Below are 144,179 nucleotides of genomic sequence, written 5' to 3' on the forward strand. Positions count from 1 at the left end.
AGAAAAGGGCTTGAAAAGGTTACAGTTTGAGCCACTCTGTTTTTATTTGTACTTCAGCTTCACTGAAAAGTATTGATCTTGTGCTAAAACCTAACAAAGCTAACAGAAATACAGCGTTTAAAGAATAACTACATTCACTGGTGGTAAGTTCCTCCCCAATCGTGCTTGATTCATTTCCTATCATCGCTTCATATTTGGGTGATCTAAAAAGTACAGTGTGAAAGTACGGTTCCAACAAATATCATAACCAACTCACTTCTGTTTTGACAGTAATCCACATATCATATAACCTGATCAAAATGATGGTTGAAAGCAGAGATGATTGTTCCCTTTTTCACCCCCCTGTTCAGCCACTTTATGAACAATGCTCCTTTTGTATTTTACATGCTATTTTTATGAAAATAAGCTGAGAGTTGTAACCTTTTATGTGCTTTTATCAGTTTTTTATTCTTATTCTTTCGTTTCCTCTTTTTCTCTGACTTCCTTTACCTGGTAATCCTGCTCAGAAAGTGAACCTCCAAGTGGATCGTTGAGAGGCACATTTGAAGCAGAGAGGTCTCCCACTTTCTGTTAGTGATCACCTACAGTACCGTATTTTCCGCCGTACACATCGCACCGCCCTATAAGTTGCATCAGTCCAAATATATCTAATCAAGTGGAAAAATCCATAAATACGTCGCATCTATTACACGTCACCGCTGACAACCTGGAAATGTGGGCCGGTGTTGTGCCAAAAATCGATGGGCTGCCAAGTGGTGGCCGCAGGAACGTGCACAGGAGGCACAACAAAACGAAGCTTGGTTGATCCAGGCAGATGACGGTGACATTGTATGGCAACCCGAATGTATCATTAATAGCCACTTTTACTTATTATATGATGCAGCGGCATGCCTTACTACTCGACTGCTATCTAGTGGCTGAAAATGGTAGTGTTCATTTTTTTAGTCAATGAATGAAAACGGTCATATCTCAGACAAAAATTGGTTTATAAATATGGGAGCAAATCCATAAATACATCGCTTCAGTCTATAAGTCGCAGGGCATGCAAATTATGCAAAAAACGTGACTTATAGGGTGAAAAAATACGGTAGTGCTTGTTTCTCATCAGGAGTGTAAACCCACCTTACCAGTTTCTATTCCAATCCCTTCTTTTCATAAACTTTCCCTCAGATGTACCCACCCCACAACCCCCATCCATCAACTAGTTGGCAATGGCATTGTTTTTAATCATCAGAACCTCAAAATTATTATTATCGCTTCTGATGCGGCAATTAAAACTTCAGGTCAGAGGCACAACGAGCGGTGATCAGCAGCCGAGCTGAGAAGTTTTAATTAGACGATCAGAACCATTAATGCACAAAAAAAAGGTGTGCGCTGGGAAATTAACGGGAACGTCTTAATCAGGGTTAGCGACTCCGAAGAGGAGTCAAGTGAACAGAGAGCAAAAAACAAATCATTTCCGCACCACTGGGACAAAACTCAATTAAATATGCATGCAGAAAAATGGAAATTTCTCTGCATCCGCCGCGACGACTGTTAGAAAACTGTGGAAAATCTCACGGCGGGGTCGGCAACCTGCTTATTGTTATTCCTCTGTAATAAAAATGAGAGAGGGGCCAGATGCCAGGGTCTGGGGTGCAGTGGCGTTCTTGTCCATCAGCAGCTTTCCGCTTGACTTCCTTGTGGCCGCCGCAGCTCCTCCATGCGGGCTGACGAGAAAGACAGAAAGACAGAGAGGCGGGAAACAGCCTCCTCTTGCAAGCTGTGAATTTACAAAAATAAAAACATTGTCATTTTCAAGCGTGTGTGCGTATATTTGCCCGTGCAGCTCTGCGAGTTTCCTGAAATACACACTCTGTCACACATACATCTCCCTTGAGAAGCAGCGACATGAAAGGTTCACTGAGCTACACGCTGGGAGCCTTGTCTATTAATCTGCCAAAGGTTCATAAAGTTATAACCAGACTATTTTCTTTAAAAAAAAAGCTTCTTCAACTTTCGGCTGCATATTGTAAAATAATCCTGAGCTAAACAGACATCTCCCAGACCTTGTTTGTATTAATTAACTTGAGATATTGCACGGGGGGGTTTGGTCCCTGTGTCAGTCATGTTGGAACTCAGCAGGGATCTACGACGGGCTCTGTATCTGTGTTTGATTAGTTGAAGAGATAAGCTTCAGTTTAAACAGGCAATATCTACGTCTCATGCACGGACCCCTCCTGCGTGTGCTCGATCCATACAAACTGAAACGCAGCGGGGAGCTGGTCTGTTTATGGGGCAGCAACAAAATCAAGCTTTTCCATTTCCAACGTGACGTTCCGTCTTCCACAAGTTGCTTCAGATGGAAGGAGGCTCTTGCTCTAAAGCCTTGACCTGTCCACTCACAGCTTTTATCTTTTATCCATAAAAGGATATAAATAACTGTGTTGTTAGGATTTGGAACACAATTTGATTCAGCGTAATGTCATCCAGGCACACAAAGATATTCTGCATTAAAAAGGACAAAAGAAACAAGTACCTGTGGAGGCTTAGAGAGCTGATAGCATGTGTAGAAAACTTGGATGAGCTGAGTAATCCAACGCTGAGAAAAAGCAGAACCCCTGAAAGAACTTGTGCGCTTGATTTTTGACTGAAGATAATAAAGATCCTGACGTAGTGCAAATGTATTCAAAATACTTTCTTGACTTTTTACTTCTGTTTTGGCCTTATACAGACACCATCCGGCTCTTCTTTGTACTCCTGCACTGTTTCCAGTAAAAATATTGTCACTGTTAACATAAGCAGCCGGAAAAATTAGTTTCAGCTGGTTTGTTCAAACCTGCCTATGATTTTTGGGACTCCCAGTGCTCGCTGAGGTGTCTCTTCCTTTGACAATTAGCACACCGGGCTAAAACAGAGTGTAAATAATGTCCGATGCGTGTGACAGTGTTGTTTTTCTTTCTGATATTCATTAATAAGGCAGAATGCTTAGTGGACTTTCACAGAGGTGGGGGTGTTGGTCCCGAGAGGAAAAGTTGTTCTTTCATGTTAAGTCCCCACAGATTTTATCTCATTGTACGCTATCATGCACACAAACGACTTGAGGTAAACAGCTTAGTGTTACCATAGCAATTCCTACTGTAAGCAATGGCAAAAAGCTGCTGTGGACAGAAACCATCAGCATAAATAAATGCTCAGGCTGCGTTCATAAACCATCGAACCATGGAGTGCTTCTCCTTAAGGGAAGCGCGCAATATTTAATTTGCTTTCAATGATCTTTTACGTTTAAAAGAAAAAAAAGCAGCAAATCTGTCTGATTTCTGATTATTCACTTCCAAGGCCTCAACGGATCATCCACCCATGCTTCTTATTGTTAACAGAAGAACTTACATAAATAGGTACAAATGGAAAGAAGCCACTCGGCAGGGGTCATTTCCTACAAGGAGCTTGAGATGGCTAAACAAAGGAAATCGGTAGTTAAAAGCATGAAATACTGAACCCAGTAAACAGAAAAAGAATGACCTCCACAGCACCACCCAGATGACCTCAATCTTCCTTTGGAGCGCATTTCTGCAGAAAAAAAAATACTTGAAAATTTATGTCTTCTACTTCCTAATAGTTTTTCAAGCTGATTTATACATACATATATATTTGCAGTTTTTTTTAACACTTTCACCCTTCGTTGCATTTGTCTAACACTAAAAATCATGCAGTTATGTGTTTCTGATATACGCTCCCCTCATCAGAAGTGCACAATTTCTGAAGTCATTGTTTCAGAGAGGAAGCCCGCAGTGTAAATACAGTAACTGAGAAAGCATGTGTGGGTAGCACCGGGTTCATTGTCTGGCAACGGGGGTGATCAGTAAACTCCTTCAAATTGCATATCCTCTAATGATTCCACAGCTTTGCAAAAGAAAATGAAAACAGGGTTTTATGTTGCTCCGATGTGATTTACATAATGCTGGCAATGGCTCACACATGATTATGCTTGGCTTTATGGTGGAGGCGAAATGAAGAGGCTCATTCTCATTGATACAGAAAGTGGATTGAGACTTTAGGACAGAACTTTTTTTTTGCCTCATTTGTCTTTCTTGAAACGGAGGCTCTGTAAATCAACATTGTGTATCAGCTTAAAAAATGCACGGCCAAGGCACATCTCCGCTGTGAGTGTTTTCACGCCGCCTCGGAGCTCTGCCATTTACCTGCCACTGAATGAAAAGAAAAAGTTCTTGTTTTAATTCCCTGCATTCTTTTGCCTCTCCGCGTCATAAATCCTCCCCAGCGCACTCTCCTTACTTTCTGAAAAGTTGTTCATTAATTGTTTTAAAAATGTCTTCCGAGGGTGAACTTTGGTGGCTCTGGAAATAAAGTGAAAGGTAACAGAGTGCAGTTTCTGCCCTAAAAAGGCAGCTCTGGATATGGAATGCCACAGGCAGCTGTTCCTCCCTCATCAGAGGACATGTTATAAAGATAGCCCCACTTGGATTGAAATAATGCCACCCATTCCTGCCCCAAAGCACACTATATCATATGCTATTGTTCAGAGAGGCCGCTCTGGGGAGAAAAATGCTGAGACTTGTTGGGATACATAATATATTGTTAAGTAAAAATACATGAAAAACAGACACTGCAACACTTTTAGGAACTTGGCATATTCTTCTACTAGCAGACTCTATGAATTTAGCCACTAAGCCTGATGTTACCAAAAGCGCTGAAGGTTTTAGCTCCAGATCTTGACAGTTTAAATGCTGTGCACCCCCTACCCCTCCAATCAGTGTCAGGCCCACAGCCTCTCGAGGTAAGAGTGAAGATAACATTTCACAGTGTCTATACAGCACTGTCATGTGAAGGATTATGTAGCCGTGTACTTGACGCTTGTAGTATTGTAGGGGGTCTGATACCTATCTGCCTGTGGTTTCAGCTGCTTGTACAGTTTTTCTTTTTCCTTTTTGCTCTTGTGCAAAATATTTTCCACCGCTGCTTTAAAAGCTGACTTAAACCTTGTGACATAGACATGTACTGTATCTCTGTGTGTCCTTCCAGTCTTGTGCTGTTATTGTTAAGTGCTTTTGGATGTTATTAATAGAAGCAGATAACACCTTCTGTGCCAGTTTTTTTTTTTTTTCCATTGTGATGTCACAGCACTGACATCAGTTATAGGTACAGACAAATAAAACTTATTCAGTTAAGTTTGACTGTCTTTTAAAAGTTGTTTATTGTGGTAAACAATACAGTAGTCCCTTGCAACTTCACGGTTCGTTTATCGCGGACTCGTTCTATTGTGGTTTTTCAAAATAAGATTGGACATGACATAATTGGCTGATTGATGGATGAGCCGCACGATTGGCTTGGAAATTTTATTTAAAATAAATTATTTTAAATTATTTAGCACCTGCTGCACCTCTGTGCAGCCCATGCTGCAGGATAGACTTCCTGCTGCAGCTGATCAGCTGTTCTCCGTGCAGAGCGGAGAAGTGGGCGTGGCTAAGAGCGCTTGCAGGGGGCTGAGAGCAGCGGAGGCAGGGAGCTGAAATCATGATATTCTGTGTTCTTTTAGAGCGTTTAGAGTTTAGAAACATTAAGAATATTGCAAGAGTGTGGGAAGGGTTTTAAACGCCCTAATATATGCATACTACTACTACTACAGTACTACTTGTACTACTATTCCTACTTCACAGTTTTTCACTTATCGTTGGGCTTGAGGGTACGGATACCCCGCAATAACAAGGGACTAGTGTACAGTTAATTTGCTTAAACTGATCACGTTTGGCTAATTCCACTCTTCTCTCTCTTCTTCATCTTGTTTCCATCAGCTGAAAGGAGTTTATGCACTGAAACGACCTCAGGAAAACCCAAGATGGCCGCCAAAAGGAAAGGTGGCCTGAAACTCAACGCAATCTGTGCCAAGCTGAGCCGCCAAGTGGTGTTCGACAGCAGCTCCCAGAACGCAGAGGGAGACCAGAGTGTAGCAGAAAACAGTGAGCGTGGCAGTTCCTACTACGAAGACAACGAGACCAACTTCCCCGAGAGCCTGAGCCTAAGTAAGAGCCTCGAGGAGGACCAGAAGAGGCGCGAGGCCATCGAGAAGTGGGTCAACGGCGACTACGGTGAAGAGCCGCCAGCTCCTGATGACGAGCAGGAGCCTGAACTTAGAGGCAGCAATGACGAAGATGGCCCTCCGGAAGGCGTCTACATGGTACAGCCTAGGGGCTGCAGCGATGACGAGGACAACACTGAGGACCCTGAGGCCCCTGTAGGCTCTCAGGATGGCAGTTATCATGACGATAAAGAAGCTGAGGTCAGACCACCAAAAGATGACAACAATTTGCCGTCGAGCGAGGCCCAAAGTCGCCAAGCACCTTTCTCCTCTCCAGGTATGTCCCTACCAGCAAATAGTCACCTGTTAGATCTTAAATCAGCACTTTCTTTTCCCTGAAACACATACCACTCAACCAGTGGTGTAGTCTATATTTTTGTAGTGGGTATACTGTGCTTAGAAACCAAAGTACACCGGTTAGTACAATGTAATCGTTGATTTATTTAGATTTTTAAACATATTGAACATTTGAACATTTCTCTGATGCTTTTATTTGAATAAATGTACAACAAACTTTGTACAACAGTTGACTTTGTATTAAGAACATACAGTTTATAAAACAGTATCAAAGCAAAATATGTTCAAGTATTAAGTAGTAAGTACAGAAGTATGAATTATACAAAATAAAGTATTAATTACACAAAAAACAGGTTGAACCAACTTAGTGTGTCTATAAAATGTTCCAAATGTGTTGACAATGACATGAGTCCATGTCACGTATCAGTGACATGGACTCATATCATTGGGCACTTTTAAGTGGGTATACTAAAATTCTCAAGTTTTTCTAGTGGGTATACTCCGTATACCCGCACATCACATAGACTACACTGCACTCAACAGTATAAAGGTGCAACGACTTAGATCAGGGTTATTCAACTAAACTGCTCAGGGGCCACAGTTACTGAAAGCCAAGAGCTCAGGGGTCGGACATCCAGCAGTTATTGCCATTAAGTAAGTTTGTTTTATGATTTAAAATAGAATTTTATTTTAAAATGAACTCACTGATGGGCTGAACTGAGCACACATGTGGGCCTGATTCGGCCCCCGGGCCGCCTGTTGAATAGCCCTGGCTTAGAAAAAGAGAAGGTGACATTGTCACATCCATGTAAGCGCAAATGTGCCCATTATTGGAAATAGGCACTCTAGAATTACATTATGAATAGTGATGATATTTATACTCTAAAGACACATTCAACCGGTGTGTGAGAGGGGAAAACAGAAACTTGATTTTGCTCTGCTGTTTAAAAAAAACATAAACGGTGAAGGCTTAAAACATCAGGCATTTGGATTTTTGTGTATTCTCCCAACAGCTGAGGGCCAAGAGCACATGGCAGGACCAGTGTAAGCTTCATATTACACCCAGGATTACATACTGAGACTTTGATTTTTCCCCCTTATGCTCACTAAACTTAGCCACTGCCTCAGGCTCCTCTGTTACTGGAGATACATACTCTTTTTTTTTTTCTGCAGTTGTCAAATCCAAGCGATCAGTTGTCAGACAAAATCTGCCATATTAAAGCTATATTCCTGTGCCCTATCACATCTCAGCAAAATTTAATATCTACGTATTTTTAATACTTTTTATATACAATGAGCTCTTGTTGTAAATGCCTTGTAATAACCCTTGTTTAATTGTGACATGATGTTCCCTTCGTATTACTCACTGATTATCAGGAAGATAAAGCACTGGCCACGTGTTAACGGCACCAACAGTCTTTTAAGAAAGTGCTTTTTAGTGTTATTTACTTTGTGACCCTTGAAACTGCAAACACATGGAAGAGAAAGCGACCTTGAGTAGCAGAAGTTAAAACTCAGAGCTGTAAAAGAGAGAGAGAGAGAGAGAGAGAGAGAGAGAGAGAGAGAGAGAGAGAGAGAGAGAGAGAGAGAGAAAATAAAAGCATTGCTTGGTTATAAGAATAGATAAAGCCAGTTTCACACAGCGGAAAAAAAAATTGCAGGTGAAACTAGTTGTTGTGGTAGAAAAACAAGTTTGGTTTTGCTCTCGCTCCGCTCTCTTTAACAGTTTTAGAGCTTCCATCTAGGTTTAAGTGTGCACCTCAGAGTCATGTACACTTGTGCTTTTTTGTCATCATTTCTTTTTGTTTTCACCAAAAGAGCAGCTGCAGCTCTGGCCACACGTCGACGAGGGGGAAGGGGCTTCTGAGAAAACAACGCACGTTTCATTTCAGAGGCAAAAGAAAAGTTCAGTGTGGTTTTAATTAGTCATGTTTTTGTATTTTCATAGCCATAAGAAAGGCTGTCTGTAAATATGTAGGACATTACTGTATCGGGACGTGCGCCTTTACCTCTTCTGGTGCGCTTTAAACCTCACGGTGTTTGAAGACGCATCCTGCATCAGTTGCAAATCTTATCTTTAGAGATTTTTTCTTTCCTGAGTTCCTCTTTGCTGATTGTAACTAGGGCATCTATATTGCCACGTTTCTGCTCGGCTCACAATTAAAACATTTTTCCTCCCCCCACCCCCCCCCCCTCCTCCTTTCGTTCTTTCTTTCTTTCTTTCTCGCCGCTGTCTTTCAAAGGCTGATGTGGAGTGCACATAATTATGCATATAAACATAGTGGCTTAATTATCTCTCACAACATCAGTGACAATGTAATTAACAAACATTGCAAGATCAATGAGAGAAACTGCGACCTTCAAAACATTTAACTCCTCACATTGAGGCATCGTGCAGATTTCCTATCAGTGCAAAACCCCAGAATACTTTTCCTAGATAATTTAGATGTCGCATTAGAGCCCTCTTAAGCCATTCAATGGGAAAAAAAATAATAATGAATAAAAACTATGAAAGCAATGACAGAGACCCTCATAGCGATGGATCTAACAGGCCTGACCAGGACTCCATTTGCAATTCTGGGTTCACCCTGAAAGGTTATTGTTCATTTCAAGCTATTTCAAAGCTCCCTCTATTTACTGCCTGTTAATTAACTAAGCAAACAGGGTGGAAGTTTTAAGCCCTGCACTTTTTGTGTGACGAATTACATCAAGCAAATGTACATAATGTCATTTATTCACTGCAAGTCTTTATTAGCTCAGCACTGTCCGTTTAAACAAAATCCACTCAAACTAATTCACTGATATGAACATAAATAGCTTTAAAAAAAAACACAATTCAAAACTTTAAATGCTGAGTTTATTAAAGGCAATTTATTTAAAGTGAATGTTTTATGTTGGGTTTTGGTGCTTCTGCGCTAACGCTGGCAGGTTTTTAGAAGAGGCCATATATAGAAACTGGCTTGCATCTTTCTCATCAGCAACACCTCTGCCTCTTAGTCCTGTGAACAGTGAAGCCATGCCACGTGATGACCAGGATTGGTCAGCAAAAGGAGATATATATTACACATCTGTTATCATATCTGGGAGGAAAAATGTGGTCTAATTGCCTCAAATGTAGACAAGGCATCTGTGTTGTGTGGCTGCTTCTGCTTGCCTGAAGTGTCGAGATTAGAAACCACTTCTTTGTAGATTTTTACAGTGTCACCAGAGAGAGTGCAGAAGGAAATGTCAGATGTGTTAACAGGAGGAAAAAAAAGGGAAAGCAGGAAAAAACATTTATGATTTGTACGTTCCCACATCATTAGGAGGAAGACATAGCAGTTGAGAAGAAAACTTATTAACATGGCGTTTTTAAGTAGTTATCTTCCGTTGGTTCCAGTAATAATCCTTTGAAGTCCATTTATGTCTCGTTAATAAACTGATAAATGAAAATAAACAAGAAAAAACAAGAGTTGGCAATAACATGAACTTGCTTTCATAGAATTTGCAGTTCACTCTTCAAATAAAAATGTAAATGTTTTATTTACTTCAATAAGGAAAAGTCATTACTTTGTAATAAATACACTGTAAAACATGATTTTACCTTTTTGCTGTTTCAACGTAGCTCATTATTCAATTTGGCAAACTAATAGCGAAGTTGTTAAACTAAAACCAAACTATTAGCTTAGCTTAGAAGCATTTAAATATAGTTATACATTTACTAAATTAGAAATGTCTGATAATTTAATTTTGGAGGTCAGTAAGACTGGTGGAGGAATTCAAGTTTCTGAGTCATTACTCTTTTGAGATCATCCTCCATTTTTTTCTTGAGCTCATTTTATATTCATCTATTTTTATTTATTTAACAGCCATTAGTCAATTTTAAAGTTACTGAAAGGGAATTTCAATACTGTAAAGATGTCTGTCATACCAATACAAGCTTAGTTTAACAGCCACATTATTTATGTCAAAATGAACATTTCCATTTAAATTAATGTTGTTTTTGACCAGTCAAATGCTCAATTTTTATTTAAATGACAAGTTGCATTAAAATAAACTAAAGCAGATTTACATGTTCCGGTAATAAGGAATAAGGCACTCAATTAAGTTTTTTATTTTTTTTAACACAACTTACTGTTGTAATTATGCAGAAATAATTTAGCAAGTTCAAGAAACTGCCTTAAGAAGTTCAATCAATTAAAAAATCCTAGTCAACCAAACTAACAAGGAGGTTTATGCAGCAAGGCGTTTTTAATTAAACAAAAAGTAAAGTTTGTTGAGCTAATTGTTTTTATTTTCTCAACGTCAGATTTCATGGCAGCATGTGTTTTTACATTTAAACTGTGTTAGATTTTACAGTGTATATATATATATATATATATATATATATATATATATGATATTTTATTTTGAAATGTAAATCTTTAGTTACTGAGTGTATTTTTATATTCTGGCACATAAGGCCATGGGTGGAATCGTATTAAAGCTATATGATATGCCTTGAAACACTTATGTAAATGCAGAACAGCAAATTACAACTAAGGTATCTTTTAAAAAAATCCAAATAAATCTAGTGTTTTTCCATTTTAAAAAGACTTTTACAAGTATATATTGAAGGGTTTTAAATGTGATTTGTTATCATATGCTGTTAAAAAGAGCTTAAATATGTGATACAGTATTGCACTGCTCAGTAAGTAGTTGTATGCACACAGTGTCACTGTGGTTTAGGTACATGTGAAAACACAATAGATCTGACAAACTGATCTGTGGCAAACATGTATGTATTTCCTCTCAAATACCTGATCTATTTTTCTCTTGAAATTTTCATGCATCTTCGATCCATCAGATACTCTTTCATACTGATCCACAGAGCAGAGGAACAACCCCCCCAACACGGTGAATGGAAATTTGGGGATTATTTTACATGCTGCGCAGGAGATGTGAAGAGCAGGGCCCAGGGACTGATTTAGCAATAACTGAGAAATATGAGACAAGAACAGAAATATTTGTGTATTAATTACCACGGGATGGTGGGCGGTATTACCCCCCGCCAGCTCATGTGTGCTCTGGTGATGAAAACAGCGATAAAACAATTTTTTTTAAAAAGACTTTGGCCTCTGTCCCCGAGAATGTGCCAAGTATGAGCTGAGAAGGCTGACAGTCATGTATAGCCTTATTGAAATGATCATCTGGTGAATTACCAGCTTAATATGTATCAGTTAATATTTAAAAGATATACAGCAGGAGGCTTTTAGAAATGAGTTTTATCCTCAAACACAACTCTTTAGAAAAAGGCTAGCTCACTCATCCCAATTATTTCTTTGGACTTTTCTGCTGTCGTCATACTCCTCTTTTTCTCTGCTCCATTTCCTCTTTATTAAGGCTGTTCTTCTTTATGAACAGCTTTCAGGTCAAATCATCCTTTCCTTTCTCCTATTTTCTGACCACTTGCACTAACCTGCATCACACTTAATGAGGCAGAATTAATCCCCACACATCGCAATGAAACTACACACTGACTGTATTTCTCTTGTGTCCTTGGGGAAGTTGTCCAATTCAATAGTCCTAATGTAAAAATAAAATCTGTGTTATAAATGAAAAGAAAGAGGTGATGATTTGTTCTTTTCATGATTAAAAGTGATACAAAACTCACGGTACCACTTTACAAAAAGGCTCCCCTCATAGATGGCTAATAAATAGTTTATAAATACATTATTAATTCCTCTATAAACACTTTATAAATAATTAATAACAGCTTATTATGCATTAATTAAGGGTGACAGAGACAAAGCTGACCAGTTTCTTACCAAATAATGAGCCAAATCTGTTCATCTATATATTTCACGTAGAGTTGTTATATTAAACATTTCAGACTAAGTTATTACCTTGTGAGCACAATAAGCACTTGTAAACCTTTTTTTTAGCAAATAGTATTAGTTAGATACTTATAATGCACTGATAAATTACAATATTATATGCTAAATAAATGTTTACAAATGCTTATCGTGCTCACAAGGTAGTAACTTAGTTTGAAATGTTTAATATAACAACTCTAGGTGAAATATATAGGTGAACAGATTTGGCTCACTATTTGGCAAGAAACTGGTCAGTTTTGACTCTGTCACCCTTAATTAATGCATAATAAGCAGTTATTAATGATTTATAAAGAGTTTATAGAGGAATTAATAATGTATCTATAAACTATTTATTAGCATCTATAAGGGAAGTCTTATTGTAAAGTGCTACCAAACTCACTTTATTTTAAGTTTTCTACAACAAGCTTAACGGCTTTATTTTATCTGAATATTGTTTATCCAGCCTTCAACCTAAATGTTGTTGATTTTTATGTCATGATCATATTTTGTGCTCCTAAGAAAGTTGTATGTGTTTAGAAACAACTTTAAATTGACCATTTTGATTGAATGTATTGGCAATAAAATTAATACTAAAAACAAGCCTATCTTGGTATTGCCGTCTGCACATTTTGCAGGACTAACTTAGAATGCAACCAAAACAGGAAGAGACTGAGACTGGTTTTGTACACACATAAATCCACAGACATTTACAAGTGGTGTCGGTTGCAATGCAAAAGCACTTTTCCTGTTGCTATTGTTCTTGTATAACAAAGACGGGTATTAGTTTCTAAGCCTGTAATATTCAGTAAATTGGCACTTCTATATATATATATATATACATTTATATTATAGTTAGTTGATGTGGAGCACAACAATGCAGCAAAATGTTTGACAATGCATAAAGTACAATGAATTGCACTATAGAAGACTGATTCATCTGTTACTAATCAAATTATGACTATTTGAAGCAAAGGGAAATACAATATTGTGGCATTAAAATAATTCCAGACAGCAACTAAATCCTCAAACATTTTCTAATCTTCAGGTTTCCTTCAAGCAGTTTTAAAAAGAAAAGATCTAAAGAACTATAAGCAGATGATGTTCTTCTTTTGTTCTTCTGCAGGAGAAGCATCGGCACTGCGAGACTATGCAGCCAACACCATGACTGAGATATTGGGAATGTATGGTTATGATGACCACCAGGTAAGGGATGAACTGACCAAGATCAGCTTTGACAAGCTCAAAGCTGCTACCTCAGACCTCACGTCCCTCAGCAGTGAAGAGGCCTCACGTCGTGCTCGCTTCTCTAAGTACGAAGAGTACATTCGCAAGTTAAAAGCTGGCGAAGCTCTGCCTTGGCCGGTGCACTCCTCCCCATCAAAACCAGATGACCTCAACTCAAAACTGGCCCAAGACAAGAGTCCTGCCACTCTTCAGACTTCCACTTGCCTACCAGTAAATGAGGCACAGATTTACCCCTCAAGCCTAGACCACAAACAACCAGTTGTCCCTCAGCTGGGCAACTCTCAGACGTCCAATTCCTCCCACATGCAAAACATGGCCTCCCGCGCCTCCAAGTACGACTTCTTTATTCAGAAACTGAAACAAGGCGAGAGCTTGCAGCAGCAGAACGGCAATGCTTACAAGAGACCTTCGAAATACGACCTGGAAAACGTGAAGTTTCTGCACCTGTTCAAGCCCGGTGAGGGCAACCCTGACATGGGTGGGGCCATCGCCTTTAAGACGGGTAAAGTGGGCCGCCCTTCAAAGTATGACATTCGAACAATTCATAAGCTAATACCTGGAAACTCTGAGGCCTCACTGATGCCCAACGTTCTGGCTACAGCACCAGGGAATCCTGGTGCTTCTGGGGTCCCTGCTGTTGGGGCAGCAGGGGCCAGCATTGCCCCGGGGCTTACAATGGACCAGGCGGGACACATAAGTTTTAACTCCGCTGCTGCTGATTACATAAAATCCAGCTTTTCCAAGACTGACTCGATCACCACTGGAACCGTGTCCTCGGTGAAGTAAGTTTGTTCAAACAGTGGGTATACTAAACCATAAACCATAATCATAACTTTCAAAATATTAAGAGTACTTTTTTGTAGTGCGGAGCTTTACAAATATTAAAGTTTATGTATAGTTAATGCTTCAAATTAAGGTTATAGATGGAGGCATGAAAGCAAATCAAAAACAAATGAAACAGAACAAGTTTTATGTAGGGACTATTACACTTTCTCCAGAACTTAGAAGAGGGCATTAGTTTATAATCTTAGGGACAAAAAGTATCTGTATACATGGGGCTATTCAACTAAATTGCTCAGGGGGCCACAGTTATTGAAAGCCAAGAGCTCAGGGGCCAGACATCCAGCAGTTATTGTCATTAACTAAGTTTGTTTTATGGTTTAAAATCTAGTTTTATTTAAAAATGAACCCATTGGTGGGTCGAACTGAGCTCACCAGTGGGCCTGATTTGGCCCCTGGACTGCCAGTTGAATGGTCCTGGTATAGAATAAGTTAGAAGCAGTTCTGACCGGCAGGAGACAACAGTCAATATGATCTAAATTTGGAGAATCAGGAATATATTTTTGTGACGGAGTCATGCTAAAGGCTGGTCAAAAAGAGGCCTCTTTTAGAAAAAGTTATTCTCTATAGGACAAATTAAAACAAAAAATGTTGTATCTGCACAACAAACGCTATGTTGTGAATTTTTACAACGTATTACTAAAGCATCAGATCAGTATCTAGAGTTTGCTTAACACGGTTTGTTTTTCAACTTGGGTTTCACATTAAGTGTGTTGTAACCAGGTAAGATACTGACAACTCGTCTACAAAAACTTCATCCATCCATCATCTTTTACCCACTTCTTCCTTTTTGGGTTGCGGTGGGGTCACTGGTGCCCATATCCAGCAGTCACTGTGCGAGAGGCTGGAGACACCCTAGACAGGTTGCAAGTCCATAACTCATTAAAAAAATTGAACTATCCCTTCAGGTTTACTGGCAGAATGAAAAAAAAAAAAACCTCCAAAACCACTTTTCTGTTTTCTGTGCACCTCATAGAGCTAATGTGATGCTCGCATGCACTTAACAGCTTCTTTGAGTCAGTTAGCCAAACGCAAAGGTAATTGCTACCTTCACAGCAGCCACAAGGAATGTAGTGTGAAACGACGCATAACACCCAATATATCCACAACATGATGAGTTGAGAGGTTGCATGAAGTGTTTACTTGCTTTAGCACTCCGTGGAGACTGATTTAGCACAGTCATCGCAAAGTGACTGACTTCTTTCGTTTGGCTAGGGTGTAACAACTCTCCCTTTAATTACTTTGGAGCCATGACTAACCTCCCGGCAAGTCGCAGGGGTCGGCTCAACACAGCCTGATGAGTGCACTTTAAAGGAAGCAAACGAGGGGTTTGGGGAGCTAACCTACAGCTGTGTGCATTACCAGTAGGAAAGAGCTTCCAGAGTCTGTTTGATTGGTTTTGACCTTGTCTCTAGTTAGTCAAGACCTATCAAAGACACGGTTCAAGAGCCCTTAGGCACCTCTCCCTCATGCTTCGGCCTTTGTCAGGTTGAGGCTCCACAAAGCTGCAGTCTTGGCTAACTGACCCAGTCTGATGCTTGTAGTACACGAGGAGGAGATGTGGTGCTGGGAAAAATGTCTGGCAGTGCATCCTCCCCTCTGGGCCAGATTAACCTCAGGTCATCCCCTGTGTGGAGCTGCTCACATGAAGCTAAATGCCACTTGCTGAGGGGGAGCAAACAAAACCAAATCTCTATTATCACTGTTATTCTGCAGGCAGCTCTGCTGCCAGCTCCACGAGAGGAATCACAACACAGGTGACAAAAGGCAAACACAATTCCTCAGCATGCCTCTGTAATGTGATAAATTCCTCGTTATTTTCTGCCTTGGAATTAATTTGTTTGAGCTGAAACTCCTGCTAAGTCGTCTTCTAGAGTTTTCTTACACCTTTAATTAAATTGATTCTAGATGAAATGGAGGAAACTTGACATGAACGTTAGAGCAGAGGCTTCCAGATAATACCAGAAAAGACCATTTTCACGTCTTTTTCCCCCCTTTATCCAGTTTTGCATAAAAGCACTCACTGAAAACACCCCCATAAAAGATTAATGTCCTTTTGCGCCTGCATGCATCAAAGTGCGCACCTCCTGTACTTGATTCATACAGTGCATAAAAAAATGCTGTTATGCCACAGGAAAATGTAAATTGATACGACATACTTTGGGAGTGGCGTATAAGTAAATATTGTGTCAGTTTCTTCGTATTAGCAACAAACCGCCTTACCTCTTCATTAATCCTGTCTCCTTTTGTGTTTGCTGTTGCATTAGGAATGGCCTGCCACCAGATAAACCCCCCAGCGAAGACATCAACCTGTACCAAAAATATATTGCCAGGTATGTAAATCCCTCAAACGTGCAGCACCAATAGAAATATACTCCCAACGTATAGAACATCCCTTAAAAAATCCACTGACGGATCGTTTATTCAATGATGCAACTTACGTTTCCAGTGGTAAAACAATGTTCTGTTAGCTGTAAATTAATAATGACAAAGGAAAAACACACCTGCAGTTTATGTCCTTAGAGAAATGGAATGATAAGAAGATGGAAGAACAAATGTTCATATTGAGTGTTGCATAAAATTTCCAAAACGGTATACTGTGTAACTTTTAGGTGTGACTGATTCAGAAAGGATCTGAGACTAGGCAGAGATCCGGTTCGGTTCTGCTGTTTAAACACTTTAAACTTTCTGATCTAAAAAGTCGCGGCAGCAGAAGAGGGAATGTGCCTTGTGATTTTATCGGAGGCAAAACAGCGTTTCCATTTTGAATTCATCATAGAGATACTAGAAAGGTGATCATCACTTGTTTGTTTATTCTATATAAAAAGAACGAAAGAAAGAAAAAACAAAAGCATTTGAAAAGCCAAAGTGGCTTTGGCGTTAATGATTACTTCTCCAAGCCATAACATGAAGGGCACAAATCAAAGCCTTGGCACTGAAGGAAACACACACATGCACATATCCTTCACATGCACATACACACACACACATACACACACAAAACCCCTTCCTTGGACTGATTACATTTTGCAAGAAGATTTAATTAAGGAATTTTTAATGAGGCTTCTGCTGGCACTGCCAAGAACTGTTTTGATATTTGCGCTGCATAATGCATAAAATTTGTCTAAACATCTCGGCAGTTGATTCACGGGGAGGTTGCAGATAAGCCCAGATACAGTTTCAATTTCCGTGTTGAGGTTGAGAAAAAAAAAATGGAAAGGAAAGAAGAGGAGGGAGGGAAAAAAAAATGGAAAAGGAGGGCTCATAAAAAGGGCAAATGTAGCAGCGAGAGGGGAGGTAGAGGAGGAGGAGGAAGGGGTCTTTGTAGAACCGGGGATAGTGAGTTCACAGTGTGAATAAAAAACATTTTTTGTGAATGTGTTTTTATCTGGTGCTTGCAAAAGGAGAAGTTGTTCATCTTTTCACCACAGCAGTTGGGCTTTTACAAAGGTTCCTTGATAGTGCTTAGCCGCAGTTTTCACTCTTTAAATGCTTTCATGCACCCACTGTTGCTTTGCCACTTTAATCTGTGCATCTCTGTCAATTGTGGCTGGTCCATAGGGGCAGGTGGGGCAGAACCCCACCAAACAAAAATTATTTGCCCCACAAAGTAGTTCCTTCTAATAAACTATCTAAATTACTTATTTAATGAGCTTGCTGTGTTCTTGTTGTTTTTTTTTTAACTATATGGACAATTTTAAGTTGCATTTAAAAAGTTGATTTTTAGTGATTCAACCGCAGTATTTTACTCATTTACCTTTATGGAACAGTACCGTTCAACGGCCCATGTTTGTCAGTCAGGACAGTGATCCAAACAGGCAGGTCCAATAGTTTCATTTGGGGCATCTGATTTTCTACCGTTTGGACACATTCGCCTGGTTTTAGCTCATTGATACGACCTCTACCTCGACCTGATGTGAGCTCAAACTCAGGAATAGCTGCAGTGAAACCTGCTGAGACCAACAGTGGAGATGTTCTGTTTTTAAATCCATGTGGAGCAGACAGAGTGGACCAGAACAGAAAAGTGAGAAGAACATAGGAAAGTCAAAGAACAAGAATTTTCCACCAACATGGTAGGACCTTATTCAAACGATTACACGGCTTGTTTGTGTGTGGCGGTGTGGATCAGTGGTTGAAGTAGCAGTCTTGGGACAGAGTTTTTGTGTGTTTCGATCCCCACTTTAATCTTCTGTTAGATTTGTTGATGATATTTTGTATCATAATTTTTCACTTTTATATTATTTTAGTTGTTTCACCAAACCTTGTTTCCTCCCTGTGCTAATCTGGAGTATTATTTCATAATTATTACTTCAAATCAAATTAGAACTCAAGCTGTGCACCTGTCGGCTGGGTGTGGGAGGCGTCCGTTTCTCTGATTTATTAGATTGAACTGCTTTTCATGAGACACACAACCTGGACCCGTGGGAGGGAGGGGAAAAAAAAGGCAAAATATTAGCAGACACACACAAACAACAACAATAAATTAAATATTAAGCAACTTTTTTTATTCACCGAAAATGTAACGCAATTTGTAAAAAAAAAAAAAAAAAAGTGTGGTTAGTGATGCAGGAAATTGTCCGCCTCACTAATATTTTTGCTCAGGAGCCGCCACTGATCTCTATTGTAACTGAAGATGCTCTGCAATCTCTGTATCGTGGCAATATTAATATTTAATCTGCTGCTGAATAGCAGAGGCCCATTAGGCCCCCTGACGCGGCAAGTGGGAATTGTCCAGAGGCAAAGTGATACAGCTGGGCAACGAGCAGAAGGTTGGACCAGAGTCTCAGGGGGGAGGGAGGGGGACTCTGTGCGTTAATCATTGTGGATATTCGAGTGCACATCCAACAGTATAGAAAGCATCAATAGTTGGGACAAATGCTGGCTTTATTGGGTGCACTCGCAGTTCAACTGGTTTGGACTTGTTAGAAGAATTGTCAGACCTTCTTGAAGATCCTTTTTTTTTTTCCAGACTCACACACTCACACAGTCAACTTAAAAACAGTGGTGGATATGCTGTTCAATTAACTTAATGAACTCAGCAAAGTGATCTGTAAATGCAGCTCTGGGATAATCCTAACAAGGAAAAACAAAGAGAGAGTTGGAAAAAAGATTACTTAGCCCCCGTTTCCCCCCTCTCCTCTGCACTATAGCAGATGGAGGCCTTGGCAGCAGCACTGCAAATGTTTATTTGTGTGTTTTCACTGGTAATTGGAGGATTTTAACAGTCATCATTGTCATGCTTATAATCACCGCCATAAAAGTGGTTGTACGGCAGAGAGTAGCTGCCTTTTTTTTTAAACTAGCACCAAACGAAAATTTTGGTTTCTGGTCTCCAGAACAGAAAGAAAGGGCGTAAAGGGTGTCGAGCCTGACCCTTTGCCTCATGGAGCAAAACAGTGGTTAACCTGAAAGATCTGCAAATTGATTTGACAAGGACTTCCACAGCAATTAAAAAGAAAAATCCAAACGTTTTAGTGTCTGAGCGTATATGAGAAGAGAAAGGGTTTTAGAGTAATAAGTGTCTCTTATGGCTCCTTTGGAAATAAATGAAGATAATTTGGTTGAAATTGGTGTGACAGACGGGTAATTTGTGCTCGAGTGTGGAAAGCAGCAGTCAGTTTGAAGGTGTGAGCTGTGGTACTTTGAAGGTGACGTGTGAGACGAGCACATCGCCTCTGAGAGCTGCATCATACGCGTTGTTTTCGTTTCTGGTATTTTTTAAATGATTCATCCACTAATTGATCTAGATTTGCTGTTGGTCTTTTTTGCCACCCCAATCATTCTGTTTTGAACAAGTCTGTTTAAATTAATAATAAAAATGTGTCTTCAGGTTCTCTGGAAGTCAGCACTGTGGACACGTGCACTGTGCCTACCAGTACAGAGAGCATTATCACTGCATGGACCCTGAGTGTAACTACCAGGTGAGCGTGAGTACTTTAATCCTTTTTTAACATGCACATAACATTTAACCAGCGTTCCAGCAAATGTCACATTTCCACCCTCTTCAGCTGAGATTTGCAAGAGAGCATAAAATAATTTAATAAGAGTTGGGCCTCTCACAATAACAAATTTTGCTGGGCGATTGTCTCAGAAATTATTGCGATAAACGATAATATTGTTTGAAATGTGACAATAATTAGTAATTATTGTCTCATTTAAGAAGAAATGTTGGTTAATTTGTTTTGAGTGTAGTACCTTTTTGAACCACCGGCTGGCAGTATAAGACTGTTTGAACTGAAGGATGGATAGTGAGGGAGTGAGCAGCGTGTCTCTTTACGAAAAATGGGAAGGAGGCCTCTTGACGTGACATGGGCTGTCTCTCCTTTTTTTCAGTTCTCAAAATGGCAGACGCTCGGTGTGGTTTGAGCCCTTTAGCATAACATTTTTCACACAAAGCTTTTTATAAAAAATCAGTAAACAAGTTCTCATCTTCTTTTTGCAGAGAAAAACAACTTTTTACACAAAGACACGAGTTTCAACTGTGAATTTTGGAGCTTCGACAAGACAGAGGTTTTTTTCCCAAGGTCGGCCTGTTAGCTTAGTTTGTAGCTTAGCTGCTTTTAATGATTCAAAAAAAGTGATTTTGGACGGTTAAAATGAATTTTAAAGAAAAGAGAAAAAAGATAAATGGAGGGGTCAGTGAAGAGCACCGGAGTTGAGCCTTTTTGTCATCCAGTGTCTTCAGTAGAAAGAGAGAGACACGAAGAAATGATAAAGCCGATAAATAAAAATGAGGTAGATAATTTTCATTTATCATGCGATTAATTGATTTATTCTTTATTGCAACAGGCCTAATAAGAGTTTACAGCTAAAGCTTCAAAGCTGTTTTTTGGGACACAATAAAAGGGTTGTGATAGCCCAAGCACAGACCAATAGGATGTGTTTTCCTATTATTACTGGTCACACCCTGCCAAAGTTTACACAGATGAAAAGTTGGTTGGTTTTCAGTTTGCTGAACAAGCTGCTGATATTTACATCTGTTCAGTTTTCAGGCAGGCACAGCTTATCTTTGACAGTTTTTTTTTTAACACTGATAAAGCTAAAACGTGGTTCTTTTATCTACTTGTTCTGTTTTTTTAAGCCACTGCCACTGTAAGGGGGCCTGCCTTTAATCCACTCTCACATTATTAATCTTTCCCTGGTCCCACAACATGTTATGTACACCACAGTACAGGGAGAGAAAAACACAAAGCAGATCATAAAACAGGCCTTGTGTTTGCTGTAGCATATGGCCGGAGGGAGTTAGAAAAACACGGGTAGATTTGTCAAAGGTGTAAAAAAAATAAAATCTGCTTAGCGCGAGCGCAACGACTTCTCCCTTTCTTCACAATTTTCTGAATTGAGCCGTCTTTGCCGTAATCTTCTGTCTGCTCCCGATCAGCAGAGATTACCTCCCAATAAACGTTGTTTATGTGGTGAGAAGCGCAAATCTACGCTTTCATTTTCTGCATGAATCCCACTTCACAGTCTGATGAGACACATTCTTGGAGAACACAAAGGAAAATCATTTCATGTCATTATTTAGAGTGTTAGTTCAGGTTATCGTGGCAATTTCCATGGTCAGGCCCACATTTCTCTGTTACTTTTGTGTTGCGCGGAAACACAGATATGCTTTGGAAGGCAGCTCTCGGGATGTCAATACACTGACAAAAAAAAAAAAAAAGAATGCTGGCAGGCTGTGATGAGCAGCCCTTTTCAGAGTGATAACTCATGAAATGTTACATGACACACACTCCTGGAATATTATCCCACTGCCAGCCTGCGGGCGATTGGCTAAGACCTAACATTCTCCTTTCATGGGCTTGTGCTTGAGCAGAGAGTGCACATCTTGCCACACTAGTGGGAATCCTAAAATAAATGTAGCAAGTGGCTCCCAACCTTCATCACCACTCAACTGAAAATGAGATCTTTTTCCCAGTCAGCTCTCTCCATGGCCTATTTTGAACGGCTTGATGGATCGAATGTACCGTGACCACAGTTCAACCTGTCTTCCGGTCATCATCTCCCATTAAATACCAGAAAGCTCAATGAACAGAACTGAGACCTGGGGTTTTTCCACACACAGAAAAAAAAAAGATTCAAGAAGTGATGAAGCATTTATTAGTTAGATTAAAAAAACTAATGAAGTGTGTGCTCCAACAAGATGTTTTAGAAACATACAGCGGGAAACAGTCCAAGAAAAAGGAAATGAGCAGCTGTGTGAGATCTTAGCTTTTATGGAACACATGACACACAGCAATTACCCTACTTTGTACAGCAATTAGTTTCTTTTTAGAATAGTTCTTTCTGATGTTATTTTTTTTTCCTCAGCTGCAGATAGACGTGGATTAAAGACAGAACTGTCTCATTGATTTAAGCTTCTCCTGTTTCGGTTTCTATAGCATCAGCTTAAACCCAATTACAGCAGATTTGGTTGCAGCAGGTCTCCACGGAGTGATTTTTTTTCTGTTTCCCCTTCCTGACTTCTGACTGTGGGAGGAATTTCTTTTTTTAATTTGTATGTTTAGATGTAATTTTAGAAGGCGGGTCTCTTAGCATATTCATTCATCATTACAGCTGAAACCTGCACCAAAAACCCATGCGCTATGCTTTAATTAAAAATGGAATCATATCTCGGTGAATTGAATAGGAATTTTTTTTTTTTTTTTTGGTTGACTTGTTTGTTTGTTTCAGTTGTCTTGTGTTTTCCCCTGTGCACGTCGGAGAAACCATCTGCACGGAACATAATTTCTTCCAGACTGAAAAACACAAGAACTGTGATCTTGCATGTCAATTGATTCATCTTAATTCGAAAAAGACGTTTTGTTAAAAGATAAACAAACGAACAAACATAAAGACAAGTGCTAGTTTGGGAAAGTATGTTGCATTTAGGAGCTTCTCTTGCGATCAGAGAGTTCCAGAGCCTTTGGGTCTGCTTTTGGAAAGGACTGTGATGTATGCAGAGTAAATCAATAACCACAGAATGTGGCATCTTTAAAAAAAGAAAGCAAAAAAAAATCTCTGTTGCAGTGTGTGTGTACATCCAGTCCCAACTGCCAACTGGCTCCTGCATACTGCAGCTGCTGCCTGCACATATAAAGTGACTTGTTGCTGATTCTGTGAATGCTTTAAATTAACACTAACCTGTTGCTGTATATTCCCCCCAACCCGCACCCCTCCTCCACTTTTTCAGAGGTTTACCAGCAAGCAGGATGTGATCAGGCACTACAACATGCACAAGAAAAGGGACAACTCCCTGCAGCATGGGTTCATGCGCTTCAGCCCTCTGGATGACTGCAGCATCTACTATCATGGCTGCCACCTGAATGGAAAAAGTACCCATTACCACTGCATGCAGGTACACTACGCAAACTCACTGCTCTGCACCCGCCTACACACAAACCTACAGTAAACCCACAAACATGTATGATGAGCGCACATGAAGGCCTTTGCACGTGAACACACAAAAACCCCTAAAATCCTGATTCGTAATGCTTAAGCATTAAATAAAACTAAAATAGCCCGTTGGTTATGAGAATAAATCCTGTGAAAAATATTGCAAAGTGTTCAAAACACCAAAGTTCATGCTCAACAATCCAGGTAAAAATTTCAACAAATTTTAGTCAAGTCATCTGGATGGTTTCTTTTTTTCTTTTTCTTTTGTTGTTGAGACGTATCGTCCTTCATCCAAAGGACTTCATCAGTCCGAGGAGCCACAACAAACTCAGTCCCACAAGCAACACACTCACATAGAGGGTCAACCAATTTGCTGGTGATAAGATGGTTTCTGGAGCCCTCCCTCTCCCCTGTCGACTCCTCTGACGCAGCCATAGCCAAAGTGGTTCAAAACACCAAAGTTCATGCTCAGTAATACAGGTAAAATAATCCAACAAAGTTCAGTCAGGTCCTCTGAATGGTTTCTTTGTTTGTTGTTGTTGAGACGTTTCGTCCTTCATCCAAAGGACTTCTTCAGTCCGAGGAGCCACAAACAAACTCAGTCCCACAAGCAGCACATCTGTTATTATTACTGAGCATGAACTTTGGTGTTTTGAACCACTTTGGCTATGGCTGCTTCAGAGGAGTTGACGGGGGAGAGGGAGGGCCCCAGAAAAAATCTTGTTAACTTAACTGGTTGGTCCACTATGTGAGTAAGCCACTTATGGGACTGAGTTTGTTTGTGGCTCCTCGGACTGATGAAGTCCTTTGGATGAAGGACGAAACGTCTCAAAAAAAGAAACCGTCCAGATGACCTGATTGATCTTTTGGGTTGCAAAGAGTTGCAAAATTTAATGTGGACTTTTCTTTTTCAGTCGCTACACAAACACACGTGCTTAAGTGTAAACCAGTAAACCAGAACTCAATTCCTACAAAGCTAAAGTCCTTTTATGCAACTTTTATATAATAAAACTTTGTGCCTAAAGTAAAGTTATGGAGCAAACGCTTCTGGAAAACAACAAACCCTTATATTTACAGGGGAAAACGTCACACAAATAGCTTTTCTCCTTAATATGGGTTTACACTTGAAAAAAAATAAAGCAAAAACTCTCCTAACTAAATTAAAATAAAATATAGGGGTAAATCCATGTACGGCTGCTGGTGTTTTGCCCACCATCTCACTTTCGCTCCTTAATTGGCATGGATCAAATTTAGCTAGGTGTTTATATAAACTACACATTTTTCATCTTTTAGTAGCAAGCAGCCTGCTGAAGATTATTCCTCCTTCTGGATTTGTTTAATTTTTTATTCATCTGCTGTGTGTCACTGAGCCGAAGGCAGCAGAGGATGGCTTGAGATATATACGTTTCTTTTCTGTTTTTTTTTTTTCACAACGTAATTGTTATTAGACATTTCAGTCTATGTTTTAACTGTCGCTGAGAACCTGCAGATGTTGGCATCGGCTCCCATGATTTAGGGCGGAAACAAAACAGTGTGACATTTTCTTCATTGTTTGACTCAGTATGGAGAAGTTGCCCGGTTTGTGTGGCTGAAAAGTGTCACAGATGATATACAATTGCTGCTTTAAATTCAAACATTACCTGCTTTTTTCCCCACAATGTTGGCTCAAACGACTTGTTCTTACCAGAACATTTTAAACTAAAGACTCAGATAGTGATCTTTCTCTCGTGTGGTTTCTTCTGCCCCACCACCTCTTTATTTATTTTTTTCCCTCTGAGTTACAGTAACTTTTGTGGCATCTCCACCATCTCACTCCAAATATGATTTTCATTTTCTGAAAGGCTGCTTTGCCAGGAAGATGCTGTAGTTTCAGGAGCCTTCTGTGACCATCACCTCTTTCAGTCCCTATGCTTTTATTGTTTCTTTCCAATTGTCACAACGATGACAAAGATTGTTTCCAATTTAGGGTTATTATGAAACCTGTAATGCTCACATGTGCATTACCAAAATTAAAACAATGTGAGAAACAGTCTTCCCCTACTCATTTCTAGGCCACTAGCATTTTCTTAACCACACTATGCTGCCTTCTTTATAGCTTGTACAGTATATCAGATCTCTTTAAAGCACAGCATTTCAGAAGCTGCCTTTTTCAGACCTTTCTTGCAAACTGAAACTCACATGCACGCCGTCGGCCCAGATCTCATTTTCCATCACCGTGCTTCGTCTCTGCTTTGCAGGTGGGGTGCAGCAAGGTGTACACCAGCACCTCAGATGTCATGACCCATGAAAACTTCCACAAAAAGAATGCCCAGCTGATCAACGACGGCTTCCAGAGATTTCGAGCCACCGAGGACTGCGGCACGGTCGGATGTCAGTTCTACGGGCAGAAGACCACACACTTCCACTGCAGGTGAACTAACCTCATAATGTGGATGGTATTCAGAGTATTGATTTATTTTTAACTGTAATAAAAAGACCATTCTAACTTCACACTCGAAAAGGTGATTAAATAAGTTTATTACTATCGCAATAAATGTGACATCCTAACAAACAACTGTGACTGTTACAAAAATGCCAACACAAAAGATAAAAAAAGAACATGTTGTTCCTCTTTTTAAAGATAAAACTAAACAGTAACAATTAGTCCTTAAAAGTGATAGCACAACCAAGAAGAGCATTTTACAATTATCAACTTAAGTTTAGATGAAATGTTCATGAAAACGAAAAAAAAATCAGGTATTATACAAGGAGAATTAGATAAGTAAGAATAGTTTAGTTTTTAAGTTTAAGTTGACATCAAGGTTTTGTTTTGAAGAGTACCGTATTTTCCAGACTATAAGTATAAGTTTTTTTTCTGATTCATGACACAATTTTTCACTGACGCGTTAAATACCTACCCCACCCCCACCCGCAACCCCACCCCCCAAAAAAAACCTTCACTTATGAGACAACTGAGAAAAACTTAAGCTTAAAAAAGTAGAAAAATAAATAAATAAATAAAAAAGAGAAGAGAAAAAAACCTACCCCACCTGCCCCCCCCCCCAAAAAAACCAAAACAAAACAAAAAAACAACAACATTCACTTATGAGACAACTTAGAAAAACTTAACACAAGTAAAATGCCCCCAAAAGTGATGTGGAATGAGATTGCTGAATTTACGGGTAACTTGCTCTCTGACTTGTTTTTTGTTACGTTAATTAAGCCTGTTCAGGATCCTATGTAAGTTCTGTGTGTTATTGTTATTTCAGATTAAATGTCTGTTCTCGCACTTTGTAAAATACACTTCTAACAAAATGTAACTTATACTCCGAAGTGACATATATTGTTTTTTTCCCCTTTAGGAGGCATTTTTTGACTGATGCGACCTATACTATTTGTGCTGCTGTTGTTCAGCATTTTGTTTTTGTATTACTTAGCATATTCTTAGTTTAGCAAATTTTTAGTTCCTATCTTAGATATTTTTACTGTTTTTCTTTACAAGTTATACTTTTTTTGGATGTAACTGGGGGCCCTGTGTACACAATTTCGTTCCACCACATGTACCACACGTATGACAAATCAAAAAACTTTGACTTTCACTTTGATAATCCAGCGAGATTTATAGTCCGGAAAATATGGTATACTTTTAGGAAATATTCATGTGGGGTCATATTGTGTATAAATCAAATTATCCTTTAGAAAATATTCTAACTTTGTCATCAAATTTCCCTGATTTGAAGTTTTTGTTTGGAGTGTTTAAATCTATACTGAGGTTGCTTTCTTACAGATCATTATTCTTAATTTTTTCTTAATTCCTGTTATTTTCTTCAGACGCCCGGGATGTACGTTCACTTTCAAGAACAAGTGTGACATTGAGAAGCACAAGAGCTACCACATCAAGGATGATGCATATGCCAAGGATGGCTTTAAGAAGTTCTATAAGTATGAGGAGTGCAAGTATGAGGGCTGCGTGTACAGCAAGGCCACCAATCACTTCCATTGCATCCGCTCAGGCTGCGGCTTCACCTTCACCTCCACCAGCCAGATGACCTCCCACAAACGTAAACACGAGCGCCGACACATCCGCTCCTCCGGCGTAATGGGCCTCTCCTCCACTTTTCTGGCTCCTAAAGACGAACCTGAGGAGTCGAGTAATGATGATCTGATGGACTTCTCAGCCATTAGCAGCAAGAACTCCAGCCTGAGTGCCTCACCTACCACCCAGCAGTCCACCACTGTTCCGCACCTGTTGACCACACCCACTACCGCTTCTTCTTCCATGCCAGGCCACACCCTCAAGCTCACCCAATCCATGCCCAGTGTGGGTCAGCGCATGTCTAGCCTGCTGACTCAGGCTCTGCCCAGCAACATGCCGGTCCTTGCTCTTCCAAACAGCGCTCTGGCCACTTCCAACCCGTTTTTCCCCCTCATGTCCAGGCTGCCTCTCCAACCGCCCCCACCAGCCGCTAGCCTGATAACAGTTGCATCTTCTGGGGTTCACTCCATGCCCACCGACTCCCCAAGCCAAGGCGGCTCTACTGTGGGGGGGGACACCTCTATGCCATCTACCCCAACCTCCTTTGCCAACTCTTCCATTATGGAGAAGCTCTCAGCAAGCAAAGGTCTAATATCACCCATGATGGCAAGACTGGCAGCTGCCGCCCTGAAGTCCCCCAACAACCCAGACACAGGTATGTCACTTTACAAGTAATCATTGTTCTGTATGTGTTTTACTCAAATAAATCTAAAATAAAAAAACAATAAGTTGGGGAGTGGTGGTGCAGAGGTTAGACAAGATGGGCCTGTGATCGGAAAATCGCAGGTTCAACTCCTCGAACCGATAACATCAAAATGTGGGTGGAAAAGGTGAATCACCCACACCTGCCTCCACCCTCATTTGCCCCACTCTGGGCCTTTGAGCAAGGCTCTTAACCACTATCATCTGCTCCCAAAAACAGGTTTGTCTTGAAAATGAGTTCTTGTGGCTCAGTGAGACTAACTGTATAAAAAAAGGGTAAGTAAAATAAACAATAATAGTTTGAACATGTTTAGCTTCCCAAACAATCTCAGTTTGGACAAATGGAGTATTGACCTGACAGACGAGCTAAGTGCTAATCTGAACAAGTTCAAGACCAAACTGAATCGCTGCCATCATAAAACACGTTCAATCTAAAAACTTTCATCACTGTTTATGGAAACAACATTTCATAAACGTGCAAACTCGTATAACATGATCATAATTAAACTCTGTTTCTTTAAACAACAGTCATTCAGTGCTACCTACAACAGATAAGATATTTATTGCTATATGTTTCCACTAACCCCCCCCCCCCCCTTTTTTTTTAAATTCCATTTAACACTTTAAGGTCAAGTATTAATTACCTTTGCATATTTTATGATATTTTTGCTCGAGACAAAAATATAAGATGAATGAGAGCACTCTAAAAGTGACTGTGGACGGTGAAGGTAAAGTCCACCCTGAGGTCACCCCCTCCCAAAGTGGAGAGAAAATCAGTAGAACCTTCGCTTTCAGGCTTAAAGGGACAAACCAGAGGCATGGTCCTCTGCTCTGGATTTGTTATTGTGTTGATCGTTTGTTAGATACTCACAATCCATTTGGAGATAAATGCGCTGACAGGGGAGAGTAGAGCCTGTAAAAGTCTCTTATGATGTTCAAAGTGGGGGGCTCTTGGGGGCTTGTGTTGAACATGTTTGCTCATCATCAGTCTCTTATCTCTGTCTGCCCTCGTTCCAAGCAAATGGAGGTGGAATGAAATTAAGTTCAGAAATTGCAGGAAGAAAAAAAAACACAACTTTTTTTTTTATCCTCTATGCAAACTGATAAAAAAAAAAGAAGTGAAGTCACTGAGGTAGAAATGACTCAATGCACCCGAGCGAGGAAACAGGCTTTGATACAAGAAAGACGCACTTTTTGAATTTTTAGACATCTTCTCACAAAAACGTGCTTGTTTTGAACCGAATTCAAATAAGTCTGGAAGTAATTGGCTTGTTTATCGAGTCGCTCAAAACAAAAGCCTTTAAAATGAAAAATAAAGTATTTAATTCTAATAGCATGCATTGGAAAAGGTTCTCCGACTGAGCATGTGTGGTGGTGATGGGGGGGGGGGGGGGGGTAAAATGGGACCTCTTCGTGTGCTGGAAGAGGGGAAGGATTACAATTCCTGGTGGTGTTCCCAGAGCAGGACAGACCCGGGGAGAATGCTGAGGCAGCTGCTCCGGGGAGCCGAGCTGAGCCCAGGCTGTCAGGCTGAGCTCCACCTTTGGGCCTCCAGCAGGTAGCACCAACACTGAGAAGGCACCTGCCGAGGGTGGGGCCTCCACAGATGGTGCCTCCGCCACCCCTCTCATTTGACTACTGCTCAGATCTCTCTGCTCGGAAACCCACGGGCTGACATGAACTCCCCACTCTCAATCATATAGATTTTTGTAAAAGTTCACGCAGACACAGGATGGAGAGGTAGCTGTGGTTTTATTTCTCATATTTGCTTCAAAAAAATGTGTGAGAAGGACATTTGGGGCTAAAATGGAGGAAGTGGTTTGAGCTTCTCTGTTAAAAAAAGTGTGAAAAAAGTCACAGTGTTTGAGGTTATTTCTCACAGCGTTTATTTTCTCATTGCGCTGTGAAACTTTACCTGTTTATCGAATTTAGCCCTTTTTTTTGTTTGTGTATTCAGTATTACTCTCTTCTTCTTTTTTTTTTTTTTATTAATGTTCCACTCTAATTTACCCCTAAGTGTTTTTCCCAGAGATTCAAGCATCTGAAGGGTTTACTAATTAGACACACGGTACAAATGATCTTTCACAAGCTCTGTATCTTATCCGGAGTAATTACATGGTGGTGCATTATTCCTGGATAATTTCCAGAAAGAAGCTGCTTTGAGTCAAACTCATTTGTTCTCCCTCCTTAGGAAGTGAATAGAAAAGAAATAATTTCACGAAGTGCGTTTTTTTTTCTTTCTTAGTAATCCAACTTAAAAAGTCAACTTATCTTCGCATTAAGAGAAATAATATTACGCTCGGCTTTGTGATCATATGCAGATCATACAGTGAGCGGTGCTCTTGATGTAATATGCTCTCATTTTGTCTGCCGGTTGATTTAATTGTCAATGACAAGGCAGGATTTGTCTGGCTAGTTAATTTTGGGTATACTCTTATCAAGTTGGGGGAAGGGATTGAGACTTGGTAAGCATTCGGTGACCTCAAACCAGACGCATTATTGTTTCACTGCTGTTTTCCTTTGCTCCACCCGCCCCCCAGCCCCTCCAACCTCAGTTTTGTCAAACTGAACTGACACTGACACTTCCCCGTTTCGTAGCTTTCAGCTGACAAGGCCCAAGACTGGCTTTTCCACTCCTATTCTGCCTGATATGTCTTTGGGTCATTTTGTAACGGGGGCGAACTCTGCTCAGTTTCCCCCTAACGTAGGCTGGTCTTGATGTCCTCTCCTGCAAAACAATGAAATAATAAATTTGAGAGGATCCTCACCAGGCTGAGGGTTAAGGGCACACACTTGGTTGCCCATGACCTTATTCGTCACTATGCCTCAACGCCAGCTTCGATTACTACACAACTGATTTTTCACAAAAAAGCCAAAAAACATCTGTCGGTGCTCTCCAGTTTGAGTGTCTCAGTCATTAGGCCAGAGGTGGCACACCTCCCACTCACATTTATTTTTTAAGTTTCACCATCATTTATTGTCAGCCAGAAGCTCAGCCTTCTCTGTTTAGCCTGAGGACAAATTAATATTTCAATCCCACGAGATTGGGAGGGGGGGCAGAATTCACCTTCCTGTCAGCGTTTATACCTCAGGTCATCCCCTTGTGTTTATTTATTTCAATTCAGCTCCGCTGTCCGCACACAAAGCATTTACTGAATACCTATTTGGAGGAGACTGTGATAGAGAGGTCACGCTATTTGAACCAATCTGATTGGCTGTCAGCTCCAATCTGACCGACATAGCGCTTCTGTTCCTTGTGGGTATGCTCCGTGGCGTTGGCCGCCATCCGTCGTCAGGCCAACAAGAAGCTCGAGAAGGTGGGAAGGGAGGGGGGTGGCCACTCTGAGACTGCCACTTTCCCTCAGCATTAGCATCTCACTTAATGACCAGTTAAGAGGCAGCCTGGCAAATGAGTTGTGACAAGTGCTGCAGAAAAAGGAGTCTTTTTCCCTCATATCTCCCGCCTCTCAATCACCATTTAAAAGGCTTGACGGCCTGACATAATTTTGCAATAATTATCACTCAGAGTATTCTTTTCGGGCCAGGACAGAAGTCAGATTGGATCTTGTCATAGGGTAATAGTGCTGACCAACAATAACTTTGTTGTCTCTTCTGTGCATCTCTGGTGTGATCCTCAGGGAATGGGCAGCCGACTTTAGCCAGCCAGTTCAATCTGATTCAAGTGAAGCAGGAGCCTGCGGACGCCAACTCCGGGGCTTCCCAAGACTCTACACAGGAGCACAGCTTGGATCTGAGCAAGAAAGACCACAGGTATTACATCGCAGTTCATTTAACATCTATAATCTATATTGTATTGAAATTACTTATCAATAATCAACACCAGTTTTTCCTTTCCTTTTCTTTTTTTTTTGAGATGACAGCCTTTTTCTTCTTCATTAAACTTGCACACCTTGGTGATAAATAGTAATATTTACTGTTCTCATGCAAATCTTGACGAAACATTGTTCATTTTCCTTGTTCCAGCAATGAATCAAACGGACACCCTGTACCAGCGAATACATCTCTTTTATCCTCGCTTATGAATAAGGTAAGATCCATCCATCAAGCGCCTTTCATCCCAAGACAAATTAGCGGGACACGGAGGGGCCTGTTTGTTTTTTAATGTTTCACCGCTAATAAGATGAGTTTGTATCATTTAAATTTTCCAGCCATTTTTCATACGGTGTAATTTTCGCTGCACCTCTCACAAATTAATATAATGAAGCAGGAGCTGGGTGCCACGCCAGATATATAGAGATGTTTGTTTTTTGATGAGCTGTTCTGAACTTGCCGTCCATTTTTTTTCCTCCCCCCCTTTATACTTTTCCTTCCCCGCCTCACTCTGCATTTATTTATGGAGTTTATAAATTATTTGATTAAAAAGTCGGAGGAGGGAAAAAAAAAAAAACAGGAAGGCGCTGCCCTCATTTTTTAACAAGTCTAAACGTTAGCGTATGGAAATTTGAACGTGTGTATGTTTTTGTGAAGATTAAAATGGACGTGGCTTTACCCATATATCTTATCTGACTGATACAAATGTTCTGGGTGGTTTCCATCACATTGATGATGTAATGGCAGATTAATCTCCATTTTTTTTCTTGCTCTCAACAACTGATCAAGATCTCCTCCCTTTCCACTTTGTGCTTCTCTTGCATATACACACATTATTTGTTAAATGTTTTCTCAGTCGTTAAACACAAGCAACTCCACTGCTGACATGTCAGACTTCTGGAGTCTTTATTCGAGACACCACATAAAAACTCAACAAATGCCCCCAGAGGATCCTTCGCAAACATGTCTGGCCTGGACTCAAGCAAAGCCTGGATGTTTGTCATTCTTACAGCTCTCTGTAGATTTGCCAGATTCTGCATGTATTTGTTTGTTGGTTTTCACAGTGTCACTAACATATGTGAGCAACAAGCTTACAAATGCTCGGCTAACGCAGCGGCTGGTTGCTCATGTGTTGTGTGCTTTGTAGATGTCACAGGTGAACCCTGCCCTCTTCAATGCCATTAACCTAAAAACAGAGCTGGAGGGGGGACAAACCAACGACTCTTCCGAGGCAGCGCAGTATCTGAACCGAGTGCTGAAGAGGCCAGAGAACCCCACTGAGATCTGGAGGACATACCTTCGCAGGTGAATAAAAGTCATTTTATGAAGACAGTAAAAATGTCTAAAAGCTCTGTCTCGTGCAGTCTTGTATTTTCCTGTAAAGACTATTTATCCCATGTTTTTGAGTGGAAACCCCCTGAAACAAAAAATAATCCAATCATTCCAGAGCATTGTAATTTACAGTATGACAATTGACTGATGAAGCCTTCCGGCTCGAAGGCAAAACGTTTCAGCACAAAAAAAGAAACTGTCCAGATGACCTGACTGAAAAATGTTGGATTTTATACCTGGATTATTGAGCATGGACTTTGTTGTTACAGTATGACAGATCTGAAAATGACTGTCGGATGACAGGTTGAACCAGTCTTTGTTTGAGAAGCCAATACATTCGTAGACTTTTTTTTTTTTTTTCATTTGTTCATGCAAAGGTTTGACACGGATGACTTCTGTGAGGCGCAGTGTGACTTTCTTCAGAAAGTGCACTTCCATTGTTTGGTAGAGGACTGTGGTGCCCTCTTCAGCACGGTGGATGGGGCCATAAAACACGCTAAGTGAGTGTCACGCCAGTTCTTGCTTGGAAAATACACCGCTTTGCTTTATTGATCAGTATAAAAATGAGGTTCCATCTGGTCCCTTAGCTTCCACCTTCGAGCCACCTTGAAAGTAAAGCCGGAGTCGCAGTTCAGTGACAGCAAGGAGTCCAGTGAGGCAGCTCCACTGCAGCCAATCGCCCCTGTCTCTATAGCTAGTAATCCCTCCATGGATGTGGCCAACCTCACCTCCTCTGGTGGCTACAGCTCTCCTCCTCCCTCTTTGCTGGCCTGGAAGCAACTGGCTGGCAGCATCCCTCAGATGCCCGCTTCAATGCCCAACCTTCCAGCAAACTCCCCTCTGGCCACCACCTCCTTGGAAAATGCCAAGCCACAAGTCAAACCTGGTTTTCTGCAGTTTCAGGAAAAGTATGCAAAGTACTTGTGTCATTCAAAGCTCAATTAATTGTTTCCACCCCAATACCTGATTTAACTATACTTTTTTTTTTTCTTCTTCTTTTTTTTAAATCCAGCGATCCATGTCTGGCTACTGACTGCAAGTATTCAAACAAGTTCCACTTCCACTGCTTGTTTGGAAACTGCAAGTATGTGTGCAAGACCTCTGGAAAGGCAGAGTCCCATTGTTTGGACCACATCAACCCCAACAACAACCTGGTCAACGTCCGCGATCAGTTCTCCTACTACTCTCTTCAGTGTCTCTGTCCCAACCAGGTGAGTGCGGCTTTCTAGCTCAGCCAGCAGCCGGATCACAAACTGTCATCTCTCAGAGGTTTCTAAGTGTGAAGTATGCTATCTATTAGACCAGTATTTGAGGTTATTTGACTCAAGGCTTTCACAACCACTGCTCCTCGTCTTCCATCTCTGCTGAGAAAGACAGTCGACTCACCCCAGTAATGCCTGTTTATATGTCAATGATGTCATTTTGACTGCCGCATTCTCCTCTCAGAAAAGGCCAATTTAGTTGATATTACCCAATAAATCATTGTCACTTGCACAGTAAACAAGGCTGTCTGGAATAGGGCAAAAATCAGGGGAATGCTTGGCAAATGAAACCTAAATGGCATCCCCCGCCTGCTCTCGTGAGCCAGTATTTGGAGAACGTTTAAATGAATTCATTAATGTGTCGAAAATCACCCATCTCACAAAAAGTCCCCGCCTCCCCTCCCTTCCTTCTGCTCCCCCTTCCTCCTCCATTTAGTCTCCTGAACTGAGCAGATCTTATTTGGCCTGGTCCTTTGGGATCCGAGCCTCACAAACAGATGGCAGTGTACAGACATGTTAGAGAGAAGGAGGGGGTTTATGGGGCCTGATGGAGGAAAGTAATTGTACTTAGAAACGTGGGATGTTCCAAACAGCCCAAAAAAAAAAAGAAAAAGGTGTTGACTTTGCGCACAAGATAAATCAAACCAAATTAATCATCTGTCTTTGACTTGTTTGTCTCCACTTACAGCACTGCGAGTTTAGAATGAGGGGCCACTATCACTGTCTGAGGCCTGGCTGCTTCTTCGTCACTAACATCACCACCAAGCTGCCGTGGCACATCAAGAAGCATGAGAAGGCAGAACGCCGAGCCGCCAATGGCTTTAGATATTTCACCAAGAGGGAGGAGTGCGGGAGGCTAGGTAAGAATGAGAATTACTTTGAAACTGTGAACGTTTGTCCACCAAAACATCTGAGTCATCATGAGCAGCTTCTGATCATATTATGTCAAGTTGTGTGGATCTAAAGGAGTTAAAGTGAAAAAGATGTACAGTAGTCCCCCGTTTATCGCAAGGGATCAGTACCTTGAAAAACCGTGAAGTAGGAATAGTAGTACAAGTAGTATATTAATTAATTTTATTATTTAAATATATATATTAAGGCGTTTTAAAATCCTTCCCACACTCTAAACAATGTTTCTAAACTCTAAACGCTCTAAAAGAGCACAGAATGTCATGATTTCAGCTCCCTTCCTCTGCTCTTTGCCACCTGCAAGCGCTCTTGGCCACGCCCACTTCTCCACTCTGCACGCTGATCAGCTGCAGCAGGAAGTTTGTCCTGCAGTATGGGCTGCACAAAGGTGCAGGAGGTGCTAAATAATTAAAACATTTATATTTTAAATAAAAATTCCATGCCGATCATGCGGCTCATCCATCAATCAGCCAATTGTGTGTCATGTCCAATCTTATTTTGGAAAACCGCGATAGAGCAAGTCCGCGATATACGAACTGCGAAGTAGCGAGGGACTACTGTAGACAGATCAGTGCTATCTGTTACAAGAGGATATTCTGTGTTTACAAAGGGAGAGAGACCATTGTTGGCAAACATGGTGTCGAGCTTTGTGGACGGTTTAATAGTCATAAAATAAGGCTGCCTTGTAGATTTTCTCTCTCTGTTTTTTATATTCACAATGGCATCTCAAGTCCCAAAGGAAGTCTCGCCTGCACTGCTTTATGAGCAATAATGTCAAAGAGGGCAATCACATCCAGGTTGTTTTCCTCTTTCTTTTGCCCCCGTCAGAAATGAGCAATTAGGTTTGTGTTTGTTAATTATCTGGCTTGTCTGGTTTGGCCTGTTTGTGTTGTGAAGCTGCGCCTCACAGCCACTGCTGCCATCACACACACAGAAATGAATTAAAAGTGATCTGTTTTTTTCAGGCGGTTACACAAGCTTTTCAAAACGCAGACACAAAAGCAAACAAAACCGAGCCCTAAACAGCTGTTTTTTGTCCCCAGCCTGATCTGTCAACTGTATTGTTTGGGAAGAGGGGGGAGAAAAAACAGAAAGGATTACCAACGCCACCGCTCTCGTCATAAAGAATTGATGGGTTGCCAGTATCCATGGCAGCAACATTAAACTGAGCACCGCTGATGATGTTACCTGGTTTCTGTCTCACAAAAGGGCCTCGGAGTCACAGAGGTTACTGTTATTTGCACAACTTTGCGTGCCTAAAACACCGTGTGTGCAAAAGCTATTTGATGACACAGACATGTTTTTTTTTTAATTCTCTTAAACTGGATGCCATGGTTACCAGCATGTTAGCACCTGCCCGGCACGTTACTCTTTCAATTATTTCTGCCTGCTTTTATATAATGGTATTCGATTAACAGGCACAAAACGGAACAATCATTTAATTTGAAATCATAAAGCAATTAGAGACAGACCAGTTAAAACAAGAGAAAAGAACGGAAGACGGTGAAGCAGACAGCAGAACAATGCAGAACAAAAGGAGAAACGACAATGGAGATACTTTGAGAAATGAATTTAATATGGTAATAATCGTATATTTACTTTGGTTTGGAGGGATGTGTGCATTATTGGCCCACAGAAAATGAGAATTTATTTATGTAAATTCCTAACTGAATAAAGCATGTCAGTGTAATAAAAGAGCTCCACAGGTTTAGTGCACAGAAGCCTTGACTTGCTCAGTGTGACACCAGTGATCTAATAATCCTCCTACGTGTACACTCCAAAACACTTTGAAACCCGATCCCTCTTTTGTCAGCACTATATCATGAAATAAAGGGGGGGGAAAAAAACGAAACTAAAAATATTTCACCTTTTGTTTTACCTCATCACAACACCTCCATATTGGTGCTATTGCCTTTAGCGCTTTAGCTGATTCTGGATACTTTGCAATGAGCCGAAGATGAATTAATCTGCCGATGGAGAGTTAACAGCTGTCGCTATTTTCTCTTTGGCAGGTTGTAAGTATAACCAAGTCAACAGCCACTTCCACTGCATCCGAGAAGGTTGCCAGTTCTCCTTCCTGCTCAAGCACCAGATGACCTCGCACGCACGCAAACACATGAGGCGAATGCTGGGGAAGAACTTCGACCGAGTCCCATCCCAGGTACAACCGCACAAACACACAAGAAGCGCAATTCCACTACAAAAAAAACTCAAATTCATTGGGAATTTTCAAAATAAAATGTTTGTCTTTTAGACACCTTTTTTGAAGTTGGTTGTGTTTCCTGTAAAACGTGTCACATTCATGGAAAGATGTTCTTTAAAAAGGAGAGTACCAGTAATTTGTAGTCATACCAGTCAATGACACATTACTTGTGACGTCCTTTTATTGAAAATTTCTCACTGGAGTGAAGACAATTTCTTTTCACTGAACCACCGAAGCACATTGTGTACCTGACTTTGATTTAAGCATGTCGACTTTCTTGTTCTGTTTGATGCTTTTTATCGTATTGTAGTTGTCATAAGCCAGAACTATGAGGTTCATCCTTTGAAAAATGCTTTTGACTTCTTGAAGAATTCTTGTTTGGATGCCAAAAATCAACACCTACATAAATGTCTACCAAAGTTTATTTCAAGTGTGCTTTTATTATAAAGATGGCTTCTTTTCGCAGGTGATGCCGCTTGGCCAGAGAGTGGACGAGATGCAGCACGCAACTGGTTTGGGCTCTGGACCCATGATGACCCAGCATGGTATCGTCTCCAACTACTCCTCTGCTGTCATTGATGAGACTGATGACTACTTGGACTACATGGGGGGAGGAGGCAGCCCTTTGGGGCTCTCCTCTGAGTCCTCCAACCAGGACCGAAGTTGCACCAGTACTCCTGTAGGCAATGACAGCTCTCCAGCAGGTGAGAAGCAAAACATTTTTACAGTCAACAACCAAAGGCTTGGTTTTTATTTAGTTTAAAAATCAATTAAGGTTTTCCACATCCTCACATAATCCATAACCCTTTTCGCTCAGAATACCAGTAACTTGTCATTTTGTGTATTTGTTAATCATACATTTCCTGTATCAGTGGTTTGACTTACAATCAATAGACCTGTGAGTCATTAAACACGAGGCTGATGACAAACGCTGTTCTCTTTTGTTCTGAGTTGTGGACGAGACATTTTGCAGCTTGCTTGGTCATCGCCATAAAACCTCCATTCTGTACACGAATGGTCTGAGTTATTGATCTGAGGAGACGTTACAGCATTTTCTTTTGGCCCGAGATCATCATGCCTGCAGCTTAATGCCAACTTTAGCAATTTCTGTTGGCTAAACATCATCAACAACAACACAATGTAATTTTAAAAAGTGCTTCTATTTTCTCAAACTTTGCTCTGTTTGTTCTTTTATCTGCGCGTGGCTGTGATGTTCACATTTCTTCACATGTTGCCGATATGATCCACTGCGCTCATCATTGTTGTTTTGCCTGGTCTTTGGGTTACTTTGTCTTGAATGGGCCTCATTTGTTTCATTCTCTTATCTTTTATCTTTCTCTTTTTACCTCCCATCCCTTTGTGTGTATGTGTGTGTGTGTGTGTGTGTGTGTGTGAAACCTGCCCCCTTTTTATGTCTTTTCCCCCTCCTCGCTTGTCCTTCACCCTTTTCTGGTCAACCTGTCTCTCCAGGACAAGGCTACCCCGCCACCTCTTCTGCTCCTACCACCCCTGCTGACACTAGTGCTACCCACAATGCACCTCCTTCTTCCCCTCCTCCACCACTTCCTCTGCCACCACCACCACCTCTTCCCTGCGCTCCTCAATCTGGCCTTCAGTTCCAGGCCCCATCTCTTTCCCCTGCTCTCCTCCGACCTCCTCTCCCCTCGCTCCCATACCTACTCTCTCCATCCTGTCTGTCATACTCTCTGCTCAGCGCCTCTCTGGGAGCCACTCGGAGTGTTGTCATGCCAACCAACACACCAGCTTTCAGCCCCATCATTGCCACTCCGTCTCCAGTTAAAAATGACGTCCCTATAGTGCAAGATGCTGCAGGTACTTATCCCCAGCACAAACCTACTCTGCAGCTGTCATTCTCATTTACAGAGTTCTTTTGTAGTGTTTAACTGTGTGGTCCAGCCTTTCACTTCAGTATTGTTCTGTAGGGATGAAAGAATAAGAGGCATGCAGAAAATAAATAAATGTATGTGAAAATAATGCACCTAAAAGAATTGATAAACTTGTTCCAGTTGCACCTTTGTGTGTGCTTTCACTTTTGGCATTATGAGAAAGCTGTAAATTTGGCACCTGTTCCATGGAGCCCGGGCCTTGTTTAGTTTCCATTAACAAGGCTGCATCAGCAGCTTCTTATTTTAATCACGCCTCAAGTTTTATCGAGGCCCACTGCTTCCTGTCGTACAGAACAGGGATCGCATCATTAGCAGTGACCCCAGGGTGTTGCAAAAGGTGGGTGCCCCTCATAAAACAACTCGGAGATAAGAGGATTGGTTAAGACTCACTGCTCCAGCTTTGTTTGGAGGCTGGAGACACTCTGTAAAAGTGTCATGTTTCACAGTCAATCTATCATTTCCCCTCTCCTTCCTTAATCATTCTGGGAATTAGGAATAAAAATATACAGCTCTGTGTGCTTACTCAGCTTGCAAGCACTTCTGGCTGAGTATAGTTCAACATTAGGGTTTTAACCTGGACAGTAATCTGCTTGTAGTTTGTGGGTTTTATTTTGTGGATCTGCTGATTATACTTTAATATTCTTGCTTCTTTCTTTTAGGTAACACCATCACCATGCCCACGGCTGCCGGTGCAAAGAAGCGCTTCTGGATCATCGAAGACATGTCACCGTTTGGCAAACGCCGCAAGACTCCTTCGTCCCGTAAGATGCTAGACGAGGGGATGATGCTGGAGGGCTTTCGGCGCTATGATCTGTATGAAAACTGCAAGGACTCGACCTGCCAGTTTTCTCTGAAGGTCACCCACTACCACTGCACTCGTGAGAACTGCGGCTATAAGTTCTGCGGCCGCACCCACATGTACAAGCATGCACAGCACCACGACCGCGTGGACAACCTGGTCCTAGACGACTTCAAGCGCTTTAAATCTTCGCTCAGTTGCAACTTTCCTGACTGCCAGTTTTCCGGCAACAGCACCCACTTCCACTGCCTGCGCTGCGGCTTCCGCTGCACCGACAGCACCAAGGTGACGGCCCATCGCAAGCACCACGGCAAACAGGATGTGATCAGCGCCGCTGGCTTTTGCCAGTTCAGCTCCAGCGTTGACTGCGAGGTTCCTGACTGCAAATATAAGCTCAAGTGCTCACACTTCCATTGCACCTTCCCAGAGTGTAAGCACACGGTGGTGGGCATGTCCCAGATGGACTCCCACAAGAGAAAGCACGAGAAGCAAGAGCGGGGCGAGCTGCCATCCGTGTCACCAAAACAGGAGGGGATGCACCACCTGGCAGGAAACATGGTGACGGTCACTCCTTCCTCCATGACTCTCCCTACTTCCTCACCTGGCGGCCTCCATGGGTTGTCCCACATCAACAACAGCGCCCCCTCCATGGTCTACCAAACGGCCAGCATTGTCTCCGAGTATAACCATTCTTACCTACCATCCTCCATCAGCCTGGACAGCTCCCTCAACCTGGGCACAGACACCAGCAGCTCCATGTTCTTCCTGAAAAATGCGGCCGGTCTGGGTCTCAGCGACTCGCTCGACCTCAGTAAGAAGATGACGTGCCGCAATCCCGGACCCCATCTAGGTCTGCCGGCAGCTCAGGACGACACCACGGGGACGTCCGGAGAGGCTGAAGATGACATGTCAGCAGAGGAGGAGGCACACGCTGAAGAAGACGATGATGAAGAGGAGGACGAGGAGGAGGAAGAAGACGAGGCGGAGGATGAACTCAACACTGACTCTAATGATGATTCACTGGCGGAGCCTGACGGGGAAAAGGACGACGTCGAGAGTTTCGCTTCCATTAACCACACTCATACTTCCAAATTGGAAAAGCAAGATACTGACCCATAAATAAACAAAACATTACAAACTAACATTAAAATTAAAAAAAGAAGAAAGACTGTAGGAACTACAGAGAAACCCTGTGTACAATGAATAGGCAAAAGAAAATGGCCTCATTCAGAGACTTCCGACGACAAAAACATAAACACAGCAGCGTGAAGAAAATGATGGCTCAAAACGATTCATCATGATGTTTACAAAATGACCAACATTATTAATTCAATTATGCATTAAAAAAATATAAATGAAGACACGGAGAATTAGGCCCCCGTTTTACACGCCGGGCCAGCAATGTAAAGCATTTTACAACACATCAGTCTTTTTTGTGTGCGTGCATGTTTGACTTTAATTTATTTTTATTCCTTTTTTTTTTTCACATTTTTGTGTGTGGAAAAAAAAAAAACGTTAGAAAAACAAAAAACAAATCTCTATATAACTATATAATGTAAGTGTGTGTGTGTGAATGATGATACAAAAGGAAATTGCTGGCACGGGTGACAAGAGCTGCTGCGCCGTGGACACAGAAAAAAGGGAAGCAGGACATGTCTATACATTTGATCATTTGTTTCTGTTTTATTATTATTATTATTATTATTATTATTAGACACTGACAAAAAGGGGTTAAATTTTGTTTGTTCCCCTTTTTTTGTGTGTATTTTTTGTTCTCATATGGACGGTTGACCGACTGTTTTGTCCGTCTTCGCTGCAGTCAGGCTTCAACAGTTCTCTGTTATTTGCTAGAAACGTTCAACTAACTCCAAGAGAAACTTTTACGTTGAACCCCGCCCCCATGGAGGAATCCAGTTTGTGCGTGAACAGTGCACTTTTATATTAGCTGACCATAAAATAAATGATGATGATAGATAACTTGTGAGTATATTTAACAATATTTTTGTTACCACTTGCATCTTTGCATTAAAGTGTTTTGTTGTGTTGTCACTCAGAAGCATATTGGTGAGTAAGTAGGGGAGGTTAATAACGACCGTGGAGGGAGGGAGGGGGTTAATTGACCGGTCACTCGGATGCAGCAGGTCGGACGGCAGAGGACGCATCAGGGAGTGTGTTATATGTTGAAAATGTACAGATTGAAAAGTGTCACCACGTTTTGCTTTCCTTCGGCTGTGGTTGAGCTCCTGTTGTAACGGTTTTTATTTAATATTTATGTGACCTTCCAATGAAAATACTTTTAGGGTGTTATTGCACTTTTTAGGTTCATTTTTACCATCTGAAAACGAAACAAAAAGAAGAAGAAGAAAAAAAGAACGATATATGTATAAATATATTGTTTAACAGGGAATTTGCTTTAAAGATGTTGTTTTAACTCACTTTTTGCTTTTAATGCACAAATAGATGTTAGTGTGACGACAAACTGTTCTTCTGTGGTTTATTTAAAGACTGGTTTTTATTTTTTGCTTCTTCTGTGATTGGACAGTTTGAAATAATACAAAAAAACAATAAAAAGAAAAAAAAAGAAATCGTGTGACGCCAGGGAAAGGGCAAAAACACTAACATGAACTGTGAGATTTAAATGAATTCATAAGAAGTTCACAACAATGTTCACTTACTGTAATACTAAATTATAAAAAATTGTCAAACCATGCTCTGTTTTTTTTTTTTTTTTTATTGAGCGAACATGTACGACTGAGGAGTGGATACACTGAATTATCTCCTGAGCTTGGCATTGGAAATAAATGATCATATTATAGGGAATAAAGATGTGTGCCGTTGATTTTCCTCCAGATACTGTTGTGAGAATGAATTAAAAAAAAAGGGTTGTACAGTATTTTCCTCCTGTAAAAAATAACTATATATGAACAAAATGCTCTTTGATGAACAGGTTCATTTAAGAAGAAAATCATAAAAAAGAAAGAAAGAAAATGATTAATAAAAAAAGTTAAAGATTAAAACTCTCTCGTTATAGTTTGCTTGTGTGCTTTCCCCCCTCCATACTTGGTTCTGTTCACTCTGCAACAGAAACATGACCTTTTTGGGAATTTTCATTTTTTCCAAATTGATGCTCAGTTTTTAACTGATTTGAATTAATTCCCTGATGTTCTATCTTCTCTTCTAGTTCGACTCATTGTCATTATGTGTGTGCTTTTTTTTTTTTTTTTGGCTTTTAAGTGAAAATCTTGCTTCGTTTCTTCTGCTTCGCTCACGGACTGAACCGTCTCCTGGGACTCCGCTACAAAGCAGAAGCATTACTGTGTTTGTTTTCTCTTCTCATCATTTGCTAAAAGATAACTGTAGGTGCCGGGAGACATCGAGCATGTGAATCCAGTGTGTGTGTGTGTGTGTGTGTGTGTGTGTGTGATTGTGTGTGTGTGTGTGTGTGCGTGCGTGTGTCTACTAGGGTGTAAAATAGCAGGATCTGTACAATGTTGAAAATAAAGAAACTATGATTATTATGACAGTGAGCATGTAGTGCTTGACAGTGATCCAGCCTGAGGACATTAAGGGGGATGTGAGGAGGGGAACCGTACTGCTGGATGACAGAAGGTCAGAAGGTCATGGCGACGCTCTCTGTCGGCGTGTCTCCACCTGAAAGAGACTAACTACAGGCCTGTGGTTCTGTCTCAGCTGCTCCACTTCAGACCTCAGGACCATCTTTTTGCTGCTTTCAGCTTTTTAAATACATCAAAACCTTCATCAAACTAACATTTAGACGCCTCATGCTGTAAACAGAGCTCTCTTTTTATGTTGCTCAATGTCAGGAGGGCAAATAATTATTATATTACTTTATTTTCATTTTTTTTTTTTGGTCTTGAGGCGTGTTCTCGCTCTCTCTCCCTCATGTCACCCAGAGGCCGGCGCGCTGATTGTGTTTGTCTCTTCGGCTACAGCTGTTACTGTCCTTCCTTCTTCTCCTCTTTGTGATGTTTTTTTTAATAATAAAAAAAAAAAAGAATAAAGTGGGTAAAGTCATCACCATCTGTCAGCCAGCTGGTACTCTGTATGTAATTTACTAGAGGGGGGGAAAAAGGAATAAAGACAAAAATTGTATTACTTAAAAACCAGACGGAAGTGACCTGCAAATCCTGGGCTGCTCTCGGAACGACAGATCATTTCACTTCTTTAATGAACAGAGTAAAAAGAAGAACATAAAATAGCAATGTGGAAATAAATAAAGATCTATTTCATCTGCTTCAAAAATGAAAGATGCCAGCCGACTGAAAAGCAACAGATAAACAGAGCATCGTCTCGGACTGTGTGATATATTGCAGCACTATTTGAACTAAAAGCCCTCCGCCATCTGCAGCCAGTTTGGTTCGATTTATTTGAGTTTATCTAAAAAAAGGCACATTGAATTAATTTTTTTAAAAACAAATCTTTACTTTGAATCCCTTCTCATCTACACTAGTCAAACTTAGTGTTCATAATTGTGCTATCTTTAGTTCTTCTTTTCATTTCTACGTCCGACGGAAACATTACTTTGCACTCACTGAGAAACAAAACGTGCAGAGTCACTTGTTTTTTTGTCCTTTTATGGTACTTTCTGCTTTTTTCCCCCCACTCACAAAAAAGAGCTTTCAGATTGTACATATTCTGAGCACCAAGTGTACGGGTGGCAGCCAACACTTCCACACAGTTGATGTGCCAGGAACAGGTTGTGCGAGTAGGTGGAGAGGCAACAGTTGAGGCTGGGAACATACACGACAGGTGTGCACTGCATATGTGGTCACATGATGCCTATAAGGCAGATTAGAATCCAAACAGATGAAGCGCTGCTTAATGGCAGCTTTTATTAGGTTCACAAAGCACGGAGGGGGCGGCGGGGGGGAGAGACAGAGGAAAAGCAGGTGGCTGGGCCTGTGCACTCCTAGATGAAGACAGATATTGTTCGGCACAGCCTGAAGAGGGTCGCCGCTGTGGAAGGATTTATGGAGATTTGCCTGCTGTGGACCCACACCCTGCTTGTTCCTGAGTCCTGCAATAATAGAGCAAGAGCTGGGGGAACTCTGAGAGAAATGTGGGGGCAATGAAACCAGAGAGTGTGATCGCATAAAACCAGAAGGAAACAGTCGTAAGGCCCATGTAGTCAAAGTACAACCAAACGCACACGTAAGAGCATGTACACAAAGACGTTTGAAATCTATTCATACGCGAACGTTAACCAAATCCAAAGGGAAATTATTATTTTTTATATGGGTTGCTGTCTAAAAGTTATGAACAATTAAAGCTGTATAGATTTTAAATGAATCCAAACTGAATAAAATATTATTTTTGACCAAGTAGAAAAGCTAACAGCTCATCCAAGCAGGGCCAAGAATAACATGAATAGCTGTCATTGTAAGATAATTCCAATCTTAAAAATTCAGATTGCACTTGTACATGGCCATCAGTTTTACATTAGTTATTTATATAAAGTTTCATTGACATTGCAAGCACAAATAGCAGCAGCACTTCCATTAGAGCGAAGCTAACTGGTCTCTTTGAGTGCTGGGATTACAGAAGTTGCTTTTTTGCACTGGCGATGTGTTCAAGGCAGCATGGTGGTGTAGTACTTCTGTTCCCAAACGTTTTCACTTCTGACCCACAAAATCAACACAGCAGACTTCTGATTCCAGCTTTTGCAGGCTAAAGAGTTCAAACAACTTAAAACTACAATGACAGCACAAAAACTGAAAACTATGAACCAGTTATGAACAGGAGAACTCCTGGGGTATAGTGTAAGTAGGCAGGGTGATTAGTGAATGAGAGCAGCTGGGAAGATGGTAATGATCTGAGCTGAGGGGAAACAATGTACACAAAAATACAAAATCCATCCATTATCTTTACCCGCTTCTTCCTCTTTGGGTGGTGGGGGTCACTGGTGCCCATGTCCAGCAGACACTGTGCGAGAGGCAGGGACACCCTGGACAGGTCTCCAGTCCATCATAGGGACATATAGAGACAAACAACCATTCACTCTCACACCTAGGGACGATTTAGAGTTACCGATTATCCTAACATGCATGTTTTTGGTCTGTGGGAGGAAACCGGAGTACTCGGAGAAAACTCACCCATGCACGGAAAGAACATGCAAACTCCACCCAGAAAGATCCTCTGCCAGGATTTGATCTGACGACCTTCTCGCTGAGCGGCAGCAGCTCTACCAACTGTTCCACCGTGCTGCCTTATACAAAATCCAGCCAAGCTTAATAAACAAAAATCCAGGAATATAAAATAAATGCAAACAGGAAATGCGAACTACATTATAAACACACTACAAGAACAAACAAACTGTGACTCAATCCATCCATCCATTTTCTTTGCCCGCTTATTCCATTTTGGGTCACGGGGGTCGCTGGTGCCCATGTCCAGCAATCACTGTGCGAGGGGCGGGGTACACCCTGGACGGGTCGCAAGTCCATCACAGGGCCACATAGAGACAAACGAGACAAACAACCATTCACTCTCTCACTCACACCTAGGGACAATTTAGAGTTACCAATCAGCCTAACATGCATGTTTTTGGACTGTGGGAGGAAACCGGAGTACCCGGAGAAAACCCACGCATGCACGGCGAGAACATGCAAACTCCACCCAGAAAGGCCCCTGGACCGGGGTTTGAACCAGGGACCAGGGACCTGCTCGCTGAGAGGCAGCAGCTCTACCAGTTGCGCCACCGTGCTGCCTCTGTGACTCAATCATTTTTATTTATTTTCTAAAAATATTTGGAAGATTCTTCACTTGTTGTTTTCCACAGTGGGGTCAATGGGAACCACCAGAGTAGTAGTTGCCTCATAATTAAACAGCCAGAATCTCGAATCAGCTGTTATTTATTTATTTTTGTGGAAGTTGCATGATTTCCTTTTGCATTTCTGTGGGTTTTCTCAGAGTACGCTGGTTGTGTCCATCAGAACAATAGTGTGAATGCTAGATTATTCAGTGGTTCTGAATTAACTTCAGGTTTGGGTGATTGTGAGTCTTTGCGTTAGCGCTGAGTGGGGACCGGTCCAGCAGCTTCCTGCCCAGGAAGTAAAACACAGAGTGAAGACTTGTTGAAACTCTGTCTTACAGTAAACCATATGCCATTCTTCTTCACATTCACCAAATTTCAACTGTCCTGAAATTAAAAAAATAAAATGTTTTCGAAATTTATCAGGGAACAATAGTACTGTGAGAATCTGGACCGAGTTTGTCCCTGGAACTAGTCTGACTGTGCAGACAAAACCGGGGGCCTCAGCATGATAATATGATAACTCTAAGTATAGTATATTTATTATAAAACAACAACTTTGTTGCAGCACATTGTGAACAGTATGGTGTCAGTGGAGCCCTCTATAACATAAATAAGACAAAATACTCTGAGAATATGACAAGTGCATCCTAAGAACTTCACAGCCGACAGATTCAGACAATGAGATGGTCTCAGCGGCAGCAAGTCAGGTTTAAATCATCTATTGTGAATGTACCAGAGAAAGTTTTTAAACTGCATAACAAGAGAAACATTTTGCATAAAACACATGACCTATAGCTTATCTTTGTTGTAAGAGATTGCTGATGGGCTTCACTGATATACAAAGCACTGAGTATGTATAACATGTCTGCAATCCTCATTTTACTGCTTCACTGGCCCATTACTGTTCTTTTTTTCTCCTTTTGAATGAGATGTGCCCCTCATCTCTTTCAGCACCTTGCCCCCGTTAGACTTCTCTTTAAATCCCGTGCCCTTTGCAATAGATGTTCATTGATCTATTTTTGCATGTGTATGAGCTTATTTTGGAAAGACCACAGTCACTTTGTAGGAAAAAAAAAACAGGACTGTGAGGAAAAAGCAGCTTTGCCATTGGTAGCAGCTGTTGCTGCTGAGACACCTCAAAGGAAATGGGGAATTGGACACACACTCATCCAATTTACCATTAACAAGACCTTATTGGATGCAGGCCCTTAGAAACATGTGGCTTTGCCTTATGTGGCTCTGTTTATGTGTGCCGCTTCCCTCCATGAATATGTGTGTGTGTGTGAGACTGGGGTCTGTGATATTATTGGCATCTGTGATTTAGGATCAAAGTGCGATACATCTTTCGCTCACCTTCAGTACAGACAAAAACCCAAACACGGTACAACGGCAGCCATCCAACTTGTAAGATGTGTTCTAGAAGAAAGTGAGAATTTCCGTGTGGGGAAGAATTGCTAATAAAGCCATCCATGGGAAACTCTTTGTTCTGAGATGTCGTTTTGAACATCAGTCACAGAAGCTGATTCACAAAAATCTGCAAAAGCAAGCTTTCCGTTAGTTTTATATTTTCCACATTTTTACAGCACCACATCAAGAGATCTAGGTTTAAGTCTTTTAAGGTCACAGACCAGCAGTCAGAAGAACTGACCTCATCTTCTTCCATGATTTAGTTTGGTAATGACTGCATCGTCTTGAACATGCTATCCTCTATACGAAACATGCACAGATCTGCTTCTTTTTGTTTTTAGCACCTTTGGGTTACCGTCCTGCCAGTACAGCACCTTTTTTTCTGGTCATGTAACATTTTTTTTTAACATTTTTTTTTTCCCATAAACTCAAGTCACATTCTTCTGAGGGTGGCATATCTAAAGATCTTAACCCTTCAACGCACTTTTAGTCCGGACATGCAGACAACAAAACATTCTTTCTCACAGTTTTTACTGGAACATTTAGTTAATAAAAACAATGACTGGTATGTTTTTCTTTTTACTTCAAAAACCAGACAAACTGGTTAAAAACGTGGCCAGTAATCACACTTATGTGAACAAACCATCTGGAAAGTGCTGATCTGATCATGATGGCGATGAGTCAGGAAATCTTTGCTGTTATTTTTCGAGAAGCTTCGTTCCTTTTTGTTTTCCATAGCCACACTGATGTCAGGGTCTGTTGGAAGACAAGGCTTCAGCGTTGTGCTTAAAGCAATTTATTCAGAATTACGGTTTGTGGAAATGTTTTGAACAATGTCACCTGGTGTAAACATTTGTTTAGTTGATAGGAATGGCTAGTCAAATCGAGGCTGCCTTTTTAAAACAACTCCATTGGTGCAGATGCTATTTTCTTACCTTTCAATTGCTATCAGTTTTGCGTAACATGATTATTTATATGTTCTATGGTTGTTTGCAAGTGCATATAGTGGTAGCAGCTAGCTGTAGCACTTCCAGTGGTGCATTCCTGAAAAAAAAATAAATAAATCCACCAGAACAGTGTGAATAGCAATTGTATGAACTCCTAGGAATTTTTGAGAACCATTTCAAAATAAATCTGAATTGTCACATGAAGTGGTCTTTAAAAATAATAATAATAATTTGTAACAACTTTATACGGCTTTATCAAAGAGAGACATGCACATTAATCAAGACGGATAAACAATTATGACTTTTACTGTATATAACTATTTCTGAAATTTGAAGTGTATTTTTCCTCATAAATGAGTAGTAAGACCATTTTAGACTTAGCATCAAATACTTAACTCCTCTTGTATACATAGTTCTCATGTGACGCAACACATCCAGGCACTTTGTCGCTAACCATAGGCACGCAAGTTTTACTAATGGGGATGTTTGTTTTATTTTATGTAAATTGCAATGGTTGTTTTACGTTGCATTACAGATGTTCCAACTGGGCAGATGTTCTGGCAAAGCACAGTTTCCAAAAATCAGGAAACGTGAAGCACCCCATACGAGTCTGGCTTGGAAACATCAACCACAAAGTTCAGCCTTCGAAAACGTCTAGAATCTGTTCCCAACACTTTTATTCCAGTAAACAAACAAACAAAAAAATCTATCAAACAAAGTTAAGTCAGGTCCTCTGGATGGTTTCTTGAAACTTGTTGCCCTTCATCCAAAAGACTTCATCAGTCCAAGGAGCCACAACAAACTCAGTCCCACAGGCAGTACACTCACATAGTGGGCCAACCAGTTTGATGTTGATAAGATGGTTTCTGGAGATAATTTAAAAAAATCTATATTAATCCTTTTATTAAACCATGTCAGAGTATAACTGTATGTGTGCTGGAATACTCGATTCATGAGTTAGAAAGTCTTAGCGCATAAAGCTCAGCTATGCTACATGCTAAACCTCCACTTTAAGCACTCGTTCTGCCTGCATATATACCTATTTTGTTATTTTGAGCATTAGTTGCATTGGCACGCCTCAAAATGTCATCAAAATTGACCTAGTCATCAGTGTTAATGTGTTCCTGGCATCACGATGGCTTATGGTTAGCACCGTTGCCTCGCAGCGAGAATGTCCTGGGTTGTAGCCCCGAGTTGGGCCAGTTGAGTTTAAACCTTTATTTAACGAGTTAGCTCTCAGTTCGTATGTCTTTCACAAAGCCGTTAAAACACTGAGCACATGCATCCATGGATTTGAGGCTGTGAAACTCCTTCATTGTGTAGGCACTCATCGTCTTCACTAAATAATTAGCTATGTCATAATAAGAGATCGGAGGCAACTTGTCTGCGTCGTCTGACATGTTCTCTTTCTCTTCCTCATACGGATCAATCCCAACAGCAGTGATTCATTCTGTGTTCGTCTCTCCTTCCTGTCCTCTCAAACCAGCCGATCAAAGCAGATGGCCACTTGTCCTGAGCCGGGTTCTGCTGGAGGTTTCTTCCTTTTAAAAGGGAGTTTTTCCTTTCCACTGTTGCCACTGTGCTCGCTCAGGATGGGAGACTGTGACGAAGCCAAGGTTCAACTTGTCTGTTGGTCTCCTTAGATAGAGAACTTTACTAATTGGCTTCTATGTATGTGAATGTTTCTGTAAAGTGCCCTGAGACAACTTTGTTGTGATTTGGTGCTATATAAATAAACTGAATTGAATTTTCTGGACATATCTTTCTCTTGCACATTGGTCAAGGGTATCAATGTTTTGGCTTGTCTGAAAGCCATCTTGATCATCATCGTCTAGCACTTGTCCACTATAATTGGTCAAGGGTATCAATGTTTTGGTTTGTCTGAAAGCCATCTTGATCATCATCGTCTAGCACTTGTCCACTATAATGGCAGAAAAGTGGTGTTGCACACTTCCGGTTGAGACGTGTGGAAACTATATTGAAGTTGATGGATAAGTCCAAGTGACAAGCTACTATATTTTGACTTGAAAAAAAAAGGAAACGCACAGAAGTCTGCATTCCATTTAGAAAAAGCTCTGCTAGTTAACCATTATACAGAAGAAGCAGCATGCACCACAGCAGAAGAGGAACACAGCCCTCACTAATACAACTTTGAAGTCCCTACTTTTAAGGTAAAATATCTGCAGTGAAACAAGGCCTATAATGTCTGTGACACTTGAGAAATGAAAAACGTGTTGAAAATTAGATATTTTAACTACACGGTGCTTTTGGGCTAACACATTTTCACAAAAGGAAGGAAGGTTCGAGACGTTATTGGTAAACACGCAGCTGTCACAAAACAAACACGACCAGAACCAAGTAGAACGATTAGCACCGAGGCCGTTGGAACCGCTTGTGAAAAACTAACCTCTTCTCAACAGAGCTCCATAAATGTTTACCAAGAAATGCCAAACACTGTGTTCTATTTGTTTTACTTTGCCTCGAGTTTTCCTTTTGCTTGAGATTAGTCATCTTGAGAGTTAAACACAACTCTGCCAGCAGGACAAACAACCAGTAGCAGACAGCACCCAGAAAGAAGCGCAAAAAACGGTTGATTCAGGCTGGCTCGTAGCCACATGGCAATTATCCTTCAAGTAGTTTACTTCAGCAATGGACCAAACTTCTATACATTTGAGTGAGTGTGTTTAATCGTGTCTTAGATTTGTTTCAAAATGAGAGCGCTTACAGCAAAAAGTCCGGCGGGCCATCCTTCTCTCTCAGAAGCCAGAGTAATTCTCATCCCACTTCAGTTGCCACAACGCAGCACCACTAACTGCAGACTGAGGCCTGCTGCTGCCGCTTTCTTGGCAAACCCAGAAGTTCTTAAGTGCTAAGCTGTAAATTTGCTTAATTTGACACGAGTCCGAGGGGAACGAGATCATTTTCTTTCAGGGGGAAAAAAGCCTGGCATATTGGCTGACAATAAGCCGAAATGGTCCAACATGGTGTTTCTGCTGCGCGCCGACGGCTGGAACACAGAACAGACAGCGTTCAACAGAGCTGTAAAACCGTTTGACGCTGGCACTGGCGCCGTGTGACTCATTTTTATGTTAATAATGTGAAAGCCTTTCAACTGTAATTTGCAGGGAGGAAAATGATGATGAAGCAGCCTAAAGTGGCTTGTCTGTTTGCACATACAAGAGCGTTTGAATTTACCAAGTGCACACAATGCACCTGCATCAATCGGGCGCATTTAAACTTCTTATTCCGTAGAGCTTCAGTCACAGGAAGACACTGCAAAAACCTACGACTGCGTATAGCAGGAAGTGCCATTCATTGCTCATGAGGAGGAGCAGACACAGGTCAAACTGAAAAAAGATGAAGTTTTGGTTACAAATGTGGAAGCAAAACAGAAATTATTTGTTCAGACAGGGGAACAGGTAATATTTGACTCATATGACAGGGGAACACTGAACCGAGATAACAAGAAACAGTTTATAATAAAAGAAAATGCAGTCGATTTACTACAGAAGTTACTGTCAAGCATTAGTGTTATGTACTGTTTGTCACTCACTCATCAGCATCTATTAGTGATGTTTTGTTTAGGAAAGCCAATTCTTATTTTTTCAAGCTGCAGTTGATGTGCAAATCTTTTCTTGCTTCATAATTTTTATGGGACTTAGAGAAGTTGGGCTTCGTCATTGTTAGCATTGTTACCTTGTAGCAAAGAGTTCCAGGGTTTTACGGCAGTGTGGCGTTTACATGTTCTCCATGTACATGACACAGTTTCAACAGGTTCAGATTTACCCCTGCAGTCCAAAAACATACATGCTAGAATATTACAGGTGCTGGTCATAAAATTAGAATATCATGAAAAAGTTGATTTATTTCAGTAATTCCATTCAAAAAGTGAAACTTGTATATTATATTCATTCATTACACACTGACTGATATACAGTATTTCAAAGGTTTATTTCTTTTAATGTTGATGATTATAACTGACAACTAATGAAAACCACAAATTCAGTATCGCAGGAAATTAGAATATTGTGAAAAGGTTCAATATTGAAGACACCTGGTGCCACACTCTAATCAGCTAATTAACTCCAAACACCTGCAAAGGTCTTTAAATGGTCTCAGTCTAGTTCTGTAGGCTACACAATCATGGGGAAGACTGCTGACTTGACAGTTGTCCAAAAAAACGACCATTGGCACCTTGCACAAGGAGGGCAAGACACAAAAGGTCATTGCTAAAGAGGCTGGCTGTTCACAGAGCTCTGTGTTCAAGCACATTAATAGAGAGGTGAAGGGAAGGAAAATATGTGGTAGAAAAATGTGTACAAGCAATAGGGATAACTGCACCTTGGAGAGGATTGTGAAACAAAACCCATTCCAAAATGTGGGGGAGATTCACAAAGAGTGGACTGCAGCTGGAGTCAGTGCTTCAAGAACCACCACGCACAGACATATGCAAGACATGGGTTTTAGCTGTCGCATTCCTTGTGTCAAGCCACACTTGAACAAGAGACAGCATCAGAAGCGTCTTGCCTGGGCTAAAGACAAAAAGGACTGGACTGCTGCTGAGTGGTCCAAAGTTATGTTCTCTGATGAAAGTAAATTTTGCATTTATTTTGGAAATCAAGGACCCAGAGTCTGGAAGAGAGGAGGCACATAATCCACATTGCTTGAGGTCCAGTGTCCAGTTTCCACAGTCAGTGATGGTTTGGGGTGCAATGTCATCTGCTGGTGTTTGTCCACTGTTTTCTGAGGTCCAAGGTCAATACAGCCATCTACCAGGAAGTTTTAGACACTTCATGCATCATGTTGCTGACCAACTTTATGGAGATGCAGATTTAATTTTCCAACAGGAATAGCACCTGCACACAGTGCCAAAGCTACTAGTACCTGGTTTAAGGACCATGATATCCCTGTTCTTAATTGGCCAGCAAACTCGCCTGACCTTAACCAAGAGGAAGACGTGATACACCAGACCCAACAATTCAGAAGAGCTGAAGGCCACTATCAGAGCAACCTGGGCTCTCATGACACCTGAGCAGTGTCAGACTGATCGACTCCATGCCACACCACATTGCTGCAGTAATCCAGGTAAAAGGAGCCCCAACTAAGTATTGAGTGCTGTACATGCTCATACTTTTCATGTTCATACTTTTCAGTTGGCTAACATTTCAAAAAATCCTTTTTTTATTGGTCTTAAGAAATATTCAAATTTTCTGAGATACTGAATTTGGGGTTTTCATTAGTTGTCAGTTATAATCATCAACATTAAAATAACATTTGAAATATATCAGTCTGTGTGTAATGAATGAATATAATACACAAGTTTAACTTTTTGAATAGAATTACTGAAATAAATCAATTTTTTCATCATATTCTAATTTTATGGTCAGCATCTGTATTATTATAATGGGGAAGTTAAAATGAGTTTCCTCAGCAGGGTAGCTGGACTCTCCCTTAGAAATAGGGTGAGAAGTTCAGTTATCCAGGAGACTCGGAGTAGAACCACTGCTCCTCCACATCGAGGTGAGTCAGTTGAGGTGGTTCGGGCATCTGGTAAAGATGCTCCCTGTGCGCCACCCTAGGAAGGTGCTTCAGGCATGTCAGACTAGGAGAAGACCCCAGCAAAGACCCAGGACATGCTGGAGAGACTAATGTCTCTCGGTTGGCCTGGGAACGCCTTGGAATCTTTCCAGAATAGCTGGAAGAGGTAGCTGTGGAAAGAGTTGTCTGGGCCTCCCTGCTCAAGCTGCTTCCCCCGCGACCTGACTTTGGAACAAGTGGAAAATAATGGATGGATGATATTGGGGAAGTAGTGATGCAGAGGTTGGAGAAAGTGAATCTTTTATTGGGAGGTCACATGTTTGAATTCCCAGATGGGCACAAAAAATTTGGATGGTGTAGGTGAAGAACCCACATCTACCCCCACCCTCATGTACCTCACTCTGGCACACCTCTGTACCTCACTGATCATTCATTCATTCAACCTTTATTTATACAGGTTTGTCTCATTGAGCCACGAGGATTCAAGGTCTTTTAATGCCCAGCTGCTCCCCAGGTGCCTTGGACGTCAGCCCTCTGCTCCACATGTGTGCAGGGAAAAATGCAGATAATTAATTTCTCCATTGGGGATTAATATAGTATAATAATAATAAAAATGTGGTTTTGTGGTCCTGTGAAATATGGGCACCAGCTCTATGTAACAGTAACCCTACGCAGTATCAAATGGGTTGAAAATAGTTGAACTGCTTTACAGAAGTTGAGTGGGATTTGTCAGAAAAGGCATGAGGGTATCATTTTTGCATGTCTTTCTAAAAACCAATGTTTATTTTCTCATTTCTGTTTGTCCCATTAAATCTAGCAAAATCTGAGGCAATTCAGTTTTTAAACCTGGAAAAATTACTCCTTTTTTTTTTCTAATCATGCAGGTAATTATCACTAAACCAGCATACTCATGGTTATGTCTAAACTTGTAAAGAAGTGGGTTTCAAAGTTACAAACAAGTCATCTGGATAAAAGTTACACCTATACAGCTTAGCTTTAGTCAAAGTTGTGCCTGCTGGAAAAAGTAAAATGTTTACTTGATGGGTAATTGTGTGGGAGCAGTTTCTTAAGATTTAAAAAGGTGTTTTATACCATCAGTCATCATGTTCATGATGTCTATACTGAAACACTTCAATTTTTCTTTGGCTCAACTCTCATCAGTCAAACAAAAAATGTATTTGAGTTGATGGGATCAAGTCCTAACATGAAAGCTCAGAAGGAGTCCCACAAGGCTCTTTTCATGGTTAACTTATGTTTACATTTTATGTTTATAATTAAATGTATGCCCAAATGTTCATGTCTAAATGTTTGCAGATGATACATTTGTTTTTAATCAGGCAAAGCATAAAAAAGACCAACACGTCTCTCTTGTAAATGAGTCCTCGAGGCTCAATGGGATTTACCTGTCTAAATAAAGGTTGAATGAAAAAAAAAGTTTGTGTAATTTTCAGACTTACAATGATTCAAGTACAGGACTGGCTCTCTAAATCTAGCACTTTATTGAATACAAATGCAGTTAATGTTGCTAGAAAATAATTTCATCAATTGTCTTTTTACAAAATGATTGTACTACATTAATCAACAAAGTTAAGTCAGGTCCTCTGGACAGTTTCTTTGTGTTGAAACGTTTTGTCCTTCATCCAAAGGACTCCATCAGTCTGAGGAGTCACAACAAACTCAGTCCCATAAGTGGCTTACTCGCATAGTGGGCCAACCAGTTTTATGGTGATAAGATGGTTTCTGGAGTTCACCCTCTCCCCCATCGACTCCTCTTAGGCAGCCATTGCCAAAATGGTTCAAAACTTGTAAGCTCATGCGCAATAATCCAGGTAAAAAAATCCAACAAAGTTAAGTCAGGTCCTCTGGATGGTTTCTTTGTGTTGAAAGAAAGTTTGTCATTTTGTCGTGGCTGCTCGAACTGATGAAGTCCTTTGGATTAAGGACGAAACGTTTCAACACAAAGAAACTGTCCAGAGGACCTGATTTAACTTTGTTGGATTTTTTTACCTGGATTATTGAGCATGAACTTTGATGTACTACATTATATTTTAAAGGCGAACCGATTGTTTTATAAACACAATGATGATGCCTTTCGATCAGGCCATTTCCTCTAGAGGATTAAAAAAAAAACATTTTACAAGTCACAAATTTCTCTAGTTTGTATTCAAACCAAAGCAGACGACCACTGAATTGTGCCTCATAACATCTAATGTTTGGATTTTAGTTTTGGAAACCGTTTGTTAATAATGAGCAACTTGAATTTGCAGTGTTGTGAACAAACAGGAAATGAGGTCATATCTTTGTGTTTTGATCTATTAACAGGCTTGTTTGAGATAAACTGCACTCATCTGGAAAGAGAACAAGAACAGACATTAACAAACATAAGCAGAGACAAAACGCTGCTGTAAAGTCAGACAGTTTCCAGCACTCTTTAGTCTGTGCAAGAACCCAAGCAGGAAGTCAAATCCTGGTAAATCTAATTTAACTTCATTATTAATATTATTACCCAAAACTGTCAAATTGTTTTAATATACTATGGAAGTCTAATATATTCATATTCAGGTAATTATTATTGGTTTGTTCATTATTCAACCTCAGTTTTCACTTAAAAAAAAAGGTTTATCAACTGAGCAGACTTCTCAGTAAGTGGGAAATATGTATGCAACCTCAAAATGTTAGAAACAAACTATTGCTTAAAAATCAAAATAATACAAATGAAGTTAAAAGTTTGACCGAGATGTTCTGAGGCTGGTCGCTTGAAAGTAAAACTGTGATGAATTTAATATAACAGTGAGATTTATTTCTGTTGAATGACTTTTGAATGCTGCCAGCCTCAGATCAACACGACAACAGCCTTTAAAAAGACTGGTTTCAGTATCACAGCTGTGACCTTCATAAAACAGAGCTGGGCAACAGGTGGGCATCATGTGTGCGCTAATCTTCCACATTATGGTTGTTGATAACAGACGCTGCACGCCACTGCTGAGTTAAAACTCAGTAATTTAATAGGGAATACATCAGCAATGTTATATTTGTAGCATGAAGAGGCAAAGGTTGGGACGATTCTGCGGATGCTAATAATAGTAAAAGTCTATCATTTACTCTGGGTTTGTGTTACCTGAAGAATTCAGAGTACCGCAGACCTTCCAAAACAAGACATGGGGCATCCGCTGATGGATTTTAGGATTACTTTTTTTCACTTGCTCAACTCCTCCTCTCCCTTTGGACATGAAAACAGTGATTGTATTTCACTGGGACAAACTGTGCCAATTTGGAAAGACAAGCTCAACAAATGCACGTCCCCCATTTTTCATAGGTCATCTTTCTTTACACTTAAAAACTCACGTCTGGGGGTCTGACATTTGTGCCTTTTGACAGCTGAAACCTACAAAAGAAGCTATTCTGAGCTACATTTCCAAAGCTACGTGTCCTGTCTGGATGTTTGAATGTAAAAAGTACACTTAAATACAATTATATATGCTACAATAAAACACACCTTACTCACACAAGTACATTTAAAGAAATAAGACTACACAGCTAACACACATATACAAAAGGTACTTTTTCTGTGCTTCAGGGAAAGCTGGCTAACTTTTTTATTTTGCAATTTTCAAGTAACGAAATGCAAAAAGAGGACACAGTTGCTGTAAATAGCAATTTTAAGTAATGATATTTTATGGATCTTTGGGTTACCGAATGGATTGTTTTGGCAAACAAAATGTACTTCCCTCTCATAGTTTGGTATAAACTTATCCAACCTTCCAATTTATTTCTTCACACAAGTTCAACTTTAAAAAAGGGTTAGTTTTGCTAAACAAATTTAGTTTTATTTGCCTAAACCTGGTGACAAGCAGGCATGTCTCCATTTGTATCAAACCTAGGATTGAAGTTGCTGCTACAATTTATTTATTTATTGCTTTGGAAGGAAAAAAAAGCATCATTTCAGGAACATGAAGCACGCTGCAAACTATTCCTTTGTCCCCTCGTAATGTTATAGCAGCGCGAGTCTTCATTCATGATCGTCAACATGTTCTGTTTAAACCGTACAGTAAGTTTTGAACTTCGTTCTTTCATATATTAATGCACATTGCTCATAAACTTCTGTTTAGTTTCAGATACCCAGGCAACTATAAGAGCAGAGTATTAAAGATGTCATGTGATGGTAAAAAAACGAAAAGTAGCTCCTTAGATATCAAAGCTTTCATACAAACTTTATACATTCCAATCATTTACCTGACACCTTTTGCAAACGTTTCCAGCTCGTCAAACTTCTGATGATAAATTTGAAACCGCATGAAGAAATAATATGACAGTTTAAAATAACGCCACAGGAAGAGCGACAGCAAAAATCAGCTGTCGTTAGCTAGCACTGCCGGCTGATAGACGCTGCTATCTTATCAGGACTATGGAACTTTCTGGCAGTCCAAGGACCACTCACTGCCCTCGTCATCCTCCTCATGGTATTATGACGTCATTATATCTGCTGTTTAAGTGTGAGGTCTTTTTTCCAACTTTCACACTGTGCCTTGGCTAGGACATAGTGCGAGATGCAATTTTATTTTATTTTTTACCTCCCCTCCCAGCTCGTATTTTCTCGTGTTCTTACTTGTAAATGAGTCTCCGAGGCTCAATGTGATTAATCTGTATGAATAAAAGGTTAAATGGAAAAAAAAAAAGCACTGGTTTTGTCCTCTGGTTACTGCTCAGGCTGGTCTCACTTTGTAATATGAACTAGAATAATCTGTCCACATCTGCAAAAACCTGCAGAACAAATTCATTAGTAGAAATTCTGAGACAGACATGCAAAATTGCTACACTGTATATTCAAATATAGTAATACAAATATTGAGGTAAAGCATAAATTAACTTCTTTTGGACAACAGGGCACAGAATATTTTGATGTAACTAGATACTTTAATACGCACAAAAGAGCATTTTGTTGTGTGCAACAATTAACAAATAATCCATAATGACACTTTTAGGGGCTCCACACAGATGTAAACGTTTTAAAAGTTTTCAGTAAAATTAACTTTTCCACTTTTCACCAAAGTGAAAACATTTTTTATGACACACACACAAATTGTTGCTTTTAACAGTTTGGACAGAACAGATTTTCAAATTCTAACTCTATGCCAAGAAACATTTTGTCTAATGTTTAAAACCTAATCTAACTCGAGATGAAACTCATTGAGAATGTAAAACGCTATATAAAAGATGAAGCTGGACTTTCATGCCTAATTTTTTCTCCCTCGCCCCTCTCCTGTCTGCTCAAACACCAGCACGCTTCAGGTGTTCCACAGTTGGGCCCAGTGATTAGGGTAATTTGCACAAACGTTGGCGAGTACCGCACCTGTTGCCCCTGCTCTGCCTGCAGCCGTGGACCCTCAGCAGGCTGACAGGCCTTCCTTTGGATAATCCAATCCCTTCCCCAGTGCAGGCAGGACAAGATCATCATCCATTTTCCCCCCACCTCTTGTCTCCACTTGTATTCTCATGGCCACAGTGCTCCTGACGGCTCATTATTAGACGACTCATAAAAACCTACCACCTTCCTTTTGATTCTCTTCACTCCTTACAAGCGTCTTCCGTTACCTGTCAGTGAGGTAAGTAAAGCTTTCCCACATCCTTCACAGCCTTCCAGCCTCCACATTTTCCATTTGGATTTGAAACAGCGCCAAGAGAAAATCAAGTGACACAGGCCACACGAGGTGGGAGGGAGGGGAATGTGATCCCACTTGATTGTTGAGAGTTTATATAGCGAGTGATGACAAAGTGCTTTATGACTTTGCAGTGTTCGTGGGGCCCTGCGATGGAAGCCTTATACAGGCAAAGTTCCTTGGTGACCTTGGCTTGTCAAATGTTCTCATTTTCACCAAGAAGGAGCCAGTGTTCGGCAGCCGCTCAGAGACGGTAAGCTGCTTTTAGCGGGACAGCTGTAGAAGGCGTTTGGAGGTGATTCATGCAGCCATATTTCATTGTAAAAATAGTAAAGAAAAAAGAAATGCATCACGAAAAAAAAAATTACAAGCTTAGATAGAATGCATTGTTAAAAAAAAAAAAACTTTGTCGAAGACTATGCTTGTAGCACTTTAAGCTGGAAGAGGAAGCATGACCATCTCATTCTCAGTTCTCCTGTTCCTGCATTGTCCATGATCTCTCCTATGAAAATGACAGGAAGTTTCCCCTACCTGTCCTGAAGTTTGGTTAACCTGATGCTTCAAGAAGACCTCTGTTGCTATGATGTCAAGTACCCCCATTCAAGATCAACAATCAAGGACCCACAGATTTGTTTTAAATCAGTAGAGAAGGTGTGTATGGTGCTGCAGAGCCACAGTTGCCATCTGACTGCTGCTGCTATGGGCTAACAACTCTTGCATTGATCCGAGGAGACACTCAGCCCTCTAACCTGCTGAGTGCTCAGTTCCAGTGAACAATGGAGTTCAGAGCGTGTCGATACACTATCCTATTGAGTGCTCTCCGTTTAGCACCAAGATTGATGAGGTTAAGGATCCCAACTGGGGAGCCAAATGGTGTCAAAACCAAGGTGTTGCTGTAGACAAACAATCCTTCACTGCACTACCACACCGAGAGCCACTGGTCACCAACTAACTCACCAGGAAACACATTTAAATTCACACAAGGTGCCTGACTGGGTATGCAAACTGTGGTGGATGTTGGTGGGACTCCTAAAAATGGAGATGAGACTAGATGATGCTTTGTAGACAGAAATGCTCTGCAAATCCCCCAAGACACTAAATGATGTACAAGTGGATTTATTACTGGAGGTCCCTATAAATCTAAGGTTGGCCTGAACTCCAGGGAGAGGTTAATGGATTACAAAGGGATGTGGTATTGAACCTCTGAGAAGTTTATACACCTCATCAATATGTGAAACACTATTGATCATTTAGACCGTGATAAATTAAACTCATACACTTGACATTGCATGGCAATACCCAGCATGAAGAAATACATAAGTATTTTTTTGGCTAATACATGGTAAACCACAACTATAAACTATGTGGCATATTTGGGCATTTTCCCCAATCCTTAACTTTTTTATATTGTTATAAAGTCCACAGTCTAAAGCAAATTGTGCACAAAAATTCACTGCTTGTAGTTCAAGTTCAGACAGTTCATGTGTTGCTTATCGGCTTCCCTTTATAACATGTCTGCTAACTAGTTGGGCAAACCTTGAACAAAATACCTTTGCTGTTGTCTGCACCATTTTTGATAAACCATCTGACAAATAATGGTATTCTGAGGTTTTCAGTGAGGGTCAACTAAGTGACAAGAGGCAAAAGTAGTGAGCAGTGTACAACAGGTTGTACTGGCTTCAGTCAGCCTTGAACACAATCATTTTGAAAAATCAAATAAAACATGATCATTCAGAGTTGTCCAGCTTGTAACTCAGTGTGTGTTCATTTAAACACTTTGGGTCATTTCTAATAGGATAATTTAAAAGTGGCTTTCTTGTCTTGTTTCAGTTCAGAACTGAAGGGGTGTGTACGAATGTGAAACGAGAACAAGAGGTCCAGTTGCATTCTATCAAAGTCTTAGGATTGAAAAATCCATAATGACTAAATATCTACACCAACATGCTTTGGCACAGAATAAATAATTACTGTATAATGAACTCCTACTGAAATGAACTTCCAATAAAAGCCCGTCTGTAGGTCTTGTGCAGTGCGAAAACAAGTTTTCTGAACACGTTTGTCGCTTTAGAAGATGTGTAATTCCTGATGAAAGGCAAATTGAACAAATCTACATGAATCAATACTTTTCGTAATGCACATGAATCTCCAGTTTTATTGTGAATTATAGGTAAAGTATGCCCAAATGATCCCTTAAAATTAGATTTTTCTTGTTTAGCTGTGAACAAGTGTTGTTAGTTTGAACTAGAAATTGCAAGTGTTCAGTATAAAAGTTTTCACCGAGTCAGGATTTAGTCTTTTGTAATTTATGAAAGGCATTGAAAATGGCAAGAAGCAAATTGGTCCAAATAAAAAAAGCATGAAATGTATGGCAATATTGTCTATAGAAGATGCTATGACTGTTGAAAGACTGCTAAACAGCCTGGTAAGCTACTTTATTTGTAGTACATTTACTTGTAAAATATCTGATAATTATATTTTAGAGCAATACTGATGCTACTTTATAAACATTTTAATTTTCATGTCACACAAGTTGAATTAGAACATACTCTTGTTACTACTACTACTACTTTCGGCTTTTCCGTCTTCAGTGGTCGCCACAGCGAGTCATCTTCCTCCATCTCATTCTATTCTCACTCCATCTACCTCCATGTAACTCTTGATACGTTTCACAAATTTTACAGTACTCTAGTTTAGGTGTGAGTAGTACTATGTAATAATGCAACTGGTACATTGTACTCTATAAGTGATGCTCTGTACGCATGATGCAGAGGAGACTTGTATCAAATTATCTCCACCTATTACAATTTACTTTGTCTTTGAAATCATGATACTAACCCAACTCTCCATCTTGTCCAGCTCTTTGCACTAGTCAGCTGTACGTATTAAGTAAAATTAGCTGTGAAATCATTTTCAACATGAAACATGTGAAATATGGTTGCATAAAGTGCAGAAAAAATACATGGCGTTATAGTCAATAAATCACTGTAAATCTTGTACACAGGGAGTTTAAATCTATAACAGCTTTCAACTTAACAACACTACAAATTAAGCCATGAAGCCTAGGTTTGAAGGCAGTGTTTGTGCAACAGAAACTAAAAGATGAGCACTTGTGCTCAACTTACAGATTAAATGAAGGTACCTGTATTTGATCAACTCAGTCATTTCAGGACAAAGAGCTGAACAAAGTGGAAGTCCCTGCTCTGTCAAGCTTTCTGACTGATTCATGGTTTTACATGAAGTAAACAAAAATAATATTCTCATCTGCTTCTGCACTCCATCAAACAAGACAACCCTGCAGGAGAGCAGGGACACTAAAAAATATATTTTATATTTGCATGTTTTTGATTTTGGATAAAGCGATACATGTCTTTTCTAAAATTTCTAGTCTTTTAATTTTTTGGGGGAGAAAAATGCAAGAATGTCTTGTTTATTTTTATTTTTACTTTTTAACTCTCTTTAATAAAACCTTTATGGTGCAACCAACAGTAAATATAAGTTGTTATAGGTTTGCCAAACTAAGTTGAACACAAAGAAAATCTTCAGAAACATAACCACATTGACACAAACATTAAAAATAAATTTAAAGAACGTTCTCAAACAACTCCAGGAAAAGTTAGCTGATTTTTATTTTAAGCTCTTTTCTAGTTTCACAATATAAACATGAACATCCCATCATAACTAAGACCGTCCTTAATGTTGACACACAGTAGCATGCACTGTGTGTCGTGTTTAGTTTGTTTAAAATAAAGAGAATCTTCTTGAGACAAACAAGATTTATTACATTTATGGTTGAAATTATATACGTTACAATATTGATATGTGATATTGTTACAGAAACAACAAGGACTGAATATCCAGTAGAAATGTGACTTTCTGAACATTTTTTTAAAACTATTCATTTACGAACAATTTTTTTTTTCAAATACATAAAAAATTGAAATTTACAGTATACTATAAAGTTGTTATTGTTTTGTATTTAATCTCAATTAGCATAGGAAAACCTAACACATAGGTCAGGACGTCAGACTCTAAAATGTGATGCGTTCCTCTACCTTTCCTGTGTTCCTGAGAAGGTTGTGCAATGGAGGTGGAAATCGCTCAACAGCCGATATTCCTTCTTCTCAGTCATGGACTTTTCTTGTTAGCTTGAGACACAGTGAGTAATTCAATAAGTCAAGTATTCATTTATTACTTTCCTTTTCAATCATGGGGCAATTTTTTTTTTTACTTCCCCATCCACCTCCACACCGAGAAAAAAAAAAGTAATACAAGTTCTGCAACTTCCATCTGTGGCAGGGCTTGTGTCTTACTGCAGCTTAATTACAAAATATTGTTGCCGTTTTCTGTAAAGATTACTCACTGTAGGAGGCCCTACGTAATTTGGACCGGAGGGTTTGTCACAGAAAATAATACGATGCAACTGGGCTTTCTGTATTAGATTTCCGCTTTTAGCCTCCTTGACATTTCAAGCCGCATGAACTAATACATCTGTTATTTGTTGATCATTTGATTATTAACATACTTCACAAACCAAATCAGCTGCCCTGCTGGAGACACATATATAGCTCAGCAGACTGTCTGGACCTCCTCGCCTGCCACGCACAAATGCACTTGTAAAGATGCAGAATTCAGCCCTCAGTGAAAAAAAGGAAAGCGGGGGGGGGGGGGGGGGTGAAAAACATTTATCTTCCCCTCCTCTGAGCATATGAGCACTCTGACACCGGCATGGAACAAAGCCCGTCATCACATTCTAATCTCAAATTTCAGGGCTTTTATTTCACCCAAATGCCACCCTGCTGGCCTTGTGAATTATTGACAGACTGACACCAATGTGAAAGGACACATAAAAGAGGCTAAAAGCTCCGGCCCTGGAAGAACTTGTCCTGTCCTATAGCCATCAAAGTGGAGGCAAACGCTGAAAATGCTTCACGGGAAGCTCACAGACTGAGATAACATATGATTCCTGACCCAGAGTTACACAGCAGAGCTATCCCACACAGCACCAACTCTTTGTTCTGAACAAGAACCTCAAGAATTACAAGGACACCAAGGCTGAGCTGTGAAATATCTGATCGTGAACATTAAAAGCAGTTGGTCAGAGGCTGTTAAAGTTGTACACGAGCTTTTAAAGTTGGTGTGATTTGACTATCACTTGTCATTTCTCTTTTTTACAGGAACATCTCTCTGTGGGCCTCGGCTTAGCAGCCTGTTTTGTTTGCATGATCAAAAGTAAATTGTGGTAAGCCATGTGTCACTAAACACCCTGATATTTGTCAGTTGTGGATCTTCCTCCATTCATATCTACTTTTCAGTTTGCTCAATGTGGGGGGAAAAAAGGGAAGCAGACACTGACGGGGAAACTAGATTAAAAAAATAAACTGTGTATGAGTCAAGGAGCAGAGAGACACAAGCAGGGATCAGTGTTGTTCTGCAGAGTGTTTTTGTGCTCACTGCTGACGGCTAATCAACCTCGCTTTCGTTGCTGGCACCCTCGGGTCGCCTCTGTTTGTCTACTTGTTCATTAATCTGTCCATCGCCACCTAGTCGATCTTCAGTCTGCATGCTTAAAACCTCCTCTACATGACTAACATCACCATCCTCCTCCTTCTTTTCCTCCTCCCCCTGCACCTCCATGCGTACCTGGTCCAGTGGTAGTGATGTGCTTGGGCCCAAAGCGCTAGAATCATCGTTGTTAGCATGAGCTCCATCTGGCCCTCCCAGTGCATCCTGGGGGCTGTGGTGTCCATCTTTGACAGGGGAGGAGTTGGAGGACTCGTTGCTGACAGGGGAGATGTCACTGCTGCTGTTGGTGTGGTTAATGGACGGTGGTCCGGACGCTGAAGGCGGCTTCAGTGGAATCTGCCACGATGGGATCTTAGGAATAGCAGGGGTGGAAGGGAATTGTTTTCTGAAGGGGGGCAAACAAAATGTTATCAAAAACCATAATGTGATCACAATATGTAAAACAAGCTTTTTAAACATGGTTATCAGACATAATTGGGTACAGTAGTCCCTTGATAAGATAAGATAATATAAGAGAGAACTTTATTGATCCAGCAGGATATTGTTGTGCCAGAGTTTCAGCACAAAGGAACATACACACAAGGAATCACACAAGATATAAAAAAAATAACAGAGAATTTAATAAACAACAGGGAATATAAAAATACCAACACACTTGGCAGTTCGACTTTCGCAGACTCACTCTTTTGCAGGGTTTCAACGTAAGATTGTACACATTGTTTCCCGGTGGCCTGGCTGCTCAATGATCATCGAGGGGCCCCCTCCTTTCTCTTTCTGAGGCTGACAGCCTCAGAAAGAGAAAGAAGGGGCAGGGGTGGGGTCTGTCTTTTCCCATCGCTGCTGTGGGAGCTTCAATGAGGCAGATACCAGAGTGAGTGGCATGGATTGCTTATTTAAAATAATCAAACGTGACCTGAATCGAGCCTTAACCCGAACCAAGCCGATGCGACCTGAACAGAGCCGGGGCATTTCACAAACCATTTCTTACCGGTGCTCCCGATGGCCAGTTCAACTCCAGGTACTGATTGGCTCAGTAATGTCTGCTCTCTTACGCTGTACTCTTTCAAAGCATTTAAAGAGTTTAGAACATTGCTAAGAACAGTGCAAGAGTGTGGGAAGGGTTTATAAAGCCTTAAAATATATATAAATTGTAAAATAAACATAACGTCCCTACTTCGTGGATTTTCACTTATCGTGGGGGTGTCTGGATCATAACCCCTGCAATAAGTGAGGGGCTACTGTACAACTTTCTTATTGAGGCACTTACAAACTAGACTCAACCACGTCTTTACATTGTACATGAGCCACAAACTAAGCAGCTTATGTACTTCCTATAATTACAGCTGAAGATTTTGTTTATTCCAGCAAACAGCCAGATGTTCATAACACCTGGTAAAGATGTTCAAACACTTCTTTTTTTTTATTACAAAGAATGGTGCTTTTTAAGATCAAAAAGACAGCTTTGAATGGTTTCTGCACTTCCTGGTGGTTTAAAAGAAAACAGTTTTGGGACAATTTGGATCAGCTGAACAGGAAGACAACAAGTTTTGAGACAGATGGCACTTTTTGATTCAAGCTGCTGCCAGGAAACTCTCAGTGAAAGTTGAGATGAAGTTAAGAAAGCAAATGACAAAAGGATTATTGCTGATTAGAATGTATGAGGGAGAACAAAACATGCTCAACCAGACACTTCTGAGGCAATTTGTGTCCTTGGTGTTTTTTCTCTTTCTTCAGGCCTCATTATAGACATGGATACATAATCATGCATGCTAATGGGCCTAACTGAGCTGGGCTGGGCCTGATTAGATTGAGACAGAATAGGTAGAGACTAAGGAGCACACAGCAAGACCGTGCCACAATAACAATGTAAATGCAATAAAAACTTTACGTTCAAGTTTATTCAAAATACATTTTAGTTGACATTTATAATTTCTCTTTTATACAGTCGTCCTTCAAAGATATGCACATATTGTATGTTACACTGGTTACCAGTAAAACTCGTAACACACAGTAGGCCAACTGAAGGCTGCAGCATGCTTTAAGGTAAAACAAAAAATGCAAACTTCTGTTTGCAAAAGTAATGCGATACTGCATTCTTTACTGCGTGTGCTGTACTGTACAAAGGTGTGTGCACAATGAATGACTTATTCTTGGACATTTTTCTCAGAAACTCATCCCTCCAAGTAAAATACACACACTTAAAGCCAAAGTGATTTTTAAACACACATTGCATTCCTGTTATGTAAAGGCAGCTGAGTGTACAGTATGTACAGCATTTGACTGAATGGGGTGCATTTTCTGATGTTTCACTACAACCAATCAAGCAAGGTTAGATTCAGTACCATTCATGTCTCACAATCAGCACAGCTTTAGATTTAACACCAGCATCACAATAGTGAACAAACCAGTGCAGTGGAAATGGGTGTTAATTTGGCATTTGAACAACTTTTCTGAGGAATTAAACAGAAAGCTCTCTGATCTTTGGTGATTTTTTTCATAATTTTGTATGTTTCTTGAGCAAGAAGATCAGAAAATATTACTGATGAAGGAACCCATCATTGTCCCACTTGTAAAGTCATAACAGGGGTCAACATAAGCAGTTTCTGTTTGTCCAAGACAATTTATTTTGTCTCGGACAACCAGCTCTCTCCTCGAGGTTGTCTTATGGACAACCAAGTGAAATCGACATGGATTAAAGTCTTCAGTCACTGCAATGAAGTTTTCTTGTCTTTAAAAATTAAAAGGGTAAAAAAACAATGTGTTTTCAACCATCCCGATGTGGGTGGTGGGACAGTCCAGGATTTTGCCCCTGCCTGTCCCACATCCCACAAGAAGAGGTGACAAGAGCTGGCTGGGCTCATCTGTTCATAAATATGTAATAATGGATCATTTTCCTCAAAAAAAAAAAAAAAAAAAAAGAAGACCGAGTACAATATTTTTGTTTCATTTGTTTAACTGGGTTCTCTTTATTAATTTTGAACGTGTGTGATGCTTCAAGGTCATATTTATGCAGAAATATAGAAAATTATAAAGGCTTCACAAAACTTTCAAGCACCACTGAACACAATGTTTTAGCAATAATAAGAGACTTTGGCTGTTTGGATGAGATAAACTTGTGTACATTTAGAATCATAGTGAGAGGTAATTGTACTGTGATAAATGGAATTTAACAAATGATCAAATATGAAAAATAAATAGTATTAAATGACCACAAGTTGAAATCCTGTAATCATAATCCCTTCAAAATGAAATAATCGTTTCAGAGAAGAAATCTGTTATTCAGGCAAATTAAAAAAAATATTAATTTTAAGTTGATTCATACTCTGCAAATTACTTCATGTGTTATAATTTATTTTAAATACATCAGATAATCCCTCAATTGAAAACACTGAATGACATAAAAGTAAACTAGAGAAAAGTTGTTAAAACTTCCTTCAGAATTACATTGGTCTTGATGCAGGTTAAAGTCTTCTTACAATGACATCACTCCATTAGAGAACACTATACTGTGTACTTTTACTAAGGTCATGTACACAGTACACATTATACTTCTCTTTATGTGAAAACCTTTGAGAAGTGGCCTATATGCAGACAAAAGCTTTCAAATGTGTGTGTGTGTGTGTGTGTGTGGTGGGGGGTCTACAGGCGTAGAAAAGTTTTCAGTCAAAATATTTTTTCTACTTTAATCTATGCATTAATTACACTGCGAGTTCCTCTCCTACAAAGTCTGATGAGGAGGAGGAGGAAGAGGATGAGGAGAACGAGGAAGTTTTACTCGAGCAGCTCCTGAAAGAGCGTACCACTCAGAAAATGACAAAAACGACACGTCTTAAATCTTTACACACACCCACTCTTCGCACACCACACACCTGGACTGGTTCATGTGACGGGGGTCTGAATAACTTTACCTGCTGAGCAGTAAACCCTTCAAAGAGGAAATCTCAGCCTTCAGGTCTCCAACTGTTTGGTTGTCTAGGATGCGGTTGGTTGAGGACGAAGTCTGTATAAAAACACAAGAGATGAACACACAACTGTCACTGACACAAAAACACAAACATGAACTGTTCAAGTCATCTGAAGGGTCACAGCACAAAACCACTGTGCGTGTTTAGCCTTTTCCACAACCGTAGGAAATATTAAACCTTATTTCATGAAAGGATAGTACAAGTAAACAAATATAGCAAATGCAAATGCTAAAAGCCACATGTTTGTGTATAGTCAAGTCATCAGTCACCATAACAACTTTAGCAACTGCCTACTGGGTTTGATGACAGAGAGGAAGGCAAACAATTCTGCTGAAGCCACGTTTTCTGATGTCAGGAAGTCCAGTGAGTGTGAATTACACTGTTTTTACATAATTTTCCATACTGCCTAGAAAAGATTAGGTCAGTGTGCTGTGGTTTGGATAATGGCAATCTTGAACAATGGACACATTCATAAAGACAGACCAAAGCTCAGCAGTGTTTTGTTCTTTTGCTCTTTTATCAGAGGCTTGTGTTATCACACAAAGACAAATACACTGGTGTAGCATGAAATGCTACAGGGTAGAATGGAAAGGTATTTGAATGGCAAATTACAGCTGAAAATCTGACTCTGAAGCCTTTTCTATGGGAATCAAATATAATAAAATAAAGGACAAATTTTGGCAAAGATCTGGTGACAAAAAGCATCATAAATCAAAAGCATTTATTTATTTTTGGGTCGTGTAACATTTGCTAAAAAATAACATTGAAAACTCAGATAAAGAAGAAAGATTAGATTGCAAACATCTGAAACAAACATGTCTAAAACGTGGAGGCAGACTAATAGATGCCAAATAAGTAAGGATTAGAACAGCAATAACCTGAAAATGTAATGCAACACAGAAGAGGATCAGTACAAACAGTGTTTACCATAAAAATATTCAGGAAAAACAAGAAAAAAAAAAACATAACTTCACAATTGCAGGGGTTCCCAACACTGGTCCTTGATGAACACCATCCTGCATGTTTTAGCTGTTTCCCTGCTCCATCACATCTGATTCAGTGATTTAATTACGTTATCAAGTTCTACGGAAGCCTGTTAATCACCCATTGATTCAATTCAGGTGTGTCAAAGCAGGGATACAACTAAAACAGGCAGGATGGTGTTCCTCAAGGACCAGGGTTGGGAACCCCAGGGATAATGTACTTGGTGCAATGAGAAAGCATTAGCTGACCATAACCCTAAACTGTTGGGGAAACAGTAAAGTAGTAGAAGTACCTTACACTTCGTAGTCAACTCCTTAGTAAAAAGCACAAAAACATTTGAGAGCTAGACGATACACGGATGGAACCAGAAGGGATTAGAAGGAGCAGACAGGGGGAAAAGTGGGATAAAAGGAAAGTAAAAGCTGTAATTAAGACTCTCCTGACTCACCAGAGGAAGCTTGTTAGGCAGCGTGGACCCCCTATCGAGGAGAGAGGGATAACTTGGACTCTTTCGCTTGTAATTAAATCTAAGAGAAATTAATTGAATCACATCTGAAAGGGATCAGACTCATTTACAGCGGATGGAGGAAGGAAGAGGAGGAGAAGTGAAAGGAGATAGAAAAAGAAGATGAAGCAAAAGGAGTTTCTCCCTTTTTTGGGGGGAGGCTCTTATCAGCTTCTAAACCTCCCTGATAAGAAGATGTGTTCATTGGAGCTGCGGTGCATTGGAGGCCTGCTAAAGACACTCTTATTACAACCGTCACCTCATTAGAACCATCTTAATCCCTCACCTCCCCAAGGAGGCAATAAGACTCATATCTGCTTCTCTCTCCTATTTTGGGTGAAAATATTAATTATTTTAAAGGCTGAGTCAAAAATTTCCCTGGCACAAAATCGCTTGAAGGGCATATTTTTCAAAGTAATTGAAATGTAATAACTTCTGTTCATTCATGCCACCTAACAGAAAAGAAGCCTTTTGAGTCGACACGTAAACCACTAGCTACATTCATAATATGCATTATCTACAGAGCCGCACCATATAATATCTCCCATCAAGGCTTGTCACACAACACTAACTCTGACATATGTCTTATTAAGTCTGAAGAAACCTAATTAAATGTAGGGCCAGGACTGAGTTTCAGCTCTGAGATACATTATGTCAGTGTGTATACGCACACATTGTGTGAGGATTATGTGTTAAGTGCACAAGGTGTTTGGGTGAAGGCTGAATGTTGGAGGTATCAGTGACTGCAGAAAATTGAAGAATGCCAACTTTAAAAGCTCCACCTGTAGTGTTGACACATATCCAACAGACCACACAAGTGTGTAAGATGTGACGTTTCAAGAACTGCTGGTCAAAATGTTTAACCTCTGCAATTATCAAGCTGATGCACACTGATTCTTATTTGGTCTTCAACTTAAATAAGTGTTGTTTGTTTTCTCTTGGCCATCCTTATTGATGCCTGTGTGACTTCTTGCTGTTTCACATTTCACTTACGTAAAGTCTTAGGTTTTTGACAGCGATTGGAATCTTATTGACTGTTTATTTGCATATTTAAAAACATCTCTAAAATACATATCTTCCGTTTTTGAAACTAAACATTACATAATAATAACTGAGATGTATTTTGTGCAACAAAATGCTTTAATTCCATTTTTATTTTCTGGTTCCATGTGGTTAAACAAAACATTTTGGCATCCTGGGGGCAAATAAGGTTACGGTTCTGTAGGTGTTACAATTATTCTTGTTCACTTTAAATCAATATCAATGTCTGCATACAGCTGTTGCTCTTGGATAAAAAGCATCTGACCTCAAAAGTCCTTCCTTTTTCCTTGAAGAAACACCAAATAATAAAAAAATGGAAAATTCTAAGTGTGTCTTGTTTCTGGTGTTTGACTGACAGACTTGCGTTGAACTGTACGTGACCTGCAATAATAGTCTAACAAGTGCAGGGCATACCGTCCACTTTACACTTCCTTTTGTACTAAATTAATTAAACAAAAAAAACATGTCAGAATGGAAAAAATACATCACTAAACAAATAAGCCAACCTACCAAAATCAAAATAACGTATTTAGCCTATCAATGAGGTACAACCTATAAAATGATGAACCACTAACGTTCAGGCTGGCTGTGTTTTTACAGAGTAAATACTGTTTACAGCGAGATTTCCCCTAACTGGTTTAAAAGCCTTGTAACTAATATGTCTCGGGTGGGTGCCTGGGTGTAATAGGGGTCGGCCCATTTCTGCTGGCTAACTAAGTGTTTCAGGAAAAAAAGGAAGAAAAATATATATTACAAGCAAAGGAAAAAAAACAAAACAAATCCAGCAGCATCCAAGGATGGCAGCACATCTGGCTAAATGAAGATAAATGCCTTTGGACCATTAGCAGCGAGATAAGATCTTTAACAAGCCTTGTTTAAGAGTGTCTGAAGGCAAATTAATTCCCAGTTACTCCGCTGGCAGACAGTCTGTTTTTTTCCCGTAACACATGTATATTTATGATGGAATTAGTTTCATATGGAAGTCCCCAGAGCAGTGTTTTTGAGTCGAAACACTGGTACAGCGCAATTGATTTCACTCTATTTATGCTCTTTCCCACTGGTACTTTATCTTCTCTAAGCAAGGAGACGGTTTCTAATCTTCTATGTAGTATCCACTAATAAAGAGAACGATCAGTGAGTTGAGACAGCAGGGCAAACACAGTTAACAGGCAGATTTGTAATGATAATAGGGCAGAAATAGAGTTGGCTGTTTAACATCAAGGATGTATCTTCCCAAGGCAAAGTCTACCCTCAACGCCAATGATACTGCACAGCAGCACGTTCTCACAGAATCATAAGTAAGAAAACAGTGACGTCTGGAATAATGCTGCATCAGCCAGTGTTCTCTGGGTGTGCGTATGTGTGGACATGAGCCAGTCTGTTTAAGCTCACTTCCATAATGAGGTCCCCACTTTGGGGACAGCAGACCCACACCGCAACTGAGCGGTTTCAAACTATGAGAAATGTTTGCTTAGCAGCTGAGGAAACAGAAGTCTCCATGTGTTTTGGGTTAAAGGCACATTTCCGTGTTGAGAGGTATAATTGCTAAGCGTGGCGCACGTTAAGCAACGTAGTGCAGCAAACCCTGAAAGCCGCAAACGGTGCATGATAAGTAGCTCTCCGGCTCCAACATGTGTTTCTCATCAAACATCCTGGACCTGAAAACAATTTCCCAATTTCCCTCATGGCCTGAGACAACAGTAGGCCTCGTGCCGACTCACAAGGAAAATTTAAGATCAACACTATAACTATAAAGTAGGGTTTATGATTTGTTTAATGGGTGTTTTGATGGGAAATATACTTTTTATACACTACTGCTGTCCAACAAGGCACTCATGGCAAATGAAGTGGACTTTTTAATCCAATCTGTGATTTAGTGATGACAAATGAAAAGAAATAAGATCCATTGTCCCTTTGCACTGGATAAAACTCATTGTTCAAATTGGATCTCTTGTCTGGCTGAGAAGCATGTGCTGATTTGGCCATCGTTGTTTTCCGCACCATGCAAAGATAATGCACAGCTCAGAACTTAAAACGACATAAAATGGGCTACTTGTCGTCATCTTTTGATGAACCTGGTTCAGGAAAGAGATTCATACTTTTCTTCCTCTTTTGTGCCAAAGCAGATGTTACCACATATGTTTTCCTGTGATATCCAGATGCTACGTTTATACACCCACGTGCTTAACAAGCTGTGGACATAAAACATTGTCTAAGACCGTCTCTTTCAAAGCAATTTTAGGTACCAGAGATCATAAAACAATTTATGAGCAGTGCTATATAAAAATCAAGCAACATTTCATTCCTGCACACAAGTTTTTAAAACAATCACTCAGTGGGATTTCCCAAAACACTTAACATTCTGAGTGGATTATGGACACTGTCAATAAAAATCAAGGTGGCATGGTTAAAGATTATGGTTCTGTGATGAGATCCACCTTATTTTTTTGTACCTTGTACTCTGATGATATACGGTATAATAATGCTGTCTGTCTTGAATAGTTACCACTTGGGTAGAATAAAATATTTTAGTACACAGAGGCCATGAGAGGCCTAATCTCTCTCATCAATCTAAGGTTTTAACCTGCAACTTGATGTTATTGAGCTTCTCTGCAGTTTCAAAGTTAGTGCCTGTCCAGCTTTCCTTAAAATACATCAATCACGCCATAAACTTAAAATATCCTGTTGAAACTTTGTGAAGTTGTTTTGTTGTCCTGTTGTTAGTTTTCACCAAGGTCATAAGGACTTATATGCAGATATGTGCAATCACATGCCAAATTAAGGAAAACAAAGAAAGATAAATTGTTATTCAAGTCACCTAGCATAACTAGAGAAGTAGATGAAAAGCTAACATAAATTAATAATACAATTTTGTACTTTATCCTCAATAATGTTGCTACTTGCATGATGTGATGGATGAGTTGCTGTTGAAATGACTACTGTACCTCAGCTGCAGCCAGTTCCTGGGAAAGCTCCTGGATTTTCTGCTGCTGCTGAATCAGGAGCTCCTGGACAGAGACCAGAGTTTGCTGCAGTTGGTTGACTGTGGAAAAACAAGCAGAATAACAATAAACTCCACAAGAAATTAAAGTGGGATGTTTGATGAGGTTACATTAGTAACACCAAAGTGATTCTCTTCCTAGAGGTGATGAGAGAACTGGTAGGCTTAACTTGTGCCACTGATCAAAGCTGTCCTCGAAGAACTATAATCAAAGCTAATACCCGGTACCTTTAGTTGCATCTTTTTGGTCTGAGGCGTTGGGGTAGGGGCAGAGAAGGGAGGGGTCCACATAGGATGGAGGTATTAATCTCTAGTGTCTGAACTTAAATTAAATAACAGTCTCTAACCTTCCATTATCCACCCAGACACTGCCTTCTAATGCATCTTAAACCCTCAAACGATCAACAAAGGAAAAAAAAAACAAGGCTTTCATTTTAGAGGAGGCTGCCAGACAAAATGTCCCTCCTAATCCTAATAAATATTGTTCTTTTTCCATTGACTTTGAAGATTGAATTAGTTCAAGTGTTGGTGTTGGACGAAGGTGTATGATTTCAAATAACACCAGGCACAGTTTTTTTTTGCCCCCTGCTTCCAGTCACGCATGTATTACCAAACAATGCATTAAGTTTCCCTGAGCTGATTATATTACAGAAAACCAATAAACATTCATATAAATCATGGGCGTGTAAAGTGTTAAATCAAGCCTAATAGGATTAACATCAACAGATATTGTGGTGGTCCACTGCTGAGGTTGTCAGGCCAATGGTTAAAAGCCTGAGCTGCAGCCGGCTGGACTGGATGTAAAGAACCCTCCTCCTACAATAACCCAGACTGGGACAAAACACAGAACTTGACTTGGGAGCTGGGTGTCTTTTGAAAAACTAACACAGGAGAAAAAAAAACAAAATATTTGATCTTTCAAAGACATTAATATCTTTTAGTGACACCTGTGTTTAAATGGGTGGAGCTGTATCAATATAGGTGGGGTGCCGAAGCTTTTGATCATTTCAGGCTTGAAGAATCGAACAAAATACAAGTTAGAGCGATGCTGGTCGGGGCCAAAAACCACTGTGCAAAAAAAAATCTGAGTTTCTTGGTTTGTGAGCCAGAGTGCAACCAACCTTTCTGAAGACGGCTATAGAAGAGAAATAGTAGTTACCCCTGCTTAAAAAGGTGTTACTGTAACAGGGTGTGCGCTCTAAACCGCTAGCAGCCCTATTAGTCTTTGAATCCACCTCACCACAGAACAACTTATCCAGATGTGTGGGTTACTCTGGCAGCTCATAATGCTGTGCCTGCAAATTACCGATGCCACTGTATTTTCAGCCACTTCAGCCAAACGGCTCACAGCCCAAGACTTCCATGTCGCTCTACAAAGTTGACTCCTTTGTCCTGCTCAGACACTCAACAAAAATGAGCAACTTCTTCCAAGTTATCAGAGATATGGAGCCAAGAATATTAATACAGTCAGAGATTTTGGCCAGGCATGAATCAGAAAGAGGAAGTGTGTGAGTGCATGTGTGTGTGTATGGGTGAGCGAGAGAATCAGAGACAAGATGATCTGTGAAGCTTGCAGCTGCTGCGTGGAGGGTGCACATTGTGTATTCAGTAAATTATTCAGTAAATTCCTCACTATAATGTACACTACATATGTCCAGGCTTGTCTCTGTCTTTAATGGCCAGCTGGTCACCAATATGGCTCCCACCAACAAAGAGTGCCCAAACAGCCACACAATTCCATTACAGCCTGAGCGCGTTGAAGGAGATCCAAGATCCATTCATTAATTGTCTGTGTGAAGTTGTAGGCAAATCATAATGGGAGTCAAGGCCCTTACTCTTAGCTGGGCCTGGTGAGAAAGACTAATGTAGTCCCCATTCAGAAGGATACATCACCTCATTGCGCCTGGCACTAGAGAAATACATGAACTTTAACAAAAGGGGGTTCAAGCAATTGGCAGCAGTAAAGCAGTCGGCTGCTATTACTCAGTGCAGCAGAGAGAGAGCAAAAGCGAGAAGGCGACAAAGGCAAAAGCAGGGGGAGAAAACTCAGTGTAATTGCAACCCCTCTCCCCAACTGTTAACTACAACAGTCATTAACTACAATAGCAGCTTGGCTACTGCAGTCATAGCAAATTAGTTCTACACATTGGCTCAAGAAAAGACCAGTGTCCTCCCTTCCCCTCCTTTTGTCATAGTGGAGTTTTACCTTCTTACTGACAAAACATGAGGACTTTCCTCTGTAATCTTGTCCTCACTGAAACTGAATGGGGTGTGCAGGTTGGCAAATCTCCAAAAAGTGATAAGTAGGGCAAGAATAGGCAGTAAAACATCCAGGGTAAATGCGTTTGCATAGTTGGGAGAAAATGACCATAAAACAGCATATATTTGTTTATCAGATTCAGGGTGACACACCTTGCAAGCCATCTCACACAATTTCCACCTTCCACCTACCTGGCTCACCGAGACAACATTAGAATGGGTGTGACTGAATAAAAAGATAACAGCCATATTTTCATCTGTGAGGCCTTGATGGGAGCTGGAAACGCAAATTCTAAATTTGTTTTTAGTTGAAGTTCAAAGGAAAAATCCAACAAAGGATGTGCAGACGAAGGTCTTGTGCATGTCTGTATAGTTTTGCAAGCGAAGTCTTACAAAGGGCACAGAGCTCATCTGCAGATGCCTGTCACTTTCTGAATATTAAAATGTATAGAATAAATTTATACAAATGTATATTTCCACCAAATTGTGTACAGTAGCCCCTCAATGCTTCGCAGTTCGATTGACGCAGACTCACTCTTTTGTGGGTTTTCAATGTAAGATTGTACACATTGTTTCCCGGTGGCCTAGCCGCTAGTGATCACCAAGGGGCCCCCTCCTTTCTTTTTCTGAGGCTGTCAGCCTCAGAGGCGGGGTGTGGGGTATGTCTTTCCCCATCATTGCTGTGGGAGCTTAAGTGAGGCGGATACCAGAGAGAGCATCATGGATTGTTTATTTAAAATAATCAAGCGCGGCCCGAACTGAGTCGACCCGACCCGAACCGAGCTCCCGATGGCCAGTCCACCCCCAGGCGCTGACTGGCTCAGTAACCATAGCATCAGTCTGTCTGTTCTCTTTTGCTGTGCTCTTTTTGAGTGTTTAGAACATAGTTAAGAACATTGCAAGTGTGGGAGAAGGATTTATAAAGCCTTTATATATATATATATATATATATATATATATATATATAAATACTAAAATAAATATAACCTCCCTACTTTGTGGATTTTCACCTATCGCAGGGGTGTCTGTCTGGAAGTTAACCCCCGCGATAAGTGAGGGACTACTGTACTTGTTTATGAATACAATTCCAAGACTTCCAGTAGTCCTGGAGTTTTAATAATAAATTGATGACAGACAGTATGTAACCACTGTGTTTTTGTCAACCACACGCCTTAACAACTTGGACTACAAACTAATCTCAAAAGAAAAGCACCTATTTGAAATTGGGATGGTACCTCTCAGGTGAAAACACACGCCAGTTTAACACTACTGCTAACAAGACCCAAGTTTCTCAGAGTGCCCCTCTCATTTACGCCTCCCTGGATTTTTAATTATAGTGACAAAGAGCTGGAAAAGCATCTCACTCCCCGCTTCCTCTCCCCACGTCTGACAGCCAGGTTGAGATTCTTCACCTGTCCAACATGGGAGCCGCACCTGTCACTGTGCACTTAATCACACTAGGGCCAATGCTGAGCCCAGCCACACAGTGCCATGCTGCACACACTAACACACACACTAAATTAAAATGAACTTTCTGCCCACCTACAGGGGAGAGGGTGGCAGATTATGATGGCAGTGGAGGTTCGGATGGGGGTGAGGTTGTTGCATGGGGAAATGGATGGAAGGGGGGGAGTGAAAGGGAATGGGGAGGGGGGTTGAGAAAAGTTGTCATTTCCCAACTCCTCATTAATATTCCGAGGTTAAGAGCTTTTCAGCGAAACGTAATTAATTGAGCCCGAGCCTGACAGTAAACAAGCAATTTCAAATTAAAGCGAAATGACAGCGGCGTCATTTGTTAAAAACGTGCAGGGCCCCCCGATTTTGGCGACAGATAAATGAGGGAAAATGTTAAGGAGAGAGAAAGTGATGAAGATATTAATCTTCACCTGTCTGTGTCAGCGTGCCACTCATTGCTGCAATGTTGCTTTCCATCCTCTGCAGATGCTTCTTGTCCTCTCGGCTCCCCATAATGAGGGGAAGGATGTATTTCTGCAATTAAAAGCATGGCACAATATTACACTTCTCCTTGGTGAAAAGGGGCAGAAAGAAGAGGAAAAAACAAGGCCACCTAAATGTGCGACTGTAAGGTCAAAAGCGCTGCTGATTGGATGTATGGTAAATTGCCAGTTCTGCACAGTTTGTCCTACAGCAAAAAGTCAAAGCAGTTGATAACTTGAGGAACATATATCCATTGATCAAACCATTTTTTAATAACATTTCTAAATGATTAGGCATTTAAATAATTGTCAAGCAGAAGTGCAGATATTAGCTGTTGTAAAATTTGCATTATTGATCATTTATAATTAATATAAAATCTATAAAAACTATAGTAATTTACCCCATAAACAAATTTTAATGCCACTTTCATTGGTGATATGTGACTTATCTGTGCTGCTGATTATCCATGCTGCTCATCTCATACTGCTGATCTCATGCTGCTGTATTCACTCATACCCATCTACTCACTAAAGACTCATGTTCGGGCTGCTGTTTAATATACCGTATTACTTGACATTATTAGTGTTTAGCGTATATCTTAGTGTATATCTTAGATCCTTATATACTGTTTATTTTTATACTTTATATTTTTGCTATTTTTGGATGTAACTGGGACCTTCAGTACACAGTTTTGTTCCACCTCATGTACCATATGTGATGCGAATGACAATAAAGATACTTGAACTTAATTATACAGCCTTAAAATCAGTAAAACTATAGTAAAATCAAAGAACGAACGTTGAACAAAACAACGATGAACATTTAAATTGTTTTAAAGTGTCATTCTTTCTCATTTTCTGCCACTGAGAAGCAAAATTCAAACAATATGCATGCTTGAAAGTAATTTTGGGTGTTTGTCATCCAGCATAGGTGTTACAATGATTATTAGCTTCTGAACATTTTAGTCAATCTTTAAAATGTATGCACAGAGTCATTTTTATGAAATTAAATTCAAATTGTTGTATTCTTAAGGTAAATAATACTAAACATATTTTAAAAGTCATTACTGTGAGACACACAGAAAAGAGTGACTTCATTCCTCCTTCCCAGCTTTGAGCACTATACCTGGTTTTCTCTCCAGCCCATGAGACAAGAAGCCACACCAGTGGAAGTACCGTTAATAAACACTTTTAGAGAAAAAGATTAAACGGGTGTCAACATGTGGTAATTAATACGTGGGTTGCTGGGAGTGTGGTGTTTACAAGGTGCACCATAGCATGAACAAAGTATGGGCAGGAGTCTGGACATATGGTGCGACTGGTGCGACACTCAGGTGACATGACAGCAACCTGTGCCATCCCACCAGGGATTCCCACCTACCAAATAAAGCAAGTGTTTCTGCACGTAGGAAACTGTGGGCTGATACAGTGTGTGTCTTTGGCTGCTGAGGCAAAAAAGAATGAGTGTACAGACATAGAAAAAGCTTTACTAAAATAGTAAATAATGGAGCATGAAACGGGCCTGTCAGGACAGCATGTGTACATACACTCAGAAAGGTATATGTACGAACATGTAATGTGTCCCTTTTGCTCTCTTATATGTAAACACAAGTGGAGGGACCAGTCATTTAGGCAAAGAGCTACTGCTAGTCTCCTTTCCCCTTCTAAAACTAGAGTAATGGTTTCCATATGTCATTCAGACCACTACTAACACCAGTATGGGAATAGTGTCACTGTTGACAAGCAATCGTCATGAGCTCATGTTCAAGGGCTGCAGAGCCCAATAAAACCAGTAGAGTTTATTTTAATAATAAGAAATAATTTAAAAAATGGTTTAGTTCCATGTTGGCAAATCTAGTTAATACAAAAAAAAAAAGTATTTGGTTGAGGAAAAAACTAAGAAGTTAAATGAAACCATGCTTTGACATAAAGCAGGATCACTTTAATAACAACAGCCGAGTGATGGACAAACTGCAGAGGCGCCACAATTCATCATAGACTGATGAAAAAATAAAAATTCTAACACAGAGAAGAGGCAGTACAGACTATCTCCATATATAATGTGAAGGTTGTTGATCATACATTTTCTATTGTAAGAGAAACGTTATTAAATAGTCATAATGTTGTAGTAACTTGCCTTATAAAGCTGATGAAAGCCAAATGCAATGCCCACCATGATGACAGTGAGAGCACCATAGTCTCTCCATCTGTAGCCAGTTGGAGCTGGAGAAAGAAAAAGATTGGGATCAAAATCTAATCTTTGACAATGAACTAAAATATCCAACTGATAACATTTTAGTAATGCTAATAATGAGTTATAATTATTTGGTACAACACAAACAAGTTATAATTAGAAAAAGAAACTATACATAAAATAGTGATGGGAAAACAAATTAGTGGAATGACTGCAAAATTCATCCATCATCGCATCTAAAAAAAAAAACCTGAAGCTTGTTTTCATGACTAATGCGATAAAATTCATAGAACATGGGGATAAATAAAAAAACTATTTTCAATATACTATTCATTTATAAAGCTTCTAATGTGAACAAAAAGGTTTAAAAAAAGAATGTGTATCTGTGCAGTTAGAAGTTGACTGTCTTGCTGAGTGACAGATAATGTGAAAGTGTGTCATTGTGCAAGCTGTCATCTGGGTAGGCCAACTGCCTGTCAAGGTGGAAATTCCCCACTTAGGAGAGGCATTCAACTGAAAATGTCACTAAACAACCAACATATCATGAGGAAGTGTGTGAGTTTGCTTTTATTTACTCTAGTGTGGCTAAAATAAATACAATTTCTGAGGCTTCCTCCTCCCATTGATATTCTGCTAAAGGTCTGATTTCACCTAATGGTTCATGTGGTACATGTTTATAGCCTTGAAGTAAGTAAACTAAATTGATCTTTTGCTTTAGCACTTGTCATTTTACATGCAAATAAAAGAGGAGACCACTCATATTGGACTATATGGAATATTTTCAAGGTGAATGGAATTTTATTTTACTTACTCAAGGGCGTGTTTCACTGCCGTTACAGCATTTAGTGAACCAGTAACCTTTACCATTGACAATTTTGAACCATTCTTCAACATCCATATAACCACATAAATTTGGGTCTTCATCAACATTAATGCCGGGATGGACTGTCACCTATCCTAAAATGCCAGACATCTGAAAGGCCTAAGAGTCCTTGAGATGGGTGTTTGACCCTGAACAAGCCTGAAATGCATCACCAGGGTTCTTCGCTTGCGCTTTCCCCCTCCTTTAGAGCTTCTTATTCTTCTTCTGTCTTTTCCTTTTTCTATACCACTTCCACTCTGCCATCTTCCTTTTTTTATTTGGTCACTTAAGCTGTGAAACTGTGGTCTCCATCCCCCGTTTTTCCAATCTCCTCTCAAATTTATTGGGTTCAGTGGAGGCCTTCCTGTCCTTCTACCATGTGGAAATAGAGATCAGAGTATCCATTACTGCGACAGAGATGGATGCGGGTCCCTGTGCACCGTCCCTGTGAGAAGGACATCAAAGGCAGGTAGCCCCCTCTTTTCAGCATGACCCCCCATACAAGACTTCCCGCTCTCACCTCATTATGCAGCTCCCTTATAGCCGTTTTGATATAAAACCCCCCTACAATGGACAGAGAGCCGCGAGTCTCCCTAACTACATGGCCATCCCATCAACATCACTTTCATTACAAAACATGAGATGCCGGGGAGTCAAGGACAGTGTAGTAATAAATGAGGGTGGAATACATCTGGAATCATTGTCATATGGGTTAAGCATTACGCGGACTTCATTCTGCATTGGTAAATCAGTGGACAGAATTCACAACCTCCTGAGGTAATAAAGATACAGGTTGTGGTGTGGGGTCTTGCCAGGGTGGACCCCCCAGAAAAAGAATGATACAAGACTTTAAAGGCTTGTCTTGTGTGGCATTCTCCAAGTCTGATTTCACAATTAAGGCAACCGTATATGCTACAGGACTGTATTGAAGATTAAGTTATCTGATGAAGCCTCTAACTGATCAAGTTTTTTTACTGAAAAGTTAAAAGTGCACCTAAATATCAGTTCCATAAGTAATGATTTTGTGTACTCACTGGGTGGTGTAGGAACTGCATAAGGTGAATGTGGAAAGGCCACAGGACTCAAAGGCAAGACCTCCTCTGTGCTGCCAGAGCGCTGGATGGCCAACTCTACTTCCTCGTCAGTCAGGCCTGGAATCAACACAAAAAATATTAAAAACAGTCCAACTACACACAGCGCCTGTGCATTAAAGTGAAAATCTAAATGGCTCCCTGGCTATAATACCGTAATTTTAAACACCTCCCAAGATCCCAACAAATCTTCTAAGTACAATTCAGAGTATGTCAATTCTCATTCAATTTTACCAACCCTCTTCTCAAAAACGTATTTTCATTTCATAAGTCAGACACACCGTTGAGACTTTTATGGATATCCATCAAAGAAAGTGGAGAAAGGGTTCACACAATGAAATTTGAAACTCTGCAAGCCTATTAACTGCCACCAAAGGCAAAGAAAATAAGAGTCTGTCCACTTCTCCAGTTATATTTCCCATGTGGAGATTTCATACACCCCAGACAGCAAAAATGCATTATTTTAATTTCTTCATTGTAATGTAAATGTATGACATAATTTTGCAAATGCCAATATAATTTAATCTTCAGATATTTTTAATGATTTTAGTGATGATTAAATTGCAAAGGGCTCCCTGATGGAGAATCAGAGGGGAAGAGGGAAAAAATTTAATATGAACATTTCCTTTTGTGGCAAGAAAGAATTTTTATTTCAAGCACCATATGCTTCCATTGATGTGGGTTTCACTGTTTAATGAGTATCATGGTCTAAACAAAGAAAAATAATTACAACTTGTTATAAACTATATTAAAAAGCAACATCAGCCCATTTATAACAAAACAATTAAGAGAAAGCCAGAGAAAGACACTAAACTGGAACACATTGTAGTTCTGGATAATGAATGATAAAGCTCGCCTCATTAAGAACAAATCAGTACAATTTTAGTTATATGTTGTTCTCCTTTTGATGTAGCTCAAATATTTCTCCTAACATTTAACTAGATTACCGTATTTTTCTGTCTATAAGTTGTGGGTATTTGCATAATTTGCATGCCCTGTGACTTATACGCTGAAGCGATGCATTTATGGATTTTTTTCCTCCATAGTTATAAACCAATTTTTGGCTGAGATATGACCGTTTTCATTTATTTTGACTGATAATATTGAACACTACCATTTTCAGCCGCTGGATGGCACTCAAGTAGTATGTCATGACGTTGTGTTATGCAATAGGTAAAAGTGGCTATTAATGACACAACTGGCTTGCCACAGCCTGCCACCTTCGTCCAGCTTGCCTGGAGCAACCGTCAAATCAGCTTCATTTTGCTGTGCCGCCCTGGCAAAATGCAGCTAAGTTGACCGTCAAAGTGCATTTATTAAGGAAAAGTTAGACTGAAACACATCTTTGCTATAATTTCGAGCAAACAAATCATTGTTTTTAGGTGGTTATCTTGTTAAATTTCGAAGAAATGCACAGTGAGTCCTCCAGTGCACGCACCTATTTCTGCATATTGGCTTTTGAAATTGCAGCTGATTTGATCGTCAAAGTGCATTTAATAAGTAAAAATTCAAAAGAGACACACCTTTACTATAATTTCAAGCAAACAAATAATTGTTTTTAAGTGTTAATCTTGTTAAAGTCCTTCCATGCATGCTCCCGCGGCTGCCATTTGGCAGCCAATCGATTTTTGGCACAACACCGGCCCACATTTCTGGGTTCGGCCCACATTTCCGAGTTGTCAGCGGTGACACATAACAAACGTGACGTGTCAGCCGTGACGCATAATAGAAGTGACGTATACGGTGAAGCAACGTATTTATGGATTTTTATTAGACGTATATGGACTGATGCGAATTATAGGGCGGTGCAACGTGTGCGGCGGAAAATATGGTATTAGTCTTGTCAAATGAAAAAAAAATCAGGCTTTTTTATAATCTAAAGAATAAATATTGAGGGTAACTTTTTCCTGAAGGAAAACACTGAACATAAGCAGGGGTTTGATGTAACGTTTCAAGAATATAAACAATGCATAAACAATTACTTATATGGTCAGCAAAGCATCTGATGACAAGATATCTCGAGTCACATATTTAATCTACCCGGGAATGACCATGAGAACTGTTGAATAACTGAAGGAAAATATTGGTCAGCTAGTAGTTTACAGCAGGTCTTCAGTGCCAGGAAGTGGAACAAGCCATGTGCTGAGTTTGTGTAGTCAGACTGCAATGTCAAATAAGCAATAATGTGTCCCTGGACTCCTGATTCATCTGACCACAGCAGACTACATGGTGACAGACTATTGAGTGAGACCTGCAGTGATCTCAATTTACCCAAATAAAGGAAAAAGTAACAGAAAAACAATCAATTTCACCCTTAAATATAAAATCTTTATTTTTACCCTTTTAAGTAGGTTGCAATTAAATATGTGCATCCTTTTGATACATTTGATATTGTTCGTGCAACAATAGACTATTTATTTTTAGCTCTCCCTGTACATACAAGCAAAATACATATACAAACCGGTTTTAAGTTCAAAAGCTACTTGCTAAATTGATTGTCGTCTCTGATTTATTTGCAAAACACAACAAAAAATAAATAAAAAGAACACTTAGATACAGAAGAAAAAATGAACAAGGTGAAAGTGAGTTTTACATATAAAAGGAAAAGTAAAAAAAAGGGGGACTGGAAATTTATTATGGGTTCCAAAACCTGTGGAATGACCCCTGGACCCCCATTTCAGATCGACCTGTAAGGAGATGAATTTTTAAGACATAAATTATACCTAATGACGACACCATAAAAAAAGAACAATAATGGAAAGCTATTCTGTATTTCATTATACTGTATTATTTGGTGCACCTGATACACGTAGTGCCTGTTTATGAGTCACCGTATTAGCAGATGCTCTGCCAAAGCATTTGCTTTGACCTTGCCATTCTCATTGGGGCATGAAATTACGGTGCTGGCACCTCGATATTACAGCTATAAATACTGTAAACTGCATATCTGGGCAACGTTTTCTATTGTCTTTCAACATAAACCTGATCGGTATTTATTTAAAGGAAAACCCATTGCTCGTCGGGTTATTTACAGCTCTATTTTCAGAAGCTCATATTCTCTGGGCATTTTTTAAGGGCAAAGAGACAGCCAGGCCCTTACATTAAATCTATTTCTCCAATTCTGGCACTTCTGGACTTTATGGGTCAAGACCTAGCTTGGACAGCTAATTATAAAAATTGCTTACTAAAATATTTGGGAAGTGAAAGGTGAATGCCTTTTTTGCGGTCTTCCAAAGATTGAATTATGAAGTTGCCCTTGAGTGAAAAGTACTTACATTTTGAATATTGTATTTAGAAAGAAAAAAAATGTATGGCAAGGGTCATAAATAGATGGAGGTCAATGGGGTTATTAAGAAAAAAGTTCTACCAGTTTCTCAAGCTGTAGTGGCACGAGGGGTTATACATGTCATTTGGTTCTGTACAACTGCTTGAAAATGGCATGCCCTAAATAATGACCACTCTCATAGAGTATTCATTTATGTATTAAAAAGGGGACTCTGCTCTCATTTCCCTGCTTTATCGCCTTGTACTGATGACAAAGTAGGCAAGGCCTCGGCTAGGTGGCGCCGTGGAGTAATTTATAACCACATCAATCCCTTTACCTTCTCCACAGGCCTTGGTTATTGTCATCTTTGTCCGAGAGGTGAGTCACGTAACCCCACTTACAAACAGCATCCTATTAATACTTGTGGTGATGAACCTTACCCTTACCTTCAGACCAGGTATGGTAATAGACAAAAAAAGCCTACCTGTGCTCTCCTGACCCTGGACCACCAGCCCTCTAGTCAGGGTGAAATCTATTAGGATCATTTATTCAACATAACCACTGAGAAGGCATAAAAAAGAAATAAGTGAAGCCATTTTTTATGACTCACTGACAGAGAAGGCACTGTGAGCTGCTCACATGTTAAATTTGCACCAATGTGCTCTTTACTTTTCCAAACTGTATTCAGCTTGGTAATCAAGGAGCTGCTGAGTGATGTCAGTTTTGGGGCAACGGTCAAAGTGACATGTTAAAAGCCAGAAAATGCTCTTGACTTTGTCCAGAGAATTAAATTTTTGGTGGTGATTATGTGTGAAACTGCTAATTGTCAGGGCTGAAATGGCGGTGCCAAAACGGAGCCCATTGCTCTTTAGTTGTTACAACTGCTAATTGAAGAAGACAACACACAGCACAATTTTCAACCACTTTAAATTTCACTCAAACACAATAAAAATTACTTGAGCTTGGTGAGGAACGAGTAAAGCAAAATTGCTTCAAGATTGTTGTAGAGCAGTTTAAAATTCAATTCATTTCCTCACCCATCTGCTACAGAAGGAAAAAAAAGGACCCCAAGTTTAAATCGTGTTTTATACTACATTAAAGTAACAAAGTTTCAACATTTCAGTCGGTTTATTTAACTTCAAGGACTCAAGAAGGGCAAGTGGAAATATTGGATTCTGTAATGACCAATTCATATCCTGAAATTGGCAGTAGAAGAAAAACAGAAAATTATATTTTTCAATGAATATTGAAATAAACCGCACTATTATGATCTCTTTGGGAAAAAAGCGATGCAACCAGAGAGGCATACTTCAATGCAGATTAGGGCACAAATGCGCAGGAAAATAATATGCACGACTGAGATTATTGTGTAAAGATTCTGCAACATGCAATCAAAGTGAGCCCTATTTTCCCCTTCATCAGCTGTCCGGCATAAGCACTAGCAGCAAGAGGAATCCAATTTAAATTCCACTCTACTGGGAGATGGTATTGTTTCATTTTATGTGTGCTTTGACATTTCTGGCTGTTAATATAGAGCAAAATCAAGAAGTATTTACATAAATATGACATTAAACTGTATTAGAAATTAAGAGTGACACGTTTTCTGTGTTGACTGTGGGATGAGGAGAATTATTGAGTTTCTGTGTCAAAAGGTTGAAAAGACAAAATACAGAGGGTGAAGATACAGCAAACGGACTGGCCTACTTCTCTGCAGAAAAACTCTGTTGCTCAAGTTCTAGTGAATTGGAAGCAAGCAAAAAGAAGTTATCATAAATGGGGCGGCTGTGGATGAGTGGTTAGAGCAGTCGTCCTCCAATGCAAGAGTTGGGGTTTCGAGTCCACCAGCAGTCACCTGCTGAAGTGTCCCTGGGCAAGACACTGAACCACTCATTGCCTCCGATGTGTGTCCCATTGGTGTATGAATGTGATAAAGCACTGATTAGTTTCTACAGAGATCTTGTAGAGTGTTGTATGAATGGGTAAATGAGGGCCCAAATTGTGTTGTAAAGCTTTTTGAGTGTCTTGATAAGATAAAAAGGCATTATATAAGTGCAGTCCATTTACCATATAAATGTCTCCAGATAGTATGGTTTAAATTGATCACATAATTTACAAAATCTTTGACTATTAAAATTATTTATCTTAACAAAAACCTGCATTGAAATGCATTTTGCACTGGTGCTTTTATGTGGATGGACCAAGCTGACCAGTTCAAAACAATGTACAGAGACAAAAATGTCATTGTAAAGCAAGAAAAAGTTCAGTCATTCAAAGGGATGCTACATATTAATTCAGTTCATTTCAGTTTATGTATATAGCGCCAAATCACAACAGAAGTTGTCTCAGGGCACTGAACAGAAACATTCACATACATACAAAAGTAAAGTTATCTATCTAAGGAAGCCAGAAGACTTGTTGAATCTTCATTTCGTCGCAGTCTCCCATCCTGAGCAAGCGTAATGGCAACAGTGGAAAGGAAAAACTCCCTTTTAACAGGAAGAAACCTCCAGCATATTTATTAACAATATTACCAAAATATGCCATTGACTTACCACTTTAAAATATATTTTGCACATACCTTTCAGCTTGAAGTTGTTCTGTTAAATGAGCAATATCATTCTAGCATTCAAATTTAAAAACACATTGACACAATTTTATGTAGCAGCATTAAGAAATAATATTCTTAACTCAAATATCAGGGTGCTCAAGTTTGAGTCAAACGATGTCAAGCCTAAAAGGCTAACCGTTGGACAACTGTACAACACAAATTCAGTGCTAAGAGTACTGCAAAAAGCTCCTCAAACATACTTTATGCTTAGTGTTTCATTGCACATATCTCTGCTCTCACTCTCCCTATGATCAATGTCCTCATGCAAATCAAGAGTTCTTGCCTGGATCTACAATGGAACAGATTCACCAAAATAAATCTGCATTAAAGCATCATACATATTTCATGATCTTAAAGTGCAGTAAAAGCAAACCATTTTGGATAGTGGAGCTCCACAAATATTGCAAGACTCTTGCAAGTAAGAAGAAAATGGGGTAAAGCATGACATCATTTGGTGGTGATCCTGCCTTGGAAGTACACAAAAGAAAATTATAGCTGGTTGTCAATAATGAGACTAAAATATGAAGAAATGTAAAAATATATTAGGGATCATTATAGCCATATGAGAGGTGTGTGGCAGCAGCCGGCAAACATGGATTTGGTTTCAGGTTACCTTCCCCAATCGCAGAGCTCTTAGGCTCACTCTTAACTGTTTGGCTACTCTAATGCTACAAGCAAAATCCCTCAGCACTATGCAGACACAGTCCCTTAAGTACTGAACTACTGTCTCTGAAACAACTAAAATAAAAACATTTATCACAAAGAGTAACACTGAGGTTAAAAACAAACTCTTCATATTATCACTGCTGAACTACAGCCCTACAACTCCACTGCTGCATTATGAACTGACTTTAATGACTTCGGGGGTAATAAAGTTTTTTCGTTTTGACTTTTTCAATTGCACAAACAATATTCTAGAATGCATTAAAATATTTGAATGAATAAAAACAGAGAAGAGGCAGCAAATATAACTCTTCCCCTGCTCAGAAAACCTCACTGTGTAGTCTGACAAATTTACAATAACCATTAAATTAAGTAAAAGGGTTAAAATGCTAGAAGGCAATATTGATAATTCCATTGAAAACTCAGAGGGAGTTTGTCAATATTAATTTTCCTGAACCCAAAGGAGCATCCCAACTGGTGTGTCATTTATTCATAGGCCCTGAATCACGTTCTCTGAAGCAAAATCGACCCTTTTTATCCCCTCAACCCCACCAGCCCTCCCCAGCGCAGAGCTACAGCCACAACCTTTGACCTTTACAGATTAGTCATGCCAGAAAAAAAACAAATATTTCTTTATGACTAAGCAACAACGCTCTTCACAGAAATACAGAATATTTTTCACATAAATGTGTTGTTCAAAGTTGTCTTATGTTAAAAGTAAAAGTATTTTACCTTTTTTTTTCAAGAAGCCTTTTCTGGTGGCCAGGGGAGTTTGACGTACTTTTGGGTTCTCTAGAAATTTCACAGCGGTGGTAATCTGGGAAGAGAACATTTTGATTTAATTCCTCATAATGGCATATATGTGAACAGATGAAGATAAGCCCTAAAAAAACTACCATAATGCTTTTAACAGCACAAACAAGAGTCTAGACCTTCTTCTATAAGAAATAGATTTATTATGATCTGCCCTTGTTAAAAAAAAGAAAAGAAAAAAAAACTTAAATGGATTTCATCTGATAGTTGCTTTTATACCCCTCACACCCAGCAGCGAGGAAAAACACCACCTGACCACTTTCCTGCTAAATGTGGGGAATGACCAAATCAGCAGTTATAAAATTAGCCCATCAAGAGTGCCGGACAAATGGAGTATGGAGCTTAATTTGCTATTACCCTCTTAAAGACAAACTTCCATTCTTAAGTGCGCAGAGGAAGAAAATCTATACTTAATGCAGAGGTGATCATTTGTATCTAATAACTTGAGAATCCAAGGCAGAAAACTTCTGTAATTCTTCCAGTTAAAAACCTGCCATGATCAAATCACCTCGCCTGACTGTTGTAATGACTTGAAACGTTAATGCACCAGAACGTTAAATAGCATCAGAACATCAGTAGTTTTAAGTGCACTGCGTTCATCGATTCTATTATGTTTTCCTTCGAGATGCACCTTAATTTTCCACCCAGTATGCATTTCCAAGAATTGGAGGTAGGGGGGAAAAAAATCTTCCTCAAATGACATTAAAACATAAATTTGAAGTGGGCGCCATGAAGTGGCGCCTCTTAAAATAGATAAATATGTAAGAACACAGAAAGAAGAAACACAATGGAGGGGAGGTTTCCATGACTTATTATCGCACCTGTGGTCCCCATGATTCAATTGTAAAAGTCATCCCTCTAATAGCTTGAAAGGTTTTGATTACTCTTCTTTTCTTTTAGTGTTGAAAGATACAAAGTGATTGAGCGCCATGCCAGTGGTAATTCATTTTAGGTAATGCATTGCATATACTATGAACCTGTTTCAATACAAAAGAATAGTAGCTTAAAGTTGTCCAATGGGCAGAGGTGGCAGGGAAGCTTTTTAAAAAGCTAAACTTCTATGACAAACACACGGGGCTATTGTGAACCTCAGCAGTCAGATTTTAAAGCTTCCCTTTAGTGCTAGGAATACATTCAAAAAAGTAACACAACATAGGCTCTACATAGGTATAAACTTTATATTAGTTTATGTAGAATTTACAAGAAATATAGTGTTGTAAAAATATCAAAAAGTATCTGATTCATCCTGTGAGACACTGCCACAATTTGTTTAAACACTAATCTTCTATTTCACAGAGACACAACTGTGACCTTGATATACAAGGGTTACACAAGAGGTATGGGATTTCCTGGGTCTGTATATGCTGAGGGCTTATTAAAGTCACTCACTCGGAACCTTCATTGTGACAACTAGATTAAACCATTTGCATGGTGAGCCCACAACTCATGTTCTGGGACAAAAAGATTCAGTTCAATAAAATAAAATAAAATAAAATAAAGGGTGTCCTTTTCATAACAAGAAAAATAATCCTGCTCTTGATAAAACACTTACTGTCTAACCAAGTGTTCTAAAGACACAACTCTAAGTAGAGGGCAGAAAGAAGAGACGATACAAAAAAATCTAATATTCTAATTTTTGTACCAGTCAATAAAGAGATGAGGGTCCTAAAAACGATAATGACCTATTAGTGAAAGAACATGCTGAATAAGCAATTCTTGTTTTCATTCTCTTAAAATTTCAACCATACAATATTGACAAGAAAATTGTATCAATGTTATAAGTATGATACCTTAGCAAGGACCGCAGCTTGCTCAGCGGCAAACTAATGAAGCAAAAGTCCATTTGGTTAAAACTGTAGTGGTAGATCTTCAGGGAGCGGAAAAGTGCACTTCTTAGCAGATGACATATATGCTTTGCACAAGTTCCAGCCAGACATCTCAATCAATTATAACCACATTGCACTGATTTCACCCTTGTTATTGACTTATGGATCACCCCAGTTATAGTGTTGGGTAGCACACAACTGGGCTTTTAGGGGGTTAAGATGGATAACTGTACAAGGTACTTTTGCGTAAGCAGCATCAATAACTGCCATAAAAAGTAGCCATTCGTTGCAGAAACCTTGTCTACGTTTAGTGATTTAACAAGAAATGTGCTACTTTGTAAACCTTCTTGTAAAGCTTTGACTAGTAATGTACCAAAGTGCTCCATGTAAAGAGCAATAATCTTTGCAAACCAGATAACCAATAAAGTGTCAGGTAAAACTGAAAAAGAGGCGAAAACTCAATCATAGGAAGAGATAACATTAACCAATACACTTAAAGAGAGTGAACTTGATGAACAGACAAGATTACAGAAATGTTATTGAGTTTGAATTGGTCCAGACTTTGCACTGCACTTGCCTGAAAATTACAACTGCGATACCTCGAACTGTAAGAAATGAGGGTGAAATTCAATTATGTTCGAACCACATGGATGGACGCCTAAGGGAATCCATGTAACCAGTTGTATATTTTTGCTCTAACTAGTATCAGCACTCAACTATAACATACCACAAAACCTATGGATAGTATGCAGGAGTGCATTATGGGGGTTCAGACGTAGGTAGTGTGAAAACGTTTAACCTTAGAACTGAAACGTCAATGTGTTAAATGCTATTCAAAGATTTAAACTACTTGTTTCCAGAGGCAGAAGTTAGTTTTAGTTTTCTAAACACACTCAGAGGCAGAATTTAGTTTTAGTTTTCTAAACACACATATAAACAGTTTAGTTCTACATTATTTAGGTCAAATCATCCATTCACTTATCAGTTACTTGGAACATAAACTAGAATGATATAAACAGTAAACAACAGACTTTCTTGTTGTTAGGATTGAATGCAGATTGATAATTTATGACCTCTTTTTGAATAAACATCTGAACATTTTGATAAAGGGCGGCTGTAGCTGAGTGGTTAGAGCAGTCGTCCTCCAATGCAAGAGTTGGGGGTTCGAATCCACCAGCAGTCACATGTCGAAGTGTCCCTGGGCAAGACACTGGACCCGTCATTGCCTGTGATGTGTGTCCCTTCAGTGTATGAATGTGATAAAGCTCTGATTAGTCTCTTTAGAATGATTTGTTCAATTAGCTTTGTAGAGATCTAGTAGAGTGCTGTATGAACGGGTAAATGAGGACACAGATTGTAGTGTAAAGTGCTTTGAGTATCTCAATAAGACAGAAAGGCACTATACAAGTACAGTCCATTTACCATAAAAACAACATATAGACAAAAGGTAGAACTAACTGTTTATTGAAACTGCTGAGCAAATCTTCCATCCACGGTCTTATGGTACCACAGACTAATCGAACGATTAAACAAATCAAAGTAATGTCACAGTTGCTGCTCAAATTTTTAAACCAACGTGATATAAAAGTATGAGACAATTACATGTCATCAATTTAGTGAATGGATTCAGTGGGCATCATAGTACAAAAAGTTGTAATGATGGGCTAAAAGAAAATCATTAGCAAGTATAGGATTCAGTCTCAATGTGAATCAATTCATTCCAAATTGCCCTGGCCTGTGCATTTGTGAAGTGCCCCTGATATAATAACACACTAGTGGACAAGATCAAAAATTGTGTTAGGATAGTCTCAAATTTCCCCCCTCAAACACATGTTTGGAGGACCAAAGCGAGAGAAAGTGAGACGGCAAAAAATGAAGCTCTATATTAATTTGGTGCTTTCATGGATGATTTGCTATTAGGGGCAGCTGTCTTAAATGACTTAACCCAATACCTTTCTGATATCAGAGCCCTGCGAAAAAGGAATTAAGTTTTAATGCAATTATTGTATTTCCTTTGGTCGCCTGGCTGTTTGATGTGGCCAGTGGTGCTTTTTAATCTTTTTAGGAGAGCAAGTTTAAATGCCCTTCTAATTGTGACATCTTTCCCGCCTTAATGTGACCTTCAGTAGAGGAAGCAAAGCCTCGTGGGAGCAGCTATAGGGAATTATTGACCCTAAGAGACACCAGGAAGTGAGGTGCTGACCCGACCATTTAGTGAACATTCAGTTGCTCAGTCACTGCAGGAGTTTTCAGGGCCCTGCAGGAGATTAAGCATTCTGATGAAGACAGCACATCAAAGCACCACGTTTCTTGCTTCATTCTTGTCATTATTTTTGTCCAGACTTTTTTGCACCTAACATTGTAAAAATAAATGAATAAAATCTAATAAACATCTGTGAACAACTTCAACATTAGTAAAACTAGATGAAAGAGAACTGGTAAAACATGGGAAAGGGGTCATGGAAAAATTCATTGGCATTTGCAATGCAAAGGTTTAAAAATAACATACAGCGCCGTATCAGTGTCAGAGCCACGGGCAAGGCTACAAACATGACATCAAAAACACATTATGCAATTTTTGTAAAGAGGGAGGGGGTTTGGTGGACGGAAATCAAGTTTTTTTTATTTTAAGACCACTGTGTGAACAGACAAAACTTTCCATTGAGAAGCACTTTCCTGTTAGTGTTTTGTCTTTGCAAAGAAAAGGTTGAAAAGGTTTAGCGGTGAGAAACACTGAAACCTGAGTGCACCTGATCAAGCAAGGACAGTTGACGAGCACAAAATGTGCAGAGAACAAACAAACACGCATAACAAAGACAAAGAAAATGTTTTTTTAAAAATTAGACTATTGTTACAATGATTTCAAATTTTTGTGACGTCAAACTTGTTGCGTTTCGTCACCATTAGAAGGGAATTGACGTCAATTAGTTTTGTGAATTTGTTGTGTAACGTCAGTTTGCTGTGGTTTTATAATGATGTTTTGCCACTCAAAAAACAAAACCCGTAATGATTTCTGCGTGTGTTTGTTACAGGTGGAAAAAAGGCAGATATAACGAACTAAAAAAAGAGCATCGAGCTGCAGAAAGAAGCTGCATTTCATAATGCCAACAAGTGTTAAATAACACAAAGCAACAAAGCGATCCGTTTTCTTTGAACGCAAACATGTGTCACCCAGCTTGTTCAAAAACTAGTTTGACAGATACAAAGCCAACTCTGACAATTTTTTAATGTGCAACTGCCAGTGGTGCTGCCTGGGGTTGCCCTTGCTAAAGCAGTGACATAGATGGCAGTTTAGATAAGGACATCTCGAGTGTTGCCCTGAAAGCCTCACGAGTCCTCGTGACTCAAGAGGAGTAACACCAGCAATAACTCTATTTTACCCAGTTTGGACAAATAAAAAAAAGTACATTTAAAACTCCTGTGTTCCTTTTAATTCAGGTAAAAGGCCCAAACTACGAGTCTGGAGCTGCTCTGAGAGATGAGGGTCATCAGAGATTAACCCATGGCACTTTAGCAGTGGGGGTGCAAGAGGGGAGTCGCAGTGAAGCACAACAAACTACTTAGCTACCACAAAACATTCCAGACCCTTCTCAGCTGCAATCCAGTAATGGATACTTCCTCAGCTCCTCAATTGGTCAAAATGTTTTCATACAATAATTTAATTCAGAAACACATTTACAAAGCAGGAGTAATCAATTTTAATTAGTTGATTTTTTTTTTCATTCGCATAAAATTTAATGTACTGCCATCGATCTCCTTTGTTCTTTAATGCAGTGCCTCTTTCCTGTAATTCGAAGCTTTTCTTTTTTCTCTTTTTGCAGTTAGTGATGACATTCTGTGACAAGCATGCTTTTTAGTATTAGAAGTGGGCATATGCTGATAAAAGACAGCTCATTATGAGACTTAAACGTCTGCTGTACTCCTGGTGTGATATGAAATAGCAGCATTTACAATTTTTTTTTAAAATTAGAAGTGAAACATCACATATATATATATATATAGGAAAGGTTTAACAATTTAACATAAAATGGAAATATGAGCATCTAAAAATATGTCTTCAGCAATCACTGCTTGAGGTCCCAACAACCAAAAAAAAGTCTTATCTGATGAAACCAAAGCTGTGGTGACGTTAAGACAGTGATGGCAGGACATGACCTCAAAAGTTTCCAGTGCAAATTTAGGTAAATGTGTGAATAATCTATACATTTGTTGAGAAAAGTTTTAAAGCAGAATAACATGAATGGAATGTTTGTAACAGATTGTTAGCAACTCATTAGATTTTTTTTTTAAAATAAATTATTTAAAGAAAATGGGATAAAACTACACTGAGGTAAACAAAAATCAGGAAGACCATTTTAATTTTTTCTCATCTATACTCTGATCAGAACAAGCAGAAAGTTTATTTGAATTCATTTATAGAAGAAAGTAACGCTTCAGTTGTATGATTAACATCAACGATATGACGACACACAATGCATTTTCTTAAAAACCACCGCTGCTCAGTGTGTTGTCCTTTACATCATCAAGGCCTGCAAGCCTTTCACATTCTGTTAGCTGACTGAGGCGAAATGCAAGCGGCACCAGCAGCAAACAACGTGGAGCTTGTGTCCGAGCGACGCACCACAGAAGTTGTGTTGTGGTGTCGGGAGAAGCGCTGCCTCCGTCACAAGCAACTAACAGTGACAAGCCGATCCTCCTCTGCCGTTCCAAACTGCTCTTCTTAAAGAAGCACCCACATACAACACACATGCACACACACACACACACACACACACACACACACACACACACACACAAACTCCAGGGAACACAGCAACGCAAGTTTAAATTGAAACACTTTGATAATAAACAAAGCAGGAAGGTGGGGTGAAGATGCACAGAGCTGGCATCAGTTTTGTGTGTGGCCTTGCCAGTAAGCCAAACTGACTAATAAAAACTAAAATAAATAAGGCCAGTGACAATAGAGTGAAGGGTGTCTTTTTATTGATCAGATTAATCGGTCTTAGAAACACGGTACCACTGAATTATACTCACAAAGACAGTTCCACAGATTGTGACATTTCAGTGACATGGTAATCGTGTATCAGCTCCTCTAGTCAATGAGCTGAATGCCCTGATTGTGTGTCTTGGATCAACAATTTCATGGTCTTCAAAGGGGACCAGGAATTGGTGGCATGACCCTCCACACAGGGTTAGACCTCTCTTGCCTTACCTAGAGCTAGAGAAAGTAAGAAAGGGGACGGTGATATGAGACGGCTCAAGGCCGGAGCAGTGCCAGAGAAGATGAACATCGCCATCTACTGGGCAGGAGTGGGACGAGGCTAGAACAAATGTGGGGGGAGGAAAGCTTGGCAGTGTACCCTTGCGGCCTGTCTTTCACTGAGACCTGTCAGAAACAGTTAGACACACTTGCCAAGACAATGGGCCACACATCTACAGTGGCAGACAAGTCAGAATGAAATCGCCATCAAATGAGGGAGACAACTCAAGGTGGCGAAGTGTTCCTTTACATTTTTGGACAAGGAAAAAAATCGCAGTCTAAAACAGAACAATTTAAGTGACAGAAAATGTTTGCGAAATCTCTTAAACTTGGTGTCCTACTACCCGTAAAACTCAAGCCAAGAATTGGATGAACATACAGAGTGCTGACAGCATCCAAAAACAAGGTCAGAGAAGAAGCATTTGCCTTTCATCTCATTTAGCCCAATCAGGGAGAACACAAAGACAGCTCGTCAGATCAAATAAGAAATCTTCATTTCAACCTTTAAACCTGTTTTGTTACACACTAGAGAATACTGTGGTTAAAAAAAAAAAGGCAAAAGCATGCCGCACCTAATCATAATCCACCTTTTCTGAGAAGCTCAGACAGAATTTTCAGGTTTTGCAACATGACTGCCCAATGCAGATTGTAGCTACAAATAATGTGTGGAACAGCCAACATTTTCACATAATAGGTGTCCCAGCCCTGCGATGATGAACACCGATGAAAACTAATTATTTTCCCACGAGCTGTAAGTCCTGGATAAACACGATATCTTGACTTCATGGTGCAAACTTAGGTTAGTTTGCTCTATTTAAATATTATTTGAAGATGTCTTACTTGTTGCCTTTTCAGATTTATTTGATGATTATTGATTAAATGCAGTATACGTTGTGTACTTGTTTTGGGTCAACTGAAATTACTTTCAAACTTGGGTTTAAAAATAAACTTGGACTTCATGTGGGCGCTTTCATGAATGGCACATGAAAAAGAAAAAGAAAATATTCTAAATAAAAATCATGTGCTGTGAAACAGTAAAACTTATCGATAATAAAGAAACACCAAAATCAGAACACAATAAATGAGTAATCATATAGGAATGTTGCAAGTGACTGCTACACAGCGCTTGTACTTTTTGTGACAACGTGACAATTGGAGGCTTTGGTCAAACTTTAGGCGTCAACACCCCATTTTGGTCGGCAGCACGTCACATGTTGTCACGGGGGTTAATACGCGTTTTGCCAGCCTCCTTTGAAAGAACGAGTGAACACAGTGAACTACTATCATGTCATACGTGGTGGCGTGTTATAGCGAAGGGGCTGAGTTGGCAAGCAACTCAGCAGCAGATGCACACCTGTTCTGACATTTTCTGTCGACCTTGACACAGAAAACACATGACAATGCCACTCTGCATTTCAAAAGTACAGGCTGTTTATGGAAGACCCTTGACTTCTCCTTTTCTCAGCCCCATGATACTTAAAGCATCTTCCCATACCCTGTTAGAATCATAATGTAGCACAAAAACTTTAGGAAGAAACAGCCAGGAGGACAGTTTCAAGGTAAAAGTGAAAAAAAAGAACCATTTAAATAAAATCAGTCTATTAAAAACAGACATGCACATTTGTCTATAACTAAAGCGGATTCTTCACAAAGTTTAGCAAGTGACAAACACTTCACTTTAAATTCTCATGTACACAATAAACACTACCTGAAGCTGAAAGTTGCCTCGTTTTTGTCTCTGCACTCTTTCTTTTGAAGTTTATAACTGAACTGCAATGCACCCATCCATCTACTGTTTTAATCAAAGAGAAAGCAAAGTACCGCTGCCAGGAGAGCCGCACAGAAAAACAAATGCAATCTTCCTGTTAATCACTGCATTAACAAGAAGTCGACAGAGTTGACGCACAAGCCAGTGAAAGGAGCCGGTCCAGGTGTTGGATAATCGTCAGCTACAGTAGATTTTTTTTGTTTCTTTGTTTTAAAACAGTGCCAACCGCTTTTGTGCACTTGCGCCCTTTCATTGAAAATAGCATTGAAAAACTTTTCATTTAGCTGAAAACGTCAGAAGATGAACTGATGGAGAAGATTGATGATTGATGTTTCCTTCGCATTTGAAAAAAAACTAAAATCTCATGACAAACATTTTGAGACAAATACCATATTTTCCGGCGTATAAGTCAGGTTTGTTTATTTGTCAGTCCTGCGACTTATATGCCAAAGAGACATCTTTATTTCCCCCATATTCATAATGCAATTTTTGACATACAGTACCATTTGACCATTAAAGTGCATTTATTAAGGAAGAGTTAAACTGAGACACACCTTTGCGCTAATGTCGAGCAAACAAATAATTGTATTTTAAGTGTTAATCTTGTTAAATTGCTAAAAACTGCAACAGTGAGTCCTCCCGTGCGTGCTCGCCTCACTCAGCTGGTGCAGGCGGAGGGATGCTGGAGAGCTAGCAGCTCCAGCTGTGACGGATGGATGGCTCCACGCTGCCCAGGTGAAATTAAATTAAGCTGTTTTGACCATTAAATAAACACATAACAAACACGATTTAGGCACCGAAGCGACTTATACATAATTTTTCCTCCTCGTGATGCTTTTTTGACTGATGCAGCTTACACTCCGGAGCGACTTATACGCCAGAAAATACGGTACTCATTTTTTTTTTAATTACAAAAAAACAATAAAAACTTTATTTTACTTCTGAGTCACATTTCTTAAATTAGAATATTGATAATGCAATATTTTATACAAGCACTTTTTCATGTTTCCGCAAGTTTAAAGATCATTTCTCTCAGTCTGTGTGACACTTTTTAAGTATAACAGTTTTTTTAATCATCACAGAATCCCTCGACAAAGCTACAATCTCAAGGCCCCACACAGAAAAATGCTAAAATTCCATTAGCATTTTGCTTTCATTATTTTTAATCAAACCCAGAAAAACTGACACGTATTAATTAATATCCATTACCAGTTTTTTGCCCCTCTGCCAGGGAAGACGTTCGGGGGGAAAAGAAGCAATTAGTTTAACTAAATAATCAAAAAAATTGTTACAGAAATCTCTGATAAATGTCATGTGAGGTCCCATCTAAATGTACGAAGTGTAATACATTCTTGCTGTCATATTCCATTAAACTGCTATTACAGTCTTGATAGAACTATTAGTCACTACATTATTAATAACATTAATGTATTTACATTTTTGGTGTACAAGCCTGCTTTCATGCAATAATTTATGAAGGCGACTTCAGATATGTTATAACATTCTCCATCTAAGCTCTTTTGTGTTTATTATTGATTGTGAAACAGCCAAAATCCCAAATCTAATACCCCTCTGCCTCCCCCCCCCCCCACCCCAACCCCCTTAATGTATTGGAGTGGGCTGTTTACATTAAAGGACTGGAATAAAATGCATTTACATCTGAAGCATAAGTTCATAATTTACATTCCAACATTTATTAGAGGTGACAAACGAGCATTTGGTCCACTCGTGCTTTTCCACAATGCAGCACTCATTCAATCCATATAAATTACAGCTGGGCTAGAGAGTGCAAGAGCAAATTATTTTATTATATGTATGCATGTATGACTCTATAGGGGGTTACGAAGACAAACAGGGAATTACTTGATTAGGCCAACGGTTATTAACAAAGAAAGAAATATGGGACTAAGTGTTAGGCCAATCAAAGTTTGGCATTAATATTTGGCCCTTTGTCAAAAATCTAAAATACACAGATCAAAGTGTAAAAGCTTTAGCCTGCTGTATTACTGTAATTGACTGTACAACTCATATACAGTATAGACTGCTCTTTCAAGTAATGCTGTTTCAATTGCTTATCCTTAGCTGGCACTAATATTATTCAATTAAAAGAAACTTGCCTAAAAGGCAGTGCTATGTTACATAATTAGGCAGAGCAGCATTTTCAGAAGTGTAGTTACAAATGTGCTGAGGGGATCCCAGCATTCAAACAAATATCTGGCGCTGTAGGGGAGCTTGCCGACAAATTAACAGCTAATAACTTACTGGGAAGCCAGATAAAAGGAGAAAAAATGTTCCCCAAAGTGTCAATTACAAATAATTTTTCCTCTGATTTCTACACTTGTGAAAAGCCTGATATGCTAAAAGGATTTCAAAATGTGTGCCAGGAATTGTATGATGTTCGTTTATGCCTTGGGTTTTATTTGTGCACGCTGGACTCATTCTGCAAAGAATAATTCAGCGGCAGGATTGGTTCAGATGGCTCTGAAAGCATCAGTACATGGCTCACTTACGAGAGCTCTAGCTGGTCTGAGAGAAGACAGACAGACAGATGCGGGAACGGAGGAAATGAAGTGGGATTCAATCAAATTCATGTTCATTAAAATAGGAGGACATCGCAAAAATTAGAAAGATGCTGACAAATCAAAGGGTCTCAGCACCTGAATTACCATAGTCATTTACTTATTAAAGCCAGGATGCTTCCTGTCAATCAAGAGCCATCACATTCCCCATTTGCGGCGGAAAGCCACCGTAATTGCTTCTCATACTAATCAACACAACTTGTGTAATTATGCCTTGAAAGTGACATTGGAGGCTGGGAGCGATGTGAGCAGTCTTGACAGCAGAGACATCTCAGATTCATCGGGAGATTTCCAGCCTCGCTGCAAGGAGACAAGCCACTCTCAGACCAACTTACTCACTTGAGCAGTTTACAACCATAAACACAAAGAAAAGAACATAAATCAAGCTGAAGTAATTACAAAGCAGAATAGAGAGTATAAAGGAAGCTTAGCTCAATAAGACCACTTTCCCAAGTATACTGAGGCAAAACGACTGCACTGTAATTAAACCGGGGTCGTATTTCTATCATTTCTTAAGTAAACATATTGTGACAGTTCTCTAAATTGTGTGAGAATAGAAAATTACAGCTCTGTTACCAAGTCGTTTACATTAATATACTTGCTGTGACAAAAAACCCTGCAAATAAAGTCCCAAGTATTCATTAAAGTTTATTGAATTCAGCTTAATCACAGACTTTACATGTCTCCAAAATGAACTTTGCGTAAAACTAGCTTCAACATTCCTCTGAGCACTGCCAAGCTATCCAAACCATATTCCCAGGCAGCATGTGTCACTCGTCACACAAGCTCAGAAGGTCAGAGCGAGGTCAAATTACTGCAACAAATCACGAGACGCGAGCTATGACGCGAGACTATCTGCTTAAAATGTGTGAATTATTGTTGTGCAGCGAGCACATTTTTACCTTCCATTTTTAAGGTTTTCAGTCATTTAAAGGCTTTTCAATGCTTTTTTTGTAATTAATAGAAAAAGTTGTAAAAAAAATTGAGCTGAACGCACAAGGCAAAAACCACAAAATGAAAATAATTCATAAAATGGGTTGGACTCATCTGTGCTCATCCTTTTCAAAGAGGTGGGTGGAACCAGTGCAAATAAAAAAAACACAGCAACATCAAAAAGAACTGATAATTCTGGCATACTATGAGTGGAATAAGCTTAGTGATTTCATCTGCAAACAGAAATGAAAATGAAAGATTTATGGCTCGTTTAAAAAAAAAAGTTCAAACGACTGAAAAACCAAAATCCCGTCTGTGTCATTCCACACTCATGACCTCCAAACTTTAGCACATGTTGAGGACAAAGTGATAAAAAGTACGTTTGTGGGCCAATTATGAGCAAAACAAGTACAGTAAGTCACATAGAAAACAGAGGCTTTTCCAGGAAAAGCCAGTGTGATTCACCCCCCCACCCCCACCCCACCACCACTCTGTGCTCAACTCTAATGAGTCAAAAAGTGTGACCTGCACTTAAACAAGAAGTCACAGCCAGAAGCTGTAAACTCATTTTACCCATCCAAGCCCGCAACGTCGGCAAGACCTGGAAGATGTGCTACGAGCATGCACAATAAATCTGACGTGAAATCATAATCATAAAAGCAATTAGCTGACCCTGCGCCACTTGTCCTTGGACATGACAGTGAGAATTCATACGGAGTCCTCTAAGGAGGCTGGCTGCAGGGTTGCACAGCGAGGGGGAAAAGTGCAACACAGCAACAATAAAACAGAGGGCCCTTCCTGTGTCATTAACCACCGAAACAAACAGAACGTTACGCACTGTAGGTGCTGTAAAACACAGAATTGAGCTTTTATGCTTTTCAAAGTGAAAACGTCGCCACGGCTGCTGAAACACGCCGCGACGTGCAGATGTTTTCTGTTGCAAACACACCACTGCCACATCACACTCACACGTTGTCAGTTCTCAGAAAAATTCAAAAGAACATTATTTATGTAAAATTAAAAACTTTCAAAATGCTGCGCAAAATATGATGAACTGAATTTTTTTTTTTTTTTTTTTAGGGAACAATCTCTTTTTACAACTATTCATGCACACACTCACATATCTATGCATATACATACAAAGTGTTTCTCCCCATCACTTCCTTCTCCGTAATTACGAGGCCGAACCAGTGGCTGCCACCTAGTGACCGTCTTCCCCAATAATCATGAAATATCTCTATGGCTCACGCCCCCGCTCCGACCATAACTCTCCTTTACTGCAGACAGCTCCAATAAAGGATTACAATTACAATTAAAGTAATGAGCAAAGAGGAAAAAAAGGAAAATTCAGAGAAGGTTCCCTTGACTGACTAAATGGTAGCCCAGTTTCCTGACGGAATGGAGTTACCGTACCCAGCGTATTACTGGCTCCCATTTCTTATTCTGCCCCAATAATTAATATGGAGCATGTTGAAACCTGGAGTTCTCAAAAATTAAACTAACGGCTTTAAAAATGATGAACGTGAACAGAACAGATAAATGAATTAACAGATAAGATTTTAGGCTCTTGTTATTTTGTTTTTTTTGGTTTATGGCACATGAAGCAAAAAAAGAACAAAACTAACACCCTTAAAGTATGGTGTGGTTTTAGTTCACTTTAAGTCAAAGAAAACAATTTTGTTTTGTAAAAAAAAAATGCAGACATTTAATAAGATGCTCTTAAATGTAACTTTGTTTCAAAAGGCAGAGGGGACTATCATTATGGGCCAAAAATGACTGAATCAAACCTCAGTGTGACCTTTGACTTCCTGTACCACCGCATTTGTGTAACACCCACATGAAAGTTTAAAAAAAGGCTGCGTAGGTAACATATGAGCAACATCTGTTTGACTGTAACTTCTGCTGCTCACATGGAGACAGCAAAGAAATATAAAATAATGAGGAAAAGCAGTAAAAAAAAAAAAAAAAGAAAAAGACGTACAGTTGCTGCACTGGTGGTTTTATGTTTGTGGCTACACAACTTTTGATATGAGCTCTGCAAACCAGCCAGGTCCACGTAACATCTTACCCTGAACGCAACCTTCTCCTATTCCTCTTCTACAGAAACATAGTTATATTGTAGCAAAGGGGCAACGGAAATCTGAAGACTGCTGAGCCAAAACAGATCACTTCAAAGCAGCTTATTTAACGCTTGCTAAATTTTTCATCACAGTAGCTTAATATCCTGGGGAAGCAGAGCTTTTGAAGTTGCTGTGAGACCGGGGATGTTCTTCTTACAATTCTTTTTCTCCTCCCTCTGCTGTACTAAAATCCCCAAACCTAAACACACGGCACATACCCAGGTCACACTTTCTATGCCGACATGCACGCAACTGACAGAATGACAAAAATCAGATAGAACAGTCTTAATGAATTTTCTATTTCTGGTTGAGTTAGTAGCTTTTACTGTTGTAATATAATCAAACAAAACAGTACTTTAAAATGGTTTAATCAGTTTTTAAGCAAAAAATAAAAAGAGTCAAGCATGTTTAAAGTCGGTTAAAGTCCATCCAAAGGTTCTCTGGTTTAGCATAAACAGCATGTTAGGATGCAAATGTGACATGTATTCATGTTCAATAGTCTTTAAAACCACAAAGCTTAAGGGCAGACACTCTAATGTTAGCATTAATTCATTATAAAATACAGAATCTGCCAAAAAACTAAGTCTCAATTTCATATCTGTATTTTCTAGGAGCACACGACTAGAAAGAACAATTAAGTTATTAAAACAAGTCTGATATAGATGATTGACACCTTGCTAAATGCAGTGCAATGAGAAAGCCAATATTTACTCATCCTTTCAATTTAAACTTTTTCCTGTTATTATTTTAAAAATTGTGCTTCAAAAACTGTGTTCTAATATCTTTTGCACTTCAACTATACATAGAACTAAACATCATTATTTAAAAAAAATAGGTTTATTAACTAAAAATGTCTCTTAATAATACAACAATCTGCTAAATTAATTATTACTTAAGAATATAAAAACAATAAAGGTTTATTTTTTTTGCTATTTTTCCCCTCATTACACTTAAAGGTAACATTATGAAGGTCAAACTGGGTCATTTAAAACTGATTATTCATAAATTAAACATAACAATACTAAACATATTATCCCTAAAGAAGTATTTGTTCTATAGTTAAACAGTATTTTGTGCCATAATGACACTGAATGCAACAATTTGACAACATTTGTATCACTGTCCCCTTATTATTTCCACTTATTATGTCACTGATTCAGTCGTATTGGTAACCTCCAATTGTTTTAGTCATACAATGATCGTTTAAGCTTCCATAAGCAGAGCGTCTCATGCAGTCTGACACCTGGAACACCACACTGTTCATATTTGATAAACCTCCTCAGATAGGAAGCAAAATATCTTCAACTACAAAACAAGTCCAGTTTCTTTTTCTTTCTTTTTTCAATTATTTGCCTAATCCTGAACAGAAAAATCAACAGTTTTACAAAGAAGCCAAGTGCTGAGTGTGAGTTATCACAACTTGATGCAGTGAGTAGCTTCATTTTCTTTAAACGAGCTTGTCGGATGGAAGAGATGTGTTTCAGAAGGGTCGTCTGATGTTCTGGTGCATGACGCAAGTTTGCTGAAACTGACAAAACTAGGTTAACAACTGCTCTGCTCATTACAAAAACCTGGAAGGACTGTGGTGAACCCTCAGCTACAAGGTGGAAATGTGGTTGAAAACAGTCTTCACTGATTATGATCTGAAGATTTAAAAAATGAGTAGTTTGGCAGGGAAAGTAAGAGCATGGTAATGCTAAAAGAACTAAATATGATGTGTGTCACACTCGCCTTTGAAAAAAAATAATTAAAACTTAAAATGTCTAGTTTGCATAAAGACTGAATCTTGAAGCAGTAAAAGAATAATAATTTGGTTTAATAAGTCAACATTTATCCTGTTTCAGAGAGAGAAATATCAGAACACTAGGAAAGGATACAGTGATGTATCACATCTTGGTACCTGTTTTGTAAGACTGTGGGGCAGCGTTCTAATTTGAAGTTGCTTCAGTTGTCAAGTAAAAGAAAAAAAAAATCTATATGTTCCACAAAATTAGCTCAACTGATTACCTGAATTCCTAAAACCAGTTTATGATTCCAGGAAGTGGCTTGCCTCCAGCCCTGTCCTCACCTGTCACACGGCTTATACAACACCCAAACTTGACTGCTCTCTGCAGGTGATAGACCCACATGGAGGTGGTGTCCCTGTAGTTTTTTTCAGGCTTGGCCCAAGCAAGTCCCAGGAACAACCAGCTGCTCACCAGCGAGCTCTCTCCCCCAGACCTGGCTTCATGAAAGTGCTTCAATTCCCCTATTTCAGGCAAGGTGTCCCGTTTTAGGGGGTTCTCTTTAGTCAATGAGAACCAGGAGCAGAGAAGTTCAAGTATCTGGAAAACGTGTGCATAAGCTATGGCAGGAAGGTGCGAAGGATGAATCGATGGATCCCATCCACAGTAATGAGGCTGTTGCTCCGGTTTGCCATAGTGAAGAATGAGGTGAGCATTGTCCATGTTCCAAACCTTACCTATGCTCATGAGATACGAGTTATGGCCTATACAACAGGATTCCTATAGGTGGCTAACGTTAGGTTCCTTAGTAAGGTAGCCAGGATCAGCTTCAGAGTACCGTATGCCGTTGGGAGTGGGATGGAGTAGACCTGCTGCTCTTCCACAACTAAAAAAAAAGTCAGCTGAGGTTGATCAGACATCTGTTTGAGGAGACCTTAGGGCAGATTATGGATCCTCTCTGGCCTACAAATGCCTTAGGATCCCCCAGGAAGAGCTGAAGAGTGTTGCTAAATTCTCTGAAGTGATTAGGAAAGCATGAAACAAGCTTTATTTGTGAATCAGACAAACCAAAAAAAGTTTACACCCAACGTATCAACAAAGTTACAGTAATAAGTAACTTAAAATAAGCCAATAAAAACTACCTTATATAAATTAATTTATGATAAACTTTAAGTTTTTGACCAAATGATTGTGCTGACAGAAATAAGGCTATTTGTGATTAATAATAATAAAAATAATGATAATTTTACTACTTTTTTCAATAACTGATAAGTGACTTCTTACAAGTACTTGTTGACAGATAATATGTTTGATGTGCTAAAAGATTGTTGCTGTGCTAAACATAGACCTTTTTTAACTATGCTATCTATGTTAGCTATGTTTAAAGGTAAGCATTAATGGAAAGAGAAAAACGTCCTAGAGGTGTGCCTTTTAACAAAGGCCTGGAAAATTTATGTTTTTTGTACGTGAAGCACTTTGACTGTTTTAACCTGCACAAAATGGCTGCCTAGAAACTAAATGTTTCTCACACATGGTCTACACTTTATTCCAATGTTTTAAGTTTGCTGAAAAAGCTGCAACAACCCAAAATCAAACCAAGATCTTGAAAATCAAAAAGGTAACTCTGAACAAAAATAAATGATGTGGTTAAGCTTACTGAAACAAAACCAATGAACCCTGTAATAAAAAATAAACGGTGTCAAAAACATAGTAAAGTAATAAGAAAAGTGTGGCCATGCAGCATTATTTTAGAAAACTGGACATATGTCTTTTATTAGATTTGGTTTGTTGATGTTGAATATCAGGACATGAAAAAAAAAAAAATCACAGAGTTTATGCTGTCAGACAGTATTTTTTAAATTGTACATGTTTATTTGCATCACAGTTCAAATCCTAAATAATCACTGTTTCATAATGATAATAAATGTAATATTTAGGCTGGCATAATTTCAGCATTGCTGAAATAAAACCATCTGTGTTTCTAATATTTCAAGACAGAAAATGTAAAAACAAACATTGTTGCTCACTGCTTTGTTTTGTTGTGGCAACAGGAACCTGGCAAGGCTCCTAACCCTAAGACTGGCAGGTAGTTTTTCTTTATTTTTGCTAATTTACACTATAGTTTTGCTTTGAAAGAATGAATAACCTGTCAAGTAAAAGCATAACATATTTTACCACTTCATCTAGTTTAGTCTCACACTGTGATAAAACTCCTTTGGTACTCCTTTTCATGCTGATGCATTTCGCATATTTTATTGTGGTCAAATGATTTGTAAATGCACCAGAACACATGAAGCTTGCAAATGTAGCCTTAAAGGCAGTGAAAACTGAAATGGAGGTTGATCAAAGGGTGTCATTTTACAGAAAAGTTGAAAAAAAAAGCCAAGAGAACTAAGGGAACATCAGTAGACTGGTTTGAGTAATTGCAACCACAAGAGTGAGTAAAAGGTGCAGGGAGGGTGGGGACTGTAGGCAGAGAGAGTTGGGATAAAAGGAAGCAAATGGCACGCCGGAGGCAACAACAGCAGCTGGCAGTGACTGATATACCAGTCAACTGTGGAGTGCACGCTTACACACTCTTTAACTGCAGGTCCAAAGCTGCCCCTTTGGGTGTGCATGGTGGCAAAGGCTGTGGCACTGGCCCCTGAGGTGGGCCCTCTTGCCACTAAGGAGAGCCCATGCCGTGCAGTGTGCCAGGGCCTGCTGATCAGGGCGAGGTGAGTCAGAACCTGTTAGCATGACTGGTGTCCTCAGTCTAGACACACTGGGCTTGTCTGACATGGCCATGTGCACACGAATGTTAAACAAATGTGTGTTATGTGTGAGTGTGTGTGTTTGAAAGCTCGCTTCCTCTTGTCCCTCCCAACCCTGCCAGCACTCCCTTTCCTCTCATCCAGATAAAATCCTTTCAGACACAAATTTCAATTATTCACCTCATCCAAATAATGCCATGTGACAAGAATTATCCCTACTGTAATAATCCACTTAACTGGGAAAGAGCAGCTCATCAAAAAGAGAAAAGGGGCTGGAAGTGAGGGTGGTGGTGGGACTTGTCAACCAGTTTCGAATCAGGACCTTTGTAATAAGAATTTCTTCCCTTTTTGAGGAGGCAGTCTTCAAGTGCACTGGGATGATGAAATTGAAGTAAATTGAAAGAAAGCCTGGGAGAATGCTCCCACAATCAATAAACCCAGGATTAAATTAGCCTTGGCATGAAGGGATGATGGGAGAAAGATGAAGAGTGAATGGTGGAGAATGACATTGAGACATGCAGGCTGATGCTGTACCCATACAAGGACAGTGAATGTACGCGAGATGCTTTCCATCTCATTTAGCAACAAAAAAAAGTCCTTATAAACACCTCCTTTAACCATTATTACAAAAACAACTAAGGCTTATTGCTGTTAGATGCCATCTTTTGTCATTCTTTACTACTTGAAGTGCTTATACAAGGCATAGAAAACAAAAAATTAACAACCTCTCGCCAAAAAAAATGACTTGCTTCTCTGTAAACAAAGACACTTGTGTTTTATTATTGTCAAACCATTTTTTATGCTATATGATTAAAGCTAATGTTGCTGTTAAAATAGACTTTTAAAAAGAAAGTGTCCTCTCATTAAGCTCAGAGACGTCAATGTGATGCTGAAGTGACTCTACTAATTAGAAGTCTTTTACAATAGTGTAGCCTAGGGAAATTTGTAATTTCATCAAATTATGTAAATAAGTGCCAAAGCTTAAGAAAAGAACCATTTAATTTTGTGTTGCCAAAAGTTGGAGACAGTCATTCTTACAAAAAAATACCACAGACACTGATTTTTTGCTTAAGCAGCAATCATAGCAAAAAATAAACAATTAAAAAATGGCCAGTGAAAATACTGGTTTGGGTTAAAAAAATAAAAATTTAGACGCTGAAGATTTAGTACTGATTTGTTAGTATTAATATTTGAATCACTTAAAATTATGTACAGAATCTAGACATTGTTTTGCTTTGAAAATATAAAAAGTAATTTATTTAGTTCAACTATCAGTTTGGAATTGCTTACATTAACTGATCACACTTGTGTTTTGTTGTCTCCAGGCTGTCTTATCAATCATATCATTTGCATTAACCTGACTCTTACCAGCGCTTCTCTGGGACGAGCTGCTTCGACATCTCCAGGCGGAAGGCCAGGCTGCAAAAACAAATACAGTAGGATTATGGAGCCATCTACTGGGGTACAGAGGCAGTTGTATTTTACAACTTATTTCTGTCAATGATACAAACATGCATAGAAAAAAGATCCTCCTGTAACTTCACTGTCATAAGGAATCCTAACTGGATTTTATGAAGCATTAAAAATCGAGTTACAAAAATAGGAACATATAATTAAAATCAAACCATTTGGGTTTCAATCAATCAGTCTCGTCTTCCAGTACCATAGTTACGGGTAAGCGTTGCAATTAGAACTGACATTTTGTTAATACATAGTTGTACATGGCAGCACTGTGGTACAGTTGGAAGAGCTGCCGTCTCTCAGTGAGCAGGTTGCCCTGATTCAAATCCCGTCTGTGGATCTTTCTGGGTGGAGTTTGCATGTTCTCTCCGTGCATGTGTGGGTTTTCTCCGGGTACTCCGGTTTCCTCCCACAGACCAAAAACATGCATGTTAGGCTGGCTGGTAACTCTAAATTGGCTCTAGGTGTGAGTGAGAGAGTGGATGGTTGTTTGTCTCATTTATCTCTATGTGTCCCTGTGATGGACTGGAGACCTGTCCACCGTGTACCCCGCCTCAGGCACAGTGATGGCTGGACATGGGCACCAGTGACCCCCGCGTCCCGAAAAGAAAGAAGCGGGTAAATATAATGGATGGATGGATGTACATCCATCCATCCATCCATCCATCCATACTCCTACCTATCTAGACAGTGAAATATATATTTTTATTTTAGCTGTTTAAAGAACAAACTATCAAAGTTTAAAGTGCAGACACCTTTGATGAGTTACATAAAATGTGGGGGAATAATATAAGAAGCAGCTTTTTAATAACATTGTGTCTTTATCTGGGGTTGGATTTTTTTTTAAAGAGCACAGTAAACAATTTGTTATGAAAAAATACATTTGCCAAAAAAATAGGTTAAAAGCCATTTCTCTGTGTGGGCAATAAGCAAACAAGCTACACCCCCTGACATATGGATAACGATAGAAAACAAACAGAAGAAATGATAAAAACAAGCACAATCTCATCTTTATTTTTTTAACTCTGGGATAATGACACAAGAAAATATAAAGCAAGTAATTATATTAGTGATAAAGTCTTCAAATTGCTTTATTTTTTTCATATGAAGTGTATGACAGACATGACATCACAACACTTCTGTCTGTCCATTTAATTTAATTTCTGCTTTATTAGGTTGATTAAGTCAGGATACATTCCACACCTTTAACAATTAGTCTTATTAACATTCAATTTCAAACTCACAATAACAGTCCTATAGTTGTTGCAGCAAAGTCATACTCTTATGAGATACTCAAGTCAATTTTTTATCTTGTCTTGGATGCTAGTCAGCCATTTAGGAAAACAATGCACGTTTAGCCTCGGTTCCAGTGACCTTACCACTTATCAACATGCAGCTATAACCACACAAATGCTACGCTACAAGATGGTTACATATAAAACTTGGCAACATCTGGTCAAAGTAAACCGTTAGACTAACAAACAAGCCAATATAATTGTCAAAACGTACGTGTAGAAATTATAGTAATTTGTGTCCACTTCCTAACACCTTTGAGAGGTAACTTTTAAAACACAACGTAGTTAGCATGCTAACTAGCGAGCGTCTACTAGGCTACCATTCAATTAGCTGAGAAAGTAACCACTCTAAATGAACGCCAGCTCAAAGCTATAGATTACAGGAATGCATTCAAGTGGCTCACAATTAAATTTGGACACCAAACTGTAAATGTATGAGGCATAGATAGAGAGACCTGTGTTGGTGAATCAAGTTGCTCGGTGGATGCCATCTTTCTGTCACTCGATAGTTCGACTGAACGGCGCTCGACTGGTTTTCCTAAAACTGTCAACTTCTAAATATTTGTTTAAAATTCACACATAACTTCAATATCAGTTTTTTTTTCTTGGCGCGATACTCAAACGAACCAAAAGCGGAATTAAACTGGCAATACAATTAGACCTTTATTTTAGGCGCTTTTAAGTGTAGATGTTACTGATCATGATTTCCAGTTTTACGCCTGTAACACAAAAACTACATATCCCGAGGTCCATAGCGCTACTTCGGCGGTTCCGTGTTCTAAAGCGATAGCTAAAGAGTTTAGCGCTGTTGTTTCTCTATGTTATAGTAAAAAAACTAAATAAAGCTAGTGTTTTTTTTTTAGCTAAAGGCCTATAATGACTGATGGAAAAGCTTGTAAAGTGTGTAATTTCACACGACAGACATCTTACGGTGTGGTTGCTCCTTCGCTGGATGAGCTGAAGAGAAAAGGTGAGGCTACACACTTGGTTCAACTTCTAAACGTGTCAAAACCGCAGACTTTTTCCCTAGAAAATATATGGTAAGCGTGTAGCTGAAGTTACTTCTTTGTGTTTGTCGTTTTAATTTAAATTAAATGCAAAATTATATAAAAGCGAGGAAAATGCCCCCTATATGACAGTCCACTAACGACATGGGTCTTTTTTCTGCTCTGCTCCAGCTTGCTCTTCTTTCACGATCACGAACGAGATGTGTGCAGAAACAATTTAATTTTCATCAAGTTCAAACATGCAGCTGCATAAGCTTGAGCCAATCCACTGATCTAACTCATTCCTAAAATACAAGTCACCAGGCAGGCATTGGCAGGCCAGAACCTTACAAATTCACTTTCTGCCTTCAGTGTATTTGAACTGTATTGTTATATAGCACTGGAAACATGCAGTCAGCTGCAGCAGTAAAGCCCCCAAAAAACAGGAAACATGATCATCAGAAAGGAAGTGATAACCTAAATGAACTGCATGAACAATGCTGTGATTTAAATATCTGCAGGAGAATAGTTGTATAAACGTATTTTAGACGAGACCATTCTTTGGAGAAATCACAATAAATCAGGATTATTAAGATTAAAAATGTCTCTGTTCTTCCTACAGGTTGTGAGTTTCTTGGGTTCAGCCCCAGTGACACGGTCATGGTGGTCCTAGAGAACGATGGGACAATCGTAGAGGATCAGACCTACTTTCTGTGTTTACCCCCAAATACAAAGTTTATGCTCTTACACAACAAAGAGACATGGGCTCCATCTCGCAGGAGTAAGCAAGTTCATTTGTTCAAAGTCTGGACTGATTTCTGTCATTGCAACAATGAAATGCTCATCTTTGAGTTTGTGTACTCACTTACTTGTCACCATAGTGGATGGTGGCACAGCTTGGATGGCGAGGGATTCTGTAATTATGGATGCTGATACGGTTGATGCCTCCAGTACGGCAGCACCATGGTGGAATCTGGCACTGCAGCTGAAGCAGGACCTGACCAGCATCATTCTCATGTCTGAGGCTGATCTGCAGGTACCGACTTGATGTCTAGATTTCTATCATTGTAACAGTGAAGTGCACACCCTTGTGTTTTTGTACAGGAATAAATGTTTCTGTCTTACAGATGAGAAAATACAGCTGTTAGGAAAACATTATATTTTTTCAGTTCTGATCTTTTTTCATATTGTTTCATTAGAGAGCAACATGTGCTGATTTAAAAAAAAAAAGATATGATATTTCCAGTGTTTAGTGGACGCCCCGTGTGCTGAACTAGCCTCGGCTTTGGGCTTCCAAGAAACAAAGGCTGAGGAACTTCAGCAGACGTTGCAGAGGGTTTTGGACCGAAAAGAGGAGGAAAGGCAATCCAAAGAGCTGCTCCAGCTGTATCTCAAAGCTGTGGAGAAAGAGGACAAACCGCAGGAGGAACAAAGTCAGCCCAGCCAGCAAGGTATGGCCGTGTTGTTTTGAGGAGCTATTTTCAATTTTGTCAAAGATTGGTTAATTTTTTTAATTAATTCTTTAAATTGGTTCTACAGTTAGTAGTTTTTATTTTTTAATCCAATAGAAACTTTGTGGAATCATGCTATTTTAATGTTAACAAATAGTTTTTTTGTTTTTATTTTATTTTATCATATGGGATAAAGGCTCTACAGAAACTCTGCTGTAATATTCATCAACAATAGTGTCTTGGACTTGGATTACTATGCCGCTGATATGTTAAGAACAAATCTTCAAACATTTACTATGGCTGTTGTATTAATGGGATAAAAAATGTGATGCAATATGCAGCACATTACTGTAATTTTCTTCCATTTGTTTTCATTCATAGAGCAGGTAAAATATAAAGATTGGAGTAAAATACTGATCTTATTTTAAATTTAATACATTCATGCTCATATCCTTTATTTTTAAACAAAAGAACATACTCAACGTAAAATTTAATCTAATGTTTACGAAGGTTCTTTTTTATATACAGGTTTTTAATGGGAAAATCAATCAAAAATCATGCAAATAAAATGTACTAGTATTTATTCTTGGATATATTTCATTAGTCATGTCCGCCTTTTTGTTTGAACTGAACTTTTACCTTTTGATCACTAGATGGAACCCTTGCTGCTGCTTAATAATCCTCTCCCTTTCACTGGTTTAATAACAATCAGTCCTTTAATAAAACAAATGGTCCTGAGAGAAAGCATGTTTTTAATATGTCAGGTGTCAGAGACGTGGATTTACCGGACGGAATGGAGATGGACTCTGCCTCTGGATTTATGTCCAGGACACTGATGGTCCTGAAAGGCAAAACAAATCCTGAGACCAGGCTTTCCACAGAAGATCTGCAGGTATTTCACTCTTACCTCTGATTTGTTTTGTCTAAACTTTTACTCTTTTTTTTTTACTTGTTTCTAAAACCAAACTTTTTACAGCAGATTGAGGCGGAGCTGAAAAATTTAGAAACATTTCTTCTGCCCTGTTAACCGACATATCTTTCATAATTTTTTGTTTACATCATTCCCTCTGATGCCAGTCTTATCTTGTAGTACTAACTCTTTCCCCTCTCTAGATGATGTAACTGTAACCAGACAAGTGTAAATACGTCAGTTCACACTTGTGCCAATAATATGTTTCAACAAATCCATCTCAAAGGATCCTGCACCCTCACATTATATTTAAATTTATCCTGCAGTATTTCTTTTTGCAAAGACCAAATGTCAGAGGCTTTCATGAGTCCAGTTTTGCAAGCACGTATCATTAAACATGAAAGTAAATCTTTTCCAGAACCTACCTGTTACCAGTTGCCCAACCTGTGATTTAGCACGCTATTAATGCTTGATTTTTACTTGCAGTTTCCACGCAGCGTGATGCAAAACTGATGACTAATAGCCAGGAGTAAACGACCTGCTGCAGTTCAAACACATTATTATTCACCAGCAGGCCATACTTAATCCAAAACCACCTTGAACACATTTCTACGTACCCTGATAAACTGAGGACTGAGTGATCAGTCCTTAGGGTGAGTTCACCAGAGTTGTGCACATCGTATCAAACCACCAAAGGCACATATTAATGTCTTCCAAATCAACCAAGTCTGACATGTAAAAGTGAGAAAGCACGTATTTAACGCTTCAAATCCTTTTGAAGCCAATAAAACAGTTCAGATATATAACCCAAACAGCATTCATTCTAGAAAAAAGCAAATCAAACTTTTATCCTTCATTTTCATTAATAGGAGAAGTACAAATTTTAGATGCATCTTTTAATATATTTTCTTAATGGCCTCGAAAAGAATAAAAGATAATGGATGGATGTGTTTATTATCTGATAAGAGAGAATAAAGTGTAACATATCACCAGCAATTCAATTACAAATAACCTTTCTGTGTATGTAGATGGTAGTGACAAAAGGACTGGAAGCTATGCAGCAGGTGATGGGCTGGGACACGGCGAGGACGTCTGCACTGCTGCAGGCCTGTGAGGCTGAACTATCCACGCGCCTCCAGCAGATTCAGGCCATGCAGTCCATCAGCAGCTCACAGCTGGATGGCAGCAAAGAGTCTAATGCAACAAGCACCCAAGAGGCTGCTGAAACACCCACCCAAGGGAGCTCCTAGGTTGAGGCTTCACCTGAGCAGAGACTGATAAGAATTCACACTACCTGCCTCTGGGTCAGTAGAATGAGATTTGCTCTGTATTACAGCTGGAATATATCGCTGTTAAGAATGTTTATTTTATTTTCATTTAGGAAAAAGAAATCTTGCAAAGCACTTGATTGCTTCATGCCTCAGGAAGAAACAGGGAGAGTTGTGCACACTCTTTATCAAACTATGACATGAACCACTTGGATCTGTTTCCTGTCAGATGACTGTCATTTTGTAATAACTAACACATTTATGTGAAACTTGTCAAACCGGCAGCCACTGAGCTTAGCTTAGCATCAAGACAGGATATGGATTAATAGCTTTGCTTTGTTCAAATGTAACAAATCTTCCACCTGCTCTTGACCAAATTAAATCTAAAGTTTCTTCTCTTTATAGATTAGATGACATGGCAAGTAACTGTCCAAGAAAACATTTACAGACTTGTGTGTTAAGGCCTGATGATTAGGTCAGCCATTTGTTTTATACCTAATTAAAAATGTGTAATTAAAAAGCTAAATGCCTAATGTTCCCCTAGTTCAGTCTTATTTTGAATTCTAGTAAAGTCTTCAGCTTTATATTTAGCAGTCAGGCATGATAGTATCTTATCAAAATTGAGTCAGAAATTGCCAGTTGTTAGTGTTACATTAGCTTCTTGTTCTTTTAGTTTTGTTGTTTGGTGCTTCCAGTAAAGATCGACTTCGTGTGCTATTTCATTAGGTAGTCCATTACAACATAGGTAACAAACATACTTGAATGTAACTAAAGAAGCTTTTTGGTGTCAAACAGATCACATCAGTTGGTTTAAGAAATAATTTTCATGTGGTATTAAAATATAAAGTTCAGAAGAAAAAAAACAGACACTGATATATAAATCAGATGAGAGTCATTTCCCTCCTAATCTGCTCTTTCTTATTTATTCCCCGTTAAATTTGAACAACTTTAAGTTTATTCCATCAAAACTGCTTTATACATTTTTTTTTTCGCAGTGTCCATTGCATTTCATTTAAATCTTTTACAGATGCAAGTTAGCTGTTGTGCTAATAATGCCTCATTGATAAATCAAATGTACCACATTGTACCATTCTCAGCACAGTTTCTGTCCACACAGGTACATTACCACAGTACACATACAGCACTAACATAAACTGTATATTTGGGTTCAGTTACTGGCTAAGCTCTCTCTGAATCTATCATTTATATACCAATGTGAAAGTTATGCGTCACTCCAGCTGTGTGATGTCAGACTGCGTGGACAATATGTGCAGATCCATGTGACTCCTTCACAACAAAACTTGTCTAATTTCCTTTGTCTCTTGAACAAATGAACACAAATGATGCATTTAAATGTGATATTTTTGTGTAATTAGTCAGAATTATTTTTATACAAAAACAGTAAAGTCATTTTACACAGATTCAACAAGAGTAACTTGGTATCATATTTTTTAGATATAAAAAACATGTAAAACTTGCGCAGAGGAAAAGTGTGCATGATTATTAAACAATGTGAAATTAAAAGGTACTTCTTCCAAGTGTTGCTTGAACAAGGAGTCCTTTCACCAATAAAATTGTCTCGTCTCAACAGTTCTGAATTTTTCCTTTTTGTCTTTTCACACCAGTGAACAATGTTCATGCACAAGTGGAAGAATGAGTTCTGAGCCTTATGGGTAACCAGTAACATGCTGCTGCCAGGTATTCCAGCAGCTGGTTAGTGGGATTCATGGCTGGCGTAATTCCTGTGGTGTTGGCTCAATCTAGGTTGAAGAGTTCGAGGCGAGTGCGGTACGGCATCGACTCAGTTGAGTTTGCTCTTGTACGTCACTCTATCTATAAGAAGTAGATGATGACTCAGCAGGGCTCAGGTAAGAAGTCCAGGTTTGCTCTGTAAGCACCCAGGTGCTTCGTGGACTGGAAACAATGGTATCCCATCTGGTCATGTGACTCTTACTTGTCACCTTATAATTCTGTTCATCTGCAAGCGCCATGGGTGACACACAGGTCAATACATGTTCTGCCTTGCTTTGTTTTAATTGCTGTAAAACTTCCAAGATGTAGTAACAAGTTTGTACAAAATGTAAATAAATTCAGATGCGTCGACAAATTTAAGCGCTTCATTCCTTGAAGGAATGCAAATCACCTGCTACCTTGTATTAAAATGTTTTAAACGGATGTTTTGCCATCTGTCAATGCTTGAAGTACAGTATTTGTTGGGGGTAGAGTCTCAGCTACTAATACACATCAAATTTTAACTCAATATCTGCTACAGCTGTTTACGTGTTTGACTTCAAACATTAAACAGTTGTAGATATTTGGTTGTAGGTTACACAATCGCCTAACTTTCATGGCGGCAGTCTATAATGAAATGACAAACTGTGAGCAGAGGATGGCAACATTTTACTTCTGGGGGTTCATGTCCACTTAATTTCAAGTTTAAGAATCTTTATTATCTCCGAGGGATAATTTGTTTCACAATAAGCACACAAAACATCCATACTAGATAAGACATTGAGACATTTACGTAACAGTACAGAAATCATCAGTGTTCGTTGAGAAGCCTGATCACTACAGGGATGAATGAGTTTTTCTGTCTGTTCATTCTACATCTGGGCAGAAGATACCTGCGTCCAGATGGAAGCAACCTGAACTCACCATGGCGTGGTGATCAGGATCTGCCAGAATCAGCCTGGCCTAGTTCACTGACCTCGCCATGTGTAAGCTAGTGAGGCTCTGTAGGGCTATAGCAGTTCTGCTGCACATCCTGACAATCCCTGAGAGACTTGAAGAAACCAAAGGGCTAGAATAAAAACTTAAATAAGTTCAAATAGATCATTTTAAGTACACTTCTGGACTTATTTGCATTTTTATATAGACAAGCTGTAATACTGTATACCAACAGGACAAAGCTGTAACCATTTTACATCAATGTATTACCGTATACATGTATCTCAGCATCCATACATTCATTCAGTCAACCTTTATTAATACAGGTTAATCCCATTGAGCCTCAGGGACTCATTTACAAGAGAGACCTGAGTGATGACAACAGTGGACAACAAAGATAATAGACAATCATAAAGGATGCGTACAAATTGAGATTTTTTTTTTATTAACAAGTGAAAATAAAATGGTATTTAAAAGAAAATGTAACAAAAAAAACCAAACATTTAGGTTGTAAGGCGGTGTAGAAAACTAAAAACAAGAACATGTCTGCATTGGTTCTTGCCATGAACTTACCAGATGTTTAAAGCCACTTAGAAAGGTCAAGGTCAAGAGCTTCAGATCGCTTTGCAAGATATTCCAGGAAACAGGAGCGGAGTAGGAGAAGACCCTTTTGCCTAGTTCAATCCTCACTGAGGGAACACTGCAGGTAATAATGTCCTGAGAGCGCACGCTGTAACTGCACTCACGCAGAGACATGTAGGAGGAGATGTATGAAGGCAGCAGACCAAGAAGTGATTTAAAGATGAAAATGTACCAGTGAGAGAGTGCGTGAAGTTAATGATGTTCAGTTAACCAGTGAATACAGGGTGCAATGATGGGTACGAGAATCACAGCCAGTTATGAATCCTGGTGCACCATGATAGACAGCATCCAACATCTGCAGGGTGCTTGTTCATGTAGATAATGTCACCGTAATCAATGGAGGGAAGGAAAGTCAGTTACAAGGCGTTTCCTAGCATTCAGAGTTAGACAGGATCTGTTTCTGAAAAAGAAACCCAGTTTAACTTTCAGTTTCTTTACTAGGTTTTCCACATGAAGCTTAAAAGAGAGATGCAAATCAACTAAGATACCCAGACATTTGTAGGAATCAACTTTTTACAGGTCCCATCTCCACACATTTCTGTACAGGATCAAGCTGTGTTTCGTTTCACAGTCAACATCATTATATATCATAACCATAACACGTTTATCTTTGTAGCAGTTAATTATGATAAACACTTGTTAAAAACATTAAGTGCTAACACGCTGTGACATTAATTACCTGCCCTGTGCGTGCATGTAATAGCTCAGTCGTGATGCATAAAACCAATGGATGGATACAGCTAATGTAATGTGTATTAATTTGCACGTTTTGTTTATCTTTCCTCTTAAAGCAAAGTGAGAAACTTTTCGAACTCCTGCAATCGTGTGTAAAATACGTCTGTCTGGCACAGAATCAAAAGTAAAGAAGTATTGACGCAGATACTGCTTGCATGAAGTGCAGAGAAAGCACAACCAAGACTGCTTGTGATTTTAAGCAAACACTATCATTTGTTGTTTGATTTTATTAGCTTAATACATTTAACTAGAGCTGCATTTTTATATTTTATTTTGCTACAGAGCACTTCAAAAGCTGCCTGAGGCATGTAAAAGTGGACGAAGGTGGAGAGACTTGTAGCAGGTGGCGGCTTTTCATTCTCACAAAGTGTACATGTTAATAAAGGCTGTGAAAATATGATTTTGCAAAGGTCCAAACTGACCTGGAACTCCCAAATTTCATCGTTTACAAGTCCAAGATGTTGAAGCCACACATTTTTTTAATGACTTTGAAATGTATGAATAAAACATGGGTTTGTGTATTTATTTTCTAAATTGATTTTGTTTTCTATTTAAGGGCATGAGGGACTGGATGGAGAATATTCTGTGTATGCATTAAGATGTTTTTTTTATGGAATATGCAGGTGAAATATTAGTGAGGGATCAAAAAGTGTGAAGTGGGGGACAGTTTGTTCAGACTGAAGAACCTTGTTTTGATCAAAGAACTGAGCAGCATAATTCATTAAGTTTTAATAGTCAATTATTGCTTCTTTGATCACATCAACTTTTAAAATATTTTATAGAATTGACTTTTTGGATTTGAATTGATTATGAGTTAAATAATCTCTTCATCTAAAACAAAACTGTTTGACTTCTGTATTTTGAAGAATGATTGTATGCGACGTTTTGCACTTCACTTCCATTTTATATCCACAATTAAAAAGTTAGCATTACTTTGACCATTTGCACAGTTAAAATAATTTTATTTGTACAAAGGAAAATAAAGCAAAATACAAAAACAGTTGCAATAATTAATTTAAACTACATCACACAAAAAAATAATAATCTTACTTGAACAAAAGATTGAAATAATTTCAGCAGCATTCTAGTTGTCAGTCTTGAATTAAAGTGAGGGACTCATCTTTGGTGTTTGAGTACTTGATCTTCCATCCTTTGTTTTTTCCACTGGAGTCAGATCTGAACGCAACATCCACTTGGTAACTTCCTGTGTCAATGCGCCCTGGTGGCGTGGAGCCGCAGAACGGTCCATATTCTTGTCCGGCAGTTGAAATCTTACAAAGAAAGACACAAACACACTAAAAGTTGATTTATTACCTGCTCAACTGACTGACAAGAACCTATGCAAGAAACCGCATGATGATATAGTAAATCACCCGGGAGGTGGAAGCCAGAGACAGACCATCTCTGCAGGCATGGGGACGAATATATTACTTATTCAACATCCTGTGTGAGACACACAGAACTGACCTTCAACATATCATATGGACAGGGGGCATCTGGGTGTCCCTCTATGTCAAAGGGTTCCAGGAAGTCCAGGATAATCCTGGAGCCCTCTGACAGACTGATGGTGTGGTCACACTGGCTCATGGGTGGGTACGGGTTCGGGTAGCCTGGACTGGTCAGAACTCCAGATGCCGACGTTAACACCTGATTTTGGCACGGCACTGCAAAGAAGAAGTAAGCTTCTAAATAAAGCCATACACGAACTGCGTTCCTTTTGGGGCCAATATTTGTTTAAACTTTAGACGACGCAATCCTAAGATTTGCAGGAATTGCAGAAATTGGGTTATATTTTTTAATCAAAAGAACAAACTTTCCCCAACATCATAAAAGACTGGATTCATTTATATTTGCATTATTGCTCTAGATGGCAAGTGTGCAGATGTTACGAGCAAAAACAGATGAGCATTGCAAAGAGGCAGAGTTGCTGTAATTTATATAATTAGTACAATCTGTGGGCAGATAATCATTTTTGTCTATTCATTGCATGATTTGTTGTGCCATCCTTTTTCCTCAGGCAAAGTATAATAATTTAAGGTGCATCAGCTGGTAATTGTGATTAATTACCTTGTGTTGGTGTGTTATTAGCGCTGCACACAGGTATTAATTTTTACAGCCATTCTGAGGTTGTTTTCCCCTCAGGAATCGACAGTGATTAACCTTGCCAAACACCAGCTGGAAGAGCTCAACAACTTCAAGGCTAGTAAGAACTAATATTATCAACAGCATGACCCATGTGAAATGTCAGAAAATTGCTTTTGAGGACTTGTTCTGCAGTGCTAGAAAGTTATTAGAGCTTCTAGAAATAACTTTTCATGAAATATACGTGTATAACTTTCTCACGAAATCGGAAATGAACAACTGTTTGCATTTTACTTGTCTAAATAAATATTTTAAAACACCATAGGAGCAAACTGTCATTATATCGTTATGGCCGTTGTTTTAAGAGTCAATACATTTCAATTTATTTTGGCAAAATGTACCAAACAGGCAGTTGAACAATACTAAAACTTACTAGTATTTCAATCAACCTTTATTTATACAGGTAAATCCCATTGAGCCTCGAGGACTCATTTACAAGAGAGACCTGATTTCAACAAAGAAAAATGACAACAATGGACAACAGCAACAACAATAAACAGTTATAAAAAAGCATAATACAGTTTTTTTTTTTTTTTTTAACAAATGGGATGGCTAAAAGGAAAAGGTAACAAAACAAAAAACAGCTAGATTCCAAGACAAATGTAGAAAACTAAAAACAGGAACATGTCAGCATTGGACCCTGCCAGGTGTCCAACAGATTCTTAAAGACACTTAGAGAGGTCAAGGTCGAGAGCTTCAAATCTTTTTGTAAGAAATTCCAGGAAACAGGAGCGGAATAGGAGAAGGCCCTTTTGCCTAGTTCAGTCCTCATTGAGGGAACACTGCAGGTAATAATGTCCTGAGAGTGCACTCCGTAGCTGCACTCACGCAGAGACATGTAGGTATGTAGACATGTAGACATGTATTAATCACATGTATTTGCCTTTGAGATGCCCAGCAGGACATTTAGCCTTAGAAACGCACAGATCATTACAGTCAGATGCTGCTAACTAAGCTCCAAACGCCACACTTGGTCGTGCAGCTTTCAGACTTCCTTTGATTGCTCACAGAGGAACATGCCTCTTGAGCTTCAGCTTGTTTATGCTCTTACCTGTGCAGGATTTTTTGTTGTCATGGAGAAAGTATCCTTGCTTGCATGTGCAATAATAGCCCCCGATGTAGTTGTGGCAAAAATGGTCACACACTCCCTCTCCATCCACTTTTGACAGACACTCATTGATGTCTGTGAAAGACGGACACAAAACACTGTTGAATGTATACATTTGTCCATCCACAATAATTGAAATATAGAATATTGTGTTGTCTTTGGCGATTGGTTTATCTGTCTTGTTACATGAACTGTGAATATCCTGAAAAGCTTAAATTATTGTTTTGTTTTGTTTGTTTTCCAAATGAAACATATTGTAAATTCTAATATTTGACTAGATTCCAGCTCCTAAAATAAAATAAAAAAATTGGATGGACCTTAAACATCACCTCAGTTTATACCAGCAGCTGAACAAATGATTGTAACACTTGGTTAAAGCAAGACTCCAGATCAGAAAAGAAATATATTAACTGTGTAAAAACAATAACTGGAGAAAACATCAAAGCTCATGCTCAAAAATCCAGGTGAAATATCCAACAAAGTTAAGTCAGGTCCTCTGGACGGTTTCTTTTTGTTGAAACGTTTTCGTCCAAAGGACCTGACTTAACTTGTTGGATTTTTTTACCTGGATTATTGAGCATGAACTTTGATGTTTTGAACCACTTTGGCCATGGCTGCCTCAGAGGAGTCAACGGAGGAGAGGGCGGACTCCAGAAACCATCTTATCACCATCAAACTGGTTGGTCCACTAGAGTGTGCTGCTTATGAGACTGAGTTTGTTGTGGCTCCTCGGACTGATGAAGTCTTGTGGATGAAAGACGAAACATTTCAGTAAAAAGAAACTGTCCAGAAGACCTGATTTAACTTCATTGGAATAACTGAAGAACCTTTTTTTTCAGTTTAATCATCAGCATTTCCATCTATCAGCTGGTGCCTAGAGGTGGGGTACCCCTTAGAGCGGTCACTAATCCATCACAGCGCCACAAAGACACACACACATTCACCTATAGAACCACTTTAGATTTGCCAGGTAATCTAACATGCTTGTTTTTGGACTGTAGTAAAAATTGCCAGACAGCATGCAAGTGCAAGTTACGTATTCATGCATGTGATGCTCTAACACACCTGATTCATAGTTGAATTGCCTTGCAGAAGCCTATTAATCACCAGCTGATTCAAATCAGGGAGCAGAGAAACATGTAAAACATGCAGAATGGTTGGCCCTCAAGAACTAGAATTGGACACCCCTGGTTTAAAGTTAAAAACCCTATGGGTTCTTTGAGATCATTGCAATGCACACAATGCTCTCTATCTCTGTAATGAACGGTTACAATTTCATTAAAAAAAAAAAGATCCTCACAAAATACACAAACGAATCAGTCACAATGGCCCTTAAGAAGGGAAAGTCAACCTCCACCCTGCCCACATGAGATCCTATATGATCTGACAAGTCTGATAACAAAAGCTATTTTTATTTACATACATTTCAGTACAGTAGTCCCTCGCTACTTCACGGTTCGACTTTCACAGTTTTTCAGCGTAAGACTGGACATGACACACAATTGGCTGATTGATGGATGAGCCACACCATCGGCATGGATTTTTATTTTTGTATATATATAATTTATTTGAAATTATTTAGCGCCTGCTACCTGTGTGCAGCTCACAGGTGCAGGGAGAAGCTCTCTCCTGCAGCATGTCATGATTTCCGCTCTGCAGCGAAGAAGTGGGCGTGGCCGAGAGCACTGGCAGGTGGCAGATAGTGCGGAGATCATGACATGCTGTGCTTTTTTATAGCGTTTAGAGTTTAGAAACATTGTTTAGAATATTGCAAGAGTGTGGGAAGGGTTTAAAACAAACTACTACTTAGTACTTGTAGTACTATTCCTACTTCGCGGTTTTTCACTTATCGCAGTGGAGCTGAGAATGTAACCACCCGTGATAAACAAGGGACTACTGTATTCTCTATTTTCTGTTCATAAACTCCATAGGGAGTCCATAAAGAATACTAGGCTTTAATTACTAAAACTTTTTAAAGAACCTTCAATCTTTTGCTAACAAGACTGAAACTCTAATCCTTTAAAACACTCGTGTACTTGTGATGGAATAATCCTATTATTATTGTGTTTTTGTCACCTTCAGTTTAATTATAGCTGCCAAAAATAATGTATGCCTTCTGGCAAAGAATGTTCCTATTCTGCGTCACCTTCTGAAGTGTAAAAAGCTTGGAAGCCGGTGAATCGGCCCTCGTTAGAATAGTCGCTCCTAAAGACCACTGACATGAAGTTCCTGGCTGACATGATGATGGTGCTTCTGGGGGTGCTTTCAGACTTCTTTTCTTCCTCGCCACAGAAGCGCAAAGTTTCGTTTCCTTCTGCCAGAACCTGGTTTGACAAGTTCTTTTAGTGAGCGCAACGTCCCGTGCAGACAGATACTGTTTTCGCTGTGTACCTGGAGGTAGTCATATTCACACTTGTCGGAGAGCTCCATGCTGAAGTGAGTGAAGTAGAGTTTGATCCGGTGACCATGTGCAACGGTTATGTTCCACACGATGTGCTGGTTGTCAGGGTACGCCTGGGGAAATTCAGGGGAGGTGAAGTTCCCGTATAACCCTGTCATCTCCACACTCAGTGACACACCAAAGAGGGAAAATAGGACAAACACCCAGAATGCACTGGGGGGAAATTAGTTGCTATCAATGCAGTTTTGAGGATTATTTAGCACTATTAAACAACAGGCACTCACCTGGTCATGATTTCTTCAGATTTTAGACTGCTTGGTTTGAAACTGTTCCCTCGGACTAATAGGAGGTAAACGACCTCAACTGTCTCAGCAGGCTGACATTTAGGTAAACAAAGGGAGACAGGCACATGATCAGTGTGTCATCAACCCCCACCTTCTTCAGTCACAGAAATCAATCAAACTGATGGATGTCTGAGCAGTTTATGCTCACTTTTAAAGCTCGTTCGTTCCTTTTCCTTTATATATTGGCTTCCTCATTTCAGTATTTAAAGTGGAAGTTAAAGACATTTTAATTATTCAAAGAGAAATCAGGTACTCGTACTATGATTAAATCATAAAGCGCACATTTTTGTTACAAGTGTTAGTTCAATATATCAGTTTTTGAAAGCTGTCAGCGTTACAACTTATATATATTAATAAATTGCAAACCATCCATCATCTTTAGCAGACTCTGGTGCATTGTGGATCTTGTTTAGACAGTGATGTTGATGAGACTAGACGCAGGCCAATAACTAATTATGTTACACCGTGCTCCTGTTATCGCAGAGCTGTGAGGCTGCTAAATAAGAGCTCAGAAAAATAAATATACTGCAGTCACAACAGTTTCCATCCAAGACATTTTATGTGCTTCTAAATACTATAAAGAATAAAAACAGTTGCCCATCAACAGCAGTAAATTAAATCAGATGGCAACGTTTTTATTTTTTGTTCTTTTCTTTATAAATCTTCATTTTCACTTTGTTAAAGGCTTTAGGAATCAGACTTTAGAGTTAAAGCTATTATAAACAAAATAACAGTGTTTGTGCCCTCGGCTTTATTGAAACACCGATATTGATGTTAGTCAGAAGCAACCAGAGCCTTTCAGCCAGCAACAGTTGTATGATAAGTAGTTTATAATAACCAAACCCCCGTTTTTTTCCTGCAGCACTAATGGCTGGTATTTGACGTGAATTACAATAATTATCCGCATGAATATGAATGTTAATTTCCATTATCAAAGGACCTTTTTGATGGTACTCCTTCTCAGCCATAACCTTTGATTTGCCCTCATTGTGAGCTGGTGGGATGTTGAGACAGTGTTGTCCAGACATACAGCAGATGTTCTGTGTGGACGTCATTTAGAGTTTTCAGCCTTTTATGGCCCAGTATGATGCATCAATAGAAATGACACCCTCAAACTCAAACTTTGCTGTTAAAAGATAATTATTGAGGCATTAATGTTCTATGCATCATCTAGACCCAGACTAGATAACATTTAGCACTTGGGTAAAATAAATACCTGTTCTTATTCTGTTTATGGTTTTGAGTTTGCCTTTGCTCATTTTATGACCGCATTGTAAATGTCATTGCGGTGTTTGGAACTGAAATGTCACAGATGTGGTAAATAGAAGTTGCAAAGTAGTCAATCTTTCATAATGAGCTGCTTGTTTGTTGTATTGACTGGCTTTTTGACTGGTTCGGGCCTATCGTCTGCAACTTGCATCCATCCGTCCATTCGTCCATCTTCACCCGAACAATAAAATGTGGTATCATCTGCAAGTAAAACACACTTCAAAAGCCCTGACACATCAACCAGATCATTCACATACAAATTAAACAACTGTGGTCCCAACACAGAGCCTTGAGGGACTCCAAATCCATTAACACAAAATTCAGATCCTTACATCGTTTACTTGTACAAACTGTCTCCTATTATTCAAATAACTGGATACCCACTGTAGTGCTAATACTCTAATGCCATATTTATTCCGTTTTTCAAATATGCAGATAATATTAAATAATTTTAACATTTATTTGGATCTGAAAAGTCTTTTATTGAAACATAATACACATGGGTGTAATGTACTGCGATCTAAAAAGCTATTTGTTCAATAGTGCATTTTTGTTATAGCAGCAAGTTATACCAGAAATCATCCTGGAGACTTTACCTGACTGGGTCATAATCTTATTTTATGATTGTGGATATATTTTCCTCAAGAATTCAGGGCTTCACTTGGGTGGGAGAGGGCACAGTGAAAAAAAAAAAAGAGTGTTTATTAAAAATGAAAAGGTAAAACTGATACCTGCAGCCAGTGTTACAGATTAATGATACTTGTGTGATGATGTGAAACAGTGGGGAAAAGCCGGATGTTGAGTGCAGCCTGGACCGACAGCAGCATCACTAAGTGATGGTTTAAGGTCACATGTGCAAGAAACATGAGCGTCATCAAAAAGTATCAGCTTAGAGAAGGTGTCTGCCTCCCAAATCCAGACCTGGAGCTGCTTTTACTGGAGATGAACCTGGGATCCAAAGAAACTCTGAGAAGCACAAATTGATTCTGGACCTTAGGAGCTCTGGTGAAGTAGTGCAACTCCTGAAGGCTTGAAGACCCAGCGTAGCTTGATCACTGATGAATGCAAATATAGTATGAGAAAAAAAAAAGTCAAATTGTATTTAGCATCTTTTGATAGTTCCTGTTAGAATACTTGTTGTTTTGCATCAACTGAAAGTTTTTTAAAGAGGTATTAAATTATTGTGCTTATTAGGAATCACAATTATTCTTTTTTTTTTCCCCTGTGGAAAAAGAAAATGCACATGCTAGTGTTTATTTTTGTTTTCTGTTCATTTGTTTGCACATCTTTGAATCACTGAAACAAAGTTGGTTTTAATTTGAAGTGTTACATGTAACACAGAGCAAAATGAGTACCAATATGAAGTGCACTGATTATTTTCACTTCTTTACCCAATGATGATGTCACATCAACATACAGTATGTCTGTGACTTAAATTAAACAACTTAATTCCTCAAAGCAAAACCCTTAAAGTTTTAGGATGCAAAATAAAATGATGGCAAATAGTTCGATTCTTGCATTTTGATTGTAAAAAAAAAAAAAAAAGAGCTTTTTCCTTTTTTTAAAGGTGGAGGGGTTGCTTAAGTAGCATTCATGACACATCAATATAACCTCCACAGAAAAATGTGAACGGGTTAATGATGGTGTTAGTTTTTTTTTTCTCTGTTTGCTCAGGATTAAGGACTAAAACCGTTCCTCTGGGGTTACGTGTCCATGAGTTATGAGTTAGGATTAGATCTCGTATTGCACATGTGCGTCATGAAAAATGTCCAATTGACAAAGACAGACTGAATTCAGCATCATGCTCGTGCATTCATCTTGGATGATTTACCAAAAAAACACACAAATGAGCGTGTGCTGAATATACCAAGAGACGTGAAGCTCAGGCTGTTTTGATTTCGGCATGATCAAATCTTAAACGTCCCTGTGCACACAGAGACTCTGCTCCCAGTCCTGCCCCGCCTGCTTGTTGGGCCTGCAGTAATGAAGTGCTTCCTTATAGGAAGCCAGTCATTAAATAAGGAATAGTCTAGTGAGAGCAGTTGAAACTGACGAGTACAGACTGTTAGCATCTGAGAGTCAACAAAAGGTGGAGATTGTGACGTGAGAACAAATTTTATATCAGAAGCATGAAAAAGGAAACTTTCTGTTCCTTTTTCTATCTGATTATGGATCATTTGCATCTCTCTACTGGTCCCTCTGTGACCTTTAGGCTGTTACCACAGTTTTCTTGTAATATACTAGTTCTCAGGGCATCTCTTAATAATTTATATCACTCTTTGCTAGTAAATTTACCCTCACTTTCACATCTCTCTGTCATCTTTTATCTTTTTCCTTTCCCAAGCTTTGCAGTTGTAATCACCCAGCAGCTGTAAATTGTAATTAAGGACTTGAATAAGTTGAAAAGTGTCAGCTTATATGAAAGACAGTAAGCAATACACATCTAGTCCAGTGTTATTTCCTCATCCAATGGTGTCCAAGCCTTCATGGTAATCCAAGCTGCCCCAGAAAAAGTCTTGCAGCAAGACAGAACAAACTAAATATCTTCCACTGTTAAATAGATGATTTACCAGAGTTTAATTCCACAAAAAAATAACAATTACTTATGTCAAATCATGCTTTCAAAAACATTTGTGTCATTGATTCTCGCTGCTAGAGTTTTGTTCTATTTTTACAACCCAAACAATTACCTTAGCTCGAGCCCTGCAGCCAAATGTTCTGCAGCTGAGGAAATAGACTTGAATTGAATGTCATCCATATGCATTTACATTTTCCTTTGTTCTGTCTAAAGCAGCAAGTTCACTTAAATGTTGCCATTATCAGTGCTATTGTTTCTGCTTATTGAGTGTGAGCACAATAAAGTACAGTCAATAAGATCAAGTGAAAGTGCACATGGAAATGCCTCACAGCAATTTCTCATAAAAGGATATAACTTTTAATGGAGGTTTTCTCCACCAAGAACTTTCTTTTGAAATATTTTGAAATGGCCTGTAATAACAGTAATAAAAAATAATGTTATATAAAAGATTTGACAATAATTTACTTGATTGCTTTATCCTTTTTTTAAAATATGCCCCCCACACTTTTTTTTTTTTTTAAATAATCCTTCTTCTACTTGCATCAGACCCCCAAAATCCAACCCCACCCAGAGAAGTGCCCCTCTTGGCCTGACACTTTTATTGTCTTGAACCTCAAACGTTCACTTGGCGTACATTTTTAATTTTACCTAGTTTTTTAGAATTAGTAGAACATCAAAAACAGAAAAAAGAAACAATGTTTTTGAGCATTTAAAAGTAAAAAAAAAACAAAAAACATATAGTTTTATTTAAACTTCAAAATAAAACTTGAAATCTAAGTACCCTGAAAAAGTTAAACAATTCTAAAAACAATGTCCTCAACATCAGGTTGCACAGTCCCAGGCGGTTGTCTGTATAATGTTTTTTTATAAATATAAATTTAGGAGAAGATGAGCTATATGTAATATCAACTGTAAATAAAAAGCTTAAAGGAGACCCACGTATATCAGAAGATGATTCCTTAATTCCTGTGTTGCTGTCTTTGGGCAGCATGGTGGCTTAGTGGTTAGCACCGTTACCTCACATTAAAGTATTAAAGAATTGATAAAGTAAATAAAAAAAATGAAAACTAATGTATTGAAATAAAATATGTTTGTTAAATTACAAGCACTTTGGTTGGCCTTGTAGCGGTTTTAAGTGCTCTATAAATAAAATGGTATGGTAAAGTTCTGGTTCGAAGGTTTGGGGTGGTAGTAGCTGAAAGTCATCCCCATCACATACTCCAAGTGCTAAAAGGTTACGAAAAATCTTTTTTAACTTTGGCATACACATTGAGTGCTATGCTTCCCTTCACAAAATGCTAATTTCATTTAGTGCAGTTTTCATGGATCTATAAATTACATCAAGTGCTCTGATCATTGGTGATGTTCATGTTGATGACCTTTGTATATTTCAATAAAGTCCATTACATTCTTTTAAGGTGTATTTTCCTATAAACTTTATATTTTAAGTTACTGTGGCTTCGATCAAAACTAGCAGGTCTGCAGAACCATCGTCATATTTTTAGATAATATATGACCCCAAATGGCAGACTGAGAAGAACAGAGTCAAAAGTTCCAAAAGAATAAATGTTTTAATTTTGCAGGTTCAATGTTTCTTGTAGCCTGGTCCAGAGAGAAGAGGTCCAAGGAGTCCCAGGGTTCCAGCTGATCCGAGCAGTGAAGGAGGTGAGTGTTGGTTGAGAGAGAGGAGCAGGTCGTCTGAGGTAGACCATATTATCTCTGCCGGAGATCAAACACAAGGTCTTCAGATACAAAATGCTTCAAACAGATTTAGTGGCTGGTCACACATTTTACCATAAGCATGATAATGTCCTGGCACTGGCATGTCTGGCAGAGGTTCTTATACCCAGGCAGAGTAGTCCTCCAAACCAGGAACAGGTGTAGAGTGGTGGCTGATTAGGATTGGCTGCAGCTGATGAGTGACAGAATGGCTGGTGGACCTAGAACTCCTACATCAATATGTTGTTCCAGTATTTCAGAATTGATAAAGTAAAAAAGAAAAAAAAAAGAAAACTAATGTATTGAAATAAATGATGAATTTTGTTGAAACAAATTCTAAAATTAAATGGGTAGGCAGCGTTTGCATGTTTGCTGCTAAATATCCCAACGGTTGAAGCCACGTTTCATGCATGATTCTTTTTTTTTTTTACCATGAATCTCACCATCCAAAGATGCTAATCTACACCAGCATCTCCTGATGAATTGCTGTTGAGCTTTTTGTGCCGGAATTCATTCCTGACGTCAGGCCCATTACTCTCTCAATTTGGCCTGCCGTGGCTCTTTTTTGCAGATAACAAATATGGTCATTTCCTTGCTAATTCAAACAGGCTCCAGCTTTAGTAATGCGGTGAACTGCCATAAGGCAGTAAAGCAGTCAGTGACGCTGGGGTGAAACAACAATGATGAGAAATGGCACACAGGTGCAGCCCTCGCCTGTGAATTATTTCCTTCATTATGTGACCTCACCACCGCTATGTTATATATTTTATTTTACCTTCAGTATATTTCCAACAGGTCTTCTGTTTCTTTTACCAATTTTGTTAAATTACAAGACAGGATTATTAATTTAGTCAAAAAAAGCATGTTCCTTACAAATTGCGCTGTTCAGAAAAGATTGATTTTTTTAGTGAATCAACAAGTGATGAGCAGTGAATATTAAGCTAATTTATATGCATCATGGACATTTAATCATCTCTGTCACAATAAAAAATTAAATCATGGTGCCAACAGGTCATTTGTCAAGAACTTAACTAATGATATTAATGGGGGCTATTTCTTGTATAATTGATTAAACATTTTAAGGTCTGATGATCTTGAGAAAAATGACAGCAAGCCTGAACATTACGCATAGATTTCCAATGGGAGTAATGGTGCGATTGTCTCATAAGTAGCACCTGGGACTTCACATGTCATTAATAACCAAACACCATCACTGTCACCTGTAATGCTGCAGTGACATTTAACTCCTCAAAGCTCCACATACCCCCTTTTATCTCCCTCTCTGTATCAGGGCATAACCATTTGACATAACAGGGTTTCATGTTGTTGGAGCAACTGCAATCAGGTGTATTGCTATCCCACAAGGACCCAATTGTCCTGAAAATAGTCAAAAGCTGCAACACATAAAGGGAGAAAATAACATTACTTGAGATCCTTATCTGCTGCTGTGGCAACAAATCTGTTACAGCTGCAAAGCCTGAGCCAAACGAAGACAGTTGTGATAGCTAATCAAGGGGATTTCACCCTTGTCATTAGACATCTGCAGAATACTGGACCCTTCTGAATTTAAACACTGTTCACACAATTTAATGGTTTTTAGGGCTTTAGATCAAGTCTTCCAATGATACTGTTTTTTTTCTTCTTCTTCTTCTACTACTTCTCCTTGTTCGCTTACTTCTTTTTCTCCTACTACTTCGTATTTTCCCTCTTCAGGGGTCACCACAGCGATTCATCCTCCTCCACCTCACTCTGTCCTCTGCATCCTCTGTCCTCGCTCCAACTACCTCCATGTCCTCTCTAACTGCATCCATATATTTCCTCTTTGTCTTTTTCCTGGCTGCTGCATTTCTAACATCCTTCTACCAGTATACCCACTGTCCCTCCTCTGGACACGTCCAAAACCATCTCAGTCTGGTCTCTCTAACTTTATCTCCCAGTTGTTCAACATGGGCTGTACCAGAGATATTTCCAATGATACTGGTCTCTTCTCAGTAATACAGAAGTTTTCCTATGGCCTTTTTCCTCCAAACATAACCTACTGTATTACATCCAACCAACTTCTAAACAACTTATTTAATGTGTCTGTATAACTACAACATGTTTTGATTTCACTCTGACAGAGCCTTTCAGAGTTGTCAAGTTGCATTAATATATATTTTGTCCCATTCTGACAGGTTTCCCTGTCCCTGACACAGAGAAGCTTTACTACATTATGATGAAGCCACCACCATGTGAGTGAAATAAACAGTGGCGATGATAATTGAAATATTAGCATCTTTTTAGGGTTTTAGAGCCTAGCACTGATGGCAGCACCACTTGTCTCTAAGTCTGACTTATGTCATCCAACAAAAGTTCCCTCCAAGCCTTAAAGTTCAGTTCAGATCATTTCTCAGCAAGCTTTCTTTGTGCCAGAGTTCAACTGTTGAACTTTAACTACAATGCAAACTGAAAACTCAGCCGTGAGATCAGAGCATGTTCTGAAAGGGACTCGTGAATCAAAGTAACGGTTTCTTCATAATGTCGGTGTTTTTTTAATGCAAATCGTCAAACTCCAGGTTGGTCATCGTACTTCTGTACATTTGTACATTAGAGGGTGTTTAAAAGTGCAACGTTGCAAAATGGAAACGTTGGAAAGCCCAAGTTGGTAGTTGACTTAAAGTTGACTTAAGTCTATTTTTCCTCTCTGTATAGTTACAGTTGTCACTGGCGTCTCGAACGACTTTGGTCTCGTCATTTCAACAGCTGTTTTTAGACTCCTGCACAGGATCTCTTCTCTGACAGAAAGCATGTTCATGTTGAAAAGACAGACGCGCTAAATATAAATAACTACTATTACAAAAACAACTCAAATCTGCCTATCTTCATTTCAAAGGTGTTGCAAACCTGGAACTTAGTGAGGCTGCAGCTGAGAATGTGTGTATTTTCTAGAAATATTAAGTCAAGTTTGAGTCACCATGTAGTTGCAGCCCAGTGGGATACTATCTGAATTGTGAGTCCAACCACTCTGCAGAAGAAAAAAAAATCATTTTAGTTGCTTGTGTTTGTAGGGGTTTCCGTTTTATTCTGCAGCTTTTTGATTTCCAAGATGGTGCCAACAAGCTACAGCTGTGGATCATTCCCTTGACGAGCTCCAGGAGCATAAAAGGCTGCAGAGAAGCTCTCTTCCCTGCTGGAGCATTACATGCCTACTGGTATTTGTGTTATCACCCTCCTTGCGTTTTACAAGAAACAAGAAAGTACTTACCTTGTGTTCTCTTGGTGTTTCAGTATCTGCTTTCTGAGATTCATCTGTTCTGGACTCTCCTGTGAATCCTTGAGACCTCTTTGTGATTTACCTCAGCTGTTCCACCACCTTCCAACCACTCACCACCACTCACCTTCTGCGCTGTCCAACCGTGGACTGGACCCATTGGAACCATCTGCTCTTCTCTCGATGCTTCTACTCCTTCAGCTACCTGTAAGACATAAACTACCGCTACTTAACCATTCTTTGATCTCCATCATCTTGATTCCTCTCCTTGTTTCCCAGGTGCCCTGTTTGTGTGTGTGTGTGTATATAGCTTCATATTTCATTCACTATAAATAAAGCACTTTAATTAATACGAGTCTTGGAGTCTGTTCTCTCAGTCCGTTATTCTCTGGGTATCCTGTTAAATGCGATGGTGTTAGGGATTTCAACCATCCAAACAATTTTAATGATTCTATGCACCTCACTAACTTTTGTTTTAAGCCAATATGGAACTATTTCTATTTTGTTTTTGTTTTTTAGGGTTCAGATGTACACTTATTGGGCAGAATACAGATACCCAGAAATACAGTTTTGTGTGTGTATGTGTAAAAGTTCACTCTGTTATTTTTTTACTTTTAGCTTTTTCTAAATGGATTATTGAGCATGCATCGGGATATTCACTCTGTTACACGTCTAAGGTTTTCTGTGGTCTTTACTGATCTCTCCGAGTACAGCCTTGGGTGAACAACACAAAAAAACATAATACTGTGTCTTTGATAACAAGAAAGATAATGGTTTTGTGGTCCAACAGTCACAAACCAGTGTTTAGATTTAGTGCATTTTAAATACATTGCCAACACTTTCAAACTATGTGCTTACATCCAAGTCACAGGCCCTCCCAGCTTTCCAAAGTGATGGAATCCATCAGTAACAGGGTCACTACAATACCCAGCGTCCTGCATTGCTTCCTCCAGCTTGTGACAGCTCATTTTCAGATCCACGGCTTTCGCACCAAAAGAGGAGAGAGCTCTGTAATGATCAGCTTTTAGCGCTGGCACTCAGCGGCTGAATAAGCCATCAGGCATCATTAGGCCCTGCTGGGGGAAAACAATCTCTTCGTTTCCACCGGCGCTCCCAAACAGGGAAACTCTCTGAGAGAAATGCATCAGAGACACTTGAGTGTGTGTGTGTGTGTGTGTGTTGAAATTTTGGCTCAGCTTCTCTCTGAAAACACCGCGTTTTTCCCAACAATGTGGATCTTTATGATGCTTTTGAAAAGCATAATTTGTTTTATCATAAAGATTTGTCACTTTATTTAATAATACAAATATGTATTTACATCTTCAGAAATTGAAAGTAGTGTCTGATCAACAGCGGAAATATGTGAAATTACAATTCTTCTGCGTCTTACTGAAAAGACATTTCCTTTAAAGATGTAATGATCTCCGAACATTATTGTTCAAACTTGCAGCAAAGACTAGGACTATAGTTTTTACACTGGGCATGACTGCTTCCATAGAACTGTTTTTTAAATCATAATTTATTTGTATATTTAACTTTGAAATGCAGGTCAACCAGACTGCATTTATTCGGAGCTCAGGTCACAAGTTAAACCTAATCAAAAACCAGAACAAAACTAATCAGCTTGGCTGGCAGAGGTGATTAAAGTTGCTGCAGGCAAGACATCCGGAAAGACTTTAACATCTATGAGCTGCACAGAACCTTCATCTCAGTTTTCAGACAAAACATTTACATTTTTGTATCATGTGCTATGTAAAATTTATTTGGTTATGTCCCCAAATTATTCCAATAAGCTCCAGAGCGCAATCCTAAAAGGAATACATACTCACCACTTTTTATGCCAACTATCAAATGAATATTTTATGCAATCGATTTGCTCTTTGAGTCTATGATGAGGATGACTCTCTGCTACTACCACACCAAATTATAGCTCAACGTCCATCAAATTGAGCTTCCGTTCATGTGAATACTTTTATACTACCATAATCAAACTTATAGAGTTTAATGTATGCAGGGCAGGTCACAGGATTCCTTTTAGTGAGGGCATTGCCAAACAACGTACCTGTTCACACCTGTCCTCAGACGCATTCAGCCGAGAAGCGGGTGTTAATTTGACCTGTCTTGTCTGCCGGAGGCCCGGTTAGGGGACGATTTGATGCTAACTGTTTCTAAATGTACACCAGGGAGGATGAAAATGAGTTCTGACACACCTGTTAAATCCACTAATCTCTCGGCTCTCATGGGAAATGGCACAGCTGTGTTTTAGTAGGTAGGATCTAAATTTATTTTTACATGTAAGTGCAGCATGGTACCAAATTATTTTATTTTGCAATTTAACCAATGTACAATCGTGAATTTCTTTATAAATATATTTTTTGCATTTTTGAATAAAGGAATAATTTGTTTAGAAACACAAAAAGACTAAATGTCGACTCTTCAATAAAATCTCTGCCTGTTGTGGCTAAAGTGTTGGCAATTTCAGAAACTGGAGGCTTGTCCAGAATCCTACACACAATTTAATAATGTTCTATATGAGATTTATTCATTTAGTTTTGACCAAATAGTTATTGGCAACACATGATTATCATTACTTGCTACGTTTTTGATTAAAGAACATGATTGTGATCCAGTAGCAATGTGCAAATTTTTCAAAACTGAATGAAAGGTGTGAGTGTGGTGTATTTTCCACCTGTAGCGACTTTGATCCACAAAAAAGTCGCTGCCGGCTGAGTAGAGTTTGCTCTGTGATGCGTCTCCATTAATCCATGCTGAGTCCACCTTGTATTTTGCATATTTATTAAAAGTAACACAATTACTTTTGCCATCCAGAAAACAGCGCTTGCATTAATTTACATGTTGGTCAGTTTGACGGAAAAAGATATTGGATCAAAAGTGACGTTTCTAAACTGACAATCCTCCAGTGACGGTCAACGGAAACATTTTCAAGAAACTCTACTAACCCAGCACCTGCTGCAATTACCTTCTGGATCAACTAAGTAATATGTGGCCACACCCCTCATGCAATTACCTGCAGGGTCGGACAAATCTGAACACCTGTGCCACCATCAACAACACAACACATAACAGTCATTTTGCCTCTTACACACCCTAAAAGAAAAAAGAACAAGAAGAACAAGAAGGAGGAGAAGAAGAAAAAGAATGGTAGGTTCTGCTGGACATTAGGTGGACACAACATGATCACTTGAACATTCATATAGTTCCAGTAAATAAGGAATGCTTTCACTTGCATTGTTTAAATTTGTTGTTCAGACTTTATTTTTCTTAATTAAGATACAATACTTCTAAAAATATATTTTCTCCCAAAAATAAACATGATGGTAACTGCTTTTGTACCACGCCCCTAAACAAATGAATACAACATTAGATAACACTGTAAGGGCGTTTCAGACGTCACGATTTCTCCTGAGCAGCCCGTAAGGTTTATTCTCCACACAAATAATCAAGGATGTCTCACTCTGAAGTTTTTTTTTTTTCAATTTTATTCCTTTCTTTAAGGTGGAGTGTCAGTGCCTTGGTTTTTGTGTTTTCTAAACACCCGCACACATGAAGTCACATTTAAATTTGAATTACACAGTTAGGACGTGAGTAGTCCTTTCCCTCCTCCTCATTCAGATCAAAAGGGAAGCCAATAAAATGCTTTGCTTGCAGCCATCAGCTTTGATGTTGCACCTCCGCATGCTCATTTAGGCTCAGACAGGAAGTCAGGAGTGGACAGCTTCACCGCCGGCTGCAAATTGTTTTCTGTGTACAGCCTTGACTCCATGGTGTTTGGTGTCAATTACCAAAAAAAAAAAAAAATCTGCTTTTGACATTTATCTGTTACTGATAATGCATTTCTACAATAATATGAAGAATTTTACATTCTACTTGTTTTGAAATCTGTAAATGTGTCATTTTTTTTCCGCACAATTTCTTTTTTCTCTCTTAAAAAATAAATGTGCATGAATAAACGTGCTTCGTGATGACCTGTAATTAAGTAAACCCACAGAGGCCTTTGTCGGCTCAGCATCATTAAAAGAGCACGGTTCCAAGTGGATGTGAGAGCCATGTAATTATTTAGCTTTGAGATTCGCTGCACCATCACTTACCATCAAGTGAGATTTGCAGGAGAGTGTATAAAAAAAAACTAGGTTAGACCAACGATGAGCTGTCTCAAGCCCCAACGCAACAATAAAAGAGAAAAAACATGTCACAAACATGAACTTTATTGCAAAACCTGTTATTTACTCAGAAGCGCGAGTGTTCAATCATCACGATTACGACTCATTAGCTGCTATTCTTCTGAACAGAACGATGATGAGACTGTAATCAGGCTGAGATGAGTTTTGTATTTCATCTGACTGTTTAGGGATTTTATACAGTCTTGAGTCTCATTAATGTTGGTTATTTGACAATTTAGAGGCACTAATTGTTTAATTTTTACTGTTTAATTGCTCGTAAATAAAACTAAATTGGAAAATTTGGCCCAATTGCATGAATTGATTAAAATTATTTACCTGAAGCTATTTCGTGCTAAATGATAAAAAAATATGCACATTACTTTTTAAGTATTCAATAAAATGTGGGGGTTTTTTCCCTGTTTTCGACAGCTCTTTGATACAAATTGTTCTTTCTTTATATCCTAGCTGTTAAACGTCACAAAACATTTTATTTTATTTTTCAGCCGCACAGACTAACACGCATCATTCCTGTTTCAGTTTACCTGCATGCCTCATGATTGTTTATTCCCAACTAAAAGAGAACGCTGGTCATTTGAACCGACTCAACAAGCAGGACTAGATGAGCTCAGGCTCAAAATCAGTGTTTGATTGTGGTTCTCCCCCACTAAAGAACACACATGGGGTCGTACATGTCCCGGGGAGCATGGGAGTGCAGTGTGATGATAAGGAACAACGCAGCTTGTAGCTAACCTGTGCCTTGAAGAATCATAAAGCACGTTGACTGAGTCACACACTGAACACACCTCATTAGCTTCACATGCAACAGGAACGTTTCTTTGTCGGGTCACATCTGAGGCCTCTGTTAACACCTCCTTTTTCTAGTTTTATATTTGTCTCATTGTCTTTTGATGATTAAAATATTTTATTTTTCTTGCTCTAATTACTATCTTTTTTCCTCCTTTAAACCCTACTCGTGCTGCAACTGTGTCTTCCGAACAGAATTAGAAGGAGGGAAGGTATTACTGTTATGCAGACATGTTTAATGTCCTGTAATAAGTCACTGAAGCGTCTCGTTCAACCTGTGACTGAGCATTAAGAAGAGACACTTAAATTAGATGTGCCGCTTTTCATATTGTTCATAAGGAGCTTGAGTCCGTTTTGTTATTTGCAAAGAAAAGGCAACAAATCTCAGTTTGTTCTGACTTCTAGAAAACAAGCTGTTGATTTAGAAAAGTAATTACTGCAACTTTTGTTAAAAACTTTATTTAAGGTTTAAGATTTGAATATATTTGACTGGCTGATTTTTAATCTGGCAGCACGGTGGCACAGTTAGAGCTGTTACGTCTCAGCGAGAAGGTCGCTGGATCAAATCCCAGCCAGGCCCTTTCTAGGTGGAGTTTGCATGCTCTCTCTGGTTTCCTCTCACAGACCAAAAACATGCATGTTAGGCTGATTGGTAACTCCCTAGGTGTGAGCGAGAGAGTGAATGGTTGTTTGTTTCGTTTGTCTCTATGTGTCCCTGTGATGGACTGGAGACCTGTCTCCCATCACTTGATGGACATGGGCACCAGTGACCCCCATGACCCGAAAGTAAAAACCGGATGAAGAAAAATTTACTACCCTACTAAAATTTACTATACACACACATACATATACATATATATATATATATAGTTTGAAACTCAAAATAAGACACACACACACACAAAAAGTCCAGCCACAATTTTTGCATTTAATTTGACTTTGTATTTCTATTACAGAAGCAGGTGAAAAATATGACTTTCTTTTTATAGAATAATTTGTAAAAGCAAGCCACTGCTGTTACCATGTCAAAATATTACAACCATGCTTTATTACCGACCCTGAAAGAAACTCTGATACAATAAATACATACATTGTATACACAAATAGTTGATACTCAAACGTACACGCTGTCTCAGTGAAGTCCATCAATGGCGCTCATGTGTGGATGATATGTACAGCTGAGATCGACTACAGTTCATGTTGAGCTGAGGGAAGTGATGGGGAAGGAGGAGGACCAGAGGCAGGCAGAGCCAGGATGTTGTTTTTTTTTTTGGAGGGGGTGGACACTGTTAGCAGGAGGTGAAGGTTTTCCAGAAGAAGTTTTTACAAGGGGCTTTGCGGTCACGCTGCGGTATTGATAACCTGTTATAGACAGCCCTCTCCTCCAGGCGAGACTCCAGGGGCTCCTCAAGGTCGACAGGGGCCGCTTCACCTGGCAACGTGTTGGAGTCCAGAGCTCCGTCCAACAGACCAGACACCAGCTTTAGGATCAGCTCTTTACGCTCTTTGCTCAGCTCCTGCCAAAAAACAAAACAAGTAAAGGGATAAATATACTTTTTTATTTCACGTGATTAAGAACTGAGCAGATTGAGTAAAAGGTGCACTGAACATTTTTTTAAGTAACTATTAGAAGTGACACAGAAGTCATGCTTAAAAGCAGCTTTAAAAAAAAAAGTTTGAATAGTTTTTATAAAGACTAAATGACAGAACGTTTTCACCACTAAAACGTGGAAATTTACTGCACAATCACGAAAAAACATTTCCACAGATATGGAAAATGATAATATCCTCACCCTGGTCAAATGGACGGGGCTCCTATCCTCCAACGGAAGCACGGCCGCTGCTCTTACACTGATCAGAACCCCCATGAGAGCTGCTAAGACCACCAGGAGCTGCATGCTGTGAGAGGAGTGTAGGACCAGAGCTACAGGAGCCGTAAAGAGGAGGCTCTCAAAGACGAGTGTGTGACTAAGTGTGTGTGTGTGAGAGAGAGAAAGTGTCTGAGCAGCTCAGACTAGTCAGAGGTCCAGAGGAGAGTGGTCAGGAAGATGGTGGTCATCAAATCTGCAAACTACAGATGTTTCTTCTGCTCTACCTCGGAAGTCCCTCACTCTTTTATACACCTCTCTTCCCCCCTCACACCGTCTGCCACTGACGTAGAGGGTGGTGGGTGTGTGACAGAGGGGGTATGTGTACATGCCGTTAGGGGTGTGAGAGCGTGAGCGTGAAGAAGCAGCGGGGGGTGGGATGGATGAAGGGGTCAGGACGCAACAAACGAAGGTATATTAAAAGTTAACCTTTTTGGTAAAGTATAAGGCGTTTGTGTGATTCACCAGAAGGGAA

General features: G+C 39.4%; 5 protein-coding genes across 6 annotated transcripts in view; 2 read left to right on the top strand and 3 right to left on the bottom strand.

The window, feature by feature from the left end:
* Positions 1-42,120, top strand: part of casz1 (castor zinc finger 1) — a 51,858-nt gene extending 9,738 nt beyond the window's left edge. Inside the window, exons 2-19 of one of the 2 annotated variants that reach the window (XM_037684919.1) lie at positions 5,793-6,353; positions 13,331-14,234; positions 16,560-16,625; positions 20,123-20,219; positions 23,465-23,629; positions 25,905-26,077; positions 27,478-28,337; positions 32,023-32,155; positions 32,369-32,432; positions 33,363-33,520; positions 33,925-34,047; positions 34,135-34,455; positions 34,560-34,758; positions 35,498-35,669; positions 37,731-37,879; positions 38,388-38,625; positions 39,392-39,754; positions 40,488-42,120. In XM_037684919.1, the coding sequence (XP_037540847.1) occupies positions 5,793-6,353; positions 13,331-14,234; positions 16,560-16,625; positions 20,123-20,219; positions 23,465-23,629; positions 25,905-26,077; positions 27,478-28,337; positions 32,023-32,155; positions 32,369-32,432; positions 33,363-33,520; positions 33,925-34,047; positions 34,135-34,455; positions 34,560-34,758; positions 35,498-35,669; positions 37,731-37,879; positions 38,388-38,625; positions 39,392-39,754; positions 40,488-41,746 (6,005 nt within the window). In that variant the 3' untranslated portion in view covers positions 41,747-42,120. The remainder of the gene's footprint in view (positions 1-5,792; positions 6,354-13,330; positions 14,235-16,559; positions 16,626-20,122; positions 20,220-23,464; positions 23,630-25,904; positions 26,078-27,477; positions 28,338-32,022; positions 32,156-32,368; positions 32,433-33,362; positions 33,521-33,924; positions 34,048-34,134; positions 34,456-34,559; positions 34,759-35,497; positions 35,670-37,730; positions 37,880-38,387; positions 38,626-39,391; positions 39,755-40,487) is intronic. The other variant, XM_037684920.1, reaches the window with a different exon arrangement.
* Positions 42,121-66,050: 23,930 nt separating this feature from the next.
* On the bottom strand, positions 66,051-113,898 carry pex14 (peroxisomal biogenesis factor 14). The gene is made up of 9 exons (XM_037684245.1): positions 113,837-113,898; positions 111,994-112,044; positions 91,582-91,666; positions 84,257-84,373; positions 82,304-82,389; positions 80,116-80,218; positions 75,915-76,012; positions 70,383-70,474; positions 66,051-66,859 (listed from the first exon to the last, which is right to left on the bottom strand). The coding sequence occupies exons 1-9, from the start codon at positions 113,870-113,872 to the stop codon at positions 66,412-66,414; spliced, it is 1,116 nt and encodes a 371-aa protein (XP_037540173.1). The 5' UTR covers positions 113,873-113,898; the 3' UTR covers positions 66,051-66,411.
* A 359-nt stretch (positions 113,899-114,257) lies between these two features.
* dffa (DNA fragmentation factor, alpha polypeptide) lies at positions 114,258-118,150 on the top strand. The gene is made up of 6 exons (XM_037684247.1): positions 114,258-114,351; positions 114,990-115,148; positions 115,249-115,403; positions 115,614-115,818; positions 116,583-116,710; positions 117,757-118,150. The coding sequence occupies exons 1-6, from the start codon at positions 114,258-114,260 to the stop codon at positions 117,976-117,978; spliced, it is 963 nt and encodes a 320-aa protein (XP_037540175.1). The 3' UTR covers positions 117,979-118,150.
* Positions 118,151-123,131: 4,981 nt separating this feature from the next.
* On the bottom strand, positions 123,132-127,983 carry masp2 (MBL associated serine protease 2). The gene is made up of 6 exons (XM_037684499.1): positions 127,976-127,983; positions 127,682-127,904; positions 127,437-127,614; positions 125,234-125,365; positions 123,508-123,704; positions 123,132-123,311 (listed from the first exon to the last, which is right to left on the bottom strand). The coding sequence occupies exons 1-6, from the start codon at positions 127,981-127,983 to the stop codon at positions 123,132-123,134; spliced, it is 918 nt and encodes a 305-aa protein (XP_037540427.1).
* A 15,036-nt stretch (positions 127,984-143,019) lies between these two features.
* Positions 143,020-143,734, bottom strand: sst7 (somatostatin family member 7). The gene is made up of 2 exons (XM_037684248.1): positions 143,630-143,734; positions 143,020-143,353 (listed from the first exon to the last, which is right to left on the bottom strand). The coding sequence occupies exons 1-2, from the start codon at positions 143,732-143,734 to the stop codon at positions 143,126-143,128; spliced, it is 333 nt and encodes a 110-aa protein (XP_037540176.1). The 3' UTR covers positions 143,020-143,125.
* Positions 143,735-144,179: the final 445 nt, after the last annotated feature.

The sequence above is a fragment of the Nematolebias whitei genome, chromosome 11, assembly GCF_014905685.2.
Source record: "Nematolebias whitei isolate Nwh7 chromosome 11, NemWhi1, whole genome shotgun sequence".
Classification (NCBI taxonomy): domain Eukaryota; kingdom Metazoa; phylum Chordata; class Actinopteri; order Cyprinodontiformes; family Rivulidae; genus Nematolebias; species Nematolebias whitei.

Bases quoted from the DNA above. Each gene is read 5' to 3' on its own strand.
- pex14 (XM_037684245.1), bottom strand. From the start codon at position 113,872: ATGGCATCCACCGAGCAACTTGATTCACCAACACAG. The intron at 112,045-113,836 runs GTCTCTCTATCT...TTGTTTTTGCAG, and splicing joins AACTTGATTCACCAACACAG to CCTGGCCTTCCGCCTGGAGA. The intron at 76,013-80,115 runs GTGAAGATTAAT...GTTTTTCCACAG, and splicing joins TGGCACGCTGACACAGACAG to TCAACCAACTGCAGCAAACT.
- dffa (XM_037684247.1), top strand. From the start codon at position 114,258: ATGACTGATGGAAAAGCTTGTAAAGTGTGTAATTTCACACGACAGACA. The intron at 115,404-115,613 runs GTACCGACTTGA...TGATATTTCCAG, and splicing joins TGTCTGAGGCTGATCTGCAG to TGTTTAGTGGACGCCCCGTG. The intron at 115,819-116,582 runs GTATGGCCGTGT...TTAATATGTCAG, and splicing joins AAGTCAGCCCAGCCAGCAAG to GTGTCAGAGACGTGGATTTA.
- masp2 (XM_037684499.1), bottom strand. The intron at 127,615-127,681 runs GTACACAGCGAA...TTGTCAAACCAG, and splicing joins GTGAATATGACTACCTCCAG to GTTCTGGCAGAAGGAAACGA. The intron at 123,705-125,233 runs GTAAGAGCATAA...TCTTCTTTGCAG, and splicing joins CAACAAAAAATCCTGCACAG to TGCCGTGCCAAAATCAGGTG.
- sst7 (XM_037684248.1), bottom strand. From the start codon at position 143,734: ATGCAGCTCCTGGTGGTCTTAGCAGCTCTCATGGGGGTTCTGATCAGT. The intron at 143,354-143,629 runs GTGAGGATATTA...GTTTTTTGGCAG, and splicing joins GCCCCGTCCATTTGACCAGG to GAGCTGAGCAAAGAGCGTAA.